Here is a 111,840-nt window from a genome sequence, read left to right on the forward strand (position 1 = left end):
GAGGAAAGCTGAGTGATGTGGAGGGAAGCTGGAGCCTCACTCAGGGAAATGGCAGATGATTTTTAGGGGAAAAATACCTTGACATTGAGTCTGTCTCTATTGCTGCTTATGTTTCTACTGCATAAATCCCTGCATCTTCCCAAACCTTTTATAGAGGCAACCACATAGAGTCTTTGAGTAAGTAGTTGGTTTAGCGGAAAGCAAGAAACAGGTATGTTGTTCACATGTCAGTCCATGCTGTTAGAACAGTGGGATTGTGGGAGAATCCCTCAAGTGACCAATTTGACTGGGAACCAGCAACTACTTTAACAGAAAACCTTGCAGAGAAGTATTTTGAATGGAGTTTAAAATAACAATGTCTAGCTCCAAAGGAGCCAAGACAACCCCCTGCCTTAAGTTACCTTTGTATAGTTATCACAGGGGTCTCTGAAACGGGAAGGAGGATCCCAAGTTTAAGGCCAGCCTGGGCAACCTCGTGAGACTCTGTCACAAAGGCCTGGGGATGTAGCTCAGTGGTAGAGCCCTCATTTAGCATGCACGAGGCCCTGGGTTCAATCCCCAGCATTGCATAAATAAATAAAACAAAGCCAGTTTGGCCTTACCTACTAGGCATGCTTGCTAATTAGTGGAGGTAGCTTGCTTCCTCCTAGTATGGAATGTTGGCTCATCTCACAAGAGACACCTTAGTCAAAACAGGAAACACTAAAACAGGAGGCGGCTAGGACTGTGGAAGGTGACAGCCATGCCTCCTGGAACATAAACTCTTACCTTGGCCCTTTATTCTTCCTCTCAGAAAGACTTTCTTCTGCTTCCCTCCCGCTGTCCTTCTCAACCCTGGCTAACTCCTCCACTGATTGACCCCTAACATGGGAGCGGGAAGGGCCTTCCCCTTCTCTGTTTGACACCTCCACTTGGAAGCTTGATAAGCAGTTCAGACGTATACATCCAGACCTCGCTCCAACCTCTTCCCTGCCAGAGCTTATCCTGTCCTCTTTGGAGTGAATGGCACTGCAGTACAACAGCTGCTATCTGGAAGCTGTCCATCAGAAGCTTTGATTCTGTCCCTTTCCTCACTCCCTGTATTCAATTGTCAGCTAGTGCCCTGGGCTCTCACTCCAAACCACAACCCAATTGCCTTCTTCTGTCATTTCCAAGTCTCCCAGCATGGTCCAGGCCACTATCAACACCTGCTGTACTATAGCAGGAGCTCCTAACTAGGTATCTACTAGACATCAGCTGCTTCTGTATCTTCCTATACTCCTTCTCTACCTAAGAACCAGAGGGGTCTTTTTACCACAGAAGTCAGATCATATACTCACTCCCAACTTGAACTCCTTGAATGGCTTCCCATCACACTTAGACTAAAATCTCAAAATCTTCTTATGATGTATCAGTTATCTATTGCTGCATAACAAATTGCCCTAAAACTTGGTGGATTATGAACAATAAATATGTATTATCTGATAGTTTGTGTGGGTCAGAAATCTGGGGGCAGCTTAGTTACATGATTCTGGCCCTGGGGTCTCCCATGAGGCTGCAGTCAAGATGCTGGCCTGGGCTGTAATCATCAGAAGGCTTGGCTAGGACTGGAAGACCCAAGGCGTCCCTTTCACATGCCTGAAGAACTCATAATGTCTGTGGACAGGAGGCCTCAGTTCCTCATCACATGGATGCTCCATAGAATTGCTTGAGTGACCTTAGGACGTGACTGCTAGCTCCTCCTAGAATAAATGATTTAAAGGAAAAACCAAGCAGAATCCTCAATGTCTTTTATGATCTATTCTTAGAAGTCACACAGTCGTTTGATCAATATCCTATTGGACGCAAGATAGCCCTCCTTAATGGAGGAGAGAACCACACAGGAGTCAATACCAAGAGGCAGGGGTCATTCAAGGCCATCTTGGAGGATCTGCACCCATGGCCCCTGAGGCTCTTTCCTATATATCCAACCTTACTTCCTGCAACTCTCCCTGCTCCATGTGCTTCCACCATACTGGCCTTCTTTCTTTTTCTCCAACATGCCCAGCATATTCCTGCTTCAGAACCTGTGCAGCAGCTATTCTACAGCCAGCATGCCTCTCCCTGAGAGGTTTTCAGAAGCAGAATGTCCCCTTCTCCAAAAGTGCTCCCCTGACTTCCAACCTAATGCACTCCCTTAGGCCAGCTTTTTATTTTTCAGAATACTGATCTCCACCTCCATATTTTCTTGTGTGTTCATTTAGTGCCAGTCTTCTTCCACTAAGATGTAAGCTTTGACGGAGCCAGAAATTGGGTCCATTCTGGTTATTGCTATTTCCCCAGCACTTAGAGCAGTGCCTGGCACAGTCATATAAATTTGGTGAACAAGTGACTGAAGGGCTTTCCACTGTCCAATGCAGCATCCACAAGATGCCTGGAATCCCAGCAATTTGGGGGGTGGAGGCAGGAGGTGGCAAGTGTGAGGCCAGCCTCAGCAACTTAGTGAGACCTTCAGCAGTTTAGCAAGCCCCTATCTCAAAATAAAAAATACAAAGGACTGTGGGGATATAACTCTGTAGGGATGTAGCTCAGTGTTTGAGTGCACCTGGGTTCAATTAAAAAAAAAAAAAAAAAAAACCACCTACTTCTGTCTTCGTGCTTGCTAAATCTCCTTTGCTGTTTGTTTGTTTGTTCTTTTTCTGCAGTACTGGGCATTGAACCCAGGGACTCTCTACCACTGAGGTACATCCCCAGCCCTTTTTATTTTTTATTTTGAGACAGAGTCTCATTAAGTTGCTGAGTATGGCCTCTAATTTGTTAACCTCTTGCCTCAGCCTCCCAAGTCACTTAGATTACAGGCATGTGCCATCGTGTCCAGCTGTTCTCACTCATATAGGAACTAGTATCCTAGAGCCAGGTCAATGGCTCATCCTTATAATCCCAACTACTTAGGAGGTTGGGGCAGGAAGATCATGATCTGGAGGTCAGCCTGGACAGCAGAACAAGACCCAGTCTCAAAAACAAAAAACAACTATTTTTCTCATTTGAGAGATGAAAAAACTGAGGCCCAGAGTCTAAGTAACTTGCTATCACGTCTCACAGTTGGTACGCGCAAGAGCAGGATTTCAGCCAGCCAGTCTGTAGAGGTTGGAGTCTTCATCTGTCTGTCTATCTGCCTATCTATCTATCTATCTATCTATCTATCTATCTATCTATCTATCTATCTATCTATCTAAAAAACAGCTTTATGGTGATATAACTCACATATCATAAAACTTCCCCATTTAAAGTATACCATTCAATGATTCTTAGTATATTCACAGAGTTGTGTGGCCAAAAACACAACCAATTTTAGGATATTTTCATTACCCCAAAAAGAAACCCTCCACCCTTTAGTGATCATTTCCATTTCCCTCAATCTCCTTCCTCACCCAGGCAACCACTAATCCACTTCATGTGTTTATGGCTTTATCTGTACTGAACATTTCACACAATGGAATCATACAATACCCCCTTCTGTGACTGCCTTCTTTCACATAGCATGGTGTTTTCAAGGTTCATCCATGCTATAGCATATATCAGGGCTACATTTCTTTTTTGTTGAATAATATGCTATGACATGGATAGATCAGGTTTTGTTTACCCATTCATCCATTGACGAACTACTTGGGCTGTTTCCACTTTTTGGCTCTTATGAATCACGCTGCTGTGAGCATTCATGTAGCAGTGTTTGTATGGACATGTATTTGTATTTCTCTCAGGTAGATGCCTGGGAGTGGAATCGCTGGCTCATGTGGGCACAAAGCCCAGGTTCTTAATTGCTTTGTTCTACTGCCTCCTGGAGTGAGTAAATCCATCACCAGTTTGGCCTGAGAATCTTGGTTAGCACAGTTAGCTCCTGCCTGACCCCAGCAACTGATCACTTTTGGGGTACACTAAAATCTGAGAGGTGGCCTCTGAGAAGACTTGATGGAAGAGGCTCTCAGAGGAAATAGGCAAGCCTGTTGTTGATGTTCTAAGAGAAGTAATGGGTCTGTGTCAGTTCCCTGCATCATTTTGCCCAGCACACCTTCTGATCAAGAGCAGGACTTTGTAAGGTGGCAGGTTGGTGTTTAGAGGTCCTATCAAAACCTGGGAGTATAATATTCCTGTTGAGAGCAATTGGTCGCTACATGGTCAAGTATAACTGAGGGTTCATTAGTTCCTTTCCTAACCCTTCAGCATATGCTTGTGCCACCTCATCAGCCCCTTAGGACTGGGTCTATGTCCACTTGCAATGATGGCTTGCTTTCTGGACTGACTGTCCATCTTCCAGGATTGGCATGCATAGATGAATGGAAGTAGACCAGGGTGCCTCAGAGAATGGGCAGGAAGGTCTGAGACAGGGCTGCTTTAAAATGTATACATTGATCACATGACTTGATGGTGCCAGATGTCCCAACTGTCCATATTCCTTCATCTTTGCCACCTTTTCCAGGGGGGTAGGCTTATGGGCCAGCTGGCACAGTAATGGCTGTGTGATCCACGTCGGCTAATAAACACAGGTGCCCTCATTGGGAAAGCAGGACACGTGTGCTCAGGAGGAGACAACCCTGCCTGGAGCAGTTTGCCTTGCGGGGGAAAAGGCCAACGAACACAGGTTGTTGCCTTGGTTTTGTTTTGATTTTATCATGGGGTGTGGTTAGTGTGTTGTCCAGGATCAAATGAACTTTAGAACTCCCTGAATGTCTTTATTGGACCGAAGTTCAGATCTGTTTGCAGTGCTGGTAATAAACTCTTGAAATTAACACACATTTCTTTTTATTTTATTTTATTTCTTTAGTTGTGAATGGACCTTTATTTAATGTATTTATTTACCCGTGGTGCTGAGGAGCGAACCCAGGGCCTCACCCATGCGAGGCAAGCACTCTGCCACTGAGCTGCAACCCCAACCCCTGAAACGGCACACATTTCTTTGGGGTCCTCCAGAGTTTTTCCCCAGTGACTTCTCTTCTTAGGCCATCCCTGTGAAGTGAGCTGCAGATTTAGCAACATCGTATCTGTCTTCTGAAAGACAGAAATGTGGGGCAACCAAGTTAAGTGGTTTTACTGAGGATCACACAGTAAATGGACTATGGGCTGAAGCCGAAAATAAACTCTGAGCTTGTCACTCATCACACCCTTTTCACAGCCGAAGGTACTAGGCTGCCTTTCCATTGCTCTCTGGTTTGCAAGAAGAGGGTACACACTTTTTAGGGAGCAGATACCTGCTGCACCCACCCCTGGAGATCCCCGCTGATTGAATGTGCCATTCCAGCCTCTTGACTAGAAGGGAAAATCCCAGCTTAACTTGAAGGTACAGTATGCCACCCTGGGTTTTGTTGTTGCTGTTGTTTGTTTGCTTATTTTTGGTGCTAGGGACTAAAGCCCAACCCTTATTTTCTTTTGAAATAGGGTCTTGCTAAGTCACCCAGGTTGACTTTGATCTTGTGGTCCTCCTGTCTCAGACTCCTGAGTAGCTAGGATGACAGACACGTGTCATTGTACCTGACCAACATTGTTTTCTTTATCCCTGATAGCAACCAGACTATTCTAGGATTGCAGGGGAGCAATTTGGAGAAAGATATTAATTTGTGGACCACAGATTTTCAAACAGAAGCAAAATATTTAAGGCCAAATTTACTTGACTGGAAAAAGAAATCTATATTGTTATTATATATGTATTAATATAATAAATATATATCATTATATATAATATTATATATCATTAAACAAGAAAATATGCCAGTGCAATGGCACATGCCCAAAATCCCAGCTACTCAGAAGGCTGAGGCAAGAGGATTCCAAGGTTGAGGCCAGCCTGAGAAACTTAGTGAGACCCTGTCTCAAAATAAAATATAAAAAGGACTGGGGAGATAACTCATTGGTAATGTTTGCCTAGCTTGCATAAAGTCCTGGGTTTAATCAGAAGAATTATGCATAAGTGGCCATCTAAGATGAAAAATTATGTTCCTGTAAGATAACTGCTTGGATTACCTTTGTGGCATGTGTTCTCAATGGGGCGACTATATTTCCCCTCAAAAGGGAAAAAACTAGTTCTTGGAAGATGAAAACTTTTCAGATGTTACAATAATCTGTGACCCTCCAAAGCTCAACTCTACCCAACAAAATCTTATTTCTAAGTATTTAGAGTCTTTCATTAAGGAGAATTCAATTTGCTTTTTCTCTCTGGGGGAAAATAATGAAAACATTTTAAAGGTTAAGGAAACTGCTCTATGAGAACATGTGCTTTCTCAAAGAAGGCCTCTGGCAGCCAGTATACATCCTTAGCTCAGATCTTTTCTAAGACTCTTAACTATGAATTGGGAGCCAGATGTCCAGGGTCATATCATTGGGATGAGAGCTGTCCTGCACAATGAGGGGCTTGGGCTTTATTGGGTGGAGACAGGTAGGCACTGGGAGAGAACAAGTTCCCCTGGCTCAGGCTGTCCCTGTCTTCTGTGCTTCTTAGCTCCCTGGCTCATTCCAGTGGATGCTCCAGCTTGCATGTGGCTAATTTCAAGAGCATGATGAATGCAAACTTGGAAGAGGAAAACGGAAGAAATCTCTCTCACATTTTGTTCTAGTGCCAACACTGACTCACCATGACCCTCATTGTTTAAAATGAAGTATATGTCCGCAAATACTCTACCCTAGACAGCCTGCAGATCTAGAACTCTGCTTGCTGCTGCTCCCCAGGGTCTGTTCTTCAAAGGCAACCCTGAGCTGCCTGTTTGGGGAGTATGGAGAGGGAGTTTATTGCATACCAGGACTAGAAGAAGGCAAGACCCTTGCTTGCTCAAATGCAATAATGCAAGTGAAGATACATTTGAAATGCAAAGCATATAAAGTATATTCTTATAAAGTTTTCCCTTTACGGTGTGAATAAGCTACATGAAGGAAGGCAGGTTTATTTAAGGATGATTACCAGATTCATGCTTTGATTGTCACCCTAAAAAGCTGACATAATTGATGACTGTTTATGAAACCCCTTTTCTCTCTTGGGGAGGCACTTGTGAGCGTGTGTGATGTATCATCAGCTGTTATTCCACCTGGCCTCTGCAGCTGCATCTCAAGTTGCAGGCTCATATGGTTGTTTTTCATTGCAATTCTGTCCTTTCTTCTTGTGTCCATAGAAACTACCAGTAATGCAGGGGCTTGTCCTTTTGTGGGGCTGCTAGAGTTCCCACAGCTTTGCTCTGAGCCAGAAATAGGACTGGTGTGTCTCCTGTTAGTGTCTTCTACTCCCCTCCAAAAGGGTCCCATTGCCATTTGAATACTGCTTCTGATGTGTCCCACTGGGAGGGTCCTTGCTCAGGATTTGGTAATGGGAGATCAGATGCCTCACACTTTGATAGCCAGTCATTCTCTAGAAATGTTCTGTGCCTGCAGCATGAAAAGCATACACCCAGCATTAGGGGTGTAGATCAGTAGTAGTGTGCTTGCTTGCCTAGCATGGATGAGGCCCTGGGTTTGATCCCCAGCACCACCATCACTACCACCACCACCACCACCCAAAAAAAGAAAACCAAAAAAAGAAAGAGAAAAGCATGCACCCAGATTTGTTATTAGACAAAGAGCACACATTGCATGTACTTTATTACTTTAGTGCCTTTTAGGGGTTTGGTTTGGTTAACGTAGTTTGTGAGAAAGTTCCTAATATGTTTGCTGCAGTTTAATACTCCAGTGTTCTCATAGCCACAGAGGCAGTAGGTTGTGGGGGCTACAAGCTGTGGTTAGTCACACAGACCCAGGTTTGAATTCTACATCTCATACTCACTGGCTATTGAGTTCTAAGCCTCAGTTTCCTCATCTGTAGACTCTGAATAATGGTAGAACTTTCTAGTCACTTATTAAATGAAGTCATGAACAGAAGATATGAAGCACAGTGATCAGCAAAAAGTAGATGTGGTCATTGTGATCATTAGCGAAATGGGGACCTGAAAAAGGAAGAGAAGTGTGATTTGGAGGAGAAAGAGCTCAGTTAAATTCCACACAGAATTTTACAAATCTTATGTTTAAAAACTTACGGTATTTATTTCGGAATAGGTAATGCAGGCAGATAAGTAATTCGGAAGATATAAAGAGGTGTACAGTGAAAATTATGTCTCCCTCCTACTCCCATCCCCAACCTCCTAGTTCTCCTTTTCTAGGGCAACTAATATTATGAATTTCCCAAGTATCCTTCTAGAAATTTTCATTAGCTTAAGAGACAACTTTGGAGGGAAATTAGTTTTGAAGGGCTCTGCTATGGCAGTATTGTTGTACATGCTTTGATAAGCGTTAGAGCAGTTTGATAATGAAGACAGCTGCCTGTTTGGTTTTGTTGGACTCCAAGGCTAGGGAGGTTCCCCCCCACCCAGTACTGGATTGAACCCAGGGGTGCTGTACCACTGAGCTACATCCTCGGCCCCCCCCCCCCCTTTTTTTCTTTTGTTTTGAAATAGAGTCTCAATAGATGGCTTAGGGCTTTTCTAAGTTGCTGAGGCTGGCCTCAAACTTGTGATCTTCCTGCCTCAGCCTCCCAAGTCACTGGGATTACATAGGGAATATTTTGATAGCAAGTTTAGTTCTCTGTGGCCTGAGTCAGACTGGATAAAATCTTTTAGCTATAATAAGACACATGAGCTCAGAAAAGCAATATGATTCAGAAGTAGGATTCACAGTTCCTAAAGCAGAGAGCCCTTCTCAGGGAGTCGCCTGGCTTTGCCTTTCATGAAGGATGTCAGGGTGGGGCTGAGCTGAGCTTCCAGATCTGAACTCTGAACTGTGGCTCATTCCCAACATTCTACATTTGCCAATCCCTCATTATTGACATTCCCCTCCAGTTTAGGTTCTCTTCTTTCCTCCCTGACAGAGATACTTGGGGTCACATAGTTTCACCTGCAGCTGCTGAGGGACCGAAGGACGGAGTAGAGGAGACAATGATTGGAGACCCAATGAAAAGAGCCAGGATTCCTTCCTCTATCCTCCCCCCCACCCCGGCTGCTGCAGTCCCATTTCTGTTCTGTCAAATGCACAGAACTTATATATATCTAGGGTCTACTTGGTAAGTTTAAGGCGGCTTAAGTCCTATGGTGCACCTGTTTGTTGGATAAATGGGGATATTTATTGCCACACTGTCAATAGGGCAACTGCTAAGAAAGTTAAGAGAGTTTACTCCTCTGTCAAGCAGGTATTTAATCATCCCAATTGAAAGAGATTCTGCAACCTCAGTAACATATTCCATTATTCAACTCTTATTAAAAAAAAAAAAAAAATCCTACTTGGCAGGGCATGGTGGCCCAGGCCTGTGATCCCAGCTACTCAGTAGACTGAGGTAGGAGGATTGCAACTTCAAGGTCAGTGGCAACTTTGTGAGATCCTGTCTCAAAATAAAATAAAAAGAGCTGGGGGTATAACTCAGTAGTACCATATTTGCTTAGCATGTGTGAGGCCCCAGATTCAATCCAAAAAAGATTCCACCTGTAGTTAACCTGAGTTCACTAGAATTTGTCTGGTTTCTGATAAATAAGGAACATAGTGGTGGTCATCTTCCACCACCTGTTTGTACTTGAGGACACTTTGTCCCTTTAATACCAAATGAAAGTCCATCAAAGTTCTTTCATTTATATTTAATTCCTAACTCCTCAGCTACTCCTGTGGTTCAGGCCTCTCTCTTCATGGCCTCCAAGCCAGGTCAGAGGCTGGTGAAGAAATTTCTATGTGCAGAATATCAGAAAAGACCACGACAGCCAGGCATGTGATGCACACCTGTAATCACAGCTACTCAGGAGGCTAAGGCAAGAGGATCGAAAGTTCAAGGCCAGCCTGACAACCTAGTGAGATACTGTCCCCTGATTCAAAATAAAAAATAAAAAGGGCTGGGAGATGTAGCTCAGTGGTAGAGTACCCCGGGTTCAATCCCCAGACTGAAGAGAGGCAGAGAGAGAGAGAGAGAGAGAGAGAGAGAGAGAGAGAGAGAGAGAGAGAGAGAGAGAGAACTGTCACATGTTTTTTTCTTCTTCTTCTTCTGTAACTGAGGGTCTCAGGCATGCTGGACGAGTGCTCTATCACTGAGCTACATCACAGCCTCTTAAATCATCTTTAAAATTTTTTTTAATTGTAGATGGACACAAAACCTTTATTTTATTTTATGTAGCACTGAGGATTGAACACAGTGCCTCACACGTTAGGCAAGCGCTCTACCGTTGAGCTACACCTTACAATATCTTTTACTGTATTTTCACATCCCTTGCATCGTATACACACTAGGAGTTGCTTGCCTGATTCAGCTTTGGCCTGTGTGTATATAAGCACAGCAATAGAATGCAGAAATTTTTTCCCCATCTGACATACTTAAATACCAAAGTGAGTAATGATGTTCCTCCTGGTTGCTAGGCAGTTTAGGTATTTATATTGATATTGGCTCACAATGCTTATGGAGATTTAATTTTCCTAAAGATCAAATGCACATGTTAATTTGGGAGAGGATGGAGTTTGATTTCTTAAGCAAAGCCAAATATTTGAGAATCGGTTGATTCCTAGACCCAGAAAAGCTGCCAGAAAAACTCTGGAGCAAATTGTTTTATTTCTTTGTAACTCAGAGCAGAACAGAGGAGGTATTAGTAAACTTCAAGGGCTTTGTGACTGAGTGAAGTCTCTTAAAACACTCAGCTACAGAAAAACAGAAAGGGGATTGGAAAAGCAAAAAGTCTTAGAATTGATTTGCAAGTACTCCAGTGCAATTTTTAAAATAAAACAAGCCTGCAGAAAACAAGAACATGCACATCATTGACTAGTTGTCAAAAACACCCTAACACCTTTACCAATGAGGTTTAGTGAAGTTAGATGCAATAAATTATGCCAAATGTTTCACACCAGGTCCTAATATAATCAGTATTCAACAACAGTTAGTTCTCTTCCTAATTGTGTTGCTAGTAATACAAAGGGTTAAAGGCAGGCATAATGGAGTTGACATTCTTATTGCCAATTAAAACCTTTAGCCATATTGGTGTATAACACACAGTCGGTAAATGATATCAGTTACCACCAAAATTATTAGTTTAATTATGCCACGCTACTCACCTTCTGTGGTCACACAACTCAGGCAGGGGTTTGTTTCAATGGAAGCCTGGTTTAGGTGGCCCAGCCTCTGTGGACGGGACTCTTGGGTGGACTTGCATCCTTGCAACCGGTCTTATGCCCCTAGATCCTGATGACAATTATCTTAGTGTCATGGTCCAGATGTAATGAAGATTATGATGATGATGAAGGCAGTGACAGCTCACATTTCTAAAGAGCTTACTGTGGGCTAGACCCCAAGAGAAACATACTACATGCATTACTTCATGTTGGCTCTTAAGAGAAAACTTTCAGACATCGATAATTGTTACCAAATAGAAGGACCTCACCACTGAATTATTTATATCTGAAAAAGTTTGGGAAGTAAAGACAGAATAAGTTCCCCAACTTTCTGCCATTGGACCTTAAAGCCAACACAACAGTGCTGAAATGGAACTTGTTTCATTTACACAAGAAAAAGAAAAATGCAGCTGTGGAGCTTATTAATAAATGAGAAATATTAGTTCTGTCCCTTCGTAACCACAAAGAGTTGAAACCCGTGGTTAACGAAGATTTAGGGTTTAGGGATGGTGAGAGGGGAAGGCTATTAGGTTCTATTTCTGTTTTGGTTCCAGGGAAGTAGGGTTTCCATTGCATAGAGTGCAACTGGATATTTCCTCCACACTCCATCACTGGGACCTGGCAAATAACATTTCCTGGCATTCTTAGAGCAGCGAGTCCCAGGAGCGAGGTCAAATCCATTTTTGGAGCCAAACGGCAGCATTCCTTTACAGTTAGTTATTTCTACAACCTCCAGAGTAGCTTCTGCCTGTCTAGGGTGACACCTAATGGCAACCAATGGGACTGGCCCAATTTTCCAGCCTGTGTCAGAATCACCCTAGAAATGCGGGACTCCTTGTCCCAGCAGAAGCCTCGGGATTCTTTCCCTCACTAATTATCCTGTGGTTGAGGATAACAAGGAGGAATGACAACACAAGCAGCTTGAAGTTATTCCGCTTGCTAATTAAAACTGAAGTATGCTTTCATGTAATACACAAAACCACTAAGTATGCTTGGATGCGCCCAAGTCAACCTTGGCAATGATTGTCCTGAGTGCTGCTTGAGCCACTTTTCTGCCAGGGGTTCAAACTACTTGGCTATTGGGTTGGCAGCAGGATGTCTCCTCTTTAGAGGGGCCTTAAGGCCTTATAAAAGAAACAACGGGTGGGGTGTGGTGGCACCTGCTTATAATCCCAGCTGCTCTGAAGATGGAGCCAGTACGATTGCAAGTTCAAGGCCAGCCTCAGTAGCTTAGCGATACCCTAAGCATCTTAGCAAGTCTCTCTTTTAAAATAAAAAGGGTTGACTGGGGATGTGTCTCAGTAGTTAAGCACTGCTGGGTTCAAGTCCCAATACCCCTCCAAAAATAAATAAATAAATAAAAGAAATAAATGATGAACCTGAGAGTGTAGCTTATTGGCAAAGATAGAGTGCACGTTAGTATGCTGGAGGCCCTGGGTTCATTCCCAACACACACACACACACACACATAAGTGCGCACGGAATAACATTTTTTTACAAAAAGAAAGAAAAGGAATAATCATGATTACAAGTTGTCGACTGCTTTTTTGAGATCAGGGGATGAGAAATGAACATGAAGATGATTAAGAGACAACAACTAAAAGATGTGGCCTGATAAGATTTTTTTTTTGCGGTGCTGGGGATCGAACCCAGGGCCTTGTGCATGCAAGGCAAGCACTCTACTGACTGAGCTATCTCCCCAGCCCCTGATACAATTTTAATAACTATGGGAATGAATGTATGAATGTTAAGATTAAGAAAAGGGAAAATGAGACATGAACGTCTAAAAGGTGATATTTATTTATTTGTTTATTTATTTATTTATTGTACCAAGGATTGACCCAAGGGCATTTAACTGCTGAGCCACATCCCCAGTCCTTTTTTGTTTGTTTGTTTGTTTTATTTAGAGATAGGGTCTCCCTGAGTTGCTTAGGGAATAGCTAAGTTGCTGAGTCTTGCTTTGAACTCACCATCCTCCTGCCTTAGACTCCTGAGCTGCTGGGATTACAGGCATGTGCCACTGCACCCAGCTTTTTTTTTAAAGATACAGGGTCTCATTATGTTGCACAGGTTGGCCCTGAATTCCCAGGCTCAAGTGATCCTCCTGTTATAGCTTTCAAAGTAACTGGGACTACAGTTGTGCACCACCACACCCAGACGATTCCATTCAGAACTTTTCATCATCTCAAATTGAAATTCTATATCCACAAAACACTATTTCTCCCTTTCTTTCCTTCTTTCTGTAACCTGCTTTGGATTGTATGTTCTAGCACCATATCCACTGCCCACATGTATCCTTGACACCCTTGGTCCATTCCTAGTTAAAACAGACTATACCTGCCTGTGTCTGCAACAAGGTGGCTGAATTTGGTCAAAAACACAGCTGTGGAGGCTGGGGTTGTGGTTCAGTGGTAAAGTGCTTGCCTGGCATGTATCAGGTACTGGGTTGATTCTCAGTACCACATAAAAATGAATAAATAAAATAAAGGTATTATATCCATCTACAACTTAAAACACACACACACACATAAAACACAGCTGGGACCACCCTAAGATTCCATCTCACCCCAATTAGAATGGCAATTATCAAGAATATGAGCAACAACAGGTGTTGGCAAGGATGTGGGGAGAAAGGTACACTCATACATTGCTGGTGGGGCTGCAAATTAGTGCAGCCACTCTGGAAAGCAGTGTGGAGATTCCTTAGAAAACTTGGAATGGACCCTCCATTTGACCCAGCTATCCCACTCCTTGGCCTATACCCAAAGGACTTAAAATCAGCATACTACAGAGATACAGCCACATCAATGTTCATAGCTGCTCAATTCACAATAGCCAGACTGTGGAACCAACCTAGATGCCCTTCAATTGATGAGTGGATAAAGAAACTGTGGTATATATATACAATGGAATATTACTCAGCCATAAAGAATGATAAAATTATGGCATTTGCAGGCAAATGGATGAAATTGGAGAATATCATGCTAAGTGAGGTAAGCCAATCTCAAAAAGCCAAAGGACGAATGATATCGCTAATAAGTGGAGGATGACACATAATGGGGGGGAGGGAAGGGTTAGTGTTAGGGTTAGAGTTAGGGTTAGGGAGGGGGGCAAGTATGGAGGAAGGAAATACTGTATAGAGGGAAAAGAGGGGTGGGAGGGGTGGGGGGAAGGGAAAAAATAACAGAATGAATCAACCAACCTTGTTCTATGTAAATTTATGATTACACAAATGGTATGCCTTTACGCCATGTACAGAGAAACAACATGTATCCCATTTGTTTACAATAAAAAGAAAAAAAGAAAAAAAGAGAGAGAGAAAAAAAAAAAAAACACAGCTGTGGAGTGGGGCTGTAGCTCAGTGGTAGGGCACTTGCCTAGCATGTGCCAGACCCTGGGTTCAATCCCCAGCATCACAAAAACAAACAAACACTCAACTAGACTGAGTAGTCTATTTTAAGTTGATCACTGTAAATTTGAGTGGGACCTTTGCACTACCTGTGGTGTTTCCTGAATCTATTGATCCCTACAGTCCAGAAGGACAGTTTCCTGAAATCTCCTGCAGGGTTCCCCCTATCTCTTCCAGGTATTCCTCTTTCTCATTAAATTGAGAAAACAGAAATTATCCCAATAGAGAGATCTCATCTTCCCAACACTACTGCCACCCAGTGATCTATATGTGTTCTCATATATGCTTCTTCAGTCCATGAAAATGGGTGAAGTTCAAGGACTTTGCTCCTCAATTTCCTCTTCTCTCTTCTGTATCCAAGTTTCCCCTCTCTTCTAAAAAAATCCCCTTCAGCATACAAAACATGCTGCAATAGAGACCATATTTAAAATCCCTTCTTTGCCCCTCCAAATCTGAGAGAGCAAGCACTCTGTTTTGCTCTGCTTTGTAGCAGAATTCTGTTAAAAATGAGTTGCCAGGGGCTGGGGATATAGCTCAGTTGGTAGAGCATTTGCCTCACAAGCACAAGGCCCTGGGTTCAACCCCAGCACCATTTAAAAAAAAAAAAAAAAAAAAAAAATGAGTTGCCCATCCTTGTGGCTCCCATTTCCCTTCCCCTCACTATGTCTTCCTCCCAAGTGCTCTTTGACCCAGACTGTCATATTTCAGGTCACTAGGCTGGACTGTCAACACCAGTAATCTCCATCTTGCCAAAATAAGTGGTTGAATCTCAGTTCTCATCTTATGCATCCTCTTTAGCAACACTGCACAGAGTTAAGGGCCACTTCCTTCTGGAAATATTTAATCTCCCACCCATAAAATGGGCATAAGTCAGCCAGGGATGTGGTTCAGAGACACAGCACTTTCCAAACATGCACAAGAACATGGTTTCCATTTCCAGTACAGCAACACACCAAAAAGCGAACACAAAAAGGGGCACAGGTCACGATTTCATCTACCACATGTGCTTGCTGTGAACACTAAATAAAATAATGTGTCTAAAGATGTTAGACCTTTTTTTAGATGTTGATGGACCTTGATTTTATTCATTTCTTTTCATGGGGTGCTGAGAAGCAAACCCAGTGCCTCACACATGCTAGGCAAATGCTGTACTAACTGAGCCACATCCCTGGTCACTGTTAGACTTTTTATGGCCCCAAATTAGTGTGACACCCACTAGTTACTCTATTTTATTCTATTTATTTATTTATTTATTTAGCACTGCTGGGATTGAACCCAGAGATGCTCTACATTGAGCTACACTCCCAGCCCTTTTTGTTTTTTTTATTTTTGAGACAGAGTCTTACTAAATTGCTGAGGCTGGCCTCAAATTTATGAGCCTCCTTCCTTTGCTTCCTGAGCAGTTGAGATTATAGGCATGTGCTACTGTGCCCAGCAAGTGTTTATTCACTAAAAAAAAATTTTTAGCTGGGCACAGTGGCGCACACCTCTAGTCCCAGCAGCTCTGGAGGCTGAGACAGGAGGATCTCAAGTTCAAAGCCAGTCTCAGCAAAGGTGAGGTGCTAAGCAATTCAGTGAGACCCTGTCCCTAAATAAAATACAAAATAGGACTCGGGATGTGGCTCAGTGGCTGAGTGCCCCTAAGTTCAATCCCCTGGCACCCCCCAAAATTTTTTTAAAAATATTATACATATGAGATTGTTCTTTATCTTCTTAACATTTCTCATCTGAATTTTTAAACTATTTATTTACTTATTTATGTTAAGTTTAGTGATGCATGCTGGCATTAAAGGTGCCTAACATTCTAGGCCCTGGGTCTAATCCCCAGTACCAAATAAAAGAGGGAGGGAAAGAGAGAGAGAGAGAGAGAGGGAGGGAGGGAGAAATAGAAAGAATAAGTTTTGGGGATCTAATGTACAACATGGGTGGTGATAGGTGTGTTAATTTGTGATAATCTTTTTTTTTTTTTTTTTTTTTTCGGTACTGGGGATCAAACTCAGGGCATTGTGCTTGTGAGGCAAGCACTCTACCAGCTGAGCTATCTCCCCAGCCCTGTGATAATCATTTATACAACATATACATATATCAAATCATCATAAGTTATACCTTGATGATATACTATATTTGTTGATATTTTTAGACAAAAATATAACAAAATCACCTTTGTAGAAACTTCCTAGTATTAAGTTGCTGATGCTCCTTTCTCATAAGCCTAGGAACATGGGAAATTTACATCTCTGGGATGTGTCACTTGCATTTTAGTGCATGGCCAAAATGGAATTGACTCCATCTCCTTAATGAACAGAATGTGAAACAGATGTGGGAACTGAAACAAAAAGAATGGAGAAGGGCCAGCCTCCTCTGAACTTGACCCTGACATCATTATAGAAAGATGTCAGGAACAAAATCCATTTGCTTATCTGGCCTTTTTATTTTTAGTTGTCAATGGATGATTTATGTATGTATGTATGTATGCATGTATGTATCCATATATATGTTTATTTATTTATATGTGGTAATGAGAATTGAACCCAGGGCCTTGCACATGCCAGGCAAGCTGCTATAACACTGAGCCACAACCCCAGCCCCTTTTCTGGGCTTTTATTTTGTAAAATTCATTTACACTTGGGCACTGAGAAGCACCACACCAAGAGCCAGACCACACCAAGCATTTTTCCTGGCTTTTCCCAGTCGCAGGCAGCATGAAGTCCCAGGGGACAGCACTTGAGGATCAAGCCCCCAAGTTCTCTCCTACCCATGGCAATTAACATTCTGCTTCCTGTAAAGGAGCGGACATACTGGGAGGATCCTGGAATCCCCAAGAGTCAATAGTTCTGAATCATTCCCTCACAAAGACTGCTCCAAAGATGCCCAGCCTAAGAATTACCTGAAACTGCCTATTTAAAATTCATATTTCTGGGTCCCTCTCAGGCCTAATGAGTTGAATTTCTGGAATCCTAGAACTTGCATTGTAAACAGTTCCCAGGTGACTCTCTTGTATTTTAAAATTTGAGATCTGCTACATTTGAGAAATATTGACCCCTTTTCCCATCTTAAAAGCTTGTTATTTGGTCTAGAGGGACTTCCACCCGGCTCTTTCTATTGAAATGCTAGCTGTTCTTCTAGGCAGCTCAGGTACCACCTCCTCCATAAGTCTTCTTGGACTCCCGACCTCAGCCTATCTGTCTCCTAGACTCCTTTAAACTGAGTCTCAGTGCTTCTAGAACCTTGTCATGATGATCATACTATTAGAAGGTCTGGTTTTATCACCAGTTGGTTTACTGTTGGTTTAACACTGGCTTGTTAAAAAATCATCTGTTACCATTATAGATAGATACAAAATTTCCCATTATAGCTATTTGTATCTATTGTAGATAGATTCAAAATCTTTTTTGTATCTCATTCATAGATACAAAATATCTAACATCCTAGATAGATACAAACAAATTTTTTTCATTCTAATTGGTTATACAAGACAGTGCATTTTGATACATTGTACACAAATGATAGATACAACTTTTGTTGAGCATTAACAATTGTTTCTTGCCTTATTCCTAAGATAAAGAGCATTGAGCATTAACACTGTGTGCAAGGTTTGGAACTAAAAATTATTTAACTAATTTTTACTGAGCCCCAGTACTGTACACATTGTCCCCTAGTTCCAAACCTTGCAAATAGAATTGATGCTCAATAAAATTTAGTTGAGTAAATAATAAAAATAAATGATTGGGCTGGGGTTGTGGCTCAGTGGTAGAGCACTAGCTTAGCATGTGTGAGGCACTGGGTTCAATTCTCAGCATTGCATATAAATAAATGAATAAAATAAAGGTCCATCAACATCTAAATATAAATATATATATATATATATATCTAAATACACATACACACACAAATTTTTAAAAAGGATAAATCTGATTTTGGGAATGGTCAAATAGAAGAGAGAAATAAGAAAGAAATAACAAAATTTATAACTGGATTCTTCATTATAACTGTCATTTTATAAGAAAACAATATTTTATAAGAAAAACTGAACATTTGATGAGTATTTTAGGGAAAGATAGGAAACTTCGATATTAATGTATTTTAGTGATGACTGAGAAAAGAACCTTTAAAGAACCATAACATGTCTTCTCTCTTCCTTTTCTTCTTCCCCCGCCTCCATTCTTCATCTTTTTTTTAAATTCTCTCCCTTTCTTTACTATGATCTTTATTTAATGTTCCATCTAACTTCCTTCCACATTTTAAGTCATCCAGTTTGGTTATTATTGGGGTGCTTGCTTGCCAGGCATTCTGTTGGATGGATTGGGACAGTCAAGAAGCACAAGACATGGCCCCCGCTTTGAGAGACTCATTCTAAAGGGTAGAAGGACAATTGAGTAGACTTTGTTTGCTAGGACTGCCATAACAAAAAATCCACAGTCCATGTGGCTTTAACAACAGAAACTTGCTTTCTCACAGTTCTAGAGGCTGGAAGTTCAAGATGAAGGCATTGACAGGGTTCGGTTTCTCCTGAGACCTGTCTCTTTGGTTTGCTGCCTTCAAATGTGTGTACATTCCTGATGCCTTCCTGTGTCTAAATCTCTTCCTTTACAAGGGCACTAGTCAGATTGAATTAATTCAACAGCCTCATTTGAATTTAATTACCCCTCAAAAGGCCCTATCTTCAAATATAGCCACATTCTGAGGTATGGGAGGTTAGGGAATCAGCATATGAATATCAGGGCCATAATTCAGCCTGTAACAACAACATATAAAAATATAGAAAAAGAGCAAAGATGGGGTGTGCCTAAGAAGGTCCTGAGAACATACTAGAGTGAGCAGATCAGCTGGGGAGGCTTCCCAGAAGAGGTAGAAATGGTGTTGGGTGTTGAAGGGCAGACAAGAGCCCAATGAAGATGGGGAAGGCAGCATTCAAGCCAAAGGAAGCAGTCAAGCCAAAGGAGCACTGTGTACACAAACTGGGAGGTAAGAGAATCGTGGTTTTTCAGAAAAATATGAACAGTTCAAGAGAGTAGGGACAACCAGCCATGGTTGCACACCTACGATCACAGCTATTTGGGAGGCCGCAGCAGGAGGATCTCAAGTTCAAAACCAACCTCAGCCCCTAAGGGAGAACTTGTCTCAAAATAAAATTTTAAAACGGGCTCAGGGTATAGCTCAGTGATAGAGTTTTTTCCTAGCATGGGCAAGGCCCTGGGGTCTGTCTCCAGTCCCAACACACACAGAGTAGTGACAAAGAATTCAAAAGGAGATGACTAAGAGTTGAGGGGCATGCTGATGACCCTCTACCCTATTTGTGACCCCCTGATTTTATTTGTGTTTCATAAAGTCCACTATGGCTGCAATGTAATAAATGATTTAAAAGGGCCAAGGCAATCCTGTAGGAGGCTGGAACAAAACCCCCCAGGGATGGTGGTGCCTACCCAGTCAGGAATAGGAATGGGGTCAGGATGCTGGAGGGGGGACGGTGGGAATCACAGTACTTGGGGCTCATTGCTTGGTTCTGCATTGGGAACAACCCTCAATCCTGACAGGAGTATGTAGCCTTGGTTTACAACATAAGCAAAGGAAATTCCAGATGAGCTCCCAAGATCAAGTAGTCAAATGGAGAAGAATTTCAAGTGACCAAGTTAAGGCTGTCACTGGCTGTCTGGTTCTTTCCCACTAAAGAGAATCCAGGAAATGTGGGCATCTCAAAGAATGTGCTTAAGATGATCTTGGGTCTGCAAGGCTCAGTAAATTCTAGGGCAATTCCCGGACCTAACCTGCAGGTGTCAGCACCCTAACTCACACAAAACAGCCAGAAACCCTTTCAGATGACTAAAAATGACCGCAAACCTCGAGGGGAGAGACCTTTTTGGTGATTATTTTGCATTCTGAGATGACTGATGTGGCCAGTTTGTAATTAGCAAGTTTTGCTACAGTTACAACAGGTTTTTATACCAGGGCGTGACTTCTTATTCACCCACAATTGCACCATTTCAACACAAATATTGCTACTTTTAAACATTCTCTTCCAAATCTGGTCCATATGCATATGTTTTTACATAGATATACTGAGTCTATCTTATCAAGGCCATATTCCAAAGGGAAGCACATACTTCTTTTTCCCTCATTTCTTAGGCATCTATTCTTTTTTGAGATCTTCTCCTACTTCCTTAGCTTCAAACACCACCACTGCATGGAAAAGTATTCACATTTTTATCTCTAGTCAGCCTCTGTTATTTATTCATACATTTATTCACTTCATGCTCTGATGGATCCTGAGAACACAAATGTGAAAAGACATAGTCATGTGTGTCCCAAAGCTTGCAGACCATCATAGCAGGGGGGTGGACCACTGGGGGGGGGGGGGAAGCAAATGAAGATGCCGTGTGATCAGAGGTATAACAGAAATTTTGAAGAAGTCCTAATACTAATATGAAGACTTAAATATAGGGGAGAAGGCCAACTGAGAGAGGAAATTGTATGTGCAAGATAGGGACATTCAAAAGATAATGGCACCTTCCGGAAACCACAAGTGGTTTAGTATTGGTGGAGTTTGTGTCAGTTGGGGACTGAGAGGGTAGAGCTGGCAGGCAGAGGCTGATCTTTAAGGGCCTTACAATGGACTTGACACATTATCTTGTAGGGGATAAATATCTTAGTTCCAATCAATTTTCCACTTTGCAGTCACAGTGATAAAATATTTTGAAGATGAAAATCTAACTGTGGCCCAACCCTGCTTTAGTATCCCATAAAATCAAGTCCCATGAGCTTCTCTAACTGTTTCACTCACGTGTCACATTTTTCTTTCTCCTGGAACACTCCCTTCTTCTCAGGCTAACCATGGTCTCAGGCTAAAACTCACTTCCTCTTTCTTCTTTATCCTGGAAGAAGAGTGCTCTTGCTGTGTGCTCCCCAAACCAGTACCACCCATCATATTCTCAGAGGTGTGACTTCTGCTTTCAGCTGCAAACCCAGGGAAGGGCTATTTTGTGAGCTGCAGAACAGATGCTCAGTAGATGTTGGTGGAGAGAATGAAGGAATGCATTGAGCTTTTTAATAGCATACTGGATATTTCCACCTGTCTGTGCCCTGAAGTGTTGAAGTTTACATTTCCCAAACTGGGTCATCATCAACTCCTCACATGACTCCTTCCTGTTCCTGTGGCCCCTCCCCCTCCACTCTGCTATTGCTCTTTTTCTGCTACCCTCTCTCTCCATGTTGTTTCATTATTTGGTAGCAGAATGTGCAACATAGAACATAATTGCAAATATTTGGCTGTACAAAAGAGGAGCTAGTGCTTAAGTGAAAATGAGAGGCATGATTCTTCTATTTTAAATAAGTACATAAACACAACTTGAGTTCTGCAAGTATGTGAACTCTAGGTCTGCACAGTGAAGCTGCCTCACCTGTGAATCCACAGTGACTTCATGATCCCTGCCCCCCATAATCAATACATGGAATCTGAATGCCAATGGCTGAACACAATCACAATGGGCCCCTTTTATAGGGCATTTCCTAGACCTTTATGGACAAGATCTGACCAGGAAAAAGATGATTGGAATTTCTGAAAGGTCAATGGTGTGTCTGTCTGTCTGTCTGTCTCTCTCTCTCTCTATATATATTTTTTTCCCCAGTTGTTGATGGACCTTAATTTTATTTATATGTGGTACTGAGACTCAAACCCAGTGCCTCACACATGCTGGGTAAGCACTCTACCACTGAGCTACAACCCCAGCCCCAGGTCAGTGGTATCAGTGGTTAAGTATTCTACATTATTCTCTGAGTTCCCAAGCTACTTCTCTTGAGTGAAGAGTTTCTGTGTTGTTTTTCCCAATACCTAAGCCCAGTCAAAACAAGGAACTGCAACTGGACTCTCTGCATGTCCTTCCTTTTTTTTTTTTTTTTTTTTTTTTTGTGATACTGGGGATTGAACCCAGGGCCTTGTGCTTACGGGGCAAGTACTCTAACAACTGAGCTATATCCCCAGCTCTGCATGTCCTTCCTTGATACTCCTTCCCCCCCTGCCCCTGGCCACTATTCTAGATCAAAATGGTTTTAAAACAAGACAAGCCTGGGTTCAAATCTTGGATCTAGTTTATTTTGGTTTCCTTGGGTAAATAATCTCTCTAAACCTCAGTCTGCGTCTGTAAAATGTAGGATACTATCTTCCCTGTGGAGGAACTATGATGTTAGTACACGTTGGGTGGTACATAGATGATCCTCTAGTTTTTCACCTAGTATCAAACATTTGCTTAAAAACGTCCCAGGTGGCACATTACTTGACAATGAAACCTGCTGTGCATCCTGGCTGTGTCTCTCATTACTCCTCCCCCAAATCTGGGCTCCACCCAATCTGAAATAATGGCAGATTCCATCACTTCATCTCTGCTTTTCAAACCATGTTCTTCCTTCCTACCTCAGTACCAAGTAATGGTTCCCTCCTTCACCATTGGTCCTACATGTATGGAGTTCAGTGGCACTTAGGGCCAACTTCTTTTCTTCCAGAATGAGCAACTCTAGATTAAAAACTCTGAAAGCAGAGGCTTTGTCTAGTACAGCTTTTACCCTGTAGAGCACCTCAAATACTTGGTGGAAGAACAATACATTTTCCTTATTTCTTTATTTTATTTTTATTTTTTAGTTGTTGATGGACCTTTATTTTATTGATTTATTTATATGTGGTTCTGAGACTCAAACCCAGTGCCTCACACATGCTAGGCAAGTACTCTACCACTGAGCCATTATCCCAGTCCCCGTTTTCCTTACTTCAATGAGCTTGTTGTTTACATAGATCAGATTTTTGGTTATTCTCATCTCAGTGCTATTTTGTTGGCTTCCAGAGCACATTAACATTAGATGTGTTTTATTCTCTCCTTTAATTGGAAAGACTTTTGGAATGAAAAATAAGTTACTTCTCTAAGCATCACGCTCTGCCACTCCTCTGTACTCAGAGGCTTGAACTACTTAACATTGGAATTGAACAATACACAGGAATTGAACTACTTAACATTGCACAAAACACGAATTTCTCATGCCCCCGTTCCTCTGCACTTATGTGCCATTGTTTTCGCCTGATAAGATCTTATTTCGACTGCTCTGTCTGTCCAACTTCTACTCATCCTCCAAGACTCAGCTCCACATCGCCTTTTCTGTGAAGGCTTTTACGCCGAGAGCAGACGAGAGACCCTGCCCATCTTCTTAACTTCCTATGACATTGTTTACTTTTTCTGCTACTTCTCTATGGTGTAAATTGCTTCAGGGTCACGATTTCTATTTCTCGTTTTATCTTCTATACTCAGCAAAGTGCTGACATACATTAAGTGCATGGTTATGTCAGTGAAAGAACACATCCAGCCAAGCGCAGGGGTGTGCGCACACCGGTGATCCCAGCTACTCAGGAAGCTGAGTCGGGAAGATAGAAAGTTCGAGGCCAGCCTCAACAACTATGCGAGGCCCTGCCCCCAAATAAAATTTTAAAAAGGGGCTGGAATGTAGCTCAGTGGTAGAGCACCCCTGGGCTCAATTTCTATCGCGCGCGCCACACACACACGCGCACAGAACAAATCCACTAACACTGCAGTTCGTGTGAACCGGATTCCCAAACAATTCAAGACCTAGTCCTCTATTTGGAGTGTGCCATGCTAGGAGGTCTCTCTTCCTTCCGCTCTCATTGCCTAGGTTTGATAGAAAGGGAAGGGAAAATAATCAGAGCGTGGAAAGTTATTCCTTCAGCGCAAAGCGGTGTTCACCTGCAGTGGCACTGACAAGAGTTACAGCGACCTGGGGCGGGGCCGCCCGCTGCGGGGCGGCCCGGCGCATGCGCACAGGCACGCTGCGAGTCTACCAACGGGGGCCTGGCCGAGGAGGAGCGCTTGCGCTCTGGCCTTTTCCGTTGGGGCAAGTCTCGCGGGGGCGGGGAGGGGCGGGGCCGCGTGGGGAAGTTCTCGCGGGACCCGGATGAAGAGCGGAAGCGAGGCGGCTCTGCTGCTTCGGCGACCGGGCGGCGGCGGTGACCGAGGCTGAGGTGGTGACGGCGGCGGGAGCTGGCGCTGCGCTCGGAGAGAGGCAGCGGGGTCGGCGGCCGCGCGCAGCGCTGCGGAGGAGCGGGCCCGGCGCGGAGCGAGCAGCTGCGCCACGGTGAGTGAGGGTGGCGGCGGGGAGCGCGGCTCGCTGCCTCTTCCTCTCCGCTCGGCAGCGGGCGGACCGGGCCCAGCCTGCCGAGGGCCGCCGGGGCTGGGGACGAGGAGCGGAATCGCCGCGCTCCGGACCCCACGTTTCCCCTCTGGGGGCGCTTCCTTCCTGGGGACGGTCCCCTCCGGATCTGGGCTTTGAGCAGAGCCTCGGACGGCGGGGAAGAGGCCGGGGTTTCCCAAGGAAGGCTCTTGCCCGGGTCGCCGGGGTTTGCGCAGAAGGAGCCCGGGAGCAGCCGAGAGGCGAGGGTGCTGGTTCTGAGTCAGGCTGACTTAGCCCCGGAGGCGGGGGATTCGGTGCAGGCTGTAGACGTGCTGATTGATCCTCCCTCGACCCGCACCGCAACACGTCACCGTCTCTTGGCTTCTTTGGGCTGAATTTTGTGCGGAAATCCACCGTGAGTTAGAACGTTTGCTGTACGGAGCCCATGGGGATGCCTTCGATGCTGGCTCTTTTCTTTTTAAATGACTTGAAAAATCTTTGTCGAGGAAAATAAAGAGCAGCAGGTTGGAATGCTCGGAGGAAAGATTTCGGCGCGAGAAGGCTTTGGGAATGCCTGTTTCCAAGGCTGTCCTTACACGTACACGATCGTAAGCCAGAAGAGTTAGGGCTTGTTTGGAGAGTGTTCTAGGCTGGCTTCAGATGCTATAGAAGTGCGATTTGCACAGGAGCTGAAGTGCAGTTGAGGTCTGTCTTTTGGTACTGTTGACACTCGGAAAAGGGTACTCGAGAGAAATTCACTTTAGTCTATTTTGGCTTTCTTACCCCTCTTTGACGTTGTACTTCTCCCGTTATTGCCTTCCCTCTGTCCCCTTCCCACTGGGACACGAAATACTTGATTTTGTAACGCTAGTCATTTTCCCCCTCCCCCCCTTTTTTTCTAATCTACTTCCCCTTCCTCCTTGCTCTCCCCTCTTAGGCATAATTTTTCGAAATTTCTGACCTTTTGGCGCTGTTCGTTTTCTCCCTCGTTTCAAGATTCCGCTTGCTTTCTTGAGATACCCTCCATCCTGCTTTCATTCCTTTACTTTTTAAGCATCCGCTGTGTTCCTTCAGCCAGCCAGAAGGGTTGCTAGAGAGCCATGCCAGACTTAAATTTCCTCCTTGGGAACTGGGATTAAATTCATCTGTAATCAGGCAGTACTGCTACCTCGGCACAGGTGTAGTTTGCTTATTTGTGTTTTAGTGTTTTCTTTCCTTCACATTAAGAACGTGCTTCTGTACCTACTTACACTTTCTTCCTGTCTTTTTTGTATTAGTAAGGAAGATTGGGTCAGTTTGGAGCTTTTAGGATTTCCTTTTGTCTTTTAGCAGAGGTAGTTAATGTTCAAAAATGAAAATCAATTATAGACGTATATTAAAATCAAATAAAGATAATCTGAAAATTTTAAGGGAACAGGTACTTCACTGCTCCTTGTAATAGTACAAATTTATTCTTTATCAGGTTTTTTTCTTTTTAACTTCAGGATCTTTCTCAACATGTTATAATTGGCTTTTGTTTGTTTGGTTTTGAGATCCGACCCAGTGATAGGAATCACTGATCTACACCTCAGTCCCTGCTGTTCTGTCTTTGTTTGTTGAGGAGTTGAACCCAGGGACACTTTGCTGCTGAGCTACATCCCAGTCCTTTTTTTTGGTGGGGTGGAGTTGGTACTGGGAATTGAACTCAGGGGTATTGGACTACTGAGCCACATTCTCAGCCCTATTTTGTATTTTATTTAGAGACAGGATCTCACTGAGTTGCTTAGTGCCTCGCCATTGCTGAGGCTGGCTTTGAACTCTCCATCCTTTTGCCTCAGCCCCCTGAGCTGCTGGGATTACCACCACACTCCCAGCCCCCAGTCCTTGTTTATTTTTATTTTGAGACAGGGTCTCACTAATTTTGAGGCTGGCCTCCTATCTCAGCCTCCGGTTTTCTGAAATTATAGGCATGTGCCACTGCATCTGGCCCACATTTGTTTTTGACAGAAGTACCTTATTTGCCCCTTCCTGTGTTCAAAATTTTCCTAATCCTGAGATTTTTAAAAAATTCTTATAATCAGCTTTTTTGGACACAAATGCAAGTAATTAAATACTTGGGGTAGTTTACTTTTTCAGTTGGTTATTTGGATTTGAGAGAATTGCTGGGTTTTAAGTACTGCTTGTTAATGGTACTTAGAAAAATTTCTCAGTAATTCCTGTTATGTTCCATGTGTTGAACAGTAGTCGTAATTGTTACATAAAGCAGAAGAGCAATAGAGTTGGAAGAAATTAAGTAATACAGGGTAGAAAGCCCCCATGCTCTCCTGAGAAAACTTATTAGTTAATTGCTTAATTCAGAGGCACGCTCAACCATTACTGAATGACCACTGGAATCCTTTTTTTTTTTTTTTTTTTTTTTTTTTTAATTTCACAAAGTTGGCTTTTTTTCCCAGTTGTGCCAAGTGAATATGCATTATTTTTTAAATTCTATTCAAAGATATTAGAGTGCATTTTCTGGAATGCAAATTTAAAAAATTGTTTATAAGTTACCTTTATGGTATAGCAGTGATTCTTAAAATTTATATGCATAAACCAGGTGTGGTGGTGCACATCTGTTATCCTAGCTACTCAAGAGGCTGAGGCAGGAGAATTGCATAGTGAAGGCCAGCCTGGACAATCTACAGAGATCCTGTCTTAAAAGAAAAAGCATGGCTGGGTATATAGCTCAGTTGGTAGCGTGCTCCCTTTGCAAGCACAAGGCTCTGGGTTCAGTCCCTAGTTCTGAAAAAAGAAAAAGAGCTCAGTGGTAGATTACTTGGCTATGTGAGGCCCTGGGTTTGGTGTCCAACACTGAAAAAACAAAAAAAGAATTCTATGCTTAAGAATTACCTGGGGATTTACACACACACACACACACACACACACACACACACACACACACTATATTTAGATGTTGATAGAACTTTATTTTATTCATTTATTTATTTGTGGTGCTGAGAATTGGACCCAGTGCTTCACATGCTACGAGAGCGCTCTACCACTGAGCCACAACCCCAGCCCTGATTTTTTTTTTTCCCCCTTTTTTCTGAGGTACTGGGACTTGAACCCAGGGGTGCTGTATCCTGAGCCCTTGTGATCCTCTTGCCTCAGCTTCCCAAGTTGCTGGGATTATAGGTGTGAACCATTGTGGCTGGCTACCTGGGGATCTTTTTAAAATTAGGTTTCAGCTGAACTCCAGCAAGTACCTCATAGTGAATCAGTCTCTAAATGGAATGATTTCAGTGCAGAAGGTCCAAGAACCAATACTTATAGAATGTAGTCATGAAACAATAAGATCTGGGGGCTGGAGGTATAAATCAGCGGTAGAATGCTTGCCTAGCATGCAGGAGGCCTAGAGTTCAAGGCCTAGTGCCACAAAAATAAACAAATTGGTGTGGAACTTTACTTAAAACGACATTTTCTGTATACTTATATATAAGTAAATATTTATAATAGCCTAATACAATTGACTATTGGTGTGATTAGTTGTTGTTCTACACCATACTGGGGATTGAACTTGGGTGCTTTCCACTGAGCTACACCCTTGACCTTTTTATATTGTTTTTTAAGTCAGGGTCTTGCCAAGTTGCCTAGGCTGGCCTTGAACTTTTGGTCCTTTCTTAGTCTCCTAAGCAGCTAAGACTATAGTCATACACCTTTATCCCTGGCTGTGTAATTAGATCCAGATATTTAATTTATTTTTTTTAATATTTTTTGTTGTCGATAAACCTTTGTTTTATTTATTTATGTGTGGTCTACAATTGAGCTACAACTCCAGCCCCTGTGTTTAATTTTTGATTACTGTTAGGACTGTGATATGGATTGACTTAAAGTTTATCCTTTTTTTGATGTGTGTGCTGAGAATTTTGAATTTGGATTTGAGTGTACAAGCATTATATCACTGAGCTACCTCACCACTCCTAAGTTATACTTAATAAGGCCATTCATTTGCCTACCAGAAAGTTCTTCTGAGTCTACATATGTAGATGTAAGTTCTTGATTTAGTCTTTTTTAAATTATATTTTTAATTTATTAATTTGTTCTAATTAGTTATACATGAAGTTCTAGATTTATTCTTACAACATATTGACCAATATTTGAAAAGGGACTGATGGTGTTAGTTAATATCTCTTTTACCAGAGTCTCTGCCAAGCCATTTACAGCCCCCACCCGCTTTTAACCTTTAGACATTTATTAACTTTCCCTCATCACCAGTTACGAATTGTGTCATGATTTTGAATGGCTGAATTTTCTATTTCTTCAGGAAAGCCTAGCACCATTGAGTGGAATTGGTGATGTCATTTGTCAATTGGTGGAGTTGGTCATTTACTGCTGTAAGAGTTCTTGGTTTCACAGCTCCCCCCCCCACCCCCCCTCCACCAAGCTTTATTTCTTCTTTTTTTTTTTATTTTTTATTTTGAGACAGGGCCTCCATAAATTGCTGGATCAGCCTTTGAACCACTGGGATTATAGGAGTGCGCCACCATGCCTGGCCACAGCCTAATTTCTTAATTACTAAAATGACTTTATAAGGTACATGCTGGTATCATCCCTGTTTTCCAGTTTAGGGATACTAGGGCTTAGAACATATAGGTTATTTCTCCATTGTCCCTCAGTTTACATGTGGTAAAGTGATAGCTAATCCAGGTCGAACTGCAGAGCATCAGTAAACTTTTTGGTTTGTGCTCTCACTGCAAAAGAAATACATGAAAGATAATGGGAGAGGGGAGAGAAAAGATGGGGGGGGGTCTTGAAAAATAAATTTCCATGCATGTATGAATTTGTCAGGATGAACCCAACTTCTGTGTGTTACAATAAAGCTCGAATATAAAAAAAAAAGTAATACATTCTTAGTGTAAAAATATCACTGAGGTGTATCATGCAGAAAGTAAAAGTAGTCTGTGATCTCACTCCTAGGTAAGCTTCTACCTTTTTTAAAGCATATATAGGATAGATTATTTTGCTTTACAGAAATGGGATAAAGTGTAATTTTTCTGCAGTTTTTTTTAAACTTGATAACATGCCTTCCCACTCTTTAGAAAGATATTCCCTAAGTAAACTCATGAATATTTAGTGTATGTATTTTGCACATTGTGTTTTGTGTCACTCTTTTAGTGAAATAAATCAGGGAAGTAGAATTGCTTTATCAAGGGTATGTATTTTGAAATTGTTAATAGTACCAACTTACTCTCCAAAAAGATTGAGCTAATTAATTCTTGGCTCGAGTATGGACTCTGATAGTTTTATATACCAAGCTGAATCTGGCAGATAGTAGTAACTTGTCAGAGTTGAATGAGTAACATCTGATAGGGCAAAGAATATGTTTACCCAAAGTATACAAAGACTGGATAGTATAAATCTTTAAAATATATAACTAGGTCCGGTGGCACCCACCTGTAATCCCAGCGACTGGGAGGCTGAGCAGGAGAATCACAAGTTTGAGGCTAGCTTAGACTCTCTTAAAATAAAAAGGTTTAGGGATGTAGCTCAGTGGTAGAGCATCCCTAAGTTGAAGACCCAGTACAAGAAAAGGTGATTTGGACGTGAGAGAAACCTCATTGTTAATTTACATTTCTTTTTGTTTTTGTTGTTTTTGGTAGTACTGGGGATCAAACGTAGGCCTTGCACAAGCTAGGCAAATGTTCTACCACTGAACTGTATCCCCAGCACACTGCATTTCCTTTTATGTATTTTAAAATATTATTTTTATCTTGTATTGAGTGATTGTTATATGTTAGGCTCTGACCAAAGCACCTTGCATATATTCTCCAATGCTCAGTGAATCTTGAAGGCAGCTATTACCCATTTTACAGAGCAGAAAACGGGCTTCTTTAAAAAGCTTTCCTAAATTGGCAGGGTCATTACTTAAATGAATGGCAGTTAGCCTGCCTCTAGATAGACTATGCAAACTCTTAAGTATACTGACCCATTGTGATATATTTTCTGTGAATTTGGGGAAGAGAAATAAATAGAAGAAAAATAAATCTTTTATAGGGTACTACATTTTAGTGTACTACATTTTCAGATATAGTGCACATCCCTTGAACAATTAAAGGGATACTTTATTAAAGTTATACTTTTTAAAAAGCTATACTTTATTAAAATGCCTGTGTGGTGCACACCTGTAATCCCAGCTACTGCGGAGGCTGAGGCAGGAGGATTGCAAGTTCTAGGCCAGCCTGGGAGACTTTGCAAGACCCTGCCTCAGAATAAAAAATGGAAATGAACGAGGCCCTGAGTTCAATCTCCAGTACCAAGGGAAAAAAAAATCACTGAGTGTAATGGGCTGTAGAGATGTGTGCTAACAGTTTAGAGATGCTCTTATCAGGCAGCAGTGTTAAGTATATTGTCATTTCATTTTCTTGGGGAGAACAGCAACATCTACTCTATTAAAATCACATTTGTGCAGGGACTAAGGGATAGCTCAGTGGTAGAGTTGGTAGAGTGCGTGCTTAATGTCTTGGGTTCAATTTCCGGCATACTCAAAAACGGGGAAGTTTTTTTAACAAATTGTGTCTTCCTTCAGATTTCTTCCTTCTAGACATTGTTATGTATGAGATAAAATTCTTTTTCTGGAGCTGGGTTTATGGCTCAGTGATAGAGCACTTGCGTAGCATGTGTGAGGCACTGGGTTTGATTCTCAGTACCACATATAAATAAATAAAGGTCCATCAACAACTAAAAAATGTACATATATACATATATATAAAATTCCTTTTCTGTGGATAGTCTATTAAGCTGACCTTTCCAAGTTTTGTAAATGCAGTGCTAAATTGTATTTGGTACAACCTTGGAAGCATTAATTTTCTCTGAAACTGTTTCACAAAACAATTTACTTGAGTGATTATTTGAATAGTTATAATTTTGAGGAGTGTTAGTCTTTTAAAGCTTTCACACAGTAACCTGTGGCAGATGAGCTACAGTAGGTGGGTGTTATAAACATCTTGTTTCTTATGTTACTACTATTCAGCTGTGATGCAGGTAAAAGTTTATGCCCTGTATTGCATGGTACCTTGACAGTGACAGTGCTTTGAGTTTGTGCAATTTCTGTTTTTCAAAAATGAAACCTTATTTTTTCAGATTTGTTCCATTCTTCACCTTTCATATAGGATCAACAATTAGTCCTGAGGACTGGTTAAAATAAATAGGCAAAGGATGATATACTCTGACTTTTAAAATAATATATATGGACTAGTTTGATAAAATAGCTAGAGTGTAAGTGAAGGGCATTTAGAGACACAGACATTAATACTCAGATGAACCTTTATATTTTTAAAATATTTATATGATTGCTGTAACTTTTTCTTTCTTCTTTTAGAGCCAGCACCACATAGAATGTCTTAGGTATGACCTGGAAGGTATTGGTTTGGTTTATTAGTTTCCTGCAGCAAAATGTTTGGCTTTCAGAATTAACCTGAAAGACTTTTTACCAGGTGATTTCTTTCCTTCTTGGGAATACTTATCTCAGGCTGATCTGAATATTCCCATCTGGTTTCCTGCTTAGTCCATTTGCAACTATACTTGATCATGCCCCAATTGTTAACTTTAGAACAAAAGAATAATAATCTCTCTTACCCTGAAATGAGGATCTAGGTGGTAATTACCTAGCAGAAAGGTGCCACTGTAAATAATCAGTCTCCATTCTGCCAGTGCCCTTGTTGTTTTCTGCTTTTGTTTAGTGTGTATGAAAACAGTGGCTGAGCAAACAAGAATGGTACTCCATTTGCCTTGAGGTATGCAAAGGTTAAGGTTATGCCCTTTTACGTGGTGGGAGACTCTTCATGAAAGCAGTGATTGCACTGACCTCAGTTCACCTTCACTGATGCACTGCCTAGAGGTTCTCACAGAATCCGCCACATGCAGAGTGCAGTTGTCTCTGTTTAGTAGTATTCTAGTTCTGAGAAAAGCTTTGCTTAAGGTAACTGTGTGGGTCTTCTAACACATGTCCTGTACTTTCTCTCCCCACATTAAATACTTGGCAGCTCAATTTTTAAAAAAGGGTTTCTGTTTAGTTGGTGTAGAGTGCAAACCTGTAATCCCAGCTGAGGCAGGAGGATCATAAGTTTGAAGCCAGCCTGGGCAATTTAGTGAGACCCTGTCATAGCTTAGTGGCAGAGGACCCTTGGATTCAATCTTCAGTAACCAACCCCCATGCACACACAAAAAGGATTCCTTTCAAGTGTAGATTAGGACTTTAGCTCTGGTGTTTGGGCTAATTAGAAGTAAGGTGGAGGCTACTTCTGGAATGCTGAACCTTGGTCATCCTGTTCAGACTGGTGGGGACCCCACAGTCCTGGGGATCTTCAAGGGAAAGGGAGCCTTATACAATAACAGATCTCTACCAACAAAGAGCTCTGGAGTATCTTTCCCTGGTGGCTTGAGCATGCCTATCAGCTCGTATGTGGTGGGGGAAGGCCATCAGTATTCGTGGTGGTAATTGGAACCGAAAAGGCATTTCTAGTTTCACTTTCTCTCGCTTACTTGAGAGCAGACCAAGAATTAATTTCATGAAGAGACTAAAGCAGCTCGACTGACTATAGCCTGCAGGACTTGCTTTTGACTGTGGAGTAGGGGAGCTAGTGTTCCCAGGAAGCCTTGAAGCACTGGCGAGAAAGGAGGGAGATAGGCCCATTTAATAAGAATAGTGGGGTGCTGTCCCCAGGGTGGGGCCTTTCTTTCAGTGGACTGCATCAGGTGCAAAAGAGAGGTGTAAGGGGTGCAGGAAGAAAGGCGGAGACTGAACAGGACTCTAGCCGGTTTCTGCACAGCGCGCACACCCAGTGGGAAGGAAGAGGAAGTGTGTTCTGGAATAGTGCAAGCAGCTGCCGCCATTGGCCGCTAGGCTTGTCAGTTGCCTGGGGCTGAGGCTGAACAGAGGAAGGAGGAGAGCGGGGCTCTTGCCTGGAAGAGAGGAGGAGGGCTGAACCTTTGGAGCCAGGGGGCGTGGGGGCTGGGACAGCAGGTCGATTGGCAGGGCGGGGCTGCCGAGGATTCTGGCCACTTCTTAATCGTTCTTCTTCTGATTCAGGGTGGCATTGTGCTTCTCAGCGTGCAGGAGTAGTCCCAGAAGAGAAGCGAGGCTGAGCCCAGAGGGCTGGGTTGCTTCAGCAGGGAAGACTCCCTTCCCCCCTGCTTCAGGCTGCTGAGCACTGAGCAGCGCTCAGAATGGAAGCCATCGCCAAATATGACTTCAAAGCCACTGCAGACGATGAGCTGAGCTTCAAAAGGGGGGACATCCTCAAGGTAAGTGTGATGCTAAGCGTGATGCTGAGGTCGCCTCTCCTTGTGCTCGGCTACCTTCTTTCACCCTGATAACACACAAAGAAGCTGTGCTTGTTCTTTCATTGCACACTTTTAACATATACTATTAGGTTTGATCAGGATAGCTTGCACAGACGCTGAGTAGAATATTAAATGTGACTTAAGAGTTGGTGTGATGTGTGGTCTTTAACTGCCTTTGTGTGATTACCTCGAATAGTTCTGCTTGTTGCTACAACTAAAATTTCAAGAAAAGTCAGAGTAATATGATGGTAGAAAGGAATGAAGTGAGAAGATTGATATACACTGTAGGGTTTATAAAAAAACAAAATTTTTTGAACACCTAAACTTGAAGTATTATTGTAAAGCATTCTGTCAGTCTTATTTTACATAACCAAAAGGTTTTGCATTCTGTAATATCCTGGTAGATTAGAGGTAGATTAGATTTAGAGGTTGTTAGAAGTATTTGCCAAAACTCATTAAAGAACCTCCATGTATTTTTATTCTTTGTGGAAAAAGCTAATGGAGTTGTATATAACAGGGTTCAACTTGCCATTGTACAGTCAGATTTCAATTTTCTTTCTTTTCTTTTTTTTTTAAATATATTTTTTAGTTGTCAATGGATCTTTATTTATTTATATGTGGTGCCGAGGATCAAACCCAGTGCTTCACACATGCTAGGCAAGTGCTCTTCCGCTGAGCCACAACCCCAGCCCTCGATTTTCCTAAGAGAAACTTGAGGAGCATTTACTCCATATTAAACTCTAATTGCAGAAAGAAATCTGCTGATAGTTTCGAAATAGCTTCACATTTGTAGCTTATTTTGAGCCTTACTATTTACATGAGCATTTGCTCCCCACCTGGCACATGCTAATTATGTTGTTTACCCAATTGACTGGAGCAGCTTACCCTTTTGGATATGTAATGTATCTTTACAGAGGTGAGTGTTGTCAAAGAGTGTGTCGACTTTAAATGAGAAAAGCTGAAGTTTAATGTGTGAATGTTCACTGTGTCTCAAGTGGTGACATTCTTTCCTCTAAGCCTTAGTCTGATTGTCAGAATTTGCCCGCTGTTTGTTTGCTACCCTTGAATGAAATTCTTAGAATTTATAGAGGAAGTAAGTGAAAATGTGATTTACAGAAAAAGCTGTATAGGACTCATGATTATTCTTCAGTAACGGGGACCTATTGATAGTTTGTTTTGCCCCCAGTGCCTAAGGCGTGGAATTCTACTCTGAAGTTGCCTGCATAGCAGTTTCCTAATGTTAGAAATGTAGGTTAGACTTCGTGGAAGGCATACCGAAAAGCCCCGAAGGGAGAGGAAAGCTTTGTTTTGACATCTATCTCTTTAGGGTGTTCTTAAAGTCCACATTGTTTGTCAGAACACCTATAGGATGAGACCTTCTGCTTGTTTTCTTAGAGAGCTGGAAGCAGAGCAAAGGCACCTTGAAAACATCTCTCCATGTCATTGGTGTGTAGAGTAATTTGATGTTTTTGTGGGTGATTATTGTTTTCAGCTGATAACCCACTTGTGCTAAAATAAAACTACTCAAGTACACACCTCTGTAGCCTGTTAAAAAAAAATACACAGATTTTTCCATTAAGCTTATGCTAGAAACTTGAACCCACTGGAAGGCTGATGGTTTATATTTTCTCTAAGTCTATCCCAGTGCATATTTCATACTAAATCAACAAATTAAAACACAGGGACTTGAGGTCTTTTTGGACAATAATGTTCCCTGATTACTGTCTCTGAAATTTGTTCTAGAGTTAGACTATAAGGAGTTATAATTTCTTCACCTTAAATCTTTCCTTCCAGAAACTTTTTTCTTTTTCTTTTTAAGATAGGGTCTCACTAAATTGCTGAGGGTCTTGTTAAGTTGCTGAGGCAACTTGTGAGCCTAAGGCCTCAGCCTCCTGAGTAGCTGGTATTACAGGTGTGGCCACTCCCCTGGCCAGAAACTTTTATGATGGGGAGGAAAGTGATTCAGAGTGCTTACATTTACTGAAATACATGTACTTGGTTCTTTCCAATTTGGTAGATAACTGGGAGATAAAGTTTTAATGCCATTATTGCTTTTGAACAGTGGCCATTAACTGTTTGTTAGTAATCTTGTGACTTTACTCAAAAAAATAAAAAAGAAAAAGTGTCCATGCAGTAGTTGCCCTTTGTCTCAAAACTGTGAAACAGCTGAGTGAAGAGGAGGAACGTGCTTTGTCGTGAGGTTAGTAAAGCAACAGAACAACAGTTTTCCTCATTTGATTCTTCAAGGAGTAAACTGGCTTCATTTGAGAACTCTTTTTAGGATGTTAGTTGTAAGCCAAAACATGTTTAAAAGTGACTAGACTAGCATTGACCAGTTTAATGTGGATTGAAATAGGTTTGTGTTTGCTCTCCCTTGACAAAGAAGACATGTACATATGAGTTGAATGTAGTTCATTTTGAGACAATGAAATTGACAGGGGCTTTGCCCTGTGCCTCTGATTGTAGAGTTCAGGATTACATCCTCTCACTATCTTGGAGCTCCTGGTTAACTTTTAGTTAAGATTGACTTCTATCCTGTATCTACACATTGACCTGCTGCCCTGAGAAAAGAGAGAAATAAAAGCATTTTACTGGAAGCCTAAATTAGAACTGAATGCTTTAATATATCTGTGTTATTTTCCCCCTTACATAAGCTTGCATTTTTCGAGGGAAGGGGAGAGCAGTGAGCCTTAAAAATGGAAGCACTTGCTTTTTTCTTGCTTCAGGTCTTACAAGCCTGAGACGCACTTAAGTTTTCCCATTGTGGTAGCACAGGCTTGTGATAGTCACTGAGGTTCTCTGCTGACAAGACACCTGAGTAAGGGGTTGGGGATGAGGTCCAGTGGTAGAACACTTGCCTAGCATGTGCAAGGCCCTGGGTTCAGTTTCAAGCACTAAAACAAACAACAACAACAAAACAAACAAAAATCCCTGAATAGTCTATACTAGGTCACATGAAACTGCCCAAGTTTACCTCAGTTATAGTTGCTATATAGGGACATATGTTACCTGCTTCAAACAGCGCTGTATAGGAATCAGAAGGCCATTTTAAGCTTTCAGATTTGTGCTCGTTCCAGCCTAGAACTAGCTGCCTGCTTTCTTCAGCTCTGGAGGTGATCCAGCTCTGCCCAGATCATCTATGTGCCTTCTCCAGCTGTCACTCACTACCCTACTGGCTTCCTGAACTACTTGAGAAATAGGTCTCATGTTCACTTTGGGCTCTCTGTGTGTTCTCTTTGCAGGTTCTGCTTGGCCTATTTCAGTGTTATACTTACTGAGCATCTCCTTGAGCTAGATCCTAGGACTGGTTGCTTTGAGAGTTGGGGGAAGAAATTAAGATATCCTTTCTTCCTTCAGCAGTTTTAAAATCTTATAAAAGTGATAAGTGAAATTAATACATGAAACAGTACAAGGTAGTATATTAACTTACAGGATTTGTAGAACAGGGAAAGATTTTTAAAACCTTATAACTTTTTATTATTTTACAGATGAAGACATGATGGTTCATAGAGGTTAAATGATCTGTTCTAGATCACACAGCTGTTAATTCTCAATGGTGAACTGGTGTTTGGTGGAATCCTGGAGTTGTGTTGTACACTAACTGCTAGAGTAGTTCAGGAAAGGAAGAAATGGTAAGAGCTGACATCAGATGAAGCTTGTGCAAGGGTTGGGATTCAAACTCTACCTTGTGAGATGAAAAGGATGGGGTGAAGAGAACAAAGGACATTCAGCAGGGAGTCTGAATGGGGGAAGCTGCGTGTTGTGATTGAGATGGGAAGGAAAGAATAAGGGTCTAGATGGTGACATATTAGAAAAGAAGGTAGAATTAGAACCAGGTAAGAAAAACCCAGTAAGAGTTTGGTCTGGTCCTTAAGAAGCCTCAGGTCTTCAGCTGATGATGAAAAAGTGTCCTGTGTGCATAATGGATTGCAGAAAGGGAGGCCTAGAGCCCTGAGCTTGGAAGGTTGCAGTAATAAGAGTGTGAGCTAGGAGGGGAGTGGTTCCAGAGATGCTAAAGGAAAAATCATGATATTTCTGCCTGTCATCTAGTGGCATTTGCACAAGTCTCCTGTGTAACTGAATTAAGGAATGACCATTGGAGCCAAACGTGGCTGTACACACCTGTTATCCCAGTGGCTTGGCGGGGCTGAGGGAGGATCGCAAGTTCAAAGCCAGCCTCAGCAACTTAGCAAGACCTTGTCTCAAAAAATTTAAGAAAAGGACTGGGATGTGGCTCAGTGGTTAAGCACCCCTGGGTTCAATCCCTAGTTACCTTCCCCCCAACCCCCCCCCCCAAAAAAAAAAAAAAGAATGACCATTGATTATGATCCCTAAGAACCAAACCCTGGTTTGGTTGGTCACAGTTTTCATCACAGCTCTGATTCCTGAATTTCAGTGTATTTGTCTCATTTCATGTATTTGAATTATCCAACCCAAAGAAATAAGAGGTAAAGCTGGGCACGGTGGCATAGGCCTATAATTTTTTCACGGACTCAGGAGGTTGAGGCAGGAGGATCACAAGTTCAAGGCCACCTTCAGCAACTTAGACCCTTCTCAAAAAATAAAAAGGGCTGGGGATGTGGCTTAGTGGTAAAAGTGCCTCTGAGTTCAATCTTCAGTACCAGAAAGAAAGAAGAGCCGAGGTGTTTTTAAGAATAGTTTGTAGTTTAGAGTTCTCTCAAAGCAAATATGTCTTTTATTCATTTTGTCAGTGGAACGGACTGTTTCCAAATAGGTGCTGAGAATGTGGTTTCAGTTCCTGTATAAGACTCTTTAGGCGACTGACAAGCAGTCTTCCCTTTTTTTGGAGGAAGAAATGAATAAGAAAATGCAGTGTTCCCTTGGGGTCTTTTCCATTTTACCACCATAAAGCATAGGTTGAAGTTCACATGGAATAGCTGCCATTTATAGAATATTTATTGTATTCTGTTAGGTTCATGCCTTATTCCTAGTAAATTTTTAGTTGTAGATAGACACAATAGCTTTATTTTATTTATGTGGTGCTGGGGATTGAACCCAGTGCCTCATCTGTGCTAGGTAAGCGCCCTAACACTGAGCCACAACCCCAACCCCTCCTAGTCTTCTTGGACTCTGAAAGGCACTGTGAGCCCCATCTTATGGGTGCAGGAACAAGCTCAGAGGTTAAGACTCACTTAGGTTTACACAGCTAGCATGGGGCCAAGCTGGTTTTTGACCTTAGGCTGACCTTATGCACCCTTTGGAGTGCGTTCCTCCTCCTCTCAACTGTCAGACATGAGTATCAGGAATGTAGGGTCGCAGTGGTTCTGCTTCGTTCACCTCTCAGGCATAGCTTCTACTGAAGGACTTATTGAACTTCCTGCCTAAAATAAGTTTCACTGGTAAAAGAAATGCAAATAAAAGGAGGTCATTTTGTATGTGAGATTAGCAAAGTTGATAAAGATGGGTCTCATCCTCTGTTGGCTAGGGAGTGAGGAAATGTATAACACCTCCCCATGTCTTTGGAGGTTTGTACTAATACAGTTTTTCCCAGTGGTGGCTGGGGGACATATGCCAGCATATAGAGCAATCTAAATTATACTTTTTAAAGAATTTATTCTTCAGAAATTGTCAGCCAAGTTTTAAAAAATATAAGACATGTTTATTTCAGTGAATCTGTGTGCCACCCAGAAAATATATTTTCTGCCAATTATTCTGTCAATTGTAAGATGCATTTCAGAAATGTCAAAATGTGTAAAAGAGGGCTGGGGATGTAGCTCAGTTGGTAGTGTGCTTGCCTTGCATGCACGAGGCCCTGGGTTCAATCCCCAGCACCTCAAAAAAAGAAAAAGAAAAAAAAAAAAAAAGTGTAAAAGAGGGCATCTTTGACTAGAATTACCTTATTTATTAGCAAACACAAAACAAAACTGTACACCTCTATCAGAAATTTACTTAAGTATGTTCCAGAACCTATTAAATGAAGTACTGTGAAGGAGGCAATGTCAAGGTAAATCTTTGTCAACACAGAATAATGTCTATACTTGCACAGGAAATGTTTAAATGGTTCCTCTTTTAATAAATAATAATAATAATATAACGTATTGCAGCTTACTAAACCCTTGTGCTAAGCTGAGTATTTTACTTGCATTTACTTTTAATCCTCACAGTAATCCTATAAAGGGAGGTACTGTTATCCCCACTTTACTGGTAAGGAACGTGAGGTTTAGGTTAAATAATTTGCCCAAGTCCATGGGTTAGAACTGAAACTGATTGGAGTCCTGATTCCATTTTCTTAATTACTGCCATTTAGAGCCTTTCTTTATACAAAGGAGGTCAAATAAGAGAAAGAGCCCATTCAGGAAAATTGCTATCTTTTTATCTTTGCTTATTACATACACAGACTTTTTCCCGAATGGTCCCCTAGAATGTAGTGTCGGCTTCCTATAACTGGTTTTCAGATGATTTTTACTCTTTGTACTTTCTGTGTTACTTTTTTTTTTTTTTTTTTTTTTTTGGTGGGGTTGGGGATTAGACCTAGGGCCTAGCACATGTTAGGCAAGTGTTCTATCACTGACCTATATTGCTAGTTCTTTTTATTTTATTATTTTTTTGTGGTACTAGGTTTCAAACCCAGGACAAGCAGTCTACCACTGAGCTGCAACCCTAGGCCCCTTTTTATTTTATTTTTGAATAGGATCCCTCTAAGTTGCCTAGGCTAACCTTGAATTTGCAATATTCCTGCCTCAGGCTTCCTAATAGCTGAGACTACAGTTGAGCCTCATCACATCTATCTTGTTACTTTACTTTGGAGCATATGTATCAGTTTTATTAAAACAGTAGAGTTATATTCAAATAGTAAACACTTAATATTTTGCATCAGGTTTTCCTGAAGACCTCTGCTCAGAGGTTGTTTTGTTTCTTTCCTTTGTTTTTGGGTACTGGGGATTGAACTCAGGGGCACACTCAATCCCTGAGCCACATCCCCAGCCCTATTTTATATTTTATTTAGAGACAGAGTCTCACTGAGTTGCTTAGTGCTTCGCTATTGCTGAGGCTGGCTTTGAACTCTTGATCTTCTTGCCTCAGCCTCCCAAGCTGCTGGGATTACAGGTGTGCACCACCGTGCCCAGCTGAAATCTTTTTAAAAATTTTATTTATATATATATATATATAATTTTATTTATATATATATAATTTTTTTTTTTTTTAGTTGTCGATGGACCTTTATTTTATTCATTTATTTTTATGTGGTGCTGATAATCGAACCCAGTACCTCACACATGCTAGGCAAGTGCTGTACCACTGAACCACAACCCCACCCCAGCCCCTTGATTTAAAATTTTTTATATTAAAGTTCACTGTGGTCATGCTCGGTATCATAAAATTTTGAGTGACCTCAAATGACTTTTTGAGGAAAATCTTGATCCTTTTGGCAGATACTCCCTTAATTTTACCATCTCCGGGCTTTGAAATGACAGGCACCTGTAGTCGTCATAGTATAAAGAAACAGACTCCAGCCTAGATATGCTTCAAATCCCAACTCTTCTCCTGGCAGATGTGACATTGTGATTGTTATGGTTTAGATGTGAGACGTCCCCCAAAACCTCAAACTATAGGCAAGTAGGGTGACTGAAGGGGGACGGTCATTGGGGGCCTGCCTTTGAGATTTATATGTTGTCCTTGTTGAGCAGAGAGATCTCTACTTCCTGGGTGCCATGTTCCTAGCTGCTTTTCTGAGTCACAGCTTTGCATCATGATGTTCTTTCTGCCTCACCTTGCACCCCAAGGAATGAAACTGACTGACTGTGGACTGAGACTCTGAAATTGTGAGCCCCAAAATAAACTTTTCCTCCTCTAATTCTGTTTTTGTTGGGTCTTTTGGTCATAGCAACAACAACATCAACAAAAAAAGCTGAAAAAACAGTTAACAGCAGTTAACATCCTTGTGTTTTGGTCCTCCGATTTGTAAAACGAGAACAATAATACCTACCTTCCTAGTGTTGTAGTGAAGATTAAAAGAGTTAATATATTAGTGTGTTTAAAGCAATGACTAGCATAAAGTAGATAGTAATTGCTAGCTGCTATTAGTTTTATTGTTATTCAAGTGCACAACTTTGATAAGAGGTGGTCAGTCAAAGAATTATTAAGTCCCATGATTCTGCCCATAAAACTTGCAAGGACTTGTCTGCTATTACCTCAAGTTCAGGACTGTTTAAACCCTCACAACCAGGGACAGGGTGACATGCCTGTAATCACAGCAACTCAGGAGGCTAAGGCAGGAGGATTGCATGTTCAAGGCCAGCCTCAGCAATTTAGCAACACCTTTTCTGAAAAAATAAATGTAGCTCAGGGACAGAGCACCTCCTGGGTTCAATCCCCAGTACCAAACTGCAACAACAACCCTGTCCCAGAACTCAGCAGAAAGTCAAGTGTTATTGGAGGACTGTCTGATAGATGAGTCTTCTCCATTCTTAACACATTTAACACATGTAAATCATTCAGGATTAAACCTAAAGGTGGAGAGATGCACACCTACTCAGAGTCCTTGGGGGGGCCTCTTTGGTAAATTTCGTTTGTCTGAGTGGAGCTTGGGGATTATGCTGCTGGCCAACTGTAAGGGTATGTAAAAAACAACCTTGAGAAAGGTGTTTACTGTGAGGACATGAAGGGCTCTTAATTATCTGTAAGTGAGCTCATTGAGGACCCCTGGGAGAGCATTCTCTCAGGTGTCAAGATTGAGAAATAGCACATTTCCTCTGAACAGCTCTTTAACATTTTAAGGATGCTATAAATAATGCTTCAGTATGTTTGCTTCTTCAACTTTTCAGGAAAGCTTAGAGTTTACCTTGTTTCCATTTCCAGCAGCTGTTCAGCAGTTCCTATATTTTCTGTCCTAACAATTTTATCAAAAACAGGTCCTGCTTATTAGCAGTAAAATTTTGTAAGTTTTCCACCTTACCTTAACAATGGCTTTTGTTTTCAACTTTTTATTTTCCTCAACTAATTTATTCTTTAACAATGGGATACACACACACACACACACACAATTTAATTTAGTTGTAGGTGTACCCAATACCTTTATTTTTATGTGGTGCTGAGAATTGAACTCAGGGTCTCATATGTGCTAGGTGAGCACTGTACACTGAACCACAACCTCAACCCAACAATGGGCTTTTAATATCTAGGTTTAGCAAAATGGCAGAAGTTTTTGTAAACATTTCTTTTTGAAAAATGCAAAAATCATTGGTGTAGTTATAAAGTGAGAGAAAATGTAGTTTGGACCTTGAAATTAGGATTCATTGAACAAGAAAGAATATGTTTCTTGGGGAATATCCATCTTTCATGTCTCTTGTGTCATTTCATAGATCTTTATTTTTATAGGTAGCTATATATAATTTGAAAAGGAATGCAAGGAGACAAAAATCATTTTACTAGCAATATCTCCATTTCACTTTAACATTTGCTTTGACACATATTAGAAAAAGATGGAAAACTCAAAATTCTGTATAAATCCTTTCACTCCATTATTTTTACTATTTCAGATCTAAGTTTTATTGCTGCACACATTTTTATGCTATAATGAGTGGACTTAAAATACTATAATATGTTGCCATATTCCATATTAGTTTTGCTATGGTTAATAGTGATATAATACATCCATGTAATATTATACAGTTGACTTACATGTTTCCCTATTGCTGTATATTTTCCTTGTTTTAATAATTTAGTTCATAATCTCAGGGAAGGCTTTTGATACATGTTACCTTGTTATCTGAAAGGACTAAAATTGGTTACCTACTTAAAGTTAAATGAGAATGGCCCATAATCCCTAACCAGAATATTTAATAGTACAGCTTGTGTATGCTTCATACTTCAGTGTCCCTTAACAATAGAACATTATTTCAAGATTTGACAGTGTTTTATATGACTGTGGTAATCAGATTTGTGAAATGATTAAACATCTTTTGCATCTAAGATGCTTGACATCTGAGGCATATTATATTTTGGACTAGTCTTTAGGTGATTAATTTGCTTTTATAGGTATGACAGGTTAAATTGCTAAGTAATTATGATACTGGAGAAATTTGGCCATGTATTCATAGATATGCTAAATTTTTAATTCAATTTTCTTTCTTTGAACTGAATGAATCTTTTCTAGAGGGAGATCATCCATCCTAATTCATGTCTGGAAAAAGATAGGACTACACATGAACTAGGCTTTCTTTAGATTTTGCTGCAATTGTTGAGACTTAAAGCCAGGAGGCTTTAAAGGGCTTTTGAGAAAAAGGTGGAGTTAAGTAATAAAACATTTACTTTCACATGTACACAGTACATCTGTGGATGTTGGGATTGAGGACAACTTTCACTTTCTTTGGTGGATGTTTTTATAAGCATATATTAGTCTTTTAATCAGAAAAGTCATAAAAAGCAAAAATACCACTGTAGTGTTCTCGATGTTAGTCAATAAACATTTTAGGGCCTATTTTGTTTTCTTATACTCACACACACACACAAGAAAAAAATCAGTTCAAAGCTTCCTGGAGCAAACTTGTTTCACATTAAGATTCTTTCTTGTGTAGGCAGTGTAGTCTCCTCCCATTGTCTAGGGCTGCTACATAGACTTCATGTAGAACACATGATGAGAAACCAGAAACACGTTCGATTTTTCTTTGTGAATACACAGTTTGACCCTAAAACTGATCTTGCTACTCAAATTTCTAATTACATCTGGTTTGTCTTTTCCTTATACCCAAATAAAAGTAACGTGCTTTCTGTATGCTTATTTTTAACTTAGATAACTTTCCAAACTAGATTACCATGATCAATGCAACCAAATTATAGTTTTTTCAGTGGGTTTATTATTATTTTTTTAATCCTTTTTTTTTTTTTTTTTTTTGACAATTTTTAGCTCTAGTCAGGCTTCTGGGTTTTTTTATAAATCAATGTCTACAAAATGATTGCCTTTGAAAAGTAAGGTTAAGAGGCAAAGATTTAATGGGCTAGCGTTTAGCTCAGTGGTAGAGCAATTGCTTAGCACATTATGAGGCACTGGGTTCGATGCTCAGCACCACATAAAAATAAATAAAGGCACTGTGTCCATCTACACACAGAAAGAGACAAAGATTTAAAAAGAGGGCTGGGGATATGGCTCAGTTGGTAGAGTGCCTGCCTCGCGAGCACAAGGCCCTGGGTTCAATCCCCAGCACAGCAAAAAAAAAAAAAAAAAAAAAAAAAAAAAAAATTTTAAAAAGAGAGACAAAGATTTGAAGCTTTTATTAGTAGCTTTTATTTATTCATTGTACATTAAAAACAGTCAAGTGTCTGTTTTGTTCTTTTCAAAATGGTGGGTTTTTGGTGGTGGTGGTGGTGCTGGGGATTGAACCCAGGGCCTTGTGCATGCGAGACAAGCACTCTACCAACTGAGCTATATCCCCAGCCCTCAAAATGTTTTTTGAAGATGAGTACAATGGCACATGCCTGAAATCCCCAGCAACTTGGGAAGCTGAGGCAGGAGGGTGGTGAGTTCAAGGCCAGCCTTGGCAACCTAGGGAGACCCTTTCTGAATATAAAAATAAAAAAGACCTGGGGGTATAACTCAGTGGTAGGGCCCCCTGAATTAAAAAGAATAATAAGAAAGTGTAGAAGAAAGGTCATATTTCCTTGTATCTCCCAGATAACTTTTTTTTATTATTATTATTGAGTAAATAAATCTCACTTATCATTAGAAAATGTACTAACAAATGCTCTTCCCAAAGAACGTCATTGTTCAGGTTTTCTGCAACCTTTCAAGAAAAAAACATTTAATGTGTATGATCATAATTACTTTTACTATAGTTTCTGTGTACAAGGCAAAAAAAAAAAATGAAACTAACTTCAGAATTTTAATAATGAACGTAAGCAGGTACTTCATTTTTGGAAAGACTAATGGAGTTTCCGTTTATAGTTATTTATAGCTATACATTTCCCTGTAATTTCCTGCTTTAGCTGCATTACATAAATTTGGGTGTACAATTTTGGTCTTCATTTATTTCAAAGTATTTTTTATTATTTGACTCATTAGTTATTTAGGAGCATGTTGTTTTATTTCTACATATTTGTGAACTTCCCAGAATTCTTTCTGTTGTTGATTTCTATTTTAACTCCATTGTGGATGTAAAACATGCTTTGCATGATTTCAATCCTTTTAGATTTATTTTATGACCTACTATGTGATCTGTCATGGGGAATATTCTCTGTGCATCTGAGATTCATGTTTGTTCTGCTGTGGTTGGGTAGTGTGGTTGCAGAGTCTTCTGTAGATGTCTTTTAGATCTAATTAGATCTTGTTGGTTAATTGTTTTCCTTTTCTTTTGTACTTTGTTTCAGTACTGTGGTTTGAACCCTGGAGAGCTTTACCACTGAGCAACATCCCTGTTTTATTAATTTATTTGTTTATTTTTTGAGACAGGGTCTATGCTGAGTTGCCAAGGTTGTCCTTGAACTTGCCACCCTTCTGGCTTGGCCTCCGGCCTCCTGAGTTGCTGGAATTGCAGATGTGCACCACAAGGCCAGGCCAATTGTAGCATTTTGGTGATTTTTTGGGGGGTTGGGGGTACTGGAGATTGAACCCAGGGCTGTTTAACCACTGAGCCACATCCTCAGCCCTTATTTGTATTTTATTTAGAGACAGGGTTCTCCGAGTTGCTTAGGGCCTCGGCGAGTTGCTGAAGCTGGCTTTTAACTCATGATCCTCCTGCCTCAGCCTCCCAATCCACTGGGATTACAAGCATGCACCCACTGTGCCTGGTTTGATGAATTCTTAACTACTTATCAGTACCTTGATGAATCATATTAACAAGTTACTGAGTATCTCCTAGGTGAAGGATACTATGCTTAATGTTAAGGTTGGTACAAAGACTTACTCAAGTTCTAAATGATATTTAATAATGCACTGGGGTATTTTCCCCCCCAGTTTATTTAAAAAATAAACGTGTTTTAAGATTACTGAATGTATGCCTTGGATGTTTGGAATGAAACATTCTCAGTTCTACATGGATGTTGAACATCTTTCTGAGATAATCTAGAAGCACTCATGACTGCTCTGTCTGCACAGATGTGCCTGACTTCCTGGAGACTTGTTTCTTTTTCTTTTTAAATATGTTTTAGTTGCACATGGACACAATACCTTTAATTAATTTATTTATTTTTATGTGGTGCTAAGAATTTAACTCAGTGCCTCACACATGCCAGGCAAGCTCTCTGCCACTGAGCCACAACCTCAGCCTTAGAGACTTGTTTCTGACATTAGCAAAGCCTACTGTCAACACCAAAGAGTTGTTGAAGTTGTCTTAGAACATTTAAACATGGAATTTAAATGCCTTTCAGTGTATTTGGCAGAGTTTAAAAGTAGACATGAGCCGTATTGATAGAAGCATAGCATTTGTAAGCCTGAAAATAATTATGCTACTTCTTTTACATTTTGTAAGACTCTAGGTAAATACCTTCAACCTTTATGCCTGTGACCTCACTCTTTCTTAAGGAAACCCTAGGAAATCATTTATGGAAGATGTTTCTACTGCACATTTGTATGTAGAAAATAGAAGCTTGATATGGTGGCACATGCCTGTAATTCCAGTTACCAGTAAGGCTGAGGCAGGAGGATCACAAGTTTTAGCCCAGCCTATCTCAAAATAAAGGGGCTGATATGTAACTCAGTGGTAAATTGCTTGTCTTAGCATGCACAAAACCCAGAATTCTGTCTCTAGTACAGAAAATAAAAGAAAAATTTAAAAAATGGAATAAAGAATATAAGTGTGACTTTTTTGGGGGGCGGGGGCAGGGACTGGCCATTGAACTCAGGGACACTTAGCAGCCATTGAGCCACATCTCCAGCCCTTTTTTATTTTTTATTAAGAGACAGGGTCTTGCCAAGTTGCTGAGACTGACTTTGAATTTGTGATGCTCCTGTCTCAGCCTTTCAAACACTGGGGTTACAGGCATGTATCACCACACCTGCCTTAAGTGGGACTATTTTTAACTAGAACTTTCCATGTGTTGAAAATACCCTGAATTCACATTGGTATTTTAGTAACTTCAGAAATGGAAAAGGTTAAGCCTTTATTTTCTCTCATCACCAGATGAGAGAAATAAATTATATTTGTATATAGTCCAGAGTGGTATACACCTATAACCCACCAGCTGTGTGTTAGTTTCTACGGTTAAAAGTTAGTAATCAGAAGTAGAGAATGGGGCTAAGGGTAAAGCTCAGTGATGGCACACTTGCCTCACAAGCGTGAGGGCTTGGGTTCCAACCCTAGTACCACAGAAAACACTCAATATTATTTCAGACATCAGTATGAAAACCCTGAGATCCCTGGTTGATACAGGAAAATGGAACGACTTGTGTTCTCAGTCAGGTTCCTGTTAAGATAACTTACTGCAGTTAACTTACAGCATCATTAGGGATCCTCTTCCCCATTACCCCATCCCACCCTGCCCTTGGGTGATACTAGAAATTAAACCCAGGGTTTCTGTACACTGAACTACATTCTGGCACCCCCTGGCCCTTTTTTATTTGGGGGGGGGGTACCAGGGATTGAACTCAGGGGCACTCAACCACTGAACCACATCCCCAGCTCTGCTTTTGCTAAGCTGGCTTTGAACTCACGATCCTTCTGTCTCAGCCTCCCAAGCCACTGAGATTACTGACATGCACCATTGTGCCTGGCTCCCCCCACCTCCAACCCTTTATGAGACAGGGTCTTACTAAGTTACCTAGGCTGGTCTCAAAATTCTTCTGCCTCAGACTCCTGGGTAGCTAGGAGTATAGGCATGCCACCATGCCTAGAGAGCATACATTGTGCGAGTGTGGGGAGGCTCCTGAGGACTAAACCCAGGGCCTTGTGCATGCTAGGGGAATACTGTACCACTGAGTCATATCCCCAGCCCCAACAGATTGTTTTCTAAAGCTTATAAATTGATACTTTTATGGAAGATGCTAAATTTCATATAATGCATGCTAATAGTGTCTTAAGATTTGACCACAAAGGATTTAGCCTTCATGTGTTGAATATTAGTATCTAAAATGCACTGTTCAGTACTATAGCTATTAACCGTATTTGGCTATTTAAATTTTACTTTCAGAGCTGAGGATGTAGCTCAGTGGTAGAGCACTCGCCTAATATGCATGAGGCCCTGTGCTTAATGCCCAGCACTGAAAACAGTAAAAGTAAATTTATAATTTAAGTTAAATTAGAAATTCAGTTCTTTATTTGTGCTTCTTTATAGCTGAGTGGTTAGTATATTTATTGCACAGTGCAGATATAGGACATTTATATTATTGCAGAAAGGTTTATGGGATAGTCATGCTCTAATTGTCAACACCCCAGTCACAAGTGCTCAAAGTATTTGGAGTTTTACTTTGAGATGCCAGGAATCATATCATCCTCTTATGGCAAACTCTTGGTGGCTATTCTGGGCTTTGGAGGTGAGGCCTGGCTAGAATTGGGACAGGAGTGGGAAGTAAAGTGCTACTGTAGACCAGGAATAGAATTGTGGTGGGGTTTTCCCTTTCTTAGGAGTCCTTTCCCTTCTGCACTCTCATTTCCTGTGAACCCTGATTTCCCATAACCCCTTCTTTTTGGCGCTGTTCCTCTTCTGTGCAAGGCAGGTCCCGGGAACCTGTGGCCACCTACTTTCTTTAAAGAAAATGGAAGGACCAGAAGAGTCCTGGTGCAGTTGCTCCTCCGAGGTGGTCTGCATTGTGCCCTTGAGTCTAGTGCTGCCTCTTTTAATTTGGGTGCCTGTGTCATTGGATGTATAATGTGGTCTTGAGCTGAATGTGCAGACAGCAGCATCTGAGGCACGTCCAGAGGGCAGAGGCAGCATTTCTTTGAATTCAGCAAAACCATAATTATTGTGTTTTCTTTTCAAAATTGTTTTACGCAAGTTCTCTGAGGAAAGGCAAAGCCTTTCCCTTATTGGATGTAGTCATTTAGAGTCTGTGTTAACTTGCACAAAATTTTTGTATAATTTTATAACCTTACCATAAAAGCTCTACAGTGTTTTGTTGATCAACATTTTCCCCAGTAATATCAGAAATAATGGTTCAGGTCATTTTAGTGGCTTTATTTAAACAAAATCTGGTGAGTTTTCAGCTAGTTGTTCTTCTCTCTGAGCTATCTCACATTTCTGGTCTTCTGTCATTTTGTTCCTTTTATCTGTATAACATTTAGCATAAACAGTCACACTGCCTAAATTTCCTAGATTATAAGCTTAGACTTTACAAAGCTTTAACCTACTTCGGCCACCTCTCATCTTTCCCTGGTTACTTAGAACAGGCTCAAACTCCTATAGGCTTTCTGAATGTGCTTCTCTTCCTTGGAGTGCCCCTCCATACCCCATTAGCACATGCATACCTCTTGCCACAGTATCTTTCTCTCTCCCCAGATTATCCATTTCCTGTTTCTAGACTCTTGTGCAGTGCCTTGCAACATAGTAGTTGAATATGTTGGAGGGAAGGAGTCATCCTACTCAGCCTGAGTCCAGTCTAGAGTTAATAGCAACTGTGTGTGACCTGGTATTGCCCTGTCAGAGTTCAGGCTCAGTTCTTATGCTACTCAACTCTTTTGCCTTTTTTTAGGTGACAGACAAATAGGAACTCCTGAATTTTTATTCTTTTATTTTTCTTGTTACCACCTTGGTTAGGTTCCTCAGCTACTTTTTCACTGAGTACTTGTAAAATATAAGAACACTTTCACTGTGCTTATAAGCTAAAGAATATTTCATTAGTTTGATTTTCTTAAGTTGGTACCCAATAAACAATCCCAGTTTCCACCAGTTTTTGTCTTTGGATATTCATTCCATCCAAAGTCATGACAGCATTTTATTTCAGCAGAAGTCCAAACTAGGTGACAAAAAAGTATTACTTTTAAAGGAACTTCTAACACACAGGGTTTTTTTTATTTTGCCTGTGTTTGTGCTTTATCCTTTAGGTTTGTAAGAAATGAGAAGTTGAGTGATAGTTGTTGGTAAAGACATGAGAGGTTGGAACTCTCATATGTTGCTGACGGGAATGTAAAATGGTGCAGCTGCTTTGGAAAACAGTTTGATAATTCCTCAGAAAGTTAAACGTTCAACCCAGCAAAGTATATACTGCCTAAGAGAAATGAAAACACAAAAACTTGTACACATAAATTTATTGCAGCATTATTCAGAATAGCTGAAAGATAGAAGTGACCCAAGTGGCCATTAACTATGATTTGATAAACAAAATGTGGAATACTGTCTGGCATTAAAGAAATAAAACACGCTGGGCAAGGTGTCACATGCATGTAATCCCAGCAGCTCTGGAGACTGGGACAGGAGGATTGAGACTTCAAAGTCAGCCTTAGCAATGGGGAGGTGCCAAGCAACTCAGTGAGACCCTGTCTCTAAATAAAATACTCAATGGGGCTGGGGATGTGACTTAGTGGTTGTGTGCCCCTGAGTTCAATCCCCAGTGCCAAAATAATAATAATAATAATAATAAAAACGCTAGCTGGTTGTGGTGGCACACACCTGTAATACCATTGACTTTGGAGGCTGAGGCAGGAATATCGCAAGTTCCAGGTCAGCCTCAGCAATTTAGCCATAAAAAATGAAAAGGTCTGTGGATGTAGTTCAATGATAAAGTGTCCCTAGATTCAGTCCCCAGTACAAAAAGAAAAAAAGAAGTCACAGGAATAGTGTGAAGCCACCCTGAGGATTTATTCTAATTTACATAGTTTATGCATCCCATGGCTTTAGAATATGCCAGAACAGCTTTGCAGGGGACTAGGTTATGGGAAGAGCCTTTTTTTCTTTTTCTTTTTTAAATCAGATATTCTCTTGGATTTACTTTGCTAATAGTGAGATGGGTCGAGGGGAAAGCTTTTTTGTGTATTTTAAACTTTTGCCAGAAAAAGCTTAACGGACAGCTGTTTGAACTCTAAATTATGTTCCTGAATTTTCAGGGATGCTTTCTGATCTCTTATTAGCAAAACAGCTAGGACTGGCTGGCATGTTTTGTGGTGTCAAACATAGCTGTAGCCAACCTGGAATGTGTCCAAACCGAAGATACTAGACTCAAAAGGAACAAGTGTTGCACATTCTCTTCATCAGAGTTAGGAAGTCTTTATAGTGTCAGTGCAGGCGCATCTGACATACTTGTGAAAAAATTTTCACTAACTAATAAATAGTTCTAGGCCCTGAATAGTGGGTTTCAGTCTATATAAATTTGCCCACAGAAGCCATTTTGAAATGTATATGTATAGATACACTTAGAGCTTGGGTGTTGCTTTAGTATTCTGTGTTAACATACTAATTGTATGCTATTCAGAAATAGTGAATTTGCATCTTTAGTGAGACCTCCCTTTATCCATTGACTCCAACAGCCAGTCCCAGCGTTAGTGTTGAGTATTTATTCATTTTGAATATCCATGCTTAATACTGAGGTGTCAGGGTCCATGTTTTGAATAAGTAATGCTATCCTTCAAGCAAAGAAGTACTTTTGTTTGGAGGGGTCTTTAGTAGTGATATGTTGCATCAGAGTTTTCTTTTGTTTTTTCTCTTGTTACTGTGGATTGAACTCAGGGATGCTTTACCATAGGGCTACATTCCTACCCCTTTTCATATTTTATTTTGAGACAGGGTCTTCCTGAGTTGCCTAGACTACCCTGGAATTTGAGATCCTTCAGCCTCAGCCTCCTGAGTAGCTAGGATTACAGGTTTATACCACTGTGTCTAACCAACAATTTCTTAAACACCATCTATCATGACCAGTGTCATTCTTTTTTTTTTTTTTTTTTCTTTGCGGTACTGGGTATCGAACTCCGGGCCTTGTGCTTGCAAGGCAAGCACTCTCCCAGCTAAGCTGTCTCCCCAGCCCAGTGTCATTCTTAAATAGGCAGACGAACCAGAGTCAGAAAAACTCAGTATTTGCTCTGGTGTTGCCCATACCACTGCATAGTCCACTTGTTTCAGTCCCACATTCTGAGCTCTTAAGAAGCAGAGGAATAGAGGAATAGTCCTCAGGATAGGATTATGTCTTTCTCTCTCTCTCTCTTTTTTTTTTCCCCCCCAATTCTGAGTTAAACCCAGGGCCTAGCACATGTCAGGCAAGCACTCTACCAGCGAGCCTCATCCTTAGTCCACTTTCTTAAATTTTGTTTTATTACAGTGTGACCCTGTCTTGTTGTGTTGCTTGAATTTCTGGACTCAAGGGATTCTCCTGCCTCAGTCTCCTAAAATAGTGAACTACTTCCTGATTCACCTTTAAAAAAAAAAAAAAAAATATATATATATATATATAGTATTTATGATTGATTCATTTGTTCATTCTTGAAATTCATTCCCTTGAAATTTTATATTTGGCTCATGACCTTTTTTTTTTTTTAATTTTTTTATAGTTGTAAATGGACATCTTTTACTTTTTGTGGAGCTAAGGTTCGAACCCAGTGTCTCACACATCTTAAGCAAGCGCTCTACTACTGAGCTACAGATCCAGCCCCAGCCCGACTCATGACCTTTCTTTACACCTAAAGAAACTTTTTCCATTTTGCTAGAGCTTTGAGTGGGTGCTCCTTGTCCAGCTATTTAAATAAGTTAATCTTGTTGCATCCCATCTTGAACTCTTAAGTTAGGACTAGCTTCTGATAGGTTTATGTAAAATGAGGGCAACCAAAAATTAATACCATTTCTAAGATGTTCTTTCCATATGCTATATATAGATGAATCAGCAACCTTTTGAGTTTGTAGCAGGGAGATCATTTCAACCTCCCAGGAATTCTTGGTTGATGAGACAGTGTGTACATGTGGAACAGCTGGTGAGGAGGGAAGTTGTATGAAATGCATTTTCTGATTGAACAACTGATCTGAAGGAGTTACACTAGATGCAGTGATAGTTTACTAGAAATAGTTTTGGACTCTATATTAGGAGTACTTCATGAAATGGTAGACCCCATCATGAGTGCAGGTGTACTGAACATGGGAGGCACCTCACTGAAATAAAGTCTTTATAGGGGCAAGAAAATGAGCTCTTGCTGAGCGTCTGCAGAACTGGGAGCCAGGCAGACTCTCAGTTTCTCTGTCTGCTCTTTAATCCTCTCCCACCCCTACTAAAGAGCACTTTTAAGTGAGTTAACAGAGACTTAGAGGGGTTGTTGAGTAACTTATATGAACTTGCCCAGCTAGTAAATAGGAGGGCAAAATATTTGAGCATCATCTTATCTGGTTTGGATCTGAGCTGTGGGGACTTTCAGCAGGTAGGCATTTACCTTGTTGAAAAACAGAGCAGCATTTTCCAGTAGGTTCAGGAACGCTGAGCTTATCAAAGCTTGTTTTAGAAGGATTACTTTTGAGTAGTATGGATTGAAGTAGGTAAGAATTAAATGCCGGAGATGAGCCCAGGCTGGAACCAGACCTGCTGGGCTGACACTCTGCTGTTTGTCCTGAGTGTGATGGTGGACAAGTTTTTAAACTACTTTGTTGTAAAATTTCCTCAGTCTAAAAATAGAAATAATAGTGATTCTTACTTCATTAGATTATTGTGAGGATTAAATTAAATGAAATATGTAAGCACTTAAAATAGCAAGCATGTAGTTTGTTACTACCAATAAGAAGCAGTTCCGTTTTAGGCAAACCAGTGGACTGTTAGTAGAAATGGAAAAGAGTTAAAATCTAGAGGGTAGTACGAGGAAAGAATTAATAGAAGTTGATGATTGGTGAGAAGTTTCTTTATCAGGGGATTCCAGGGCTTTGAGGCTGGGAAAATACTGGTACCATTAACAGAGATAGAAAAGCTAGAAAATTAACCAATTGGAGAAGGCAAAAAATTGAAGGCTAAAGCATAGAGAAAGTTTTGACTACATATACTGTGGACAGTTCAGAATCTTTGCCCACTGTTTTACTGAGTAAACAATAATAGGACTCAAGTCCTTCCTTACAAGGTAACTTCTTTCTTCATGCCCCTCAGAGATTTTGCTGCTTTAGGCATTTCCTGTTTCGTGAAAAAAAAAAAAAATTTTTTTTTAATTTAGAGAGAGGGGGTCCTGCCAGGTTGCCTGGGCTGGCCTTGAACTTGCAATCTCGCTGTGTCTGGCATATTTTGCATTTTTAATAGAAGCTAAACACAGAAGACTAGATGGAGACAGGAGGGACAGGTTATTCTGGTAAGATGTCTCCTTAAAAGTTTGAACTTGGTGTGGTGGCACGTGCCTATAATCCCAGCGACTTGGGAGTCCAAAACAGAAGGGCTGCAAATTTGAGGCTAGCCTCTATAATATAGCAGTACCTTTTCTCAAAATAAAAGATGGCCTGGGGATGTAGCCCCATGGTAGAGAGTGCCTCTGGGTTCAATCTCTGGTCCAAAAAAAAAAAAAAAGCAAAATTTGATATGTTTTCAGTAAAAGGGCAGCTTACTTTTCTGTAACATTATTTGTAGCAAAATAGAATTCATTAAAGTAGGATTCAAAATTTCTTCTGTCCAAGGGTTCTGTCCAGGAAGAGTTAAACAATTCCAGTTTAGGGATTTTAAGGTTTTGTTTCAAGACTATTAAAAGTAAGGAATCTGGTGTTAGATGAGCTGTTTCTGCTTTCGCAGTGGACTTTTTCACAGTTAAACATGAGCATCTGGGTGGGCAACTCAGGGAGCTGTAGAATTGGTGTCAGACACCTGCTAGCTTCTAAACTCACATATTGTAGTATATCCTTGATTACTAGAACTGCCAGAGAATGTCCTAAAAATAAAAATGGCCTATAGCAGAGGAGAAGCTAACAAGAGTAGTGATTTTATTTTTTTCTTCAATGGTCTGCCATGAGAAGTTTGAATATTATGCTCAAAACTCCTAAATAAACCAAATTTGATATTTCCAGACCTCTCTTCTTCTCTTTCAGAAGAAAAGAGCTGCTCTTCTGTTTGAAGGTTGACCTGCATAAGTTGGTCACTTACCACCTGCAGTTCCTTAAGTAAATCTCAGAGGACTTGTTACTCTTTTTGCTTGGATGGATTTTTATATTTGGGTATAAAGGAAGATTGGGATGGGTACCAGATCTAGTATGTGAGGCATTTATCTGGCCTCTCTTCATGGGCCTTAGATTCTTCACCTGTAGAATGGGATAATACCCACCCACCTTACAGAGTTCTGAGAATGAAATGGCCTAATATGTCATGAATTCTGGTACACAGTTAATGTTTAGTAAATGGAAGTCATGTTATTTATTAAAGGAGAGATTAGTTCATTCCTTCAACATGAATGTGATAAAACCAAAGGACATGGCTGGAGTTCTGAGCTCTATGGTACTGCAGTTAGTTCAGGTTCCCTCTTAGAGGTTTGTGTAGGTGGGAACAAGACAGAAAGGAGAGCAGTAATGGTTGATTTCACAGAGTGGGGCATTCGTCTGTTTTGAAGGGCAAGAGAAGACTAGGTGAATGAATATGGAGGAAGTGGTATTCCAGGCAGAGGACAGAGACATGAAAGAACATGGAACACGAAGGGAGCTGCAGGTAGTCTGCTGCAATCAGAATAAGGGGTCTTTGTGAGTAAACCTCAGAAGTGGTCAGAGAAGCAGGCAGAAAATTTACCATTGGGGAGTGGACTAAAAATTGAACTTGATTCATTAAGATGTAATTGAAGGACTTTAATTGTGGAAATAACAGCACACTTTTATTTTAAGGAAGGAATTATTGTAGCAGAGTGGTAGAGGTAGGGAGATCAATTGCACTCTTCTGTGTGGGGATGATGTTAAGAGGACATCTGCTTAGAGGATGGAAGAAACTAGACTCAGGGAAGAGTGTGGAAGGTCTGGCCAAGGCTGTGGGTATACTGTAAACTGGGGAATGTAATAGGGGAGAAAGAATAATATTTTAAATACTCTGAGTTCCTTTTGGTTGGTTATGGTTAAATTTGAGCTGCTCGTGAGGCATACAGGGAAAGATGGGCAGATGTATATGGAATTAGAACAATACCAAAGAGAGAACCTTGAGAAATTCCAGAGTTTTAAAGAGGAGCCATCACTTAGTAGTGCCATAGAGTATTTCTGCTGTCCCTATAGCCAAAAGAGGCCATTGTACAAGAATATTCCATGTGGACTTTTTGGTATGCAAACACTAGTGTTGACTCTTTGGTGCAGACAGTACATCAGCTCTATCTTTGTGTTCTTTAACTGATTTACTCAAAAATTCAGAGCTGTGATTTCCTAAGAGTGAGACTTAGTAAAGCATTTTGCAAATGTAACATTCTTTGCTTTCATTGTACTTTTTGGATTGCTGAAATTATGGTCACACAATATATCCATTACTATCCTCTTTACAACCCACATGGAGAAGATATTCCAGAAAGAAAGTTGGGAAGCAGAAGATGGTGGTGTGATGGAATTAAGAGTAGCCTATCCAGTAACTAATTTTAGAGATGACCTTTGACAATAGGGATGTTTATGGGTGCTTATTGGGCCCTACGTTGATCAGAGAAGATGACTTAAGTCAGGAAGTATGCTCAAAACCTTTGAAAAAGGGCTTCTCACTTTCTAAAATTAAAAACCATGAATTTTCTGCAATGAAAGTAATCTTACCATTCCCCCAGACAGACAGACAAGCATACTTTGTAATGAGAAAAATTATGAAGTTTGGTGTTCAGGACAGGCACCCCGGGCCTTTGAAAGGTACTTTGAAAGGGATTTATACTTTCTGCTAGGCACCTCTTATTATCTACCTCACGTGGTCTCTCCCCCGACCCCCCCACCCCGCTTTTCTGTCCATATCCTAGAGTTACTAGTCTCCTTCCTTTACTCCCCAAATGGGAAGCCTGTCCTATTTAACTGTAGTGCTTTATTTGGCTGTCAGTATTTGTCACATTAGTAATTGGGTGAACTTGACTGGAGGTGGGGGGCTGTTCTGCCCTTTTGAAGATTGGCCCACACACCATTGTACTTTAGGTACCCACACAGCAGCAGTGGCAAGCTGGCTGGATTTTGAATGCAAAAACATGATACTGTGGGTGGGAGCCTGTATAGTTTTAGAATTTGAAAAGACAAAGCCTATGCACCTGATGGGACCAATGAAATAGACTTTACAACAGAACTTTTGTTTCTGTTTGTCTTAACACCAGCAATTTAATATGCTTCAAAGTAAAAATTATTCAATACTTTATATCTGTTGCACCTTGGTCAAATCAGCACATTTAAAAATATCTGCTGGTTCCCATGTTAATACTTTCCAACTTACATGTGTTCTGAGTAATTTGGTGGAATAAATGAGCTGGATCTTGCGTTCTCAGCAGGGATGATTTCTCCCCTAAGAAATCCCTCCTTAGAGTGAAATTCAGTTCTTAGAAGGTGAAAAAATCCTACTCTTCTTATGTGCGAAATACAGATATACAGTATATCACATAAATAGACATGTACTTTTGTCTGTGTCATCAAAATCTCATAAAAGATGGCAATTAAATAAATATCTAAAAAGGCATTTGAGGGGAGCAATGATAAAAGGTAAAAAGACCGAGGCCTGGGGTATAGTTCAGTGACAAAGCACTGACTAGCCTTCCTGAGGACCTGGGTTCCATCTCCACCACTGAAATTGAGGCGGTCAAGGCTTCCTTGTTCAGGACCTGCAGCGCCCCGGGTGGTGTTCTCCTGAACGCTGCTCTGTCAGTGCACCGTCTTCATTTTTTCTTCTCTAAAACTGGCCTAAGGGTGATAAGTGGTGTCATTGTCAAAAGTGTTTCAGAAAGGCTTATGGGTACTTTTAGGGTTGTTATGTATAATATATGGTTCTGATGCTTTTTAGGAATACCTGTAATACTTCAATATTTTATTTAGAGCCCAGGTGCAGTAGAATGTGCCTGTGATCCCAGCTACTTAGAAAGCTGAGGCAAGAAGGTATTTTGAGTCCAGGAATTCAAGGCCATCCTGGAAAACATAGTGAGACACCCCACATTGCTCCCCTTCTCTTTAAATTAAAAAAATGTGTATGTGCACACACACTTCTCCTATGTCAGAGAACCTAAATGTGGAAATATACTTAAAAAAAGAAAAAAAAGGATAAAAGTAAATATGAATTTTCATAATCTTTGAGTACAGTTGCTCAGTTAATAACATTTAATAAGCATAATATATTGTGCATTTTGTATGTACATAATATATTTGATCATAATGTTGCTTTTAGAGATGCTAAAACTCACTTGGGAAGGGTTTTTCCTCCCTAATTAACAGGGAGCTTTTTGTCTTCCCCCACCCCACCCTATGATTTTTAGGATGGTTCCTCAAGCTTTAGAGTGTTTCCTCATACCACTGTTAGAGATGCTTGTTGTTGGTAATTTGCAAGCAGATAATTCAGTACGATATTTGTATGATGTGGCAAGCCTAGTAGATATGAGGAGTATTTCCTGGTGAATGAAGCAGTTGGTAGGGAGCCGACAGGGTTTGTGCTGACATTTCAGGAATCAAGTAGTTGAGTCCTTTGTTCTTGTGTTTTCTCTCTCACTTCCCATGGCATGGTAGACCATCTTCACCTATTTTTCTTTCCTTAAGCTACCTGAGGAAAGACTTACTTGTACCTTTGCTACACTGAGGTTAGTTTGTTTCCTTTTTCCTCTTTTAAAAGAGGCAGGGTGGCACAATGTTTTTGAGAATAAGAGAACTAAATTGGAAGTGAATTGCAATTTTGCTTTTTATTAACTGTGTTTCTGGTCAAGATGCTTGAACTCTTTGAGCCCTAGTTTGACAAAATACCCTCTCTGAGAAGGATTGTCCTTAATATACATGTAAAGGTCTCATAATAGTTTGCAATATGTTGTACCTTTGTAAAGTTGTAACTTCAAAGTAAAAAAGAACATATCATAAAAGACTCTTGTTTTACAAGGGATTTCTTTGAGGCCCAGAGAAACCAAGTGGCAGGAAAAGGTAGCAGAAGCAGTAGGCTGAGTAGCTGTGTTCATTATTGCTCCAGTGCACCTTGGTTTTGTCATATTCCCTTACTGTGCAGACCCACATGGTAGTGGTGGCTTTTTGCTGGCCTGTGTGAATTCATGCTGCATTTGACCTAAATTGCATGGGTAAGGGAATACATTTGTGTGAGTTCTTAAGGATATCTTGTGGAAGCCTTCGAGAATCAGATAATTACTTGCCTGTCTTTGTGACTTTAGCTATTAGACTTTATGATAAGAAAATGGATTGGAAAATCTCCTAAAATCCCATCTGGTCCTCTGATGTGTGGGGTTGGGATGGGGCTTAAAATTATTGGGAATTATTCCAAACACATATAAAACTGCTCCCTATTGTCCAGAATTGGCTTCTAAAATAGTAGAGAGAGAGATTGAGGGGTGGGGGGTGCATTTTGTTGGGACTATTTTGAGATTTAAGCTATTGAAGCACTTGCCTGTTGTGAATAAAGAGAAAACCAGGTGTAAATATTCATTATAACTACATTTCCTCACTTATATTTGGAAGATAGTTTTTCTTTCCATTGTTTTGTGGTGCTTTAAGATTGAACCCAGGGCTCGTGCGTCCTAGGCAAGTACTCTACCTCTGACCCACATCCCCACCCTCTTTATTTTTTTCATTTAGAGACATGGTCTCACTGAGTTGCTCAGGCTGGCCTCGAACTTGTGATCCTCCCGCTTCCACCTCCTAAAATAACTGCAGGCATGTACCACCATATGTGACTTTCCTCCCGCTCCCTTGGAACTTATCAAGTTTCCCAGGCTGGCCTCAACTTGCTATCCTCCTGCTTTAGCCTCCCTTGTAGCTGGGATTATAGGTGTGCACCACTATACCTAGCTTATCATTTCTTTTAAGAGAGAAAGAACTGAAATATTTTGTAGCATACCATTTTTCCAGTGAAGTTTTTTCTTTGCAAGACAAGTAAAACTGTCAAACACTTTCTGAATGCCCAGGAAGACACCTAGAGTAAACAAGTGAGACTCCAGTTCTCATATAGTTTAATCTAGTAGAGAAGACAGGTAATTAGAATATATTGAGACAAGTGTGGGGGAAGAACTGTGAAAATAACACAAAGTTCATGAGAGCAGAGAAGTGATGCTTGAATTAGGTCTTGAGTTTACCATTTTACATGGTGGGGATAGCATACACAGTCTGAAAATCATTAAGCACCCTGGCAGTTGAGAAATTGCAGGTAGCTTTAATGTTGTTGGAACTTGGAGTTCAAGGCAGAAAGAAACAGAAAGGTGAGACCAGAGGGTTAGGTGGGGTCTGGAGAGTGGTAAGTCTAAGTTGGTTAAGACCTCACTAATTCGCGGAGGCTGGCCTTGAATGTGCATTCCTCCTGCTTCAGCCTCCTGAGTAGCTGGAATTAGAGGCATGCACCACCACATCTAGCTAGTAAATAATATTTAAACTAAAAATATACCACAAGACCTGTTTAAATAAATTGATGCCTGACTGTGCATGGTCTCAAAAGAAAAAAGGGCTAGTGGTCTGGCTCAATGCTAAAGTGCCCCTGGGTTCAATTCCTAGTAGCAAGAAATAATAATAGTAATAATAATAATAAATTGATGCCAAATTACATTTTACCTAAATTGTTAGGGGAAAAATCCTTACATTTAAGTTTTTCCCCCCCAGTTGGTGCTAAGGCTCACACAAGGGTCTTGTACGTGCTAAGCATGGGCTCTACCACTGAGCAGCACCCCCTAACATTTTGATTAGAGTTTTAGAAATCTAATGTATGTTGCCAATTTTCTCCTATGTTATGTTTTATTTTTAATCTCAATTTAAATGGATAATAACCTCTTTCCATTGTTCTTCTACATCTTATTCCCCATTCCCATCCAACATTTTTTAGTATTTAATACATTTGGGGCCTTATCCTAAAAGGGGCAATAAAAAGAACAGTAAACAGGACCTGTAAGTTCAAAGGAGTTTCACAATATGATGAGAGAATTTGTTGACAACAATGACAGCATTTATCTGTCCTAATGACAGTAGAATTATCATTTGGGGATAATACTGTCAATGAAGATAATAGACACTACCACTTTGACTAAGTTATCTCAAAAAAACTGATGGCATTGAAAATGCTACTCAGAAAAAAAAAAAAAAAAGAAAATGCTATTCAGCTGCTTGCCCCATGACTACCTGCACCCAGGTCCCTGTGCACCCACCCTAAAGCAGAGTCTTTCCATTTTCAAGCCACACCCAGATCAGCCCGAGTGCCTAATCTGCTTTTAGATTGCTTGGGGTTTTAGCATGAACAAAGACCAAGGAGCACCATGTGACTATACCACAACTCCACCTGCAATTCCAACTGCTCAGGAGGATCATAAGTTCAAGGCCAGCCTTGACAGCTTAGCAAGATTCTGTCAAAACTTAAAAGGAGGTCTGGGGTTGTAGCTCGGGTAGAGCACTTGCCTAGCATGTGTGAGGCACTGGGTTTGATTCTCAGCACCGCAAATAAATAAATAAAATAAAGGTCTGTTGATTACGAAAAAATATTAAAAAAAAAAAAACAAAAACAATAAAACATAAAAGGGGTTGGAGATGTATGTAGTTGTGGCAGGAGGCCCTGGGTTCCATCCCTAGTACCTAAAAGAAAGGAACACCATGTGTTTGAGAGTGGGATTTTGAGCAGAATAATGATCGTCCAGCTGCTTTTTTTCTTTTAAGTAACACTATTCTTCAGAATAGTTTTAGGTTTATAGATAAGTTTTAGAAAGAGTTCCTGTATACCCCAACATCCAGTTATCTTGTTATAACATAAGAGCATGGTGCATTTATTACAGTGAATAAACCAATATCAATATATTTTTGCTAACTAATCTTCGGGCTTTATTCAGATTCCCATAGTTTCCCCCAGTGTTCTCTTTCTGTTGTAGGATTCCATGTAGATCACTGCAGTGTATTTCATCGTCATGTCTCCTCTTGGCTATGACCGTTCTGGCTTGTGCTTTAATGGTGCTAATTCTGGTTGCTGAGTTCAGAACATTCTGAAAGGGAAAAGCAAAAGCAGTAAGCCTGGATAGGAAGCCAGAGCTAGAGTCCTGGAAAGGGGCAGCTTGGGCCAGGGCAGTAGCAGTAGAACTGGAGAGAAGTGTTGTGTTGGATGTGTAAAGCTACAAGATGGGGTGGGAAAACAAAAGAAATGAGTGTGGGCTGCCAAGAAATAGACCTGGGTGCTTTAATGTTTAAAAGTGAAATGAGGGGAGACTAGCAGAGGAGACTAGGAGCTGGTACGTGGGAAGAGTTGTGTTCTGGAAGCCAAGTATTTAAGGTGAAGGAAATGGTCGCTTCCGTCACATGCTGCCTGGAGGCCAGCTCAGCTGAGGGCAGGGACTATTGAGGGCTTCAATAGCAGGAGCACTCATTGGTAACCTTGATGAGTGACCTTGGTGAGTGGTGAGAGCAGAAGCATATTTGGAGTAGATTCAGAAGGAGAGATAGGCACAGGGATAGGGGCCTGAGGAAACCTTCTGGGGTGACTATGACACTGTAAATTGGTGGTGGCTATGTAAATTTTATATCAAAAGAAAATGCCACAAACTAATGTTAGAGTTAATGATGTGTGTGCTGACATATTTAGGGGACAGTGTAATGATGTCTGCAACTTTGAAATATGTCAAAAAATAAAGATGGTCTATCTTAGACAGAAGGATTGCAAATTCAAGGCCAGTCTCAACAACTAAGCAAGACTCTAAGCAACTTAGTGAGACCATGTCTCAAAATAAAAAAATAAAAAGGGCTGGGGCTGTGACTCAGTGGTAAAGTGTTCCTGCAGTTCCCAGTGCCAAAAAAAAAAAGATGGACTAGCTGAGGCAGGAGGATTGCAAGTTTTTGGCTTGGCAACTTAGCAAGACCCTCAGAATAAAATTTTAAAAGGGTTGAGGATGTAGCTCAGTGATAGAGCACCTCGGGATTCAATCCCCACTACAGTTGTGGGAGGGAGAGAATGTGAGAAAGAACTATGAGATGGGGACTGTAGACAACTCTTCTGAGGAATTTAGATAGAAAGGAGGAAGATGAGACAAGAGAATCAGAAGTTTGCTGTCATTGGACACCAAAGAATGCAGATAAACAGCCTTTTTGTTTACTGATAGGAAAGATCCAGTAGGCAGAAAAAATATTGATGTTGCAAGAAAAAGGAAGGAAAACAATAAAAGAATAAATGTCCTTGAGCAGTCAAGAAGAGATAGATTCTGTGTTGAGGTAGAATTTTATTTTGCTAGGAGCATGTGCAAGAATAAGGATAAAGAATGAGTAGTTGTGTAGACACAATTGCTTCTTTTTTTGGAGGAGTGGGGCTGCGGTTTTTTGTTGTTGTTTTGTTTTGTTTTAATTGCTGTAACACTGTCCTTCCAGTGACAGAGGGAGGTTTCTTTAGACATCATTAAGTGCCACAGCTCTTGCAGAACAACTTTGATGGGGCTAGGGATATAGCTCAGTTGGTAGAGTGCTTGCCTTGCAAGCACAAAACAACTTTGATGCTGTATGAACTCTGCCATTTTGCTAGCACTGATATGACTCTTGGGTCCATCATTCCATTACAATCATTAACTCCATTCATATTAATTTTTGTTACAAATCTTACAAAGGGGGGGTGCTTCTGGGTATTTAGGTCTACATTCTATTTTAAGACTGTATATTCGATTTTCATAAATTGTCCGAGTGCATGGTAGCTGCCGTCTTGCGTTGCTGTCACTTGAAGGCCCAGGTGCTTCTATTTTTGCAGTGAAATAGGAAATAGGATCAATTGCTAGGAAAGGAGAGAAGGTGCTGCTGAGGCTTTAACAGAAAGTAGGAGTTGTTATTGGGGAGGATGGAGAGTAAATGGGTTAGGGAACTGCAAAAGGAGCCCACTGAAGCCTTCCAGAAGTCTGATGACCTCTATCCATAATTTCAGAAGGAGAGCAGTACAAATGGAAGGAGAGACACTGTCCACTTAGAAAATAAGCTAACGTGGGGCTGGGGTTGTGACTCAGTCGTAGAGTGCTTGCCTAGCGGTTGTTAGGCCCTGGTTTCAATCCTCAGCACCACATAAAAATAAAAATAAAGATATTGTGTCCACCTACAATGAAAACAAAGTATTTTTTTTAAAAAAAACTTCTCCTAACTGATGGATGTGAATTCTCAAGATAGCAAGGGCCCACTAAATACTAAGTACCAGTCTAGTGAATAAAAACAGATCTGTGGGCTGGGGATACAGCTCTGTCGTAGAGCACTTGCCTAGCATGAGTGAGACCCTGTGTTTCATTCTAATACTACAACAACAGCAAAACACCCACAGTCACATACATTATTGTGAGCTTTTAAAGGGACAAGAAAAAGTTTCTAAAAACATCTAGAAAAAAGAAAAAGTCCTGGGAAAGGAACACACACACTCCATTCCCAGAACCACCACCCCCAAAACAACAAAAAGAATGATGTAGTCTACTTGTCAACTTTGCTTGTAAACCCCAAATACCAGGAAATGGCGTCTTCCAAGTTTTGAGGGAATTTCGTTCAACCTAGAATTTGAACTAACATTCAAGTAAAGGCATACAGTCAAGCCTTGTCAGATGTGCAAAGACTCAGAATATTTGCTTCCAAAACCACTCTTTCTTGGAAAAGTATTGACACAGTAGAGTGAAAACCTAGAATGGGAAAAACTTGAGATCTAGAACTTAGCACATCCAGCTAAGCAGAGTGTATTTGTGGAAAATCTCTGCTTGAGGCCTGTTGAAGAAGAGAGTAGCGGCGGGTAACATAAATATTCTTTGTCCCTGAAAAGTTGTAATAGCTTGAGAATATAATAATAAAGCCAGGAAATATTGTCTTAAGGACATTAGAACCCCTAGAAAGTACAGAAGATCATCCAATAAAAGAAGTCTTAATTTTTTTTAAAGATTTTGTGTTTTGTACCAGGGATTGAACCCAGAGGCACTTAACAACTGAGTCACATCCCCTGACTTTTGTTTATTTTGAGACAGGGTTTTGCTAAGTTGAGGCTCACCTTGAACTTGCAGCCTTCTAAGCTGCTGGAGTTACAGATATGTGCCACCGTGCCTGGCATGATGAAGCATAATTTTGTAATCCTGTTTCTTTTTTCCTCCCATAGCTGCAGGTTCTTCCTACTGTGAGATTAATGATGAAAATGATGATGAAAATTCAAAGCAATCCGTTATACATTAGAAACCTTTTGCTGTGTGGAGAGGAGATTGTAGAGGCCAAGTGATTCCACTTTGTAGCAGCAAACAGTAATTGTTTCTTTTTTGTTTTTTATTAGTATTATTTTATCTCTGTTGGAAGATTTCCATTGTTTATTTAGAAAATAGAAAATATATGACATGTATGTGTATTTAGATATATACATTTCACATATATAATCATTTTTTATCTGTAAAGAACAAACTCAAAATTAGTAATTGTATCTTTGTGGTGCTGGGGATTGAACCCAGGGCCTTGTACACCCGAGGCAAGCATGCTACCAACTGAGCTATATCCCCAGCCCCAATAATTGTATCTTGATGTATCATAATATGTCTGATCTTTGTGATTGGGGAAACTACTTGTTATTTGGGGCAAGAAAGTGAACCTTTAGCCAGGCCCAGTGGTGTATACCTATAGTCCCAGTGAAGGAGGAGGATCACAAATTCGAGGCCAGCCTCAGCAATTTAGCAAGACCCTGTCTCAAGATTAAAAGGACTGCGGATTGGGAGCTGGGATTGTGGCTCAGTGGTAGAGCACTTGCCTAGAATGTGTGAGGCACTTGGTTCAATCCTCAGCATCACATCAAAATAAAGGTCCATCAACAACTTAAAAAAAAAAAGAATTTTTTTAAAGGGGGGTCAGTGCTGGAATGCAGTGCTAAATTCAAGCCATAGTACCAGAGAGAGAGAGAGAGAAACTCTTATGCCTGGTCACCCTTCCAAGCATGGGTGTTGTTCTGTTAGTACTGTGGCCCACCCAGACACCCAGAATCATGGAATGATGCACAACACCCCCCCACCAGATGCCACACGAGGAAGTTGTTCGTTGTTCTTGTAGTCTGGAATTGAGGGTCTGAAGCACCCATTGTTTGCATTAATACATCCTGTTATTTAGCCTTCCTAGTCCCTCTCTTCTCTGCAGGTTGTGACATTTCTGTGGGACGAAAGTGCTGATTTTCCACATGAAACAGTGTGTAGGTGCTTAGCGAGATAAAACCCTAGGCGGAGCAAGGCTAGGTTTGTCTTCTTTTGATATGTCAAGTGTAGCATGGCTGTTTCGCCTGCCCCCCCACCCCCTGCCCTCTCAGAAACTTGCTCTTTTGGAACCCTTAAGCCCTGCAGCTGCCTGAGGAGGCTGAAGTACAGGAATTACTAGAGGCCTCCTCTCCAGCAACAGAAGGAGGGCTAATTTAGCTTGTCTTGTAACGACAATTTTATTTGTCTCCAGTCCCCTTGGAGGTGCTTAGAAAAAAGTTGTTACATCTTGAAGTCTGATGTCCATTCTTTTATGAAAGGGTCCTTATTTGGGTTCTTGTAAGCCCCTGAAGTCACTATTGGAAATAGAAAAAGCATGGATGATAAGGAGTAGTAAGCATGAGCCAGGGTGTGCTAGTTAAAATGGAATGTTTTCATGTATTTCACAGGCTTCTGCCTATTGTATCATTTTTTATTTTGTTTTTTTTTGTTTGTTGAACTGCTGGAAATTGAACCCAGGAGTGCTCTGCCCCTGAACTACATCCCCAGCCCGTTTTTATTTTGATTTTGATTGTTTTTGTTTGTTTCTGCCATGCTGGAGATGAAACCCAGGTCCCTGTGCATGCTAGGCAAGCAGTTTACCACTAAGCTACACCCCCAGCCAAAAAGATTGTTTTAGGAGACTCAAATCCCTACCCCATACCTCTATTCATGCAAGTTAGTATTTTTCTTTTTATTTTGGCCCCTGGATTGAACCCAGGATCACTTAATCACTGAGCCATGTACCCAGCCTTGTTCTTTTTTTTTTTTTTTTTTTTTTTTTTTTTTTTTTTTTTTTAAATAGAGTTTTGCTATGTTGCTAAATTGCTAATTCTGGCTTTGAACTTGTGATCCTCCTGCCTCAGCCTCCTAAATTGCTGGGATTACAGACATGCACCACCATCCCCAGTTTATTTTTTATTTTGAGACAGTCTCTCTAAGGTGCCCAGGATGACCTTGAACTTGAGATTATCCTGCCTCAACTTGCCAAGTAGTTGGAATTATATTTGTGACCACCACACTGACTTGTATCAATTTGGATTGGTTATGAAAAAAGCAGTGTTACATTTTGCAGTTATTTTTAATTGTACAGCAGTTAAATCATCTCCTTTATTCTCCTCAGAGAATGGGATCATTCTTCATAACCAAGAGATTATCACTGTCATCGTCCAAGTTTGGTTTTGGTGGAGAATAATTGTATTTTCCTGACTTTAATCACATCACCTTGAGAAACCTGTGGCATGGATTGAAACTTGATTTCTCATTCTGTAATGTACAAGGTTCCCTATTCTGTGGAAGTTCAGAGGGGGGTCTTTTGGGATGGAGGGGTAAATTTAGATTCCTAGAGTAATGTATTAGAGTGTTTATAATTCTCATTTCAGAGACTTTTCAAAATAGCCAGAATTTCCTAACTCCAGTCTAAATTTCTCTCTTTTGCTTGACTTGCTGCAGTAGTCTCTTTAATTAACCAACTGGTCTGCTGCTGCTCCTCTTGTCCACCTCAGATGTGTGCCACACAGAAGCCAAAATCATTATCTTAAAGACCAAATCCCTCCAGTCCTTATTCTACCCTTCAAAACCTGTGTGGTCTGGCCCAGTTCCCTTGTCCCTCTGGACCCCTTGCACTTGCTGCCCCACTCACTGGGACTTAGCATCCCAGTTCCTGGACTATGCTAACCCCCTTTCTGCCCAAGAACTTTTATTTGGACTCTTCTCTCTGCTGGTAACATTTCCCTTTGCTCTCCCAGGTTCTCCATCCTCACCCTTAGGTCTCCCCAGGATATACTGTCCTGCCAAGTACCCTGAACTTTTTGTCAACAAAATTCTTAAACTGGAAGTTATAATTATCTTGCCTCCCCAGGGTCAGCCCTTTGGTAAAGTTTATCTCTTCGTAGTCTTCAAGACCTAGCACAGTCCCTGACTTAGGCACTCACTGAATCCTTGTTGTTTCCTCAGCCACAGAATATATATTTGGTGGTTTTATTAGAATAGAGTTCTAAGAATAGTATTACTAGTTAGTAGGAATGAAAATTCTTATCTTTAATGTATATGGTCAAATTACCCTTTTACATCTCTGAATATTAACCTGTTTTTGTTTTAACCAGTATGATCATACAGAAGTGGGGGTTGTCTCTCAGATGCTGAGTTGTAAAAACAGAAGTCTGGAATGAGCCCTTGATCTCAGGGCTCATTCCAGGCCAGCCTGCATGAAGTTGTGTCCTTGAAGATTCCAGGACTATGGGGCCCCTCTATTTTCCTGGTAGTGGTGGAATGGGTAGGGAGGATTCCTTGTCCTATCTGTTGCCAGCAGTGTTTCTGGGTCTGACTGACATTGCCAGCTGGTTACCTGTAAGAGATAACTGCCTGATGGAGCCACAGCCAGCTGTCCAGAAGCATGGAGAATTACCATTTGTCATTTAACCACAGGACAGCTCCATTGAAGGAGGGCAGAGGATAGCCAGTACAATACATTTAAACAACAATGGCTTCCTTTTTTATTTAAACCCAATTAAAGCATAAAATGGAAGATTGTTTGCTTACTGTACCCTCTGACTTACCCAGTTGCCATACTTTTAGGTCCTTGCATTGTTGCTAGACTGTTTGAAGTTATCCTTTTTCTAGTTCCTCCAGACGTGAGTTGAATTTTCTGTGTCAACCATGCAGCTAATTTGGAAACATGTTGCTGTGAATTCCATGCTCAACTCAAAATCAGCAGTTTCACTTATTTCGCTTTTTATTTTTTCCCTTATTATTTATATTTATAGCTCCCTATGGTCATAAATACTTCTAAGGGTGGGGCTCTGTCTTCTTCCTTTATTATTCCTATTGCAGCCTCCTAACAAATGCTTTCAGTGTAGTAGAAACTTAAGTACTAAAGTACGGTACAGAAGGAACGATCATTGTAAATCATTATGGCAGTCTAGTAGTGACCAGATTACAAACTCCACATTTTCATGGCCTTTCTTTTCTCCCCATAACTTTTGTTTTGTTTAATGGAGACGGGGTCTTGGGGCTAAGGATGTAGCTTATTGGCAGCACACTTACCTACCATGCCTGAGGTCCTGAGTTCCATCCTTTAGCACTGCCAAAAGAGAGACAGACAGACAACTCATCTGGCTAAGTCTAACATTCTTTACCAGCCTAACAGCTCTCTTGCATTTACTAGTAAAAGTTATGGGACCTAAGCTGGGCATGGTGGCCTAGTAGGTCCATAATTCCAGTTACTCAGAAAGGCCAATCTGGGCACCTTAGACCCAGTCTCGAAATAAATAAAAAGGTCTAGGAATATAACTCAGGGTTAGCGAATCCGTAAGTTAATTCCCAGTGCTGCAATGAATGAATGAAAATGAGAAAAATTTACCGAGTGACTATATAGCAATTTTTCTAAAGAACTTCATAGGGGCTGGAGAGAGAGCTCAGTCAGTAGAGTGCTTGCCTTGTAAGCACAAGGCCCTGGGTTCGATCCCCAGCACCCAAAAAAAAAAAAAAATTTTTTTTATAGAAAAAGTCATGACATGAGGGAGTTTGAGTCTCCCTCCAGTCATCTCTGGAGTATATCTTCTCCCCTCTACTGCCCTGCCTTGTCTACTGTCCTCTTCACTGGACTGTGACAGTAGGGCCTATCTGCTCTTCTGCAGTTTATTCTCAGTGCAGCTAGAACAATGTTTGAAAAATGCAAAGCCATTGACACTCCTTTGCCTTGTAATGAACACCCTGACTTACATGCAGTAGTGTGGAAAGCCACCCACAAGGGAGCCTCTAGTTGCCCTCATGTCACTTGCTTAGGTTTTCTCTGAGAACCCCTCCACTAGGTCAGGGCCCTCTGTTTTCTGCTCTCTACCTAACCCTGACCCATATTCACACTTGAGAATTGTCTTTCCCTGTTCAGCTGGTCTGCATTCACGTCCACCTGGGAATGGGATGAAACTCACCACCCCATCCTAGTCTCCTTTGTCTAGCATGTGACTACAGTAAATGTGCCCTAATTTGAAACATTAAATGCTTCAGCCATGGAAAATGCGTCCGGAGCTTTTTTTGGTTGAGAATAATGTCTTTTGTGTATGAGATTCAAAAGGCCTTGAATTTTTCCAAGTCATGGGTCCTTACAAAGGTGTTGATTAGTTAACTTTTTCTAATTTCAGTAACATTCACTGAAGTGGCTTTTGGGTCACAAGACAGCTATAAATCAATTGTTCCTTTATTTTGCCTTTTGAATCAATGAGGTCTTAAATGGGACTAAATGAACTCTTCCTGTTGTCATTAATTGGGTAGGGGTGTTGGGAGCTCCTGTTCTCTGCAGAAGTAATGGGAAGTGAGCAAGGGGAGCACCTTGCCTGTCAGTGTAGAAAATGTGACTGTTTGCCTGGTCTGGGTAGCTTTAAGTTTTTATTTTGTTCTGTTTTTCTTGTGAGGAGTGCAAAATTTCACTTAAGATCAAAAGTCTTCTGATAGCAAAATGAAAAAGACAGTAGCTAAATAGATATTGTTGAACAGTTAGCTATAGTTTGAGATTATCTTGGTTATTTCCAATTAGGAAGTTTTGGTACCATTAGTTCTACTGTTCATCTTAAAAGATGTCTTCTATTTAGTGGCAACGAAGTTTGGCCAAGAGGAAAGACCATCCTTCCATTTTCTTGACAGCAATTTGGGGAGTCTGCCATGTTCCGTCCACACACAGGTCAAGCAGAGCTAAAATACAAGCAGGGAATATAACCTAGTTCACACTTCCTTGGGAAATTTTCCTCCTATTCCCTAAACTGGGGTTGTGTGGTCTTTGGTGTTTGCAGCCCAGATCTTTTCCGTTGAATTGATACTGGCATGGAGCCCATAACTGCCTCTCCCCTGTTGTGCATCTCACTGCACTGCAGCTGGTGGTTTGACTGACTCCAGGCTCCTTAGAGGGCTGTCTCTTAAGTCCTCAATTCACCTACCTCAGGCTTGGCACTCTGGTTGCACAGTGCTGGTCCCATACAGACCATCATGATTGTTGTGTTTTTCAGATGTACTGGATTTTCCCTCCTGAAACTGTTCTACCTCTGTCTTTCTGACCCCACCCTTTCTTCCCCTTCTGCAGTTAAAATGCTGATATTCTGAGAGTGGTCCTTCTCCACCAAAGTGATAGGCCTTCCGTAAGTTAAAACACTCAAGAGACAACAATTTTGAATGGAAGCTCTTTGTACCCCTTTGGTAGAGTTTATTTGGGAGTATTGTCTGTACATTTAGGTTTCACTGCCTCTAGATTTGTCTGGGTGGAGTAATATCACATATGTATGAACTACCTTCCTGTTTTGTTTAAATTCCATGAACAACTTTTCTTTTTTGTTTTTAAAATTTTTTTTAGTTGTAGAGGAGCACAATACCTTTATTTATGTTTTTATGTGGTGCCGAGGATCGAACCCAGTGCCAATTTAATTTTTTGAGTGCTAAACTATTTCTCAGAGAAAGAGAAATACATACAACACATATACAACACACTTTTTTTCTGGGGTTTGAATCCAGGGGTGCTCAACCAATGAGCTACATCCCCTTTTTTTTTTAATTTAGAGACAGGTTATCCCTAAGTTTCTGAGGGTCTTGCTAAGTTGCTGAGGCTAGCATCAAACTTGGGATCATCCTGCCTCAGCCTCCTCATTTGCTGTGGTTACAGGCATGCACCCCATGCCCAACCTAGCCAGTCGCCTTAATTGTTCACCTTCCAACGCATATGAACATTACAAAGGAAGTTTTCCCTTTCAAAAAATGTACGAACGGTCCTGGACTTTTAATGTAATTGTGTGTGTGTGTAGCCATTTCTCTCTACAACAAACTTCTTCTGTGGAAGAATCAAAAAGTCCAAGGTCTTCCATTAAAATGTTGCTAGAAAAGTTCTAGCTATAGCAAACAACTTGCAAAAGTCAGTCTTAAGTCAAACATGCAGACAGAAGCAGGCATCTCTACATTTCCAGGAAGCACCCACCCAGAGTGGGATTAGTAGGACACATACATAGAAATAGCCACACTTCCTCTCTCCTAGTCCAGCCAAATTATTGCCTCTTTTTATCTGTGTCATGTTGAAATTTCCCTCCACACTCACCCACCCTCATACCCACACCCTTCTATACCTCTTTGTCTTGGAGAAAGCACATATAGGTAGTCTTATGGGATAGATGTGGTGTACCCTCTCTTGAGGGACTGCACATGGCAATCATTTGGCAATGGTGCTTAAGTTACAGGAAGACTGATTTCCTAATTCTGTTACTTCCTTTATTTTGCCTCTCCTTCCTTAAGGGAACAAACTCATGACAATCATTCTTTCTAGGATCAGCTCGAGAGGTTCTTTTTTCTCACCAAGGAATATAGAGAGTATGTTGCTCTTTCAGTTGTCCCTGGGCACCACTCGTTCTGTGATACTCTATGCATCACTTATAACAAAGCCCCACATACAGATCACTCCCTCAAAATATGCCAGATTCCATTCTAAGAGCTGTGTGGAACACAGATGAGAATTGGGTATGGAGCCAGCTTTGAAGCACTTGGAAGCTTGGAAGGGGGCCAGGGCACACCAGCACACAGGACAAAATAGTGGTAGAGAAGATATCCTAAAGTACTGGGGATTGAACCCAGAAGCACTTTACTACTGAGTAACAGCTACAATCTCAGTCCACTTTTTTTTATTTAATTGGAAGACAGGAGCTCCCTAAATTCCCCAGGCTGACCTTGAACTTGCAATCCTCTCAGCATCCCAGATTGCTAGGGTTATAGGTGTGCAGCAACACACCCAGCTGAATTATATTGTTATTGATAGTAATTCTCCATTAAATACTACAAAAGTAAAGCAGAAACCAGGCATGATGGAGTATACTGTAATCCCAGCTACTTAGGAGTCTGAAGCAGGAGATGGCAAGTTCCAGGTCAGCCTCAGTAATTTAGCGAGACACTGTCTTAAAACAAAAATTAAAAAGGACTAGAGATTAGTAGTAAAGCAACCCTAGATTTGATGCCTAGTATTGAAGAAAGAAAAAGTAAAGCAGAGGGAAGGGTGGCTGAGGTGGTTGTGAGCTTTGAATTATGAAAGATCTAAATAGATAAGTCTGTTGTACCTGGGGAAACAGAGAAGTACCGTATGTTCAGAGGTTGTGAGTCAACTCGCTTGACTGAACTGAGAGTTCATTTGGAGAATTAGTGGGTGGTAAGGGCAGAGGAGTAGGTGATGACCAAATTATGAAAACGTGTGCCTAACTAAGAATAATCTGGGCCTATAGAAGGTAGCCTGCTACTTGAGAGTTTTTTGTTTGTTTGTTTGTTTGTTTTTGTTTTGTTTTGTTTTTGGTGGGGGGAGTGATATTTGAAAGGATTTGGGGCACTAAAGGGATACTGAGGTCAAACTAGTTCAACTTTCATCCCTGAGGCCTGAGCATTGGGTTGGTCTCTCTCCTGATACACTAATGTTCCCTTGAAAACTGAAACTGAGAGTGAATGCTTAGAAGATAGAAAGTGATAAATGATTTTTTTCCCTTCCTTTCTTCTCTCTCTCTCTCTCTCTCTCTCTCTCTTTTTGGGTACCAGGGATTGAACCCAGAGGTGCTTAACCACTGAGCCGCATCTCAGCCCTTTTTATTTTGGGACAGGTTCTTGATAAGTTGCTGAGGCTGGCTTTGAACTTGTGATCTTTCTGCCTTAGCCTTCTGAGCCATCATTATAAGTTTTTTTAAAAAGGAAACACTAGAACCTCTCATCATTTCATCCTTAGTGGTCAAGAGGGAGACTTGACCAACAGATACTCTTTGAATTTCTAGAGTTTGATAAATAGGTTCCTATTCTTTAAAGAAAGTGTTGTGAAAAACCAAGAATTTAGGACTCTAGAAATACCCATTTCAAGGGGAACTTAAAATAGCATTTTGTGGCATAGATAATAAATTTTTGCTGAGAGGTGACAACATAAAGGTAAAATATCCTCTTGATTTGATACCATTACATAAATACTCTAAGTGAATAGATTTTAATCATTTAACAAAACAGTGCATTTGGTATTTATATAGTTTTATAATCTACCAAAATCAGGAGAGTTTTCTTTTTCTTTTCTCTTTTTGTAGGAGTGTTTTTGAACTTAATGAGTGTTTCTTCTCACATGCTGGTCGTGAGTGGCCAAGTGTATGCTGCTGGCCTGACTGGTTAAGATGTTCTCTGTGTTTCCATTCAGCTGTGGCCTTGTGGAGCTGTTCTCTTGACCATTCAAAATGGAGACCAATCCACAGGACAAACTTGAGAACTGTTGCTCTTTGTGTGCTTAATAAGCAGATGGAGGTTTCTGTGGGACCAGGGACCTTCACTATCCAGCTACCTTTTAAGTTGGTCATCTTGTTATGAAAGTTCATAATGGCTTATCTGCATCGTGGGTGTTTTTCATGTGTTGGCACCCAGGATAGCAAGCAGTGCAGCCAAGATGTTTCCTCATGCTAAACAAAACCTATAACAGATGGGGGTGGTGACTGTACAGCACTTATTCAATGTTGATGGTGAATCAGTGTGGCTCCAAATGGAGGCAGTAACCATACTAAGGGAGATGACAAGCATTCTGATAGTTTCTAATGAAATATGTAACAGGCACTTAAAGAAAATTGATTTTAAATGGCTCTCCCAGACTGTTACCCTAGCCAACCCCCTACAGAGGGTCGTTCCTAGGGTCCTATGATCTTTAAAAAGTAAGCGGGGTATGGTGGTGCATGCCTATAATCCCAGTAGTTCAGAGGTTAAGGCAGGATGATCACAAGTTCAAGGCCAACCATAGCAACTTAGCAAAAAATTTAAAGGACTCTCTTACCAGGACCCACCAACATTTGCTACATTTGCACCAAAACCATGAAGAAGGTGGCCCAGGTCATCATCAAAAAGCATTACGTGCACCTGGGCTTCGACTTCATACCAACAAGTAAGTGTGTGTGTGTGGAGATCACCATTATTCACAGTAAGAAGCTCCACAGCAAGATCTCAGGCTATGTCGCATATCTGATGAAGCAGGTTCAGAGAGCCCTGTGAATTCAGAGAGGCCTTCCTCCATCAAGCTTCAGGAGGAGGAAGGAGAGATAATTATGTTCCTGAGGTCTCCACTCTCAGATCTATTGGAGTAGATCTGACACTACGGAAATGCTGACAGTTGGACTTCAGCACACAACTTGCAGGTTGTTCAGCTTACTGTGGGAATGAATTTTAAAACACTGCATGGAGCTGTTTGAAATTTTTTGCTATGCTGTAACATTTTCAATAAACCTGGGATAACAAAAATAAATAAAGAAGGGCTGTGGGGCTGTGGCTCAGTGGTTGAGCACTCCTGGATTCAAAAAAATGGAAGGCAGGGGGTTGAAGGTGGGGGGAAGAAAAGGAAAGGGAAAAAGGAGGATTGGAGAAAACTCACTGGCTCATGTTGAATTTTTTGTGGGTTTTTGTTTGGTACTGGGGATTGAATCCAGGAGCTCATGTGTCCTAGGCAAGTGCTGTACCACTGAGGTACACCCCCAGCCTTACGCTGAATTTCTGTAATGCAGGAACTAGCTGAAAATAGTGTTTTGGTTTTTGTTTTATTTTTTAATACTTAAGAACTTTAAAATGTAATTGTTCTTACTCACCAGCCGTAATGCACATGCCTGTAACCCAGCAACTTGGAAGGCTGTGGTAGAACGATCACAAGTTCAAAGCCAGCCTCAGCAACCTAAGCGAGGCCCTAAGCAACTTAGCAAGACCCTGTCTCAAAATAAAACAGGACTGGGCATATGACTCAGAGGTTAAGTGCGCCTGGGTTCAATCCCTGGTACCCAAAAGGAAAAAACAAAAAAAAGTAATTGTTCTTTCATGCATATACACCCTTATACAAATTCCTTCACACGCTGATAGAACTCTGAAAGTTTTGCCTCGAAGAAATATTGAACCATTAGTATTAGAGGCTATTTTGGATAGTTCGATGGGACCCTAACCTGTTTTTGTGGGGGTTTTGTTTGTTTGTTTTTTGGGTTTTGGTATCAGGGATTGAACCCAGTGTGACCATGGAGCTACATCCCTACCCCTTTTTATTTTTTATTTGAGACAGGGCCTCTCTAAGTTGCTGAGGCTGGTCTTGAACTTCAATCCTCCTGCCTCAACCTCCCAGATCATTGGGATTAAAGAATAATTTTAAAGTAACTATGGGGAACTGGGCTTCTGGCTCAGTGGTAGAGCACTTGCCTAGCAAGTGTGAGGCACTGGGTTGGATCCTCAGCATCACATAAAAATAAATGAATAAAATAAAGGTCTATCAACATCTAAAAAATTTTTTTAATTAAAAAAAAAGTAATCATGGAAGTTTCATGTGTTTTCAGAACAAACAAGAATCTCAGTCTTCTGTTGTTATGTACTATTGGTGCCTGCATTGAGGCAGGGTCCTAATTTAGGAAAGGTAAAACGCAGTCCCCCAGAATTGTCACATGTTGCTAGATCTAAGACTGCCAATGTGTATAACAAAGGAATACTGTGAAGGAGGAGGGCCACAGTGTTCATTGGCTATACTGCTGTCACTTTTTCTCATTTAATTACCTCAGGATAAAGCACTATCACCACTTTGTATCCTAGGAAACAGACAGTGGTAGTTTGTTCCGGGCCATATTCATTGAATTTGACCCATTACGCGCGGCCTCTGGAGTGCATCCTGGGCTCTTGCCACCAGGTCAGGTAGACCCTATGGGGTCTGAGACCTCCATCTCGTATCGCTGGATTTTCTTTTTTTCTTCAACTGTTCAGTAAACTTCACATTGTGGTGTAAAGGAAAATATCTTGCATTGCCTTTAGCGTGGTCTCAGCTTGGGACTGCGGGAAGGGGGCTGCAGTGATGAGGTTTCCAGAGGCACACAGTGTGGGAATGGAGCGTGTTGAGTGCTCTGGGTGGTCTGTGGTGAAGAGAGCTTTCTTCCTTGGAATTACTGTTTTTCATAGAGTAGCAACGATAAGCTGCCATCATGGGGGCTTTGGAAGTCTTACTATGTTTTTCCTGCTTCCCCATATATTTTTGAGAATGTGAAGTTTGTGTCCGAGGTGTATGGGGCCTTGATGGAATTTTCTTATGTGTGAAATGAGCCGTAATGTGACAATATGGTCTTAACTGGAACAGTTCTAACCTTAGATTGAGATATATGTAAAGAAAATTCACCTGTCATAACGATTAAGTGAATTTTCAGACTGTATACACCCACATACATAGCACCTCGTTGAGAAATAGGCAGCACTTCCAGCCTCCCCATCGTGTCCCTCCTCTTGACTGGAATCATTTTTAATTTTCCTGCATGAAGCTCACCTCATTCCTATCTCTTAAATTTCTTCCTGATTTGGGCTAGCATTATTTTCAGTGTCTTTGTAAAAAGAAAAAAGAAAGTTCTTTCTTCTCTGAAACTTGGCTCTTCCTCTCATAATCTCATCTCTTGATCAATCTGCTTCCTTTAAACCCAAGTGTTCTGTATGGCTTCCAAGTCATACATGACTCAGGGAATGTGGAGACTGAAAAGAAAATGCAGCTGCGAGGCAGTGGCTAGAGACAGTCCTTGGAACTGGGTTGTGCGCTCACCAGTTTGTGTGGAGGCAATGGATGAGCCAGCCATTTGCCGTCTTCTGTGGAACATCAGTGGCAGAAGCAGCTTCCTGGTTCCCAGCTATCTGGCAAGGCTTTAAGCATTATTTATGATGGGCACAGGCTCTCATCTAGAACCACTGACCTGTGGACACAGGCCCACCCCTGGAAGGCTCTGGTCTCCTCCTTGTTCTATTTAAACTCATGTTCCAGCTTCCCTTGCCTGTTCATTTGCTTAACATCTGAATAAAACAATTTTTAAAAAATATTTTTTTAGTTGTAGATGGACCCAATTTCTTTCTTTATTTTTGTGTGGTGCTGAGGATCGAACCCAGTGCCTCACATGTGCAAGGCAGGCGCTCTACCACTGAGCTACAAACCATAACCCATAAAACTCAATTTTTAAACATCTTTTTAAGTTATGCTGTTCTACCATCTTGGTGTCCATGTGAAAGCTAATGTGCTTTTGTAACGCGGTTAAGTTCTGGTCCCTGACTCTCCGGTGCCCAGAATTAGCAAGTTCACTCTTCCTCCTGCACTTTGCCTCCAGCAGCACCAGACTTCTCTGAAATTCGAGAGTGAGATTTAGAACCAGGCCCTGCAACACCTTGGCCTGTCTGGTAAAATGTTGTTTGGATAGTGGAACTTTCAGATGACCAAAATTGTAACCATTCACATACTCTGGCATTACTTTGGCGTTCCACTTTAAAAAAAAAAACGTTCCCTGGGACTGAGGTTGTAGCTCAGTGGTAGAGCACTTGCCTAGCATGTGTGAGGCACTGGGTTTGATCCTTAGCATCACATAAAAACAAATAAAATAAAGGCATTGTGTCCATCTACAACTAAAAACAATTTTTTTTTTTTTTTTTTTTTTGATATTCCCGAGCTGGGGAGATAGCTCAGTTGGCAGAGCGCTTGCCTTGCAAACACAAGGCCCTGGGTTTGATCCCCAGTACCGCAAAAAAAAAAAAAAAAAAAAAAAAAAAAAAAAAAAATCCCCATGTACAACCAGAGAAATGAAAAGTTGTACCCCATTTGTGCATACAATCCATCAAAAAAAAATTATAATAAAATTTTTATGCCAGAAGAGACCCCCCTCATATTCCCTGCCTTCTGGAGTATAAAAGCATATTAAACACCAACTAATAGCTTTGCTCTAAGGAAAACCACAGTTCTAAATTGGTTCCAGGTATGGGTGTTGCCATGGAGTTTCGTTTATTTGGCAGAGGGAGACATCTCTTGGTGGGATTCACCTCTTTCTTGTTAAAGATAACAAGAATGCGAGTCTCCAGGAGCTCCCAGTGTACACACAGTTGTCCTTTCTGGCAAGACTGTTGGTCACAAATTGAACTGGCCTTTTTTAAGTGATTACCTTATTCCATTTTGGTGCCCAATGAGGGCACAGTCAGCTTGTCAGCCATGCTTTCCTGTCTTCCCAGAACTTTTGACAGTGTGTGTGTACCTCACCAGTTCAGGAGTTCCTAAGACATTTTGATAAGCTCTGGTTTATAAGCCTACTCATTTTTATTATTGTAGGATGATGCTTCACAAGATTATTATTAGTCCACATTTTGCTTCTAGCCTTTTTGTGTGTTTGTTTTTTGTTAATAACAGAATTCCAAGCCTTAAGCAACTTTGAAAGTAGCTTCTCTCCTCACAGGCCATTGAGTCCCCTCCTGTGCTGCAGGGATGGGCAGCTGGCATGGTGGCATTGAGAGCACTGTCCTCAACCTTTCTCCTCAGTGAGCCCCCCCATCCCTTTTTGTTATACTGGGGATTGAACCCACCGGTGCTCTGAGGCTACATCCTTAGCTCTTTTTATTTTCTTTTCTTTTGAGACAAAGTCTTGCTAAGTTGCCCAGGCTGGCCTCAACTGAACAATCCCCCTGCCTTAGCTTACTGAGTAACTGGGATTACAGGGTTGCCATGTTGCCTGGCTCCTCAGTGTTCCTGGATGCACAACAAAATACCTCTGCTGGCCACAGCACAGTTCAGTGTTTGCAATGAAGATATAAAAATTATGAATGTGTTTTATATGTGTGTATGTGTGTATGTATCAGCTCTCCTAGGATTTGCCATGTTATTGTGCACACGTGTGCTTAAACCCAGTGACTGACAACTGTGGTTGGAGACTGGCCAGTGTCACACATAAATACCAATATGGTAAAGCTCAGTCCAGGCTTCTGTTCGGAAGTGAACAAGCCTAGATGATCATTAACACCGCCTGGCTAACCATCCAACCTTATCTGCCCTTTCCAATGTTACATGTCACTTTGAATTGTCACTTAATGCACCAACTTCAAAAACCTTAATGCATTCCAGTTTTTAATTTGGCTATGAGTACAGCATTGTTCAGCATCTCAAATAAATCATTTTGTAAAAAATTTTATCAGCTTCCTTTTAGAACTTTGCAATAGAGCATAGATTAACTACCACTCCACTTACTAGTTCACATTTCCTTTGCTCACTGGTCTGGAGTTGTCACATCTCTCTTTTCTCTTTTAAAATACCAAACTTATGCCTTCTGACCTTTACCTTGTGTAGCAAGTTTAGAATTCTTATGGTGTATTTGTATTTTATACCTTGTTCTGCGCTCTCCTCCTATTACAAGACAGATTAGTCTCATGACCTGGCCTGTCTAATTCACAGGAGGCAGCATTGGAAAGAACATTCATTTGGAGTATGAAAACCCAGGTGTGATTCTTAGGTATAGGAGTTCAATAACTTGTAACCTTGGGTAGCCATTTCATCTTTTCCCCCCCACATTTTTTTCTTGGTGCATTTAGTTGGACATACTAATGGAATTTATTGTTACATGTTTGTACATGCACACAGTATACAGTATAACAATATAATTTGACCAGTATCACTCCCTACCACTCCCCACCACTTGGTCCCTTTCCTCCACTGATCTTACTTTGGTTTTCATGAGATGTGTCCCCATGTTTTCCTTTTTCCTCTCTAGCTTCCACATAGGAGAGAAAACATATGATATTTAACCTTCTGAGTTACACTTATTTTGCTTAGTGGTCTCTAGTTCCATTCATTTTCCTGCAAAAGGTACAATTTCATTTTTCTTTATGACTGAATTCTTTATTGACTCCATTGTATATATTCCTCATTTTCTTTATCTGTTCATCCATTGATTGACACGTAGGTCGGTTTCGTAGTTTGGCTATTATGAATTATGGTGATATAAGCATGGCTCTGCATATATTACTATAGTATGATGATTTTAATTCTTCAGGATAAATACCAAGGAGTAGTATGGCAGAGTCGTATGGAGGTTTCATGACTAGGCTTTTGAGGAACCTGCATATTGATTTCCATGGTGGTGGTTCTAATATTCAGTCCCACCAACAGTGCTCCCCCCACTCCTGCTTTTTAAGTCTCCAACATTTATTGAGCCATTTCATCTTTCTTTACTTTCTTCTTTGTGTGTGTGTGTGTGTGTGTGTGTGTGTGTGTGTTGCTGGGGATATTGAACCCAGGGCCTCCTGCATGCTGGGCCACAACCACAACCTGCCATTTCATTTTTCTAGACCTGTTTTTGCATCAATTACATAATCTCTAAGCCTTCCATCTGAATTGTGCTGGTTGGTGTGCTTCCAGCATTAGCTAACCTGAACATAGCATACATGACCCTTGAAGGTTATTGAAGTGAACAGGACTCCATACTTGGTCAGTAGTCTTCCCATACAAGGGCCTGTGGTCGTGCTTGCAAGCAGCAGCACTGTGGAGCTGCTTGGTGGACATCCTATCCTTGCAGAAAAGTAGAGAAGCTCTTGGGCAATCCCATGACTGTATCTCTGTGAATTCTAGAGGTTGGCTAATACTTCAAATAAGACCTTTCACAAACCCAAGGGATGGCATAATTGTCTTGTGGCTACCTTTTTGAAAGGGGAAAGGGAATGATTGATTTGTTCTTTTTTTTTTTTTTTTTTTTAATCTTTTCAGGTTTTGAATGAAGAATGTGATCAGAACTGGTACAAGGCAGAGCTCAATGGGAAGGATGGCTTCATTCCCAAGAACTACATAGAAATGAAACCACACCCGTAAGTGGGGCTCACGGTCTGCCAAGGCAGGACCCACTCCACCTGCTTGTGTCAAATACTGTTTTTAAAAGAGACCACTGTGACAGATGTCATGCCATTATTCTTGTCTTTTGGGGGAATGAACTCAGCATGTTGACTTTCTATGTTAATTGTTGTATAATGATAATATAATAATTAGCAATGGTATACATTTTAGACTAATGCCTATCCGTTATCTTCAAAAACATACAGTACTTTTCAAGTCCATAATCCTTCTTCTTTAAAACCCTTGGGCCAGATGTGTTCCATGATTCCACACTTCCTGAGTTTCAGAGAGGGTGCTTACAGCATGGTTTTGTATTGGTATGCTGGGTGACCTTGTGAGAGTGCCAGAGCATGGTGATTGGTAGGTAATAGTTCTCTGTAAGTGCTTGTTCTTCCATGTTAGTGGTCCTGCTTCGATTGGAAGGAATTGTGCTCTCCTCCAAGCTGCTAAGAGCAATGGGCGTTTTGAATTTTCTGCTTCATATTAATCAGCAGCATAGTGGGACCCTGGGGACCCTTGCAGACTGCTGACCTCCCACCTCACCCACCCCTCTTTGACTGGCCCAACTTCTGCTTCAAAAAGGATCATTTCTATTTTCTTCTTTTTGTGTGATTACTAGGGACTGGATCCAGGGGCACTTTACCACTGAGCTATATCCCCAGCCCTAAATTTGCTTGCTTGTTTCGAGAAAAGCTCTCACTAAATCACTGAGGTTTGCCTCAAACTTGCCGTCCTCCTGCCTCAGCTTCCCAAGTAGCTGGGATCACAGAGTAGCTGGGGTTACAGGCATATGCCACCATGCCCAGCCACATAAGCATTTTGAATCATTCTGTTGGGAAAAGATAGGAAAGTTGGTGAAGTTGTAATTGCTAACTTTGATTGGAAAGTCACCCTCACACCTTGATTTCCCCCTACATAAAGAGCTGCGGAATTACTGTTGAAGGGCAACTCTGCTGGGTTGTTCATCACAGACCAGCTAAAGGGCAGGCAGTGTTCCTCCACTTTATGCTCTGAAAAGGAAAGTTAAAATTCCAAAACTCTTCTTTATCCAAGCCTGCCATAATTCTAGAAAAGACCATGCTTGTGCCTGTGTGGAGCTGTGACTTTACAGGCACAATTTCCTTCCCCTGTGGGACTGCCAAGTGGCTAGACATTCAGAGAGCTGGTAAAATACAGAGATGAGGCCTCTCCTTCCTTCCCCCTTTATTTGTTAGAGAGGAAAAGGGAAATATAAAATGAAAGTACACCTCGCCTAGTGTAGCATTTGCGTTAGCACATTAAACACAGACCACAAAACAATTGTTGCGTTAGTGCTGTGGCAGGAGTTGTGTATTCTGGGAGTGGATTCACATAGTAGCTACCTATAGACAGGAGCCTGTGGTATGCTGTAAATCATTAAATTGAAAAATGAATCTCTCCTTCCCTTGGCTTTCTCCCTTGCTATTTCTGGTTTAGTACAGACCCATCTTTTTAAAAATTTGTAGAACATTAGAGGCACATAGTTACCCATAAATATACCACTAACAGAAGCTTGTCATATTTGGTGTGTAGCTCAGTGGTAGTTTACCTGGCATGTACAAGGGCCTGAGTTCCATCCTCAGAATAGCAAATAGTAAATAAGCGAGGCCTGCCGAGGATATTTAGCGGGACTCAGTCTCCCTCCCTCCCTCCCTCCCTCCCCTGACCCTCATTTTCTTTTCTTTTCTTTTTTTTTTTTTTTTTTGACACTGGAAATTTCGCTGAGGCACTTTACCATTGAGCTATAAACCCCATCCCTTTTTATTTTATATTGTTTTAAAAAAATTTTTTTTAGGGGCTGGGCATGTGGCTCAGTTGGTAGAGTGCTTGCCTCACATGCACAAGGCCCTGGGTTCAATCCCCAGCACCACAAAAAAAAAAAAAAACAAAAAACTTGTCAGTGGACCTTTATTTTTATTTATTTACATGCAGTGAGAACCGAACTCAGTGCCTCACACATGCTAGGCAAGTGCTCTACCCCTGAGCCACAACCCCAGCCCTTATATTATTTTTTAAGTATATTTTTTGAGACAAGGTCTTACAGAGTTGCCTGGGCTGGCCACGAACTTGTGATCCTCCTGCCTCAGGCTCCTAAGTCACTGGGATGTCAGGCATGTGTCACTGTGCCCTGTGAGAACTCGTCTCAAAAAACTTTATTTATGGGGATGTAGCTCAGTAAAGTGCCCTGGGGTTCAGTTCTTAGTACTATAAAATAAACAATAAAGCTTATCAACTTTATAAACATAATAAAATGCATTGTGGTTGTTGCTAGCATGATGTCCCTTCTGCACCGGACGTCTTTCAAAAAGAGAATACAAATATTTCATGAGATAGGAGCAGATACACAAGAAATCTTTGTTTAGTGAAATGATCTTCAAACTAATTATCCAGTTCTTGATGTAGATTTTTATAACAAAGATGTGTTTAATTATAAAACTTCAAATTTGAGTACTTTTCTATATTGTAATTTACACTTCACTATGATTTTCTTTTAAATTGAAAATGAAATTGAGTTCATTTTAAGTTAGGACAAGAAAACACTGCAACATAAGTGGATTCATGCCCATAAAAGAAAGGTCTAGAAATATATATAGCTGCCAGCAGTTGTTGCTTGAGGGGATCCAAGAAGTCTTTTTATTTGCATTCCATGTATATGTAGGCTGTTTTAATTCATATTCATTACTTTACTTTTTTTTAAAGATTTTTAGTTATATATTGACATGATACCTCTATTTTATTTATTTATTTTTGTGTGGTGCTGGGGATTGAACTCAGTACTTCAAGCTTGTTAGACAAGTGCTTTACCACTGAGCTATATTCCCAGCCCCTTCCTGGGGGCTTTTGAAAGCTGAACACTGAGCAGTGACTCGAGAAAAGTCCTGAGAGGAATGCTGACCTTCATTACTGGTACAGGCTGGCCTCTCACAGCCTGAACCATCTCCCTTTGGACTCAGAACAGAATTAGCCCACCACTGAGTTCTGGGCCTTCCAAATTTCCTCCCCTCCCCTGTATCCCTGTTCCTGCTGAGGCAGAGCTGCAGTTTTATCCATTGACTGCAAGAAGTGTCATTGTTGCCCCCAACAAGCCTGGATCATTTGTCCATAGGCCTGGGATTCTTCTGGACACCTTTCTGACTAGTCATTCGGGGATTGGTGACCTTTGGTTTGGAAGGCCCATTTTCAAGTGTCTTCCTCTATAGAAAGAGTAGTGGCCTTTGATAGTGCCTTGATGAGTCACTTTCTAGGAAGTAGATGGGGTGAAGCCATTTGAAAGTCCATCTCTTAGGAAGGACCCAACCCAATGTCCTCCTATCTTGGACAGTGAGACCAGAGGGTAAAGAGTAAGTCCCTTCCTCTGGCAAGAGGTATTTTACTCACATTTAAGGCTGGACATCCCATTTCTTTGTGGGGAAACAGATGTTGACCGGCTTGCCTTCCTTCCTTAGGTGGTTTTTTGGCAAAATCCCCAGAGCCAAGGCAGAAGAAATGCTTAGCAAACAGCGGCATGATGGGGCCTTTCTAATTCGAGAGAGTGAGAGTGCTCCTGGGGATTTCTCCCTCTCTGTCAAGTAAGTATTTCCTGCTGCAGTTGCAGGAAGCCTGTGTCTGACTCACTAAATCATGAGGCCATTGGTCAGGTGTCTGGCTACATACAAACTGGTAGAGGTTTAACCTAATCAGTATTTTTACTTTTACATTAAAATCCTAACGTCTAGGGGCTGGGGATATAGCTCAGTCGGTAGAGTGCTTACCTTGTAAGCACAAGGCCCTGGGTTCAATCCCCAGCACCCAAAAAAAAAAAAAATCCTAATGTCTAGTTCCTCATAAAACTTGGTTCTAGCAACACTAGCTTAGATGTTTCAGTGGAACTGAGGAGCAGTACCCCTCAGACAGTACTTGCTGGCCTGTTTTCCCCAGTCGTGACTACTCTCATTTCTTGCCCTTGCTGGAATTCTTGCCACTCCATAATGAAATAACTGGTTGCGACTTCAGCTGCTTCTCCTTGCCTTTACCAGAAAGCCATTTTACCTCTACCAGTCCCATCCTAGCCTCTCATAGTAACTTCAGAAGGTCACTTTGAGAGCTGGACGTGGTGGCACACACTTGTATTTCCAGCAACTGGGGAGTCTGAGGGAGGAAGATTGCAAGTTCAAAACCAGTCTCAGCAACTTAGCAAGGTCCTAAGCAACTTAGTAAGACTGTCTCAAAATAAAAAATTTAAAAGGACTGGGGATGTGGGTCAGTGGTTAAGCAGCCCTGGGTTCAGTCTCTGGTACAATCAATCAATCAATAAAATAAAAACACCTCATCATGAGGGATTTGGAGTTTTGCTTTTCCCAGCAGACCTGTTAATCAGGGAATGGGGAAGAAAGGAGTCTCACCTTGGGAATCATGGTGAATATAAACTGGAACTTTTAAAGAGTCTGTGAAAATCACACCTTACCTGGGAAGTAAGGATTTTGAATCGTCATTTCCATAGTTTTTTATTTTTATTCCTTTTCTAATTCCTATATTATTATAGGAAACTCCCAAGGAATGGTACAAATCGCTTCATCATTTACATACAGAGAAACATCTAGGTTAAACATACAAATCACTGTTTTATTATAGATTACCTTCCTTTTTGTGGGGTGGGATTTCTGGGACTTGAACCCAGGGGCACTCTTACACTGAGCTACATCTGCAGCCCTTTTTATTTTTTATTTTGAAGTAGGGTCTCACTAAGATGCCTTGGCTGACCTTGAACTTGCCAACCTCCTGCCTTAGCCTCCCGTGTAGCTAGGATTACAGACGTGGCCACTATGTCCAGCAGCGGTGTTGTTTTTCTAAGTGAGGATAAGAGAGGTTTCAGATGATATTTGCAATACCTCACAAATACACTTACAATACAGTTTTTATTCCCAATATATGAAAACTGTGATACAGTAATCACATGCATCTCCATATTCCAGCCCTTTTTAGTTTTTGATTCTGGGGTCTCACCAGGTTGCCTAGCCTGGCCTCTAGCTTTTGATCCTTCTCTCTTGACCTCCTGAGTAATTAATGTTTTCTTTACATTTTGTGTTGACCCATGTGGAAATTAAGCAGTTTAGGATGAAGGTGACAAGTGACAACCAGAGCCACCAGGGCTGTCAGCATTGAGCTGCGTTGCCTGTTCACCAATCACTACACACATTCCTACTGCAAACCATTCCTTTTATCAAATAAAATCTGTTAAGGGCTGGGCATGGTGGCACATGCCCATAATCCCAGTGGCTTGGGAGGCTGAGGCAGGAGGATTGAGAGTTTAAAGCCAGCCTCAGCAACTTAGTGAGGTGCTAAGCAACTCAGTGAGAACCTGCCTTTAACTAAAATACAAAATAGGGCTGGGGTTATGACTCAGTGGTCAGGTACCCCTGAATTCAATCCCCAATTCCCCCCCCCAAAAAAAAGAAATTAAGGAGCTAATATATCTATTGTTTCAGAAATAAAATATGTAGCAGATGTCATAACTATGCTTAACAACATAAACATCTTTGCAAAGGGAATTCAAGAAATACCAAGTCTCTGAGATATTTCTCTGGTTTCAAGATATTTAGTCAGTAATTTAAAATACTGTGGTTGAGCAGGGCACAGTGTCACCTGCCTGTAATCCTAATGATCTGGGAGGCTGAGGCAGGAGGATCAAAAGTTAAAGGCCAGCCTGGACAATGTAGGGAGACTCTGTTTCAGAAATTATAAAGGGCTGGGATGTGACTCAGAGTGGCATACTTGCCTAGCATGTCCAGGACCCGGGCGGTTTGTTTCATCCCTTGTAACTAACACACACACACACACACACACACACACACAAGCAATATAGTAGTCACCCTTTATCTGCAGTTTCGCCTTCCTTAGTTTCAATTACTCAAGGTCAGCCGCAGTCATATTAAGTGGGAAATTCCAGAAAAAAATGACTCGTAAGTTTTAAATAACTTTTGTTACGTCATATTGTGACCGTTATTTTGTTCTTAATCTCACTGAAAATTAAACTTTATCACAGGTGTGTATGTAGAGAGGAAAACATGTATAGAATTTCATATTGTTCATGGTTTCAAGCATCCACTGAGTGTCTTGGGACCTACCCCTGAGGTTAGTGGGGAACAACTGTGCTGATTGCAGGTGCTTGGCTTGAAGTGCCCTGGCTTGAAGCTCAGTGCTGCCACCTGCTGGATTATCTTCGGGCAGTGTTTGTTTTCTTGAAGCTCTTAAGACAGGAGAACCACCTTCATTCATTGAATAAATGCTTGGAGGGCCTTTTGAGGGCGTGGCACCCAGCAGGATAGCAGAGTCCTGCTCAGCTTCTGTTCTAGCCAGATGTCACTATGACAGGCCCTATAGGTCAATACCAGTCACACACAAGCAGTTTTTGACAGTGCAAAAGGAAGCATATTATCTGGTGATGGAGAAGTTATTTTATTGTCCCAGTATATCCTTTTTCTCATGGAAAGGGGAAAGTAAACCAAAATTCTTGAATGGAAAATATAGCTTTGAACTATTCCCAGATACAAGAGAACTATTGGAAGTATTTCTGATCCCTCTCACTTTATTTCCTATCCCATCTTTTAAATGTCATATCATAGTTTTAAAATGTCATATCACATTTTAATTATTTTTACTTGAAAGGAAGTTAAGTCACAGCAGCCCTTGTAAGGGCTCTGTTATTTGGTACAGTACAGGGCACAAGTATGTGGTAGGTTAGAACATCATTCCCCCTTTTTTTAATTGGCGCCTTATGGTTGTACACAGTGGTGGTTTTGTTTAGATAGTCATACATGCACACAATATAATTTGACCAACATCATTCCCCTGTGTTCTTCCCGCCCATCCTCCCTCCCTCTGGTCCCTTTCCTCTACTCTACTGATCTTCCTTCATTTCATGAGACAACCCACACCTTCCTTTCTTTTCCTTTTATCACTCTAGCTTCCACATATGAGAGAAAACCTACAACTCTTTGGAGTTTGACTTATTTCATGTAAACATCATGGTCTCAAGTTCCATCCATTTTCCTGCAAATGACATAATTTCATTTTTCTTTATGGCTGAATAAAACTCCATTATGTATATATGCCACGTTTTCTTATCCATTCCTCCATACCAAAAGGTGCTGGAGCTGGAGCATATAGTAGTTCCATTCCTAGTCTTTTGTGGAGCCTCCAAGGACATTCTCTTTTTATCTTGCAAGCATCTTGAGTCAGACTGGTGGTGAGGTTCTCCCTGTCTGTAGGATTCTTCGTGTTCCTGGTAACCCTGTCACGGAAGGTACCAAGGATGCTCAGTGACTGCCCCACCTTTCCCCAGCCTGGGGCCCTGTGAGAAATATTGCCAGAAAAGAGGTTCTCTCCACACCTCCATGGGCAGACAGCCCCTGACCAGCCAGGTCAGTGCCCTCTGACCAGGTCACGTGTGTTCTGCTTGCCTGCCTCCCCAGGTTTGGAAATGACGTGCAGCACTTCAAGGTGCTCCGGGATGGAGCTGGAAAGTATTTCCTCTGGGTGGTGAAGTTCAATTCTTTGAACGAATTGGTAGATTACCACAGATCGACATCCGTGTCCAGAAACCAGCAAATATTCCTGCGGGACATAGAGCAGGTGCCACAGGTAAGCCTGAGCTCCCACAAGAGAGCTTGGGATTATGTCTGGCAGGTAGGAATAGCTTTTTAAGCTAGCAGGTGCCCTCCAGAGGGATACCTCTGGGGCTTCTGTGCACATCATTCACTGCTAGTTCATGTTAAAGATCTGTAGTTTGAAATAAGATGGTTTTACCTTTTCCAGAGCTACCTCTTTGAGACAGTGTTGCTAGTATGCCACCTGACTCTTTAAGGACACAGTCCTTAACACGCTTTTAGATGTTGTCCCTGAAAGCAGATTGTGAAGAAGATCATACTTGTTGGGGACTGGGGTCCACACTCATTCCTACTCCTAATGTCCCAGCCACAAGTTATGGCTAGTTTCACCCTTTTAACCCTATAAAACCTTAAGTGATAGGAATGAAAAGATTTTACAGTCCGCCAACTAAACCCAACCTCACCCCCTGCAAACCTACCTGCTGCTCCTACTCAAAGTGATGCTTGGGCTGCCAACAGTGAGATAAGCCTTGGTGTTCTTTGAGCATCGGTGAAAGATTCCACTAAACCCATTTTAGGGAAACCTAGGAAATGTAAGAATAAGCTGGGCATGGTGGTGCATGCCAGTAGTCCCAGTAATGGGAGGCTGAGGAAGAAGAACCACAAGTTCAAAGCCAACCTCAGCTACTTAGGCCCTAAGCAACTTGGCAAGACCCTGTCTCAAAAGCATAAAAAGGGCTGGAATGTGGCTCAGTGGCTAAGCGTCCCTGGGTTCAGTCCCTGGTACCAAAGAAGAAAAAGAAAGAATAAATGAGGAAGGATGTGCGGCCACTTCAGGAAACCTGAGGATTTGCGCACATTGATTCCCTCTTGTAAGCAGTCAGGCCTGTGGGGCTGCTGGCGGGATCAGGAATGTCCTGTGTGTTTCCCCTATTCCTCTTTTGCAGCAGCCAACGTACGTCCAGGCCCTCTTTGACTTTGACCCCCAAGAGGACGGTGAGCTGGGCTTCCGCCGGGGAGACTTCATCCACGTCATGGATAACTCAGACCCCAACTGGTGGAAGGGGGCTTGCCACGGGCAGACCGGCATGTTTCCCCGAAATTATGTTACCCCCGTGAATCGGAACGTCTAAGAATCAAGAAGAGATTATTTAAAGAAATTGAAAACACAAAAGAATTACACCCACAAGCTGCCTGTAACAGTAGCCTGTGAGGGAGCTCGGAACACCTGGCTGGGTCACACTGGTGACCCTCTCACTTTGGTTGGAACTTTGGGGGGTGGGTGGGGGTGTTGGATATCAAAATGCCAAAACTTACCTATTGAATTAAGAAGAGTTTTTATTACAGATTCTCACCGCTGCTCCTGTTTCCCTCCTATGTCTTTTCTCATCCTTTTTCTCTGTCCTTCAGTGCATGACGTTTAAGGCTCATATAGTCCCAGCTGATGCCAATAATAAAGGAAAAGAAACCAAGTGGGCTGTATTTTCTCTATGCAAAATGTCTGTCTTAGTGGAAATGACTGAAAGAATAGCGAGTATCCTCCACATACACACAGGAGGAGCTGGCAGGGCATCTTGGGGCCTTTGTTGTTGAACCTCTGCCAGAGGAGGGCCTGAGGGCGACGGCTCAGCCCCTGCTGGATTTCCCCAGGTATTTCATCAGAATTGGAACTAGAGTCTGAGGGAGGCTCACCTCCTGCCCGTGGCTTCCTGAGAAAGTCAGACTGCAAACCTGCGCCTGTCTCCCTTCATTCCCAGTGTCATTGAGGGTGTTGTTTCTTCATAGTGCCTTTTTCCTTATTTCAAGGGTTGCTTAGGAGTGGTGTTTTTTGTTTTGTTTTAAAATAAGTTAAAAACAGTCCAGAGCTTTTCAGCCAATTTGTCCCCTACTCTGTGTAAACGGTTTTCCCTCAGGAGAGGGGAAAACAGGGTAGAAAAAGGAGTCAGTAGAACTGGAGGCGTGTGCGTCCTTCCTGGACCGTGCCAGGGGTGTTTGTGGCTTAGCTTCAGTCCTTGCGAGCCCCTGGGAGCGGAGGGATTCTGGCTGTGGGCAACTGAGCAGTTGCTGATCCAACATGCCTGGCACATCTGGCTGCAAGGGCAGCGTAGTGCAGTGCTTGACCTCTGGGTCCCCAGAGTCTCCCAGGCTCAAACTCCTGGAGCCAGCAGGTTGCACACAGGGAAGGCAGAGGAGAAAATGGCACCTAAGCCACTCTTCTTCAGTCACCACAGGTCCAACCTTATGCCTATGGGGTGAGAATCCAGAGTATTCACTTTTTGTTTTTCTTGCTCTGAGATTTAGGTCCTGGCTTTCACTTATGTGTCCCCTGATCTTCAAAGTGGGCACTGGGACAGTGGCAGGAAGCAGAATTGGCATTCATGTGTCCTTCACAGAAGACTGTGTTTGTACCTGTTCCCAACACCCCTTCCCTCGAAGCAGGAAGAGTTGAGGAAGATGAAGTGGGGCAGACAGGAAGGCCAGGCCACACAGAGCGCTCTGTCTACTTCTGCCGATTCTCGGTCCCTCGTAGCGTGTGCTGTAAACTCCACACAGTCGCTCTTCTCAGTGCAAACAAGGCCACTTCTCTTCCTCTCCCCAGGAGTTGGCGGCCTTTGCTCTCTGGGTTCCCAGGGGTTGGTAGGTCTCCACTGGACCCTGCTTGTGGAAATGGACTTGGCCCGGAGAGCCTTGAGGCCCGGGAGGCGCCAACTCTTCCGGACCGAGCAGTCCTCACCTCTCCTGGCTCCCTCTCCTTCTGCTCTTCCTTTCCCCACTTACGATATGAGGAATCTCTGGCATTCTACACCTGGACCATTTGATTGTTTTATTTTGAAATTGGTGTATATCATGAAGCCTTGCTGAACTAAGTTTTGTGTGTATATATTTAAAAAAAATCAGTGTTTAAATAAAAAGACCTATGTACTTAATCCTTTAACTCTGCGGATAGCATTTGGTAGGTAGTGATTAACTGTGAATAATAAACATACAATGAATTCTTGTGAATAATAAACATACAATGAATTCTTCACTCTGTATCTTTTTTCCCCCTGCTTTACTTAAACATTTAAAACTGTAAGGGTTTAGGTCAGGAAGGCAGGACTCTTGGATCCCATCTCTCCAGCTCACCTAGTTTACCTTGCCCTTGGTGAGCCAGTGGGTGTCTCAGGCCTCTTGGGAACTGATGCCCAAACTTGACTGTTCTTCAGAATTCTGGGGGGGGGCTGCTTAATAATACAGGCTTGTAGACCGACCCCACCCTCAGATTCCGGGACATCTGGAGAGCACAAAAAAGACAGCTGATTTTTTTCGTTACGTGCCAGCAGCACTGATAAATATTATATGATAGTGGTATTGATTAGCCTGCTTAGTACTCAAAGCTTTAAAAACAGGCAGTTTTATAAAGGCATGCATGGTATATCCCACCTAAGAGAAAGCACTGAGAGTCTCTCAAGACTGAATTGGCCCATCCATAGGCAGCACTGATCTTGGGTCTCCAACAGCCTTATTTTTTAATTCTCCAGAATTAGAGTTTAGAAAGCATAGTGGTGAGTGTGGTAGTTCACACCTGAAGGCCAGCTCAGGAAGCTGAGGCAGGAGGATCAGAAGTTCAAGGCCAGCAAGACCTTATATCAAAAAATAAAAAGAGGTTTGGGGATATAGCTCAGTTGGTAGAATGCTTGCCTTGCAAGCACAAGGCCCTGGGTTCAATCCCCACCACCGCAAATAAGTAAATAAATAAAAAGGGGGATGCAGCTCAGTGGACTTTGAACTCCTGCCTCAGTTTCCCAATCTGCTGGGATTATGGGGATGTGCCACTGTTCCTAGCTTTTTTTTTTTTTCCCCTCTCACCAAGAATTGAACCCAGGGGTACTTTACATGCCCTGTCTTTTATTTTTTGATCCAGGGTTTGCTGAATTACCAAGGCTGGCCTCCAACTTGGAATCCTCTTGCCTTGACCTCCTGAGTCATTGGGATTATAGGCATGCACCACCCCGCCTGACTGGGCAATTATTAATAGGAAAGTAGGGCTGGAGACACAGCTTAGTGGTAGAACATGTTTACATACACAGGGCCCTGGATTCAATCCCCAGCACCAAAGAAAAAAAAAGTAGGCCTACAGGGCAGGTGGGATGGTGTAAATGTGGGATGGGCACAGTTCCTGGAGGCAGCTCAGAAGGTACCTGAGCAGCCCCCTGCATCATGGACAGTCCAGCTGGATTTGTAAGCCCTTGAAAGCAGCTGCGCAGTGCTCACCCTGTTTACTCCGAAGGCTTTCGTTAGTCTTGTCAAGGAGCATCACAGATCTCCTGACGTGCTGTAGTGCCCAGAACAGAACCTTGGATTTTGAAACAAGGTCTCACTAAATTGTTCAGGCTGGTCTCAAACTTGCTATTCTCCTACCTCAGGCTCTTGAGTCCCTGGGATTACGAGCATGTGTCACTGTGCCTAGCCATTAATTTGTTTTTGTTTTCGTTTTTTGTTTGGTTTGGTTTTTTGGGTATTTTTTTTTTCTTTATATTTGTTAGTTGTTTATTTACTAAGAAAAACTATTCCTTAGCCCATGTATTCATGTTTTATAGTTCAGGAGCACAAGTCAGTACAAACTTCTAAGGAACTCAATCCAAAGAAATTCTTTTTATTCCAAAATCACTCTGCACTCTGAAAGATACCAGCCCTCCTCATCTCCTCAAAATCTTTCATGGAATCATAATTTCTGTAGAAATCTGCATATGCCTTCTTTCTTGATTCAGCCACACCAAACTTATAGAGAGCTGCAATCCCCAGGGTAACTGAATGCCCCACCAATATGAAACCCCAGTCCCTTGGCCAGAAGACCCTGCATCTGAGGTTTAGTCAAGGCGCTGGAAGCCATGTAGCTCCTATCCTGCACACCAACGTCCTTCTCCGTAGATTAATGGTAGAAATCCATTAATTTTTTTTTTTTTTTCCTGTGTGTGTAGTAAGGTGGGTGATTCTGCCATCCACTGACATGGAGGAGAGCATGGTGCTTGTTCAGGGCGACAGCTTGAGACCACACTGCTAGTTGTCATCTACACAGCTTGGCTCTGCTCACAGGTAGTATAGTGACCACTTTTTCTGGGGTGAGAGTGCTCGCCTTATATCCCAAAACCCACCTCATGAGTCCCATGATGCTGTAGTCAGACCTGGGCCACTTCCACCTCTCTTTGTCGAACCTAGCTACCTCAGCTGTCCTTTTCTGTCCTGAGAGCTGGGACACCAGAGTCCCTGCTCTGGCTCTCCTCCAACTGCACCCTTCTCCACAGAGTAAGAAGTAAGGAGACTACACTGCTAAGGTAAGGTACCTGTGCCTGTCCTCCAGGTATCTGGGATCCCAAAATTATCCTGAGTCCATTTCCAGAGCCTGTTCAGGCCTCTTCTTTAACTCCCTCCGCCCAGGACTGACTGGTGTGTGCAAATAAGGGGTAGATGAATGAGGGAGAGAACCTGGGCAAACGTGCCGTTGGTCCAGCTCTCCACATGCATGTGAGGCCCCGGATGGTGCAGGAAGGGGCTGTGTGGGAAGGGAAGTGGGAGAGCCTGCCTGCCCTCTCATCTGCCTCCCCTCAAATAAGTGCACTTATCCATCAGGAGTAGTTCCACTTGTAGAAGCTCCCTGGCCCCTTCTCTGTCCTAAAGTTCCATGGATTCTTACCATTGCTTTTGTTCTTTTTAGTGGTTTGTTTTTTGTTTTGTTTTTTTTTATTAAAATCTTTTTATTTTTAAAGACTGCATTTTGATTCATTGTACACAAATGGGAAACAACTTTTCACTTCTATGGTTGTACGCAGTGTAGATTCGCACCATTCATGTCATCATACATGTACATAGGGTGATACTGTCTGTTTCATTCTACTATCTTTCCACTTCCCACCCCCTCCCATCCCATTTTCCTCTACACCTTCCAAAATTCTTTGTTCTTCATTCTCCATTCGTTTTTAAGAACAGCTTTAGACCTTGAATTTTTGCTTAAAGTTTCAAAGCTCGGGGCTGGGGATACAGCTCAGTTGGTAGAGTGCTTGCCTCGTAAGCACAAAGCCCTGGGTTCAATCCCCAGTACAAAAAAAAAAAAGTTTCAAAGCTCATTGTTACCACCATAACACATTCCCAAATCCTTTTTTCATCTCCAAGGGAACTCTCCAAGGTTTATATTCAACCTGATAAAAGACACGGTGATGTGATGGCAGCCCCCATGTCCTCAGGGACCTAATTCAGACCTACACCTGCAGGGACTTCACAGCACCGGAGTCCTCATGATCATCCCAGGAATCTGAGTATGTGAAAATGAAAACCAAGTTGTCTTCATAAAAATGCTCACCCCTGTTTGAGAGGCAAAGCTTCTATCTTTAATTGTTCAGTAAGCCATTTAAGAGTCAATCTCTCTCTCTCTCTCTCTCTCTCTCTCTCTCTCTCTCTCTCTCTCTCTCTCTCTCTCTCTCTCTCTCTCTCTCTCTCACACACACACACACAGTTTGAGTCGGATTTTATACCACAGTACAGATAGCAGAAAAAAGTGGGTACTACTTTTTTTTTTTCGTTCACACACACACTGGAGAAACACCTCAGTATGCTAAACACCCCCCAGGATGGAAAGGTCATATACTTCTGAGGTGAGAGAGTGCTGAAGATGATTTCAGCAAATTCGCATAGCCTCCTAACACTGTCTGAACATAGAAAGACCATCAAGTGCCTAGCCTTAAACTGCAGTCATGGGCTTCTCTCTCTTACCTGCTGATGTTGGGCTGGCTTGGTCATGGATTTTGTTTATGACCTCATTGTAAGCATACAGCATGGGCATATGAGGAGAGATATCTCGGAATTTACTTCTATGCTTGCTTTTTAACTTCTTCCCACTTTTTCTTCTTAAACACAGTATTTATAGCTCTGGAATTGCCACCCTTGCTTACAAACTCCTTGCTTTGCTATCTACTCATGCAATTTCTCTTCAATCCTGTATAACATTTTAGATGGACAATAAGTTATCATGAACTGTGTTTGGAAGTTACCTGCATAGTTACATCCTGTGTTTTATATTGACCTCTGGGTCTTTGTATTTTTTGACACCTAACAATGAACCATTTCTGTTTTCACTGTGGTCTTAGGGTGTTTTCTGTTTGTTGTTGTTGTTGTTGTTTTGGGTACTAGGGATTGAACTCAGGGGCACTTGACCACTGAGTCACATCCCCAGCTCTAGTGTGTATTTTATTTAGAGACAAGGTCTCACTGAGTTGCTTAGCACCTTGCTGTTGCTGAGGCTGGCTTTGAACTTAGGATCCTCCTGCCTCAGCCTCCCAAGATGCTGGGATAACAGGTGTGTGCCACCGCGCTGGGCTAGAGTCCTTTCTTACTGCTTCAATGTAGTCTCCGTTGTTTTAGCATGGCAATCCATAACAACATGATTCCAGAAAATAATGAACAGGGTAGGACCTTTATGTGTTGGAAAGTTTTAAGATCAGGGTGGAACATGAAAGTCTTATGGTAAAATTTTACAATAAATGTTGGGAAATTCTTCACAGTTTTTATTTATTTTCTAGTCTCATTATATATTTCCTCCCATCTCAGAACATGTTGTAAACTTCACTTTTAATTAGGACACAGTTGCGGCTTTATGTAATTTTACTCTCTGTGTATTCTATATATAAGTTTTCTTATAAACTTGGATTTGCAGAAAGATGGGAGGGAAAAAAAAAAAAGCTTTAGCCCAGCATGATGTCAGGTGACTCTAATCCCAGCGACCCAGGAGGCTAAGGCAGGAGGATCATGAGTTCAAAGCCATCCTCAGCAATCTAGCAAGGTCCTAAGTAGCTTAGTGAGACCCTGTCTCAAAATAAAACATAAATAGGGCTGAGGATGTGGCTCAGTGGCTAAGCATCCCTCGGTTCAGCCCCTAGAACAACAAAAAAAAAAAGAACAGCTTTATTCAGATACAATTAACATATCGCACAAGTCACCCGTTCAAAGTGAACCATTCAATGGTTCTTAGTATTTTATACAGTTATGAAATCATCACCACAATCATCTTAGAACATTGTCGTCATCCCAAAGAAACCCCTTAGCAGTCACTTCCCATTTTTCCACAACCCCTCCTGCCCTTGACAATCACCACTGTACTTTCTGGGCCTGTGACTTCACCTGTGTGGACACTTCATGTGGTGGGACTGTACCCTCTGTGGCCTTAGGTGTCACGCTTCGTTGAGCATATGTTTTTGACATTCATCCATGCAGTTGCACGTGTCCATACTTTATTCCCTTTTATGACAGAATAAGAGTCCACTGTATGGACGTGCTACAGTTTGTTTATCGGTTTACCAGTTGATGGACATCTAAGTTGTTTCCACTCTGGTTATCGTGTGTAGTGCTGCTGTGAACACCTCCATAGAAGGCTTTACGTGGACGTGACCTGGAAGAGTTCTAAGCAGAGGAGCGGACAGGGTTCTGTCCAGCAAACAGTGGGGAAAGGGCAATGCAGTTGTCCTGGTGGGAGAGGCTGGTCACAATGACCAGTAAGGATCCTTGCTTGGGCAGTGGCTCTGTCTGTGGCTGCTGTTTTAGACCTGGGGGACCCCAGAGGAGGGTGGGGGGCAGGAGGAGGAGAAAGGTGGAAGAGGCTGAACTTGTGCCTGAGGATGTCTGGGAAGCAGCGAGGTGCATTCACCTGGAGCCCAGGAGAACGCTGAGCAGGGGCTCAGCTCAGGGCTGGTCGGCATGTCTGTAGTCCTGAAGTCAAGGCCAGGCCAAGGCCTCATGCTCCCTAGTCAATGAGGACGCACCTCCTGAGGACCAGTCAAGAGGAAGCAGGAAGTCACAAAGGAGCAGGAGGCAAACCAGGAACAGGCAGTACCCAGAAGCTCAGGCTCCAGGAAACAGGCTGGTGCCTTCAATGCCCAGGCAAGAGCCTCTTCCTGTCTTCACCCTCCACCCTGTGTCTTCCCCAGAGAGTGGAGAGGACAAAGTCCAGACTCCTGGCCCACAGGAGCAGGAGACTGGAGGCCTGAGACCTAGGGCTTTATTCTTGGCTGTGTGACCAGGGCCCTTAACCTTCCATCCCCTGCCTACATTGGTTTAAAAATTAAACCAGGGCTCAATGGTAGATTGCTTGCCTAGCATGAAGGAGACATGAGGCCCTGGCATCCATCCCCAGCACCTCCAAAAAGAGAAAGAACAAACCAACTGTTGCCAGGTGGGTCCGAGGGTCCAACATGAGTGCAATGCAGATGCTGACTCTGACCTTGGCATTCAGTTTGCACCCAGTCCAATTCTCCAACTCTAGCAGGCCCAGTCCTTTCTGAGTCCTTGGTTTTAGCCAGCATCTGCTTTTCTCTCAGATCCTAGGCTAAGGCCTCTCCTGACTCCTCTTCCTGCTCCAGAGTGTCCTAATTCTCTGCCCTGTCCTCTCTGCTTGTCTACTTATCCCTCACCTGCCAAGAAACCTGACTCAGGCTGGAGAGGTAACTCAGTGATTGAGTGCTCACTCAGCATGCACAAGGCCCTGGGATCCATACCCAGTACCGCAGAGAGAGAGAGAGAGAGAGAGAGCCGAATCCACAAACCCCTCTCTTCTGAACAATCCCCAGCAACCTCCAGTGGCACCCACTGCTCTGCAGCCTCAAAGCCCAGACGCACGCCCCTCCTCCAGGTCCTGTGTCTGCTCACTGAGGAGCTGTTCTCCAACCTGTCCTGCATCTTTCCTCCCTCCTTCCTTGTTATTATGGTGCTGGTGGCAGTTGATCTTCATCTCTAGCCAGGAGCAATAGGGGGGTGATCAGGACCCTGGACTCCAGGGTGGCTTCCTATGCACTCAGAGCAACTGGGTAGATAACCTTGAACAAGCACCCTTTTTAAGGCTCAGGTAAAGAAACCTCACACTGATAAGAGAAACTGAGTATGGCTGAGAAGCTGACACAGGGTGACGCCTGTGAAGTCACTAGCAGGAGGAGGGCTCCTCAATGCTGGCTCCCCTCCTGGAAAACCATTCTGCCATCAGCCAACTGGCTCAGCCCTGTGCTCCCTCCGTTTTCATTTGTATATATTTATTTGTTATTTAAAACTTCCATCCGTGTGAGAGTTCTCCTGTTGGCCTGTGTGAGGGATGGATCTAGCTCTCTTGTCCAGATGGCTGCACAGCTATGCACATTGTATTAGTGTAAGGACCAGGGTGGAGAGTGTGGCTCAGTGACAGAGCATTTGCCTAGCATGCATGAGGTCCTGGGTTCCATCCCCAGCACCAAAAAAAAAAAAAAAAAAAAAAAAAGCCCAGTGCCCACACGCTGATATGAGAGGATGCAAGGCACACGCCAAGTCTCATATGCCAGGGTCCTATTCCGGGGCCTTCTGTTCTGTCACTCCCTCTGTTCTCAGCCGGTGCTGGGCAGCTATGCTAATTCCCAAGGCAGCAGGTTTGGATATCAGATTCTCCCATTCTTTCCTCGTCCTTCCTCCTTCTCAGAGGAGTCTTCCTGGCTCTTCTTGCTTGTTTATATTTTCAATGTAAACTTTGTCTTGTTCCAGAAAAAAAAAAAAAAAAAAAAAAAAAAACCTTGGTATTTTTGTTTGGCGCCCATTCACTTTGTAAACTCCCTTCAAAAGAACTGACGTCCATATGATGTTGAGTCTCCCTGTGCAGGAACCCAGCAGGTCTTCCCAGTCTCCTGTCCTTCGGAATGTCTCAAAGTCTTCCTCACAAAGCTTTGACTTTCTTGTGATGTTCATTCCCAGATATGTAGTCTGCTTTGTTGATGTTTTAAATCAGAACCTCTCTTGCATCCTGTTGTCTGGCTGTGGAAGCTAAATTATCTGACTGTATGGCTTTGGTGGTTGATCTCATACAGACAAAATTCTCTCTAAAGGTCATGTTTAAGCCAGGTGAGCACCTGGGAGGTTCCTCCACTGCTTGTAGCTCTCCTTGTACTGGCACAGTGCAGGAGAGATGTCATTAAGGGAGCAGATGACTGCTGATAAGAGACAGAATTTTGTCTCAGTGTGCATGACTGCTCATTCCTATAAGGAAATCTTCCTTGAACAAAATTTAAAGCACTTTTTTACCCTGACACAGTGGTGCACGACTAAAATCCCAGCAACTCAGGAGGCTGAGACCAGAGGATTGCAAGTTAAAGGCTAGCCTCAGCAACTTGGTGAGACCCTGTCTCAAAATAAAAAAATTAAAGAACTAGGGATATGTCTCAGTGACAGAGCACCCTTGGGTTCAAGCGACAGTACACATAAAACAAGCCCCTCCCCCCCCTTTTTTTTTTGAGGAAGGGCTGTGAGTCCTTTTGCCAATACCCTCGACAGAGATGTTTATTCTTCTCAGTTCTGGAGGCTGGGAGGTCCAAAGTCAAGGTGCCAGTAGACTGAATTATTTTTCTTTTTCTTTACTTTTTTTTTTTTTTTTTTTTTTTTGGTACCAGGGATTGAATTCAGGGTTGTGCTATGACCTTACAGCCTTGTTAAGTTGCTGAGGTTAACCTTGAATTTGTGATCCTTCTCTCTCAGCCTCCAAGTCCCTGGAATTACAGGTGTGCGCCATTTTGCCTAGCAAGACTCAGTTCTTGGTGAGGGCTCTCTTCCCGGCTTGCACATGGCTGCTTTCTTGCGATAAGAGAGTGGGGGTGAAGGACAGGGAGAGGGAAAGGATGGCACTCTTCCTCTTCTAATAAGGGCACTTATCTCATTATGAGGTCCCCACCTTCATGAGCTCCTCTAAACCTATTTACCACCCAAAGGTCCCAGGCTTCAACATTAAAAAAAAATTTTCTTTTTGCTACTGGGGATTGAACCCAAGGGTACTTTACCACTGGGCTACATCCTGGTCTTTTATTTTTAACTTTGAGACAGGGCTTCACTAAGTTGCTGAGGGCCTTGCTAAGTTGCTGAAGCTGACCTCAAATTTGCCATCCTCCAGCCTCAGACTCCCGAGTCACTGGGATTACAGTCATGCTTCACCACATAAATTCAAGGTCAGTTTGGCAATTTAGCAAGACCCCATATCAAAATAAAATTAAAAAGGAAACAAAAAAAATTAAGCGCTGGGGATGTTGCTCTTTGGGAGAGTGTTCCTGGGTTCAATCCCCACTACCACTGCATCAATCTGTGTCAATCAATCAATCAATCTTATGTGGCAGCTCTGAAGAAACACCCCCCACCCATTCCTTTTCCTGAAAAGAGATAGGATAGAAGAAATAAGGATGGGTAGGAAGGAGACTAATAGGAAGGGAAAAGAAACTATAACTGTAAATCTAAGAAACTCCATGAGCACCTTTACCTTTACAGCCAGACCTGTTTTCCTCCAGACATAGAAAGTCTTTAAAGAGCCCTTGAATCTTAGAGTCTTGTGCATCTAGATGATTAATGCCTGCATACATTTCTGGCTTATACAACATATTTCCTTTAGACTAACAAAGACAAGAGGAAAATACTGTTAGCTATTGATGAGCATATTCCAGATTTATCCATTGACTGGATAACATCAACCTAGAGATCTGAAAGACAGCCAAGTCATTGTGACCCACCCTAAGCTCCATGACTAAGAAAACTGAATTCACAGGTTGATGTCACCCTCCTCCCCACTTCTCATGTTCCCTATTTACAAGGTTTTCTTTAAAACAAGAGTCTGGCTGGGCATGGTAGTACGTGCCTGTAATCCCAGTCACTTGTGGGGCTGTGGCAGGATTGCTAAGTCCAAGGCCAGCCTCAGCAATTTAGTGAGGCCCTGAGCAACTTAGGGGGACCCTGTCTCAAAATAAGAAATAAAAAGAACTGAGGATGTGGTTCAGTGGTTAAGCGCCCCGGGCCTCATCCCCAATAGCACAATAGATACATAAAGAAGAATCTGAGACCCCACAAGCACACCGTTCTCCAGCCCCTGAACGCCTTCTCCCTTGAAGGGCACGTCCTGCTCTATTGTTTGCCTTCCTGAATAAACTGCTTTGCTTTCTCGAATAAATCTTTGTGCCTCTTTCGACGTCCTGAAATTTCTTTCTGTGGCTTAAGTGAAGAACCTCCTGGGCCTGGTCTGAGGTCCTTCTCTTGTTTTCTGGGGGATCTCCTCAGACCTCTGTCTGGTCATATTTCCACTCTTCCTCTGTCTGGAGCCCCTCCTGCTTTGGACAGATAACAACTCGGAACTTGGAGGTTTTTTGTTTTGTTTCGTTTCTTTCTTTTTTGGTGTGGGGGGGTACTGGGGTACTGGGGATTGAACTCAGGGGCGCTTAACCACTGAGTCCCATCCCCAGCCCTTTTTATTTTTTTATTTTGAGACAAGGTCTTTCTTAATTGCTTAGGGTCTCACTAAGTGGCTGAGGCCGACCTCAAACTTGTGATCTTCCTGCCTCAGTTTCCTGAGTTGCTGAGATCATAGGCGCCCCACTGTGCCTGCCCTGTCTGGACGTGGATGAATCTAAACCACTATTACTCTGGAACTCTGCTACTTTCTTGGCAGCTGAATCTGATCCTGATATGCCATCATTTGAGCCTGTCCACCAAGGGGTCAATACCCACATTCCCTAACATTACCTTTTCCCTGAAATCCAAGGGGCCTCTCAAGCAGGTATGTGCCCACCTCAAAGGCGAGCAAAGGAAAACATGCACAGGTGCCCCCAGTCTTTCTCTGTTCAACGCTCCTATGCACAGGATTCTTTCTACTCCCACGTTCCCCTGCCTATAAATAGCTCCAAGGGCAGAAAAGAAAGTCATGTCACTCTGAGCCATGTGGGGTGCTGTGTCACCCACCCATGCATTCCAAGTGTCTGCTGGACATTTTGAGTACTACCTGCCTCCCGTGCTGGAGACAGAAAGATCAATAAGAAAGTCACAAAACACGAACCTTCAGGGAAGTCCCCTGACACGGGTGGGTCACGGTGAGCAGAGGAGACCTCATCCTTGGACCTCTCCTTGGTCAGGAGAGGTTTCAAAGAAAGGGTGACTCCAGAGCTAAGGTGCTAAGAAAGAAGGTAAAGTGGTTCATGCAAAGTACATGGGCATCCAAAAAATGGAAAATGATGCATGTTGACAAACACATGCAGGAATCGGAACCCTGTGCGGTGCTGGTGGGAGTGTGAAGTGCTGCCGCTGCTGTGGGGAACAATTTGGTGGTTCCTCAGTGTGCAAAGCACAGAATCCCCATATAACCCAACGATTTCGCCCCTCAGTATCTACCTGAAATAACTGAAAACAGGGACTCAAGCTGGGTGTGGTTGTGCACATCCATGATCCCAACTCCTCAGTAGGCCAAGGCATGAGGATTGTGAATTTGAGGACACAGGGAACTGGAAATGTGTCTCAGTGGTAGAGCAATTGCCTGGAAAATTGCAGGCCAGTCTGGGCAACTTGTTGAGAGCTTCGATAACGTAGCCAGACCCTGTCTCAAAGCAAAAAAAAAAAAAAAGACTGGGGATGTAGCTCGTTGGTAGAGCACTTGACTAGACTGGAGGAAGGAGAGAATGGGAAGTTATTAATTAATGGGTAGTTTCTATCTGGGTTGATGAAAAACTCTAATAGATAGTAGCTTAAAAAAATAGTGGTGATTGTGCACCATGGTGAATGGAATGAATGCCACTGGAATGTAGTTTTGATTTCATTGATTTATTTTGTTGTATTATTCTGTGGTATTATATTTCCCACTGAGCTATATATCCCCACATCTGCAGCCCTTTTCACAAAATACTTTTATTTATTTATTTGTTTGTTTATTTATTTATTTATGTATTTATTTATTTATTTATGTGTGTGTTTTGGTATGAAGATTAAATCCCAGAGCACTTTACCACTGAGCTAAATCCCTAGCCCTTTTTTTTTTTTTTTTTTAATTTTGAGACAGGGTCTCACTAAATTGCTAAGGATCTTGCTAAATTGCTGAGACTGGTCTCAAGTTTGTGCTCCTCCTACCCAGCCTTCCGAGTCAATGGTATCACAGATCTGCACCACCAAATCCAGTTTATACAATTTTTTGTGTGTCAGGGATTGAAGCCAGGGTCGCTAACCACTTAGTGACATTCCTAGTCTTTTTTATATTTTATTAGAGACAGGGTCTCACTAAATTGCTTAGGGCCTCACTAAACTGCTGAGGCTGACTTTGAACTCCTAATCCTCCTGCCTCAGACTCCTAAGCCTAGGCGCCTGGCTATATAGCTATTCTTTTGTTGTTGTTTTGGGGTACCCAGGATTGAACTCAGGGGCACTAGATCACTGAGCCACATCCCCAGTCCAATATTGTATTTCTTTAGAGACAGGATCTCACTGAGTTGCTTAGTGCCTCACTTTTGCTGAAGCTAGCTTTGGAACTGGAGATCCTCCTGCATCAGCCTCCCGAGCTGCTGGAATTATAGGCATGTGACATTGCACCCGGCTATACAAATATTTTTGTAGAGATGATTTCATCTCTCTTGGATAAATACCTAGAAGTAGAATTATTGGGTCATAGATGTACATATTATTAACTGCATAAGAAACTGACTGATCTTTCCCCAAACTGTGTCATATTATACTCCCATTGATAGTTGCTCAATATTTTTGCTAGGGTGGGTGTGGTGGCACATACTTCTAATCCCAGTGACCCAAGAGACCGAGGCAGAAGGATCACAAAGATTGGATTTGAGATCCCTCCATCTGCTTCATCTTTTATTTTGAGATAGAGTTGATTTAGCTGGTCCCATTCCCTAAGGTTTCTTTCTGAAGAATAAAACTTTCCCAGATAGAAGAATTTGAGCTGCTCAAAACTATAGAGTAGGCTAGATGTGGTGGTGCAGGCCTACTCAGGAGGCTCAGGGGGCTGAGGCAGGAGAGCTGGAGATATGGTAAAGCACCCTTGGATTCAACCCCCAACCCGATATCAAGAAACAAAACAGAACAAAGCAAAAACCAATAAAACAAAAAACTACAGAGTAATTGCCCTAGAATTTTCTTGTTGGAAACAGTTTAATTACAGAGGTAGGCAGGTTTTATGCTGAGGATGTGCTCAGGGCTGGAGCCCCTATGCCTCTCTGCCACCCACACTCATGGCTGCTGCTGCAGCTCTGTCCCTTACTCAGCTCTCCCCAGGGACTTCTGGCCTTTGTGGCTAGCTTGGGATGACACCTCATATGCACTGTGGCACCTGGAGAGTTTTTCTGCCTGCTTTTTCATTTCCAGTAGGAAGCAAATGATTTCTTTGAATTGGTTTACTTTCTGGCTCCATTTACAGTTATTTTCCTCTTTGGTTGACTTTAAATCAAAACTAAAACACAGGGCTGGGGCTGGAGTTCAGTGATAGAGCACTTGCCTAGCATGTGTGAGGCACTGGGTTTGATCCTTAGTACCACATAAAAAAATAAATAAATACACAAATAAAGTAAAGGCATTCTGTCCATCTACAACTACAAACAAACAAACAAACAAAAAACCTAAAACACATGCTTACCAAGAATGCAAACTGAGCCAGGTGTAGTGTTGCACACCTGGAAGTCCAGTGGTTTGAGAGAGTGAGGCAGGAGGATAGTGAGTTCAAAGACAGCCTCAGCAATTTAGCAAGACTCGAGATAACTCAGTGAGACCCTATCTCAAAATTTAAAGAAATTAAAAAGGGCTAGGAATGTGGCTCAGTCCCTGGTGTTGAAGCCTGGGTTCATCCCTGGTACCCAACCCCGCTGACAAAAAAAAAAAAGTGTAAATTTACATGTCTGGGTTAACAGGAACCGGAGAAATGATACCTGTAAGCGTGCTGGGACTTCCTTTCTATTGTCATCACCACCACCCTTATTATATCATGGTAGGATGATGTAAGAGAGAGTGGGGGCAGTGTTGGCCCTAAAAATGTCTTTATTATTAATCAGACCCAGTTATTCCATTTTTGTTAATATCCCCCAAGTAAGTTGTCCAAAATATGAAAAATTATATGCACAAAGATTTTCCAAGTGGTATTCCTTTTATTCCCCCCCCTTTTTTTTCTTATATCAGGGATTGAACCCAGGGGTGCTTACCCACTGAGCCCCAGCTCCAGCCTTTTATATTATTTAATTTTGAGACAGGGTCTTGCTAAGTTGCTGAAGTTGGCTTTGAAGTCACAATCCTCCTGCCTTGGCCTCCTGAGCCGCTGAGATTACAGGTGTGCGCCATTGTGCCCAGTTCAAATGGCATTGCTTCTATGGTCCAAATCATGAACCACTTAAAGTATAGGGCAGAGTCAGTCACACAGAAAGTAAAGGGCCAGAAAGTAAATTCTTTAGGCTTTGCAGTCCATGCTGCTTGTCACAGCTGCTCAACACTGATGTTCTGTTCCATGAAAGCAGCCACAGACAATATGTAAGCAAATAGGTATGGCTATGATCCAATAAAACTTTAGGTACAAATACTGTGGTCTCAGTAAATAGTCAATAAACAGATTGATGAAGAGTACATTACAGGGCTGGGGATGTAGCTCAGTTGGTAGGGTGCTAGCCTTGCAAGCACAAGGTCCTGGGTTCGATCCCCAGCACCACACACACACACACACACACACACACACACACAAAGCGTACATTACATACTCATTAAAAATTTGTAATCAGTATTGTGAAAAACATGAGAAAGTATTGGGCTGGGGCTGGGGCTCAGTGGCAGAGCGCTCGCCCAGCACGTGTGATGCACTGGGTTCCAGCCTCGGCACCACATAAAAATAAATAAACAAAATAAAGGGATTGTGTCTATCTATAACTAAAAAAAAATTAGAAAAAAACATGAGAAAGTGGTATAGTAGCAAAAAATTGTGAGATGCAAAATTGTACGAATGAATGTGATCATGGCTGCATATAACACACCACGCGTATAATAAAAAGTTGACAAAGTAGTTGGGCGTAGTGGCTCATGCTTGAAATCCCAGCAGTTCGGGAGGCTGAGGCAGGAGGATCAGAGTTCAAAGCCAGCCTCAAGCAACATAGCGAGGCCCTAAGTAACTCAGTGAGATCCTGTGTCTAAATAAAGTACAAAATAGGGCTGGAATGTGGCTCAATGGTTAAGTGCCCTGGGTTCAATCCCCATCACTGGTTTAAAAAAAAAAAAAAGACAAAGTAAATCAAATTACTAACTGTGGCTATAGTAAGATGGCAGGGCAATAAATGAATGACTTTATCTCTCCTCAATATTTCAGGTTTTACTTGTGTTAATTTTTTTTTTTTTTTTTGGTACCAGGGATTGAAGATTGAACCCACTGAGCCACATCCCCAGCCCTTTCCATTTTTTATTTTGAGACACTGTCTTGCTAAGTTGCTTAGGGCCTTGCTTAATTGCTGAGACTTTGAACTTGTGATTCTCCTGCCTCACCTTCCCCAGGTGCTGGGATTACAGGCATGTGCCTCTGTGCCCAGTGTTTGTGTTACTTTCATAATAAATTTTTTAAAATTAAAATTCCTCAAAAATCTGAAAAAAAAAAAAGAATTAATGAAAAATGTTAACTCAGGGTGCCTCTGGGTAGTGATATCACAGATTTTAAAAATCTTTATCCTCCAAGTTTCCACAATGAGAGCCTTAAAATGAAAACAAGTTGTTTCAATGACTGGAAAAATGAGGTAGGTATGCTGGCTCAAGTTTGTAACTCAGGAGGCTGAGGCAGAAGGACCACAAGTTCAAGGCTAGCCTCAGCAATTTAGTGAGACCCTGCCTCAAAAAAAAAAAAAAAAGAAAAAAATTTAAAAAGGACAAGGGATGTAATTCAGTAGTAGAGCACTTGCCTAGCATGAGGTCCTGGGTACGATCCCCGATACTGCCAAAAAACAAAAACAAGAACAAAAAACCTAACGGCCAAAATCCAAATGGATGGAGCTGAGAACCATCACCTTAAATCGCAAGTGAAGGAGGCTTGGCTGCTTATTTCAGAGTCTGACTGTGCCTCCATTTATCCAATGAAACTTCCTGAGCGTCTTTACCAGATCCTACTAGAGAGGCGGGAGATGTGGTCCTCGCTCACTTTTCAGGAGCTCCCAGGCTGCTAAGAACCGGGCAACTTGTGCTCACTGGCACACGGGCCTAAGTGTTCTAATAAGGTGTGTGTAGACAACTGGGAAGCCAAAAGAGGCTGCAGGCCCTCCCAGAGGTTAGAGCTGGGGAGGGTCTGACACCTGGGGAAGGTGGCCTTTCAGATGGGCATGAGGGCAGCGTGCCAGTGAGCGGTGAGGGAAGGACCTCTCCAGGAAGAAATCCCTGTGTCCTGGGAGTAATGAAATGACCACCCTGACCTGCTGTGGGTTCGAGGAGCCCCCCGGCTCGTTTCTCTAAGTCCAGGAATGCCCCTTAGCCCACACACATTCCAGGAGCCTTGGCGGATGTCTGAAACCGCGGATGGCAGAGAACCTGCTTCTTAGACTTGGGACTCCCAGAAACACCCTGAGTCAGGCAGAAGCAGAAGTTGTGGCCTGTGGAAGAAGACAGTCTGTGGTTGACCTGGACCCGTCAAGACTTCTGCCATGCACAGACACCTCTACCTTGAAGACAGGGTTGCACCCACTCCCTTCCTCTGTGAAACTGGGTGCAGGGTGGAGACGGGCTTCCCACAGCAGAAAGTACCTTCTCAGGGAACCTCAGAAATGGGTGAAGAGTAGTGTGCTGATAATCTGGTCAGAGATAACCAAATGCTGAAAACTGGAAAACTTGAGCCTCACCAGCAATCTTAGGAAGCCTCCCCTTGGGGTTGATATCCACAGTCCCCACAACCTCCTGAAACTGTGGTCCGCTAAGAGCAACAGAAGCTGACATGCTAAAGAAATCAGCCCTTGAAAATCACTGGACAGTGAATCCTTTCTTTCTTTTCTTGGTTGGTTTACTGGTGTTTGAGTCATTTGCTGAGTGAATCTGAAAGATCCCCCTCCCCCAAAAAAAAGGAACTATCAGAAACACCCTTATTTTTGACCCCTGCAGCCTGTAGGAACTTCCTCTAAAATCTTCCAACAGTAGTTGTTTTTTCATTATTTTCTCAGCATTATAGCCCTAAAGTTTTAAAACAAAATAGTAATTAAAATGATGGAAACTTACAGTCACAAGAAAACCTGCACATGCAGTTTATTAGCAGCTTCATTTATAAATGCTAAAACTTGGAAGCAACCAAGATGCCCTTCAGTAGGCAAGTGGACAAAAAAACTGCTGCATCCAGATGGGGCGGGGGGGTGGGGGGGAGGCTTTTCCTTTTTCTTTTTTGGTGCTGGGGATCAAACTCAGAGCCTCATACCTGCACTCTGCCACTCAGCTCCACCCCCAGCCACATGCAATGGAAACTTATTTGGCACAAGAAGACATGGAAGAGCCTTAGAAGCCACTGGCAAGTGAAAGGAAGCAAACTCCAGTGGGCAGGAGTCCCAATTGTTCATACGTGTCCCCAGCACCTGAAGCAGTGTCTGGCCAAAGCAGAGCCTCAGTAGATGTTTGGAGAATAAAAGAAAAAAGAAAAGAGGTGCTTCATCTCATTCTAAGTCATGAAAAAGCAGAAAGAAACCAGGGCAGCCTTGGACATCAGCTGGGGCATGGATCTCCAGTCTGGTGTGGACCACTAGCCAGAATGCTCACTCCCAGGCTCTGCTTGTACTGCTTAAGATGAGTGTCCTGAGGAAGAACTCATCTGCTTCCTTCATGATTTGCTTTTATTTTTTTCTCTTTTCTTCTCCCTCTCTCTCCCCTTCCCTCTCCTTTTTTTTTTTTTTTTTTTGTGGTGCTGGAGATTTGTACCAAGGGCTCTACCCCTGAGTTAGGTCCCAGCCCCTCCCAGATGGTTTTTGTATCAGCTGAAGTTGAGGACCACTTGGGGTGCCTACTAAAAATGCAGATTTGTTTTTTATACCTGGGGTGGTACAAGGGCAGCAAGGTTTGGACACCCTGAAGTCCAACTTCCTCATCTTTATGGATGGAGAAACTGCAGCCCAAAGAAGAAAAGTGATCTGCTAAAGACACATAGCAAGTTGCCTCCAACTCTCTGATTTTATGGACAGACAGCAGAGCTAACCAGCTTACTTCAACAATGAGGCTCATTCCCCTCCACATCAACCCCAGCAGCTGTTAAATACCAACATTATTTAGTCAAGACCAGGGAGATATTTCCTCCCTCTGAGGAGGAGGCGGGGGAAGTCCAAAAGAGCTTTTAGTAGGTCTGTTTAGGGTAAATGTTGATGAAGTCACAGAAGGGATTCACTTCCCCAAACTGACTACGGGAACCATTATTTTCCGGTTTCTCTTTTCACATGACATGATTTACTAAATATATGTAACTTAAAATTAAATGACCAGATTTAAAGGTCAAAAACTAGAACCAGGGCATAAACCCAGGAAAACTGTACTACTTCTAATCTCATCCCAACTCAACCACTAATTTGACATCTGACTATGACAGACCTTGGGTACGTCACCCAGCCTCTCGGGGCTCCAACTGGACCAAGTGACTCTGAATCTTTCCAGTTCTGATGATCTGTGGTTCCCCAAGTCCAGTTCAGTTTACAATTAGTCTGTGGACAAAGTCTTTAATGACTTTTCTGTTGAATGGCCACTAGGGAAGTCTATTTTAAAATGTGAGCTTGG

The 111,840-nt window shown here is 41.9% G+C and overlaps 1 protein-coding gene and 1 pseudogene across 2 annotated transcripts; one reads left to right on the top strand and one right to left on the bottom strand.

Moving 5' to 3' along the window:
- Positions 1–24,438: 24,438 nt before the first annotated feature.
- Positions 24,439–93,346, top strand: GRB2 (growth factor receptor bound protein 2). The gene is made up of 6 exons (XM_079134246.1): positions 24,439–24,634; positions 33,717–33,931; positions 82,592–82,689; positions 86,179–86,301; positions 90,184–90,352; positions 91,266–93,346. The coding sequence occupies exons 2-6, from the start codon at positions 33,854–33,856 to the stop codon at positions 91,449–91,451; spliced, it is 654 nt and encodes a 217-aa protein (XP_078990372.1). The 5' UTR covers positions 24,439–24,634; positions 33,717–33,853; the 3' UTR covers positions 91,452–93,346.
- Positions 93,347–94,815: 1,469 nt separating this feature from the next.
- Positions 94,816–95,191, bottom strand: LOC306656564 (cytochrome c oxidase subunit 6C-like; annotated as a pseudogene). The gene has a single exon. The product of its transcript is annotated as a cytochrome c oxidase subunit 6C-like (transcript).
- Positions 95,192–111,840: the final 16,649 nt, after the last annotated feature.

Source organism: Sciurus vulgaris (assembly GCF_902686455.1).
Source record: "Sciurus vulgaris genome assembly, chromosome: 3".
Classification (NCBI taxonomy): domain Eukaryota; kingdom Metazoa; phylum Chordata; class Mammalia; order Rodentia; family Sciuridae; genus Sciurus; species Sciurus vulgaris.

Coding starts and splice junctions, on each gene's coding strand:
- GRB2 (XM_079134246.1), top strand. CDS start 33,854: ATGGAAGCCATCGCCAAATATGACTTCAAAGCCACTGCAGACGATGAG. Junction 86,302..90,183: donor GATTTCTCCCTCTCTGTCAA/GTAAGTATTTCC, acceptor CTGCCTCCCCAG/GTTTGGAAATGACGTGCAGC. Junction 90,353..91,265: donor ACATAGAGCAGGTGCCACAG/GTAAGCCTGAGC, acceptor CCTCTTTTGCAG/CAGCCAACGTACGTCCAGGC.